General features: G+C 39.4%; 2 protein-coding genes across 6 annotated transcripts; both read left to right on the top strand.

The window, feature by feature from the left end:
- The first annotated feature begins 756 nt into the window (after positions 1-756).
- NWD2 (NACHT and WD repeat domain containing 2) lies at positions 757-52,566 on the top strand. 3 transcript variants are annotated; one of them, XM_077177627.1, is made up of 7 exons: positions 757-1,220; positions 21,751-21,839; positions 26,807-26,923; positions 42,236-42,439; positions 44,403-44,547; positions 44,847-45,436; positions 46,926-52,566. In XM_077177627.1, exons 1-7 carry the CDS (start codon positions 899-901, stop codon positions 50,856-50,858), a joined length of 5,400 nt encoding a protein of 1,799 aa, XP_077033742.1. In that variant the 5' UTR covers positions 757-898; the 3' UTR covers positions 50,859-52,566. The 3 variants fall into 3 exon arrangements, with proteins under 3 accessions (XP_077033742.1, XP_054489346.2, XP_077033743.1); XM_054633371.2 differs by having other exon boundaries at positions 758-1,049; XM_077177628.1 differs by lacking the exons at positions 757-1,220; positions 21,751-21,839 and having other exon boundaries at positions 26,801-26,927.
- A 4,290-nt stretch (positions 52,567-56,856) lies between these two features.
- PGCKA1 (PDCD10 and GCKIII kinases associated 1) lies at positions 56,857-97,815 on the top strand. 3 transcript variants are annotated; one of them, XM_077177630.1, is made up of 6 exons: positions 56,857-57,482; positions 76,953-77,002; positions 79,305-79,391; positions 82,000-82,054; positions 94,459-94,506; positions 95,603-97,815. In XM_077177630.1, exons 5-6 carry the CDS (start codon positions 94,475-94,477, stop codon positions 96,543-96,545), a joined length of 975 nt encoding a protein of 324 aa, XP_077033745.1. In that variant the 5' UTR covers positions 56,857-57,482; positions 76,953-77,002; positions 79,305-79,391; positions 82,000-82,054; positions 94,459-94,474; the 3' UTR covers positions 96,546-97,815. The 3 variants fall into 3 exon arrangements, with proteins under 3 accessions (XP_077033745.1, XP_077033744.1, XP_054489786.2); XM_077177629.1 differs by lacking the exon at positions 56,857-57,482 and adding an exon at positions 57,518-57,761; XM_054633811.2 differs by lacking the exons at positions 56,857-57,482; positions 76,953-77,002 and adding an exon at positions 57,518-57,761.
- Positions 97,816-106,686: the final 8,871 nt, after the last annotated feature.

Below are 106,686 nucleotides of genomic sequence, written 5' to 3'. Positions count from 1 at the left end.
GCGCCGCCGCCCTCCGGCGGGGACCGGCCCGCCGCCCCCGCCCGCCCCCGCGCTCGGCGGAGCCGCGGCCCGACCCCGCCGCCCTCCTGAATATTTCATCGGCGCTGCCCAACGGGATGCCCCGCCACTGACTGCTGCAAAGGGACCGCATCCCACCGGTGGCGCGTCTCGCTGCTTCCTGTCTCTTTCATTCTTCAAACCGCAGCTTTTCATTTATTCCGATAAATAAATAACTGATTAAAAACAAAGGAAAGAAAAAAGCAGCAAGAGCATCTCTCCTTTGTATCTGAGCAGGTGGGACTCCTGTGCAGGAGATTACGGAACACAACACAAGAAGGGCTCTGAACTCTTCCGAGTCCAAAGGATGAGCCGGCAGCAGTTTTCCTATAAAAATCCGATCCCGGGGCTGTGACACACTCGGAGGAGCGAAGGCGCCGTCAGCCTCACCGGAGGCGTCCCCGCTTTGGACACCGCAAACCCTCGCTGGCGGAGGGGGAACGAGAGCGACTCGCCGGCCAGACCGCGCTCCGGGCGCGCAGCCTCCCGCCGCTCTCCGTGCTGGCCGCGCCCGGCCGAGCGGCGCTGGGGGTCCGGCTGCCGCCGCCGCGCTCGGCACCGCTCCGCCGCAAACTTTTCTGCCCGCGCCCTCCTCGCCGCCGGCCGCCGCAAGGGAGCGGCGCGGGGGCGGCCGGCGCTTCGTCTCCTCGCTCCCGCCGCGCTCCGGCGCCGGGCGGCGGCCGCAGCCCCAGCCCCAGCCGCACCGCTGCCGCGGAGGCAGGCGGCGGCCCCGGGCAGCCCGAGGGTCCGCATGGCCGCTGCCCTTCAGCCGGCGGCGAGAGCTGCTGGCGCCGCCGCGGCGCTCCGGGGGCTGCTCTGAGCCGGCGGCTCGCCCTGCGGGATGTGGCCGGCCGGGGCGGGCGGCAGGCTGCCCTGCCCGCGGGACGCGGCGCTGCGGCGGGCGGCGTTCTCCGGCAACCTCTCCGCGCTGCCGTCCCACCTGGTGCCGAGCGGCAGGAGCGTCCGCGTCTTCATCAGCGCCAACCCCGAAGGTAACCGCGGCTGCCGCGCCCGCCCCGCAGCTCCCCCTGCCGCCCGCAGCGCCCGCGCCGCTCCCCGGGCACCCCCGCTCCGAGGGGCCGCTGCTCCCGGGCACCCCCGCTCCGGGACCGCGGCGTGGCCGGGACCGGCTCCTGCCCCTCTCCGTGCGGCCCCCGGGCGCGGTGAGGGCGCCGGGCCGGGCCGGGGGCGGGCGGTGCGGGGAGCGGTGCGAGGCGGCAGCGGGGTTGTGGGGCGGGCTTTGCCGGGTGTGGGTGTACGAGCTCGGAGCGGGGTTCGGAGGCACCGGTGTAGGTCGCTCCTTAAGTTTGATGTCTGTAAATGACACGCCTGAAAGGCACCGGGGCGCGGGGCATCCTCTCGTTTTTGCGCTGTCGGAGCTGCAGGGCACACGGGGATCTGGAGACACGGAAACGGGCTGCCTTCTAGCGAAGGGGAGGCTTTTCAGGGGGGATGTTTTGAAGAGCTCTCCTGGGGGGTCTGGTTAATAAGAGTTTCCGGTAGATTTCACAGCACAATGAAAGCAGATCTTAACTGGCTGAGGCTACAGCTAAGGTGATCCTTTGATCGCGGCTATACTCTGCTTCCAAGGAAGCATACCTTGAAACCTGCAGTTTTAGCTTAATAAAGTCGGGGTCGTATAGCCAGTATCTGAATTAATTAGGCATCCTGCTGTTTAAAGCCTATTTTTAAAATTACCCTTTGATTCGAGGAATTTGCATGCATTCAGGAGGTGTCATTCCCACTTGTAAGATAGGAGTTGCTGAAGCATATTCCCACTTGAAGCACGGAAATAATAAATTAAGCGTTCACACTTGTGACGTTACTTGTCTGTAAAAAAATGAGCCCACTGTATTCACAATTATCTTTCACACCACCACCCACCACCTTCCTCCCAACACTTCTAATTCAACAATACTGTCACCTTTTATGCAAACATCAGAGATCTGAAAATCATGCCTGAAATGACAAAATAGTTTGAACTTTGAAGTTAAAATTGTCTTGGCACAAATACTTACAGGAGTATGAGAAATAGTGCTCACAAGCAAAAAAACTGGGCATAGTGCTGCTTTGAAGAACTCCCACACCTCCAGCACTTCTTACTTGCTTTCAACACAAGGAAACTCTCTGGTCTCATATTCAACATCTCTGTTTGTTTAAAAAGATGACCTTCTTTAAGGAGGGTATGAAAATGTTTGCAGTTTATTGCTGCAATCCAAGCAAAGATATATAAAAATAGTGATAATTGGAAAAAAATCTATTTAGCTCCGAAAGAAAATTACTGTGGATTTTTAGAAAAACTGAAACTCTGAAAGAAAATTACTGTGGATCATTAGAAATGGATTTCTGCCAGTGTTGCCTTAACTGGGAAGCTGCTGATGCCTCTGCATTTGATGTGAATGGCATTTAGGGTAGCTTGGTATGTGAGCTAGTTATTTGCTAAAATAGAAAACCCAGAAAACTCATCCTGAAAGTTGAGATTTAAAGCCATATATATCCATTTCCAGGATTTTGCCCTGGAATTGTAATTTGAAAATATCAGCTTTTAAAAAATCCCAACACTGAAAGAAAACAATTTGAACATTTTAAGATTGTTACATTATCTTTCTTGTAGTCTCACATGGTCACAATGAATAACACTCCTTATGCCAAATATTTTATCTGTGGCATTGTTCCTGCTTTTAAGAATAATTCAAAAATTTAAAATTTAAAAATTTCAGAGTGGCTACAGGTTTTGTTTATGAACACTTAAGAACTCTCAATGACAAGAAACAACCGTTACTAGTTATTCATGGTAGCAGTGTTGTTGAAGTATCACTGACTAAACGTGACTTTTGAAAAAGGAAACATGAATAAACAAGAAATTAGCCTATAATGGGATTTAGACATCATCTAGTAAAGTACTTTGAAATAGAACTGTTGTTGGTAAAACATTTGAAAAACTTCATTGTGCAAAAATTCTGGAGGAAAAGATTGAAGTATTCCTACTCAGTAAACCTTTTAACACATTCAGCTACAATTTATACTTGCATGACTAGGGCCTCTCTTGTTAATTTTCAGCCTATCACTACAGTTTATACCCATTCTTCTTGATGCAGAGCATTCCTGAAAAGGGCAGTGAGCCCCCAGACTCAGAGGTAGACTTGAACTGTGGTGTCAGAGAAGAGTGTGGATTAATCCTGCTAGCAGCCACAAGAATAATTTATCTACCACTGAAAGTGTACAAGCCTGAAAGAAATTTTCTTGAATTATATTTAGTAAGTGTGATGGGGAGAACTCTGGTAATCAGTGTTTGGTCTGTTCTTTATAAACATACTTCAGTATGACTGAAATACATTATGCTTTTATTATGCAACTAGGAAAGTGGTTATTTGAAAAATTTCTTAACTAGAAGTCCCTGAAAAGAACAACTGGAGACAGTGAGCATGGGTAGTAGGAGCAAGATTGCTTCATTTTGCAGTTTTGTTTTCTAGAGGAAATCTTGTAGATAAGTGAAACTGTATTTCCCTGTACTAGTTAGCAGCATTGTCTTGCTCAAGTTGTTGTTATCAATTAATCCATCTTCACATCACTGAAAATGACCAGATCTTTAGAAACATGGAAGTTGTTCTATTATTTGAATACAAATAAATCTGTTTTCACATTTCAGTAGATCCAAGCAATCAGCAATATTTTGAATATGCATTTAAATGGGCAATTTGGCTAAGAGAAGTTGAAGATTTGTATTGGTTTTGGTTTTCTCAAGATATTTTCATTATTTCAGAGTGATAAGAAAAGTAAGCCATTTTTGCCTGATTGTAATGAGTGTTTTACTGTTCCATGTAGCAATCTGTGCACTATTAACAGCCAGTCAGTTAATGACAGTTTCTCTGCTACTCAGTAGTGCCTGTGTAGATGCCTGCCATGAACATACAATTCATGTGAAAAACAGCAGGTCTAAACTCCCATATGGCTCCTTTACAAGGAACTGTGGTATCAGCCCTATATAGGTTCAGAACAGTCCAATGATTCTTGTCACTACTTCAAACATAAAATCATTTGTGTTGCAAAGTTGGCTGTTTTGAGCTTGGTGGTGTCAGGGAATATTTTGAGCTCTCATGGAAACTGGTGCCTAAAATGGAGTTAGGAATTTGTCTTGAAAATGAAATCCAGTGAATTGAAACAAGCAGTCAAAACTCTGAAGACTTTAAATCCTATTGGTTCTTCTGAAAGTGAGAAAATCAGCCCTTTGCTAGTTTGACTCAAAGTCTTGTTATTGTTTCAATTAGTTAAGACATGGATAATTTTTTTTACTCTGATCTCTTGGAGTTTTAGTTGTGAAGATGCCTTAGTAATCAGTAGAAACAAATGAATGCCCTGACAAGGGATGTGTATAAAGCCAAATCCTACACACAGGTGGTTCCACTGCAGACAGGATGATAATACCTTTATATAGAACCTGAGTGTGTCCTGACACAGGTGCTGTTAGTCAGCCTGATCTCAAAGAGTAAACAGGGTTGCACCTGGCACTTCACACGACAAGGATGATCCCCTTCCCAGCCACTCTTTCAGCTACATACGGCACTCTCCTTTGAGCAGCACCCTTGCATACTTCCTGAGTTCCAGCACTGGATTGCTGTTACTGGATTTTGCTGGTTAATAGGTTTTAGCCAATTTTAGCCTATTAATACTCTCTGTTCTACAAACAAACAACTTTGATGAGATCATGAACAAGCTTTGTTTTAACAGCCCTGTTTAATTCCTCATGGTTTCTGTGTCTCCAGTACCCATTTTTTAAAACCATTAAACCAACTACTAGTTTTGATGTGATTGACAATCTTAAGTATGAAGTCCTATGTATACATGCAGAAATATAAAATGAAGACCTTATTCTATTAGAAGATACTACTGATATTACCACCACTTTAATGATTCCATTGTACAGGCACAGTATAAAACCAACCTGTACAGCTGGAACTTCACCAGCTTCCCCATGAATTGCCAGAGCGAGGTTTCCTTGTCTTACGCTATTGAATGACTTTGAGTTTTCTTGGTTTACTCTTCAGTTTTTCACCTTAGTTCATTTCCATTGACATGCATCATCCAGAACATCTTAATAATTTGAAAAACACTCCATTGTTGTGAAGTGTAAGTATTCAGTGCCAACTTTACTTATGTTCTCATGATACTTGTAAAGCAGAATTGCCACCAGCAGTTAGTTTTGTTAGAGAAGAATTAAATTATGACTGCAGAAACAGGTCTTACCAGTGTTTTCATTTGGACCTGTTGTTGTAGGCTGCTTTGCAGGAATTACATGTGTTTTTATCTATGTTATGTACATGTGAAAGAAAAAAAATCATGTGAATAGTTTAGAATGTGATGGTAGATAAAACAGATGAAGAGCTATGGTTGCTTTATTTACAAAGTTATTGCCATATGTGATAAGAGAAATGCATAATCTGGCATTCTTAGCATGTTCACGGTCTGTTATATTATTTTTACCTGAAATATTGTTTTCCTTAAGGAAAATATAATTGAGGAAATGTTAAAGTGGAAAGATATTCAAAAGCCAGAATAATGCTTAGTTAATGATGGTCCGTTGTGACCAGTCCCAAAATACCATATGGTGTCCCTACTTGGATACGTTACATGAAGATCTTTTTATAAAGACAATTTTATATAATCCTAGTGGAATTTATTCCTTAGCTAAAGAAAACCACAGATGTTCAAGTGTATGAAATTGCAAAGGAGGTGTTGCGGAGATGTGGAGACAAATAACTCCAGGACTTTTTTTGTGCTAAGTGTTAGTTCTGGTTACCTAATTTTGTACCTATTTATGGGTTTGTGTGACGCACATCACTGTAGTGTTTAAGAGTCAAAAACCAAGCTACCACTTGTGGGGGAGGGGAAAAGAGTTCAGTAATTTTAAAGTATCTCAGAGCCTGGGGGAGAAAAATCAGTAAAGTACCCAGGTTTGGTGTAAACCTTGACTTGAAATATGTCTTATTTCAGGAGGTCCAGAGGTTAGAGATACCAACAGTTTATTAAGTTGGAAAGCAACCTGCCATTTCCTGTACTTCTGCTCCTATGTATAATTTTCTCTTTCCTCTTGTGCTGTGAAACAACTCCATTGTTGGGGTAATTGAGAAAAAAGCAAGATCTGACTTTCTTTGAGACTGTATGACCAAATTCTATGTAGGCTTAAACTTTTTTTGCAAGGCAGAACCAGGCAGTACAAGATGGTTTTTTGCTAAGTAGATCCTCAAGCCTTTGTTGCTGTTATTCTGTCACACAGATGAACTTGAAAAAATGTAATAATCTGACAATTTGTATGAAAAGAACTGCTCTTCGTGTCCTCCTGTTCTTCATGTGAGTTGTCTGCTTACATACCCTGTGGACTGGGCTAAGGATTTCCTCTAAATGTACCAAATATGCAAATGGAAACACTGAGAACTTTTTTTTCATTTTCCACAAAATTTTCATTCATGTACTCAAAAGGTAGGATGTGCATTTGGCAACAGTACTATAATCAAGAGGTGTTGCGTTGGGGGTATTTTAGTAAAAGAGCAAGCTATGTAATTTGTTGGGTTTGTGACTTCTTGCTATTTAGAAATAAGCAAAGTTACCTGAAACTCCTGGTCATCAGTCATCTTCCTGGTAGCAACACCTGGAGTTATCAGCTTCAAATGAATTAGGTATTTACATTAACTACTTAAAATTTTTGACCACATGTCCATTATTTTTAATATTAAAAAAACTGTAATTTTATGTATCTACAGTTGTCTGTACCCACATATGCACACATATACATAAATTATGTAAAATACTCTAAACTGTATAGCATGGTATAAATGGATGTGTGACTCTCTAGTCACACTGTCATAGAGTATATTCAGACCTGCTGGTAGTGCTCAGTTCTTTTGTGAGAACTGAGTATGTTCAAAGGGGATCACTCAAGGTTGTATTTCTAGCAGTACTGAAGAGCTGCCTAGATCCTGTTGACTGCTGTTGTACAAGTAAAGGCTTTGCACAGGAGTATGACTGCTTTACATAGCATTGAAAAAATAATATTAAACAAAGCAGAACCTACCTACTGTTTCTTTTTTTTTCTTTCTAACTTGGCAAATACTGCTTTATTTCTTTGGATGTATTTTCATACTAGACTGTGCCTCATTCCTAGGGGCAGTGGCTTTCCTTCAGTGATGAAGGGGAGTTTCTCAACCCTTGACCGTTTCTAAGTACAGTGAGGGACAATAAAACAAGTGTGCAAATTTCATGTGATATTAATTTCTCAAATAATGTATTAGATGATGAAGAGCAGTGGTGTTGAATCGGGTCTTTGTTGGGAATTGCTCCCTCAGCATAGTATGAGACCTTTAAATGAGAGATAGCACCAAGTAGGCAGTGTCCCAGAGCCTTCTCCAATCAAGAGAGGGGAGCTTCTTTTCTGCCTGCTCAAGGGCAGTGGGCTGACCTCTCAGCTGAGCAACAGTCTGCTGAGCAGCAAGCTGAAGAGGATTTCCAAGGCTGTGCTTCAAGGAGGCCACGTGTATTTTGTGGTGGGATTTGTGTAATCACATAAGAGCAGTGGAGTACAAAAGGTACTTGACTGCATAACTTGGCGTCCTATCTCTAAGCTCATGCAGCAAAATAATTCCTCTTAAGAAACTTGCATACAATGACTGTGTGGGCATGTGTCCACAGAATTGTGAACATGGCAAGAGAAAATCCTACATTAGACTTTAAGTTTTGTTTGGACAATTTTAAAATATATGTCACATAGGAAAACTTCAAGGAGTTACTAAACTTCTAATTCAAGATCTGAGTTCAGTGCCCAAGTGGTAGTTTTGTCATGTAAAACAAATGAAATTTCTTTGAATTTAGCAGCTGAAAGAGTATTTTGTGTGCATCCTTTCAGGCTGCAGTAATAATACATTACTAGTATCTACCTACAGTAATTTAAGGTTTTAATATATTGAAGGTGGTAGATATAAATAGAATATCATAAATAGTCATGTGCATGGATTACAGAGAAATCTGGCAGGTTTTAATATAGGCAGCACTGTTCAAGAAAACTGCTTTAGTCCCTTACTGGAATTTTAATTAAAGAAGAATAATAATAGATAGAATTAGAGAACACAGTTTAATAATGGTTGTGTCAGTGCTCCTCTAAAATAAGGCCTGACACTATTCTTATTAATATGGGGTTTGTATCAGAGAGAAGTTTTTACTTAGAAAATCTGTAGTCAGAAGGGGAGTAGGGCTAAATCACAGGTAGCTGAAAACAAGCAGTGTAGCAGAGTAAATGGTAAGAAGGCCCAAATCAGTGCAGTGTGCCATGTGCATGGTGCTGTGCTGGTAAGGAGGACATGTGCCAAACGCAACTTTTGTTAGCCACCTCACCACCACCATAATTCAATGGCTCCATCTATCTTTGACCTGGTCTTTAGCTCCCTCTGTCACCACCTGTCACTGCCCTCTGTGGGACACTGGGCTGCACAGACCTTAGGCCTGAGCAGCTTCTGTCATTCTTGTGCAGAATAGAGAAAAAAGTCCCCTGATTTATCCGAGTGTTCAAAATACACTTCCTGCCAGAAATTGGAAAGACTAGAAAATGGCAGGACTTCCACACTGAACTTAATCCAGAGTCATGCTGTTGTGTGTATCAATCATTGGGACTGATCAAATAGCTAAAGAGGTCAGATTTCAAACTCTCAGAGCTGGTCAAATACTCGTGTTCAGCCTGCTCCTAGCATTTCCTGGGGTGGCAGAGCTGCATTCTTCAGTACAGTAACACTGCTCTGTGGAATGATTAAACCCTTGAAAATATTTATTAATAGAGCCCATTTCACCCTCCTAGCAATTGAGTAGCTTCACAGTCTCATCTAGGCTTTATGAATCTCCAAACTGAAGCAGAGATAGATAGCTGAGATAGATAATGTTACTATAATATATGTATGATACATAGCAATGTTATTTGTGAAATTTTTATTTAGTCTCTAACTAGTAATGTTTTACAAAACATTAAGATGAAAGGAGAATTAATGACTGAGATTCTTATCTGGACAGCTTTAGTTTCAGAGTTTAACTAAAGTTCAAAATATTAGATTAAGATGACTTTTAAATGATTGAGAACCAATGAGTAACCATGTGGGTTAAATGTTTTTAGATGAGAGGAGTTATCCATACTTGAAAAGTTATGCAAATCAGCTGTTACACACAAGATAAAGGAGAAACAAATGCAGTAAGATCAGGCTTAGTGAGTTGGACCAGAGGAACCCAATACTCCTCTCTGACACTGGCAATTTCAGCTGTATGATGAAAGAATAATAAATCACAAGAGGGACAAAATGATGAAGGTGATGTCTTTGTGCTTAAAAACCTGTGAGGCCCTTTGCTTCCATGAATTTGCCTAGTTGCTTTACTAATTAGTCAATAGTCTTGGTAGTTGTGACAACCTTTCCAGATCTTGAGATGGATTATTGCCCTGTAAAATGCCTAGTTCTGCTGACTTTATTGGGAATATTTTTATGAACAAGACTGTGCACATTCACCAAAGAAAAGAGCTCAAAAAACAATCATGGGAGGATATGTGGAGAAGGGGTACCTAGAAGCAGATCTCCCTAAAAGAGTAACTTTATCCAAAACCAGCATTGTAGTGATCCAATTTTGTGTATGTGTATATAGAAAGAGAGGTTAGCTGTGAAGGCCTGGGTATCCAAATGTCCTTATTCCTACAGAGTTATTACAATGGAGCCATAATAAGAAATAAATAAGGAAATTACACCATTCAGCAATCTAAGGAGCATAAGGTATAAAGTCTGATCCAAAGGAGTGTTATGCAGGACTCTAATCTAAGGGTTACCTTATTACCAAGAATTTTCCACACCTAATTATGCCAACATGACACATCTAGAGGTTCTTGCTTTACTGTGATAATTAAACATAAATCTTGTATGACCACTTTATAAGTGATTTTTTGAAATTCAGGAGTTAATATTTTTATTTTTCCATACTTACTGCTGTGTAATAAAGGCCCTACAAATTCTAGAAAAGGAGATCAAAAGTATTTTCTTCCTTGATAATAGTCCTGGTGGCTAGATTCACAGCCTGTACTGTTCTGGCAAGAAAAAGTAGTAAGTTCTGAAGAAAATTTGTATTTTTCACTCTATAATATTTCTGATAGCTCAGATATCAGTGAGCAGTAAGTGTTGATCTTTTTAGGAGTGGTTACTAGAAAATACTAGGAAAATTATAGGATCATATTATTATATGATGATGGTCTTGTTTTGTCTATATATGTATTGTATTACATGTAAAAGTGGTGAAGAATTATGTAGTGCTCTTGAAACAAGTTATTGAAGCATTTCTGTTTGTGTGATCCCTGATTTGGTACATCAAAACACTGGCAAAATTTGGATCATGATTTACTTTGAAATGCAAGTCATTTCTGACATGGGATTATAAAGAACTGAGCCATCTGTGCCATTGAGTTCCGTGACATGGCACCTAAAGCAGGTATGTGTGGCTGGAACAGAGGTCCAGGGACCTTGGACAGGTATTTCATTAGGCATTTTTTGTTGTGCAAATCACAGACTACAGGGGTTGCAAGGGACCTCTTGAGGCTTTCAGATCTGTCCTCCTGTCTGAGGCAGGAGCAAACTTACCTGTGCCATTCCTGGCAGATTGTCTCACTCTTCATGAGCTGCCTCCAAACTGCCTCCAGTTAAGAAAATCCACAGGAAAGCAGACTTTACAGCATACTGCAGTGGTGTGTCTTCAGTAGCACTGTGGTCATGCTTGCAAGCAACATACAGACACAAAATAATCTCATTAGTCAGTACAATTACCAAAAGTAAAAAAGTTATTGAAAACTTCCTTGTTTAGAACGAGTTTCAATAACTTTCAGTAACTGGTGTATGTAATTATTCACAAATTTCTCAGATCCAGTTTCTCTCTCCTCATCCTTTTACCATGTCAGGACTGAATCTGAGCATCTGTATAAAAGATAGATAATAACAATCAATAAACTCCTGTAAGGATAACTTTATCAGGTATGTATGTCCTGCAGTGGTCTGCTTGTTTCAGGTAAAGCTTTTCTGGAAATGAAGCATTTATGAAGTGTCTATAATGTTATGGCTCATGTTACAGCTTTTGCTTTGGTGGTTTATTTATGAATGGGAGACTCATTTACAGGATTTCTCTTATTTACATGGTGATTTGTTGATCTGATTTGTCAGTTAATGTGTTAAGAATACTTTTTAAAAGAGAACAGAAGACACGTAGAAAATACAGCTCATCATTTATTCCTCCTTTTTTTTAGAAAACGGAGATTAAAATGCAAATAATCTCTTTACACTCTACCTGTTTTAATTAAAAATGTTCTATTTTACACTTTCTATAATCAGCCAGGTATAATATTATATAATTCTATTAAGCAATTCCACAGCTGGTATATTGTTCCAATGTTAATGCCACAGTCAGCTCCTCACAGTAGTTATGTAAATTCAAAATAGTTTCAAACAAAATCTCCAGTTATAAATTCAGTTGCCTTTAACTGTGTAGGTGTGGCAGATAAAAGATTAATTTTTTCTCTATTCTGTGGCCAAGGGACAAATACCTTTGCAGGCACTGAGAAAGACTGATACTGTCTGGCAGTGCAAGAAATGGAAATAAAGTCAAGTCCACCCTTTCAGCCAGATTCTACACTGCCACTGAGACCTGAGCAGCATAGAAGGTCTTTATCCTCCTTTAAAGGTAATTATAACTCATTGGGTATTATAATCAGGAAAACAAGAGTAAAGAGTTGGAGTATGGCTAAAGTAATTCAAAAGTGCAAATCTGGGAAACATTCTGTAGTTCAGTCACCGATTAATTAAATTGGTATGCCATTTGGAAGTTTTCTTTAAATATTATTTTCTGTATCATACTTGTATAAGGTATTTGTGAGAAATTAGACTTACTTGTTTCAACTACATCTGCTTCTTGAAGTGACTATAACATGGGTTGTCCTTTTTCAATTACTAACTCTTCAAGATTGTTAAACTGCAAATTTTCTGTTACATGTAATGTTACATGTTTACATGTAATCATCAAAATGTGGTTAGCAAGCAGAATAAAGTAATAAAACCTACAGCAAGAAAGCAATAGTTAGGAAAATCAAGACATGAGAAGAATAACTGATAAAAACAGGTACATTTTAGAATATATTAAAAATAGCCTTTTTGACTGGATTACATAATCTTCACTAAAAATAATGCTTTGATGAATCATTAGAATTGGAAGGGTAAGGAGAGCAAGGTCTGATAAATCACTCTTCCTTTACATGTCAGTCACTGTTTGCCTCGCAGACATTACATAATCCATCAAAACGAGCCAGCTTTGTAAATTATTTGGCCATGCTCAATGAGTTTCAGTGCAGGCCCTAGTTGGAATTCTCAGTTTAAGAACTGCTGTACCACAGGGCCTGTAAGTGGGTGTTAATACCTAGGTTGAAATTGTCTGCCATGAAGTGAAGTGGTCCTTAAAAATCAGTTGAGATCCTCTTCTTCAGGCAAGCCCTAGTTGAGTATCTGGCATCCCTCCCTCATGTAGTCCCACTGTCCTGGGCTTAATGCCCTCTTGCAGCTGCTCTTCTTTGCTGGGGTTGTCATTTTATTTATTCATCTTTGATAGCAGTTTCTACAACAGCCATGAGCTGTTCTGACTGTTCAATGATGTTATTTAATCCTCTTCATTTAGCATCACGAAAAAAAAATCTGTTGCAAAGAAAACTCCTACTGTATTGATGCAAACTTACTGCACTGATAGCAAGCAGCTGCTCTTATTCTTATGTGGGTGCTTCTGCACACCCAAAAGTGTCAGGTTCGAGGCTTTTTCATCTTCTGGCATAAAAGCCTTCACATCATTCGCTTGAAGCCCACACATTTCTCAGTCGTGCTTTTCCAGTTGGCCCAACAGACCTCACCAGTTTTGTAGTCACTCAAATTGTGGCTGTATTGTACCAAATTTAAGGGAGAATGCAAGCTGGATTGGAACTCCATTGCTAGTGCACTTAAAGCAGAAAATTTAGACAAAGGAAGGGCAACTTTCCTCAGGAGCCAACAGTGCTTGCAGAGCTCTTCCATTGGTTTGCAGTACTGCCATATGAAAAGTCAAATAGGAGTTTTTATTGGAATTTCTTCAGAATGAGGTACATGTGATGGTCCTGTACCAGGCTGTACTGTGAAATAAGTGTGTGCTTTTATGAGACTGGCTTTCTTGTGGTTTTTTAGGGCTCTGCTGTGCTTTATGCTTTCTCAAAGCCTACAACATACTACTTCATTCTCTTCCAGCACTTGAACCTACAGTTAGGATGAAGAATGTCTCTGACATCCTTTTGCTTTATTGACTGCCACAGCCTCATTACCTTAAATGCCATAGTAATGCACCCTGATGGTTTTCTCTTTGGTCTGTGAGGTGAGAAAAAAAGTAGCAAAGTTATTGCAGTGCACATAACTTATTTGTTAAAAACATTTTACAGTGTTGTAAGCCTTTCTTCTGTTGGGAAATCCCATAACTTTTTGAAGTGTGAGTTGACACCTCTCAATGAATCAGTGGGATTTTTGCTCATAACCTTTGTTCTGCACTGGTCTTTATTTCTGTCAACTGTTATGCATTTTTCTACAACTCATTCAGAACTCCTCCTTTGGATTTCACAAGAGTTTTTTCTTTCACATTTATTTTGATCATAGTAACAAATTCTTGTCCTAACAGGCCTTGTTGTTTTCCAGTGCTTATTTTTCATAACCTTTGGTGTTCTGCAGAGATAATTTTCAGTCTTAATTTTGGTGTTTCTAAATGTGCTGTGTCTTCGGTTTCTCCCGTCACATTATTTAATTGTACCACAGTAAAGGTTTGCAAATTGTCATGGTTTCAGGAGCTTTTCCTGACTGGCTTTATTACATGAAAGAATTAGACTTTTTTGAATTCTTCCACGTGTGCATGTTGCAGAGTGCACAAAGCTCTCCCCCTGCAGAGGCGCTGCCTGCAGCCTGGGTGGTGCTGAAGCTCCTGCAGTTCGTGGCATTCCCGCGTGTGCCACAAAGCACGGGCAGGGGACACCAGGACATCTCTGCACCCAGCACGAGTCTGGGGGAATGTGCAGGTTTGCAAATCTGCACCTATGCAGGTCTGGGGAAGGATTCCAGGTCAACCTAACTCTTCTTCTTTTATTTAGGAACATCTATATATAAGGGTGCTGTGTTCCCAAGGGCTAATGTGAGGTTAGTTAATTAGGACACGTTTTGTGAGATAAAATTCTGCTTCAGAGTTTTCATCCATGTCATCACCACTAGAGTGACACAGGAGTATGTACTGTTTATTTACGGGTTGATTGATTTATTTATGGATTGAGAGATTTCATGCAGACTCTGGAAGTCAGTAAGGTATCAAAAGATTTAGGCTTTCATTGCATGCCAAATGTAGAACTTCATTTAAAATCTGCTGAGATTAGCAGATCTTTCCACTAACTTCACCAACTTTTGCATCCAATTCCAAATTTGTTTCATGTAAGCATGCTGCACATAAAATAGAACTGTCAAAACCAGCATCGGTTTCAGATTGGGAAGACAATAGTGAGAATAATGATAATTTAAATCTTGATATTTGGATATAGGAACCACTTTTTCCCTTTTGTTATATCAGTTTAATACTGATGTTTCCCCTAAATTCTGTATTTTAACATGAGTCTGGACCCCTCTGATTTTACTATCCAACCTTTTTTTTTTTTAATTGTTTGGGTGTTATTGTTAAACCAATAGGTGGCACTGGTTAAGCATATTAGCAGTCAAGATGCAAGGTATTTTATAAAATGACACTGTGAAACCATTATAACTTTAAAACCATTATTTAAAAAACACATGTTGCATATGTGCACTTAATGTTTATGTGTTTTTTATATTTGTCATCTTACTGAACTGACAACATGGAACATTTCAGAGAAAACTATGCCTCATTTTAAATCAGGTATTGTTTGATTTGGGGCTAAAAAGGAAGAGGTAATTGCTGCAACTAGAAGTTTTAGGCTTATAATTACACCCTACATTTTGAATCCTGCCTAGTTAGGTCTTTTGTTTTGAAAGTGTGTTTGTTTGAGTGTTCTGGTGTAGATCACAAATTTGTAATCACATCCTGTCATTTCTTCCCACTTGAGAGACACATTTCAGAATTACTTACCATCTTAATGTTATTTTTCATTATTTCTTCTGACTTTCATGACAAGCAGACATTCCTTTGGGCTGAAATGCTTAGTCCAGTCTTGTATTTATGTTTTTTAAGAACTGAGAAGGTTGAGTCACACAGACTTTGTGCCCATCTCCTGAGAGAGCTCTGACCATCAGGTGGAGTGAGGACACGCAGCTGTATTACATCACAGTAATGTTGCAGTGGTTTGCTAATCAGGATTTATTTGGATGGTTAGTTATTTTGGGGGTTTAGTTGAATTAATGAATGGTCTTCAGACTGTCCATTTTCTTATCTGCCTTCCAGAGAGCCAGTACAGACCTCAAGGTTGACATTGTTATTTCGGGGTGGGACACTGGGAGAATTGACTCAGACCAACCTGTTCCCATCCCTGGTCTACCTAATCTTGGGAAGCTTTGGATGACTATTCTGGTCCTCTCTCCTCACAGAAACTCCAAGGGAAAAAAATTACGGCAGTGTCTATGTAGTTCATTTTCTAGGAAGGCAAGGGTAGTAGGGAGCTCAAGTCTTTTTCCCCTCCCTTACCTGCAACATGATTCAAACTCACTGCTTGCAAAATGCTCTGAGATGAAAGGCACTACAGAAATGAAAATTACTTATTATTATGGTACTATTTTCAGAGACAAGTTTTCCATAATATTTAGGGACATGTTACCTCCTAGTATTTGAAGTTTTAGCAGCACAGTGCTGTTGTGCATTATCAGTGAAAAGGGCAGTTTAAGAGGAATAATTCAGTTGAACAGTCATATGAGTCAAGAACATACTAGTATTAAGAGGCTTGGCAGACACTTCTTATTTGGCACTGCTGCTAAGTAATTTTTAACCTTAGATAATTAAAGTGCAGAAATTCTCACTGCAGTTAACAGACAATGGTTATAAAGTACCCACATTTTTTTAATATTGCAATGCATTTAAAAATCCTATGGTAGGAATCTGTTCTACTCTTCTATCTAATCTAAGCATTTAGAAAACTTAGAGAAAGCAAACAGCTGAGTATCTTAGTGGACATGCATTCAGGACTAGATCAGAAGTTCACTGCTCATCCATGGCTTCCACAGTTGCACAAAAGACTCCAACATCATGTTGGATAATAAATGTAATGATAATAAATGTAATGATGTGAATTGGGCAGGAGACTTTGGCAGCAGAGCAGTGAGCTGAAAGACATGAGGTGAAAACCTCCAAGTGTCTGTCCTGACCCACGGCAAAGCACGAGATCACCAAGAATAGAGGAGGTGACACAGAAATTCTTTCTTCTGCATGTACTGGGAGGAGTTGCTCTTTCCTGGGTGACTGCCTGGAGATGACACCTGTAGACAGCTCTGTGACCCCATATGACATTCGTTTCTGTGGTGCCTTGAACAGCTGCAAGAGCAGCTTTTTTCTTTTTTTTTTTCTTTTTTTTTCTGCCTGGATTCTTCCAGGTTCAGCTGCCTGCCTCAACTTGTTATGTAAGTCAGCAGTTTTCCTGCTGGCTCTCTCAAGCTGGGTATTGCAATGTTCCTCTGTCAGTCAGAGTGGCAGGGCAAACACCCTCCCTGATCAGGATTTTCCTCTGCTTGAGGGCCTTAGCTTGCACCATGCATGGGTACTCACAGGTTACTTTTCCATGAGCAGATTGAATGTTCAACTTGAATGTGCTGCTCTTTTGAGTGTGGTGAGCGAGGCTCACTGTGCCCACATTGGCACCTCCTTTGCAACACATGATAGGAGAATGGGGCTGAGCAATCTCCTTGTTCTGCTGCATCAAGCCTTGACTGGGTCGAGTCCATGTGTGACTGCAACCCACATACATGAAAACAGCCATTCATATCACTGTGCCTGAACTCAGACCAGTACAGCACCAGCAAGAAAATAAACTGTCTTAGGACAGAATAGCTGGTGCTTGAAAATAGGCAATTTCCATCAGGCCCATGTTAACTCTTTCTCTTCACTCGTATATACACTTTGAAATTTTCTTCAACAGGGCTGTGTTCCATGACTTAATTTATCCCAGAGATGAATCTTTGGCAACTGTTTGTAAATACACATCATCTGTTTACTAATACAAGAATGAAAAATATACTTGCTCTATTGAAATAAAATAAGTGACTTTAATAGCAGAACAGCTTGTGTTTGAAGGTCAGACTTTGGCATGGGAATAGTTCACGCTGAGAAGCAGCACCTTGGCGCACTCTAATGAAAACTGGCAGTGATTTGACTGAGCCACAAGCCTTCAGAAATCACACTGCACACAAACAGTTGTGTTTATTGGACAGGATGGATGTAGATGGAGATGTGACTAATTCAGTTCAGTCCTCAGGATTACCCCTGGGAGCAGGATGAGAAGGAGGGTGGGCTGACATTCTCTGCAGTTCAGAGTGTAGGGCTGTGGAATGGCTTAGGAGGCAGCCATCTGCAAGAGATGGCTCTTGTATGGAAGATGTGCACTCAGCAAGTCACTGGCTTGTGGGTTTGGGTTTGTTTAAATACTGGAGACAAGCTTAGGGTAGGGGGAGTTTTTTAAGTTTTCTTTTATGTTTTTTCAGACATAGTTTATTCCCACAGTTTATTGTGAACTATTATTTGCATATCTGAGTATCAGAATTAACATTAAGAGGTGTAGTAAGCTCATCTCACAACTACTGTCTCATTTTCACTGCTAGAAGAATGTAATTTAGTTAATCTGTTCATCTGCAGCAGCAGCCTGGAAGGTGGAATTTGCCTGTGTGATGTTGTTAGGAGCTGCCAGCTTCACAGATTTGCCACCACTTTAAATCAAGTTTAGATTATATTTAATTAAACCAGCTTATCTGCCATCCATACTAATTACCAGAGTTCATCTTAACTATATACACTTCTGTTTCCTTAAAGTTTCAAAGCTGATTTCAAATGCAGGAATTCTTAAAATTAATTAATATCAGCACCAGACTCAAATTCCAATTAGATAAGCACACTCCATTAGATATGAAATGAGGAATAAAAATAGAGAATGGGTATGCCAAGTGTCTTATCCAGACCACAGTTCTAGTTGAAGCTATATTTTATCTATTTCATTTCTAACATATTACAATATAGCACTACTCCTGCAGTGTGTTGTTTCATTTTCTGATCAAGACTCTGCATGTTAAGCTGCAGGGAGCAGCACCATCTTCTAAAACTAGAGCCAGCAGGGTTCTGCAGTATAAATCCTATGTGCATAAACAAAAAGTAGGAGAACATGGTTTTACCTGTTGTAAACTTCAGGCAAAATATTTCCTATTTATCATTTAAAATTCTGCTTTTTTCCAGAAAAAATTCCTTTTTGTTGTTGTTCCTTCAACTTCACCTATTTTATATCCCTAAGACCATTCTGTCTGCTGTCACATTTAAGTAACTGCAAACAATAATGTAGATTGTTGCTTCCTTAATAACCAGGCTGTAGACATTATTGATTTTCATTTAAAAATGCAAGAATCATTTTGGTTTATCTCAGTAACTGAGTAATAACTCGGTTTTCAACAGAGTTTATTCTACTTGATCATGAAAATATGATGCTCTGTGTCTTCATAAACTTGCATGCAAAAATTAACCTGTGTTAAAGCAAAAAAAAAATAGAATACAAATTCTTCTATCACTGATCTAAGGGTCTCAGTTACTGTGAAGATAAAAAAATGAAGTATTTAAAATAAAGAAAAACTACACATTTAGCTTTTATCACAAGGTACAGCAACACCATTGCTTTGGAACCAAAATAATATTGCTGTGTTGGAATTGTGTGACCCTCTGACTAATTAGCCTTGTTAGCTGTGTACTACATTCTGCAAGGAAAGGATGACTTAGACACTAAAGTATGAGAGAAAATTAATGACTGTGGATCCTAAGGAGGGAGCAACTCATCCATCCCTTTTATGTACTGACACAGGCAGGTCTAAGCTGAGAGTGCTGGTTTTTTCACTCTATTCCTAAATATTTGTAGGAAGTGTCTGTATTCAGCCAGATCTGCAAGTGAAGTGAATCTCTTGATCATCACTATCTAATACACTTTGACTCACATCTTGGTGTGCATGGATTCCTTTTTGATAAAAAACAGGAAGATAACTCCAGGTTCTCACCAAATGCATTCCAAATGTTTGTGAGGGTTGAGCTCAATGTAAAGTAAAATGCCCTGAAAAATATATGGCATTGACATTGGGTCCTTGGGACCAGCTGCTTTCCTCTACAGCTTTGCTCCCACTGGCCCAGACAGGAGCCAAAGTCTTCCCGGGCAGTGTACAAGCAGCCTGGATAACCAAGCCAAACCGGCGTGTTCTCCTGAGGATTGCTGCAGGTTATCCAGGGGATTGGGGTTTGGTTTGGGATAGGGGAACTCAGGTCAGGTCATGGGCTAACCTCCCTCCTGAGTGCTGTCAGCAGAAACTTGATCAGCCATGAACTTGCCTAGTTGAGTCTTGAAGAGCTCCAAGGAGCTTCTCCTGGTGCCCAGGCTGAACTTCCAAGATGTAATATGTTATCCTTGTCTTTGTTGTGCTCTCTGGCATGAAGAGCTCGGCTCCATCATCTTTGTAAATGCCTTGGATGTAATTGTTGGCTGCATTGGCTCCCTCTTGCACTCTTCACTGGACTAGATCCCTCTATCTCTCTGTGTAGGCCGTGTGCTTCTGGCCTGTCTCAGAAGCCTCTCCAGTTTCCTCCCCATCCTCCTGATTTGGGGTGCCCAGAGCTGGGCACATCACTGCTGGTGAAGCCAGGGGGTGTCAGGGAGAGGAATGACTGCCCCAGAGAAACTGAGGCTACACTCACACAAATGTAGCCCAGAGCAGGGTCTCTCATTAACAGTGTTCAGATTGGATATAAAATAAGTCTGCACTTTAGATTTAGAATCTCACTTTGCATGGCATGTGGACAGTCAAATGGAAAGCTTGTGATGTAGCAAGGACTTTAATGCTCCCTGGACCACTGTTAGAACACATAAGCATAGCATATTTTAGAACAATAAAGCATAAATGCATTGTATTACATTATTCCACTTAGAGGGGATGTTTTCTGAAAGTGTCTCTGACTTTTTTCCACATCAAAAGTTTGTGAAGGAAGAACCATGGTAATTCAGATAAACTGAATTAAACCTGACTGTATTTTGAACGTTTTGTTACAGACTTTTTTTACCTTGGTGAAGATTTCAGGAGAAATAATTCTCTGGATGTTTCTGGATTGCTTTCTTTCATGCAAATAAGTGGTAATTATACCACACATTTGTGTAATATTTCCAAGATACACTTAAACAATGAGAAGAATATTCATTTGATATATTAAATTAAATTACAGATTTCACACTTTCCTAGATTTTTTATGATGAAAACAGTATAAGTCTGTGACCATGATTTTATGAACAGACATCTGACTCGGGTTTGTCAGCTGTGGCTCTGATTGTGGCTCTAAAGCATTGCTAGATTTGCTTATATGTCTCTTCTTTGCAACAATATGGGAAGCATCAAATCAGTTGTAATCTATTGTTTTGTTTCAGGGCAGTTACACAAATAATGCATTACCTGCAGTAGATGTTCCTCATCATTTATAAGTTAACACTTCATTTTTCAATACATGGCACTCAGAGCTAGTGGTTTACAACAGTTTTGTTCTATTTTTGGAAATAACTTAGCAACAGTGCTCTATCTCTGTATGTTCTCAACTCAGTTACAATATAGCAAAATCCATCACATATCATAGTCTTGTGAAAGAGAATAAAATTTATTAGCTGTACAAAATTTCACTACTAACTGAATTTACTTCATATTTGACTGTATGTGCAAGTGGTAGGTTTATATAAATGTGTTGAGATTTACTTGGACATACTGAACTTAATAATAATTTTGGTGTCATTGCCATATGGTACTTCATTATCAAAACATGTCATTTTGCATGTAAGAATTACATGATGTCAGAACTGGGTATTTGGTATTATAGGAGGAATTATCTGGACAAAAGAAAAATAATGCTAATAATGATGAATTATGCTTTCAGAATACTGTTAGATTAAAGATGGTGAAGAAAGTGATACATTTGTGACAATGTTATTAGTTCATGTTATTGATTTGTTTCTGAGTATTGAGATCTCTTTCATCTTTGGTATATCTCTTTTTTCCATGGTGTTTCTTATTTGTGAAATTCAACTTTCTGGAAACTAAATAGAAGTCAAAACAATAAAGAAATTCTGACTGCTGAATTACAAAATGAATTCAGCTCCACTGAATTGTAATATGCTGCCACATTAAAATGTGTATGAAGCATAATTTTGACACATACAAACACATTTATGTGATTTTACATATATTTACACATGCTAATACTTCCCTGTGTTGTACAACATACAGTTTGGAGATAAGATCCCAGCACTTGATATTCATTAGCGCTCTGTGTGTGTTAAGGATTCATTTTTAAGTGAAAAATCTGTATCCCTGACTAAAAGAAGAGTTTGTATAAATATTGTTAATAGCATCTTTTTCCACAACACAGATACAATAGCAGAAAGGAGAGCCTTAAGAGAACATGTGTATCCTAAGCTGAGAGAATTCTGCAGAGAAAACTATGGCCTGGAATTTCAGGTAGGTTTCGTTGTGTTGAATCTTGTATTAATTTGTCTTGAAATTAACTCCATTTAGAACAGATAACATTTTTAAATGTCATTGGTAAAATAGAAAAAATTACAAAAACTTTTATTTCACATAATGACATGCAAAATTGTTGGGGTTGGAAGGTCGACTGGAGGTCATCCAGTCCATTTCCCCTGCTAAAACAGGTTCACTTGGAGCAAGTTGCATCAGATTGCATCCAAATAGGTTTTGAGCACCTCCAGAGAAGAGGACTCCACACCCTCTCTGGCCAGTCTGTTCCAGTGCACTGTCACCCTCACAGTGAAGAAGTTCTTCCTCATGTTTAGGTGGGACTTGCTGTGCACCAGTTTCTGCCCATTGCCTCTTGTTCCGTTGCTTGGTGCTATCAAGAAGAGCCTGGCTACTTCCTCTTGACACTCACCTTTAGGTTATTTGTGTGCTTGGATAAAATCCCCTCTCATTTGTATCTTCTCCAGGCTAAACAAGCCTTGCTCTCTCAGAACTTTGATGGACTTATTTTACAGCAGATTTTAGGTAAATTCTGAATAGATGAAAAAGCACCACCTCTCTTTTAGGTATTCAGAGTATATAAGAACTAATGTTACATCTGAATTACTGTGTTGTGTTTCTAGAAACCATATTTAAGTTCCATTGTAACGTAGAAAATAATTTACCAGTTGAATGCCAAAACTGATTACCAAAATGAATTGAACATGGTGCATTTTTATTGTGATTATGTACTATGGAACTTGCTTTCTTTAATGTCAACTGTAGCATTCCCATTGCTTCAATAAGTTTGTGTTTTCCTCTCTTTCTATGAGAGAAATAGACTCATACACATCTTTGGCAAGAGCCAGTTGGTAATAAAAAGAGTTGTATTTGATTCAAAACAGGTGTGTTTGGCAACACTGTTAAAGTCACTGATACTTTAAATCAGATATGTCCTAATTCACAGTCCTTTATATGTGAGCAGGCCTGGAACCATTTCTGTGCTAAGATAAACAGATACAGCTTTTGATGTTGCACAAATGTTGTTCAGTCTTCCAAAAATTCTGGCTCTGCATCCACAAGTTTTCCTTGCATACTTAGTGACCCCAAAAATTCATCTCTCCAGAGTGTAGCTTGGGAACAGCTAATGCCTTTTATGCAACATCCTGTTCCTCCCAGTGTATTATTCTTGATGCACATGCAGCTGGTTTTTAATCAAAATAACAAGTTCTTAAATTAGGATATTTGGTTTTAATTCCCTGAGTTACAGTGGAGTTGCTGAATCTGCATGATGGTAAATTCCAGTGATTTTTGATTATGGCTATAAAAGAATTTCATCTGAAGGTCCTAGCTCATCAGCTGATTGGGAAGTCCCAGCTGCAGTGGTACATGAAAAGAATAGCAAAAGATATTTAAATAATATTTTTCTTGTATTACTACCATGTGGCATTCATCAAAAATATCAACCCCTTATTTCTGTTGTCTTTGAGGAGCCTTCTTGGTGAAGGAAACATCTCTTCCAAGTAGATCATAATCCACTGAATTCTTTGTGAGGGGACACATGTCTTTCTTCAAATAAATTGTAATGTAGTCTCTAGGGGACAAACAATTAACTTTAGTTAATATTCATGGAAGCAAATTATTTTATTACATAGTTTCAACACCAGCATCTTTATGTGATATGAGGTTTGAAAGACAGCTCTACTGACACAATTCAGAAAACTGCTAGAAAGCTATCACATTTCTGGGGAAGCAAAGTAGGAAGATGTAAAAAAATAACCAAGGAAAAGTAGCAAAGCCTTTTGAAAGAGACTCTGAGGTAGGCTTTAGTAAGACCTTTATTTTTTCTTATTCTGATACACTAAATTTCTTAGGTTAGCATGCAAAGTCAAGACTACAGTTTTACATGCAGTGTAAAAATATTATGTAATTTTCAGATACAGGGGTAAATTTATATTTCTCTGTACAGAGCAGAGCACATAACTTTTCATCCTGGTATGTAATCTTGTACTGACCAAACAAGAACTAACTCACATGTGACTACCACAAATGCACTATTCAGGACACCCTCTACCTAATAAATCATGACCCAATGAAAAGCATTTGAGTACATGCATTACTGCAAGGTTCACTGAGTCACATGGCTGCACTCAAAACTGTTCCAGTTTCTGCAAAGCATGAGATCTGTAGGAATCATTGATCTGGTGGGAGCTCTTCCTGGACATAATCACCATATGAGTGGAAGCAGAACCGACTATCTTCAATTACACTATGAATTTGTTAGCTTGATGGACTTTTTTTCATTGTATCAGAAAATATTTCAGAAAAAGACACACTTTTTATTGGCTAAGAAGGCAAATAAGCTGAGAAAAATACTTCAGAACTCATGGTGGTTTTGACCTGAAATACAGTATTTTTACAGGAGAGGATGGAGAGGTTAAAGAAAGTAGTTGTAATTGAAAATTTTGGGAGGCTAACCAAACATAGTTAATTAGCAACATACACTTTTCTTCTTCAAAACAATGAACTGTTTCAAATAATTTTCGACAGCATATATATGGTAGAAGGAAAGTAGAACTCTGCATGGATGGAAATTGTAGTTCTTTTTTAAGCTCTTGGAAGTGATAAAAATAAAATAATTTTATCTCCTAAGCAAAATCTGTGAAACTGTAGGATTGGTAGGACAAAAGCTAAAGTAAGCAAAAGGAAACACTGAATTATGAATGAAGAGTCTCTTGTTAGGTGACTCGTGTGGAATTGCACTAGAGCAGTGTCAGTCCTCCGTGGGTAAGGAACTCTTGCAGAGGCCACTAGTTGTCATATGACCTTGGCAGCCTTGCTGAGAGTTTGATTGAGTGTTTGGCACACAGGTTTCCAAATATAAGTAAAAACATGCTTCAGAATCAGATATAATTGTCTCCTTGTTCCATTTCTTTAATTTTGTAAATCCTATTTATTTTAGTTAGCATAATGATCAACTGATGAGACCTTACTTAGAAATTTTTGGTGCCTTCAGGGGTTTGTTTAGTAAAATATTTACTCTTGCAGGATCAAATTGTATCATGTTAAGATATTATGCACCAAAACTGTTACCCCATAAAATAACAAACAGCCACTGAGCCCCTGTGATTGTCTGGTACTCCAGGGACCTTCTTCTTCACATTTTCAGAATTAATGTGATTTCTGAACAGTTAATTAAAATAGAAATTGCTTTCACATTTCAGAAGAACTGCAGCAGCACAATAAATTCATTCAACAAGTAATTAAAACATTTTTTACTATATGCTAAGATTGGTATCTGAAGGATTTTATAATATTTAAGTTTTATCATACATCATGCAAGTAATCACAGATTAATACAATGTGAAGTTCAATAATAAAGTTGCATTAATAAATATTAGAAAGTAGGGGGAAGAAGGGAACACTTCTTTTTCCTAATGAGACTAAAAAGAAAGGACAGAAATCTGTGCAAGTGAGGGAAGTAGGAAGGTTATTGGAAATGCAGTTTTGTAGAGCAGAAAATGCATGTTCCTGCATGCAATTTTTCAACTGAGTTTCTGTAAAGATATTGAGTGTATTTTCTTGGCAGTGTAAGCTACACTTAGACTGCCAAGAAAATACACTCAATACCTTCATTTACAGTCAATGCATTCCATACCTGGGTTTTTTCACTCCTCATGAGTCACACAGGACACTACCTGTCATGTTTGGTAACAATGTGCCTGCTGCAGCAAACACTGATATGAGTCACAAACTTTTAAGGCAGAAATAATCAATCAAACTATTGATAGTGCAATTACACATCAGCAAAAATAGCTCTAGGATTTGGTCTTACACTTTGGTATTGGTAGGAGAAATTTCCCAGGAAGATTAACCAGCTGTAAACTGCTGAAATTTAATTTTACATCAACTCATTATTAGTTCTTATATTAAATCTTCAGGCTAATTTTATAATCTGTTTGGACAACAGCTAATTTTATGATTCTGTTTCTTGCAGACTGCTTCCACAGAACAAACAATATTAAAATAAACTGTAATTCTGTACTATATTCATATATTAACACAATTTTGATTGGTTTTTTTTTAATTATCCATTTAGACATTTTTTTGTTAAAATTGCATACAAGATGTTAAGAATCAGTAGTAAATGAGAGAGTATTAGCCTGTACCATGAGTTTTGCTCCTAAAGTAAATCATACTTTAGGATCAGTATGATTTTAAATCAGTATCTTTTTAAATTTGGTTTCCCACTGTAAGAATTCAGCCTTTTAGTTAAAATGAAATCACAGGTCATCACTTAATTTGTTCAAATAAGTATAACATGAATAGTTTCTTCCAGGAGCATGTTTGCAACTAATTAAGGTCATAAAACTGAGTCTGTAGCTAAATATGAAAGGCTGGACAGCAAGCTCTCTGCCACTGCATATCTCTACAATCTCTGCTTCCAAAGTGCAAGGATCAGCTAACAAAGGACGTATGATAATGTAAAACCATTGTTATTCTTTCTTTTGAGCCATGTGCACAGGATGAGTTTGTATCCTGTGGATACAAGTGACACTGGGTGTCAAGTCATGGTCTTGACTGTGATTCACAGTGAGATTCCCATTAATTTTCATGGAGCCAGGATTTTTTTTCAATTCTTTCTCATTATTCTTATCTACCCATTATATGCAATCTAGTAGCAAATAAAAGACTGCATCAAATCAAGATCTTGTCATGCTGATCTCCATATGACTATGAAATGAGAGGCTGTCCCAGGAGGGACTATCTGGAAGGGAAAGTAAGAGGCTGGAATTCTCATTTGTATGAGGAAACTCTGCCAGTCTGTGTAAGGACTGGATGTAGAACTCATTGCATTTTACCACACTGAAGAGCAAAGCTTAGTGCACAGGATGTTGGCAAAGCTCATTTTCAATCTGATTGGTAGAAAGAGCATACAAGAAGTAACTCTGTTGCATACTGTTTTCCAGGTCATAGACTTATACTGGGGAGTTGAAGCAGATGAATGGGACAGTCCTGAGCTGCAGAAGACTCGCATGAAGCTGCTTGAAGATTGCTTGAAAAGTTCTGCAGGTCCATGTTTTGTTGTGGGTATAAAAATAATGTTTTACCTTACAAGAAAAATATAATGTTATCTATCCTAACATGCATGATTCAGTAACAAATGCATGATTTTCTTCTTTCTGGAATGCTTTATGCTCATCGCTGTGCATTTGCTGTGCAAAGATTTCCCTATGCAGCTCTGTAGATTAACAGTGATTACTCAGTATTAGTGGAAAGAAGGATCTTTAATGATCAGTCCTCATAGCAAGATGGGTATGACTGTACTTCTATCACAACAGAATTATTGACAACTTGTTTAAGGAGTCCACAGTTAATTAATTCTTGGTACTTCTCACACATGCATTATCAGCTGGCCTAGAAAGACTTACAAAAAAGCAGCAGCAGCAAAGATCTGCTCTGATCAGCATTTGCTCTTTCATGTCACAAACCCAGGACAATTTAGTATGGCAGGTGTTAGAGACTGGAAGTCAGTGACAACCTGAGGAGGCTCTGAGTGTGTGATACCACAGAATCCCTAGGTTGGAAGAGACATTCAAGATCATTGAGTCCAACCCATGCCCTAACGCCTCAACTAAACCATGGCACTGAGGGCCACATCCAGTCTTTGTTCAAACACATCCAGGGATGGTGACTCCACCACCTCCCCAGGCAGACCATTCCAGTATTTGATCACCCTTTCTGTAAAAATCTTTTTCCTAATATCCAATCTATATTTCCCTTGGTGCAGCCAAGGACACAGCAGAACATGACTGTCTCCTCCTGTGTCCTTCTGTCAGTTGCTGCCTGGAGAAAGAGATCAACCCCCACCTGACTACAACCCCCTTTCAGGAAGTTGTAGAGAGTGATAAGGTCCTCTCTGATATACTGATGTGCAACTGATTGTTCTCTCCATGGTCACTTGCTAGACTTCATTGCAAAACAGTCTTAACACCATGCTTTCTATCCCAAATTTTCCTTTCTATACTATATTTGCCAAGAAAATACTTTACAAAAGCTACAAAGTTTTTCTCATTTGTGTCTAAACGTAGCTAAGTCAACTCTAAATCTTAGTCTTGTCATAATAAGGCAGAGAAAAAACGGCAAGTCCTTGATTATTTTTTTAAGTGAAGAATGTTAAAGATTTTGTGAACTGAATCCAGTGGGATGGAAAGGATACAAAACACTGCCTGCTGTGAAGGCTGGAGATCACCTCTCTCCATGCCAAAGATCAGACAAGCATGTGTCACTCTGTACTTCTATCACACCCTTACAACCATCTCTCTGGCTCTTATTCATTCACCTGTTTGCCTCACTTTCTGGAGAACAAAGGCTTCACCATAAGAACCCAGCATCTGGAGTACAGAGTCTGGGCTGGGTTTGATGCTGTCATGACACTATTTTTCACAAGCACGCACTGGCCCAGATCTCTAGAGAGTTTGGGTAGCTTTCATCTTGTGTGACTATATTTAGTTTTCTGGGTTTATTTTTCTACTTTCTATCTTCCCTTTGATGAAAAAAACTAGAGTTGGAACAGAAGGGCATGGAGGTTTTCATGTAGCAACACTCAGTGTCCTTAGACATGATTTGTAAAATCTCTGATAGTGAAGGAAACCTTGTCACATACTATTGCTGCATATTTTAGCAGCTCAGAGTCTTGAAGCTTTTAAAAACTGCCTGCCTGATATTGTTACTAAAGAAATCAAGCTGAATCAGAATTTTTAAACAGAATGAAACAGTTAGCAAAGAGGTTGCAGTGAGCCAATGACTTCAATGTTTATTTCAGGTTTTCCAAGTATGGGCCAAAGTAGTAGCACTCCCAGTGACTAGACTGGCAAAACCAGAGAAATCTGTTTATGCACATTTATTTTTCTCTCTGTTGTACCATAGTAAGATGAGGCTTATTTCATTTACAACAAAAATTGGAGATGATTCTATTGCAGCAAGCATAATTATTTTTAATTTATAGTAACATAATGAAAAATTGACTTTGGCACTGCAGGCTTTGGGCAACCTGCCATTTCTTGAGAAAGTTCTATAAAATGTACCACTTCTTTTCAGCTGGTGGGGTTTTTTGGGTTTTTTTTTTGTTGGCTTGGTTTGTTGGTTTTGGTTTTTTTTAGTTATCAATTACCACTTTTTGAATTGAGACACAGATCTGGGATTAAATGGAACTATTCAGAATTAGCTACTTGATATATACTGATTTTAGAAAGTGTTTTTTTATGGCAATTTTTGCCTGCATTGTAATATTGGATGGAGAGAAAATGAAATTCAGTCCTTAAATTAGTGCAGTGAATAAGTTGGAAGTCCCAAGCTTTTCTCCAAATATGAAACAATATAATCAAAATTAACACATAAGCACAAGGAGGAGACTGTTCTGATAAAAATACAAAACTAATTTCCTGTGACTTTGGGAATGTACAGTTCTTCTCTTAACTGCTGCCTAACCTCTACTAATACTTGATTCAGTTAAGGGAGAGGGAAGTTGTTTGGATTTTGGTTAAGCTGGGGTTATTTGTTAGGTTGTGGTTTTTGTTTGTGGTTTTTTCTGCTGTATAAAATCAGTGCCTATTATATTTTCATTTAAATGATTTAAATACTCACAGTTTTACTCTAGGTAAATACATACCATGCTATTTTTGATCTACAGAATAATTTATGAAGACTCATTTATGAGTGGAAAATACTTTTCATACAAATTTTATGGAGATTTCTTGTCTTAGGAATCTACATGGGAAGACTGAAATGCAGTATATTTATTAAATTGTGAACTGCTTAAACTCTATATTGCACAACAATACCAAAGAAAAAACTGATTTAGTGCATCACTGGAACCTTTACATTTACATACATCCTGAAAATTATAACACATAGGTGCTTTTCCATCTGCCTGAACTGCTGTCCTTGCATGACTATGTCCTGAAAGATTGTAAAATGAAAGAGATAAATGGAAATTAAAGGTCAGTCTGTTACCTGTAAAGGTTTGCTCAATTAATGCTTGGGATTGTGCAAACCTTAAAGGTTATCTCCACCTATCATTTAAAACATCTGGGCCAAAGAATATTAAAAACATTCTCAATGTACTCTGAACAGCAACTGGAATTTACATTAGCCCTCTCAAATTGCCAGCAGCTTGTTCTTAATCTGAACCTGTTCATGGCATCCATAACCAGTTCTCTTCCTTGTTTGCTGATGGAGAGCAGGTGACCACTCAGAGATACGAGAATCACCAAACACTTTGAACTGGGTCTCACCACGTCCTCAAGAGTTGTAACAAGTGTAACCTGAGCTCTTGCATCAGGCTTTGTGATTTCACTGGTCTGCTGAGGTACCCACAGAGTATTTCTGAAGCTCCTTTTTCCACAGACCTATTGGGGATGTATAAAAGCTCTTTTCTGCACTTTCAGTCCAGGGCAAGGGCAGGAGGAAGCAACTGACAGGCCTGAATTCAGGAGCAATGCAGGAATCCCTTCCTGAACACTTCCTAGGGAACCATAACACTCTCTCAACTTCCACAGACCTAAAGAATCTAGCATTATAAATTTGGAATTTCAGTAGGATTTTAAAATAACATTAGCAATTTACGATATTTGGCATGTCCTTAAATCACGCTGAAATTGAAGAGGAAGTATGGTAAATTATGGACTGGAATGTTTCAACTGTTTGTGTCTTTGTGTTCTTCAGTATAATACATGCTTTAATTGTTCCATGAAATATATTGCTGCTGTCTCTCTTCTTAGTACAAATGGTTGATAATTAATTTTGAGTGCATTCCAGATCAGAGAAAATTCCAAATTATATTATTACTGCTCTGCTGGATCTCATCAACTCCAGTTTCAGTTCTGGTGTTACTCTAAGGTTAATTCCTAATGTAAAAACTAAGTACACACAAGGTCTGGAATCCTTAAGTTATATTTTGCTTTTGCTTTCCTGGGAAATTCTCCACACACTTTAAGTTAGGGAAGCAAAAGTCAGGCAAATGTATCTATACTAAAACATCCAGTTCAGGGGGTTTGCTGAGGACCCAGTGCTTTGGGGAATTCAGCAGAAGTTATCTGTGCTTGGGCATTTCAGTATTTCATTTTCCCCCAGGACACAGCTCTATTTATTTTTATATATTTGTTTTTAAGTGAATGAAGATAAATATGTGAAGCCAGACATGGCAGAACAGTCCACTTCTTCCAGTAAAGTAAATTCCAAGAAAGAAATATCAAATTATTACTTTTCTTCTCTCTCTGCATCTGATTTTAAAACCATCTAAGTAAGAAACTCCCTCTAATATAAGCGGGTTTGGGGTCATATCAGGAATGGCTCCATAGGACTTCTTGGCATTGATCTGGAGTAAAGTACATGTCTGCAGATATTAATCCTGTTTTAGATGGACTTGGCCAACAGGAAAGATTCTTCTGTAAATAATCAAAGTAGAGCTTTGTGTATTTTGAAACCCTTCAAAACAAAGTGATCAATTTTAAAGACAAAATACACAGCTTTCCCCCCAGCAAACTTTGCTCTTCTTTCACAGCCTCCAGACTAAAAGGCAAAGGATGTTATCCCTTTCCCTATAGTTTGGCTCTGAATAACACATACACACAGAAAGTAAAATCAAGCATGAGCTGATATTACGTGATTAAGCTATTGTAAGTGAATTCCTTCATTTGCTTTAGGGATGGGAATGTATCTTTCTGATTCTCTAAATCTTAAATACTTAACTGTTTTTGATACTTGGCCCATTGGAAACAGGTACTAGATTGATCAGACAGCTTTTCCATGTAACACAGAAACTGCATGGGTTTTTGTATAGTCTAAAAATAACTTGCATTTTCAGTCAGAAGACTGCACATATTTTCTGCTAAGCCATTGTACTTCTTTTTCTTGACATAAATGCAATTTCTGGTGCTGCGTTCCAGAAAGGTTAAGTATTATATTTAATATGAATGACCACATTAGCCAGAATACGATTAACATGAAGTCATATTTCCATCATTCTATGTAATGTGTAGAGGAAGAAATAGGCTGCATGAGATTTATGCAATTTATTTTCTCATGACCCTCAAGAACTTTAGCAAACCATCTTCTGAGGTAGTACTGTAATCAGTTAAACACAATGATCTGCCCTGCAAATAAATCTGTAGGTCAAAAATCCAGCATCAGCTATTCTGCAGAAATGAGAGAGATGGAGGGGATTCTAAACCTTCAATGTTATTTCTGTGTAGAGAAACAGCATACTTTACAATATTTAGCAGGCAGCTGGTAAGTTCAAAGAGAGATATTAATAGTGCTGCTAGCACCTAGCATATATTAAATTAAATCTGAGGTCTTCTAAGCCGGGTGCTAAATATAAATGTCAATATTTCACTTTCTTATTTTCTTTATGGGTCTCTTTTGTCTAAAGAAGTCTGATCCACTGCATAGTAACATACATTTTATCAACTAACACATGTTACTCACAGAGTAACTTTTTATTTCGTTCCACCTTGAAAAAATGAAGCACAGAATATTTGCTTAGAAAACTAGGGAGACTGCAATTATTGTGAGTAAATTACATGTTCTTTTCTTGTTAGCTCTTTTGCATAGTACAGAAATTACTTTAATGCTTGAAACGGTTTTAAAATGCTTTAGTATACCAGGGCTGCTCATGGCTGGAAACACAGTTCACCAGCTGGCCACAGGCTTTGGCAGTCTGTATCCTGTGCCTCTCAGCCACACAAGTGCATGGCACAGGCAAGGCAGTGTTTTCATTCAGTTGAGTGGCATATATGTATTTTTGCCATGTTCTTTTCATTTCCATGGACATCTGCTGCAGAATTTTTAAAATTTGGCTAATGATCTGACCCATTACCTTCAGGCAGTACTTAACATTCACTGTTTGTATGCTTACCATTAATTGTAAGTCAAATAACCTACTGTGTAAAAATTAGTGTTAGAAAAGTCATGAAGATATCCCAATAGAAAGGCACTATTTAATTTTTAGCTCGATCTAAGCTCTTTGCCTCACCATTTAACAATAAATACCATCCCAAAATGGGAATGCAGAAACTAAGCTACCTTTTTGATAAATAAAAGAAAGAGCATATTCTATAGAAAATAAAAGATACGGCCCCTTCTTGCATACAAAGTATTCCAAAGAGGGCAGTAAGAATGTGGAAGAGTGCCAGCTTTTGACTCCAGGGTTTGGGGCCCAGAAGCCAGTGCCCTGTCCTCCCAGGGACTCCACTAATAGGTTCAGAGTATCTTCCTCCTTTCTGACTCCATGATATCTGTGTCCCTGGGTACTCAGGGGGGCACATTAAGCAGCAGTAGGAGGAGAAGCTTTTCCCCGTTAGCCGCTCTTTGCTTGTGAGATGCAAGACAGGGTTTCAGATCACAATTCTTTCTGGCTTAGATGAGTGTTGTGATTATTTTACAAAGCAAGGAAGGTTACAGCACTATGCCGTCCTCTAAAAGACAGTATTGATCTTCTTGCTGTTTCCAACAAAGGTGCATTCCTCATTCTCTGTAAAGGCAGTGATTTCCACAGACAAGGTTATTGACTTCAGTCTGGGCTATGTGCAGCAGTCTTTTAGTAAACCTAACCCTTTTGATTTGTTTTTCTACCCAGTTCCACTCTTGTCAAGTGTTACAGGACCTGTCAGAGAGTTGCCAGAAATCTGGACTGTGGTAGGAATTACCCGCAAGGTCCTGAGCTTTATGTGAAAGGAAAATGTACATGCCTGTCAAGAAATCTCCCATGCAATTTCAAAAATATAGCAAAGTGAGAATAACACATTTGTTTGGAGGAGAATCAGAGTGAGCACCTGAGCACCTCAGATCTTTAGGCAGAGGCAGGCAAAATCTCCAGTTCTTCCTCTATGCTATCTTTATTCACTGACCTCTTCCCTATTTATAACTTTTTTGACTGATTTTCTCACCTGCATCTATGCTCAGGCTGATCAAAGACCCAGCAAGAATAAGCAGTGAAGGAAAAGGCAACAAAATTAATTTGGTGCTGCATGATCCTGTAGAAGACAGGGAGATTGTGGAGAAAGACCATTGACACTTTCTCAGCCAGGAGAGAGTTCTGATGAAGCAGACTGTATCAAGGAAGTAGGTCATGAATTTCTTCTGAGGAAGCACATTCACTCTGTATGATAGACTGGTAGCTCCTACACACTATGTCCTGAGAAATTACTCATCCTTATTTCATCCCTACCACTAGGGAAAGCTTTGAGATTTAAAAATACTGCACTATGGGTGAAGTTCGGAGTTGAGGGAATTGGCTCATTTATAGCCAGGTTTTGCCACTCTAGTTTTCTGAAAGACAGGTCAAGCATCAAGAAACTTCACCATCATTTTCTTCTTTTCTACACCTTTTATGTCAGGAACTGTACTCACAGCAAAACACTTCAGCACTCTTGCACCTCATCCTTCCAGTCCCAGTTGCAGTCAGTTTTCTTACAAGGTGGTTCAACAATCCTTTTTGTTTCTCATTTAACTGAAACCAAGACCTGCCTTGAGTTTCTGAAACTGATACAGTCCCCCCAGGGTGCTCCTGCAATGTCTCCAGGGAAAAAGGGAAAACAGAAATTAGGGCATGCTTCTGTGAAATAACACACTGCAATATTTCTCAAGCCAGGGAACATAAATATATGTCTGGGCAGGGGGAAAAACAATTCTCAGTACAGAAACGTCTTTATTATGCCTTCAGTTTCCTATTCACTTCAGCAACTTCAATTAAAAATTGTATTTCTTGTGTTTTCTACATTCAGCTGAAGTTCTAAAATTAATTCTATTTATTCACAGCTTCAACCTATTTCCATAGGTTGAAGCAAATGAAATGAAAAAGCAAATGAAAATGTTTGATGCTGCCTATGGTCTCATTTTTCCCTTAAAAACTAAAAAGGACAAACAGTGTAAAATAACAGTTCCATCACTGCTGATACATAAATACACATCCTTTGCATATCAAAATAGAAATACTCAAAATAAAAGGTTTCTTTTGCAAGCTATCACTATCCTCATTTTATGGATAAATGGTCTGAGTCAGTGGCAAAAGTATCAGGAACTTAAAAGTTCCCATACTGAGATGTAGTAAAAGTAGGAAAGAGGATTTAGGAGATCTGCAGCAGCTCTAATGTTCTTTCTGATTAGCTGTACTGCCTTACAGATCTTGGCAGAGAAGAAAAATGCTGCTCTAAAAGACACTTTGACCTGTACATCCCAGAAGTCACAGATTATGACATTTTTGTGGTTTTTTCATATTTTTAATTTCTAGTGGTAGTATTTTTGGAAGACTTAATACCAGTGCAACATAACTTTTCTCCTTTGATTGGGAAGAAGAGCCATCAAATGTATTTATTTATTTGGAGGACATTCTCCCTGGGTTTCTATCATGAGGTCTTTACACTGTACCTCATTGCAGCCAGAAGTTCAATAAAAAGGAGTAGAGGCAGTTCTTTTCAGGACATTTCCTGGGCACCAGCTACTCTGGAACTCCAGCTTCCTAAAACTTGGCTTCATTTAAGCATAGTATTACAGCTTTCTTCACCTTGGTTTCAGTTTCTGGTACAACAGCTTGGAGTTTGCCCTAACAAGCAATTAACATGTATATTCCATTGAGATAAATTGAAGTAAACATACTTTTCTGGCTTTAGATCTGATGATTCACTATTGTTTAGCCATTAGCATTTCTGCTTTGAATTTGAAATAAGTTGGCTATTGTTCCCTTAAGTTATAAAAAAATAATAAAGTGGGACATTCTTTTTTTTTTTTTTTCTTTTTGGTAGCAAATTCTTGGTTTCAAGGCCTGGCAGGCAAGGACCCAGCTAATCGTGTTATTTTAATTTTCTTTTTTTTCCAAAAAACATGTCTGGCTGGACCTGCATATTTTATATCACATAAGTGATTTCTACAGGATACTGTTAGAACAGAGTTATCATATACCTGCAAGAAACCAGAAAGAGCTATTGTTGTACTAAACTTCTGAGGATGGGATGTTAAAGGCCCTTAAAAACTGGTATCCTGACCATTTGTTTCAGATTTTCAAGATGTGGTTTACTGTGTATTTGGTTATATCAGCTAATCCCACATTTCTGCACACAAGACATGTTACCATTCTGTGTGCCTTCCTTAACTGGAAAGGCTTCCTGGGCAGGTTTGCACGTGCAAATGTACTGTCTGACCACCTCCAAATTCAATATGAAAGACAAGACATGGAATGTAGCCAGCATTCATGTAAAAAGTAAGACTTTAAAACAATGGAGCATTTCTTGTAGTGATGCTGAAGTGATTCTGTCTCCATACATACAAATATAGCAACTGAAAGAAATTGAGGGGTACTGTAATCTGATTACAGTAAGTATGCTTTTTAGAAAAAATATTTTTATTAAATCTGAGGTTTTTTAAGCCTGGTGCTAGATATAAATGTCAATATTTCACTTACATTTTTTTCTTTATGTGTCTCTTTTGTCTAAAGAAGTCTGATCCACTGCATAGTAACATACATTTTACCAGCCAACGTGTGTGTGAACATCCCAGTAAGCAGTAGAGAAAAAAACGTATTTGTCTGAGAAAAAATGGCTATTTGACTGAAATCTATGGCTTTAAAGAGTAAAAAAAGGTTTTATTTCATAAGAAAGATTTTACTACAAAAGGGAGAAAGCCTTGAAGCAAAGGCTGAGGGTGCAGGGAGTTAGGTCTCTAACCCCAGGATAAACAGAAGGCAGTGAATAGTAAGTGACCATAGGGGAGAGAGGGATCTAGAGGACTTTGTAGCCCTTGTTAGTCATGCAAACTGTGGAAAGATAGCATTCATATTTCTGTTGCAGTTAACACTCAGTTGCTAATGTTCAATGCTATGAGATTGCTTGCACAGAAAGGAGCTGCAGTAGCAGGGCCTTTGACGTGTGACTGTGACCCAACCATTCACTCTCTGAGGCCTGATGAGTGGGGTTTATACCTGGTGACCACAGACTTGTCCTTCTTCCAGTTCAGGGGAGGTTTTGACACTGGGCTTTTGCACCATGGATGTGCTTTGTTATTTCATGCCTTGCTCCAGGTGGTTGCCCTGTCCCCTGCTGAGGCATGGCATGATCCAGACTGCAATCCACAGCTCTCCTGGCAATGGTAGAAGGACACCTCTGAAACATCAGTAGGACCAGCCTTTCCCAACCCCTGACAACAGATGAACTTAATACCCCCCAAGGTGTTTTAAAAGCACTTAAATCCCTCCAAATCTCAGCCCACAGTGTGCAGCATTGAGCACCTCTTTAATAATGTGAGATACTCATTCTCCTAGTGGAGCTGTTCCTCTTTGAATAAGTGATCTTAGTCTAAGCTTATATTAATTGAGCAGGCTGAAATGTCACTCAGGATGTCATCACAAGGGGTCAGGGCTTTCCTCCTTCAGTAGTGAGCAGTTTCTGTAAGAAGGGCAAAGCTGAGAATTAGGAAAAAACAGCTTCCGCTATGTGGTTATGACTAACCATTGCAGACCTGTCCCAGCTCTGAGTCCCGGCCTAGCCGTAATTCCCTGCGCTTAATTCCTGTGCCGCATGGGGACAGTAATACTTGTAATTTCTCATAGATCTTGCTAAACCAAATTGGTTAAGGAATGCTTAGCCCTGTACACAAGGAAGTATATTAAGTTTAAAAATTAGCTGTGGTTAGATTTGATTCCTTCAAAGATAATTTCTTGAATGCTTATGCTTCAAAAAGCTGGCTATCCAGGACTGCTGTGAGAAGAGACAGAGAGGCCATAGGTATGCACTTCAGTGTCACATCTTCACAAAGACGAAGACAAAGGACTGGTTCCAAGTAATTCAGCAAAAGGTCATTGGATCAGATCTGTGTTGGCAAAATGGCAAAAAAAGTATTGCTCTTAAGCTGTCAAGTACCTGAAACCACTCCATAAAACATTACAAATCTGACTTCTCAAATGGCTTCATTTACAGATGTCAATATATAATTTCATAAAAAAAGATTAATTAAACCAATCAGTAATTAATATAATTTGCTGTTATTTGACAGCTGTTTTTTATTAAAATTACCACCAAATATCTTAGCTGTAATTAACTATATCTAAAATTTCAGCTTGTTCTGCTTTAAGATAATGTATGGCATCAGAATTCATTAATATTTTAGTGTTGATGTCTGAACTAATCATACGACACGCCATGTGAATCCCTCATACTCAAGATCAAATCTAAATCTTCTTTGTGTCCTCCTTTTGGTCATTAATGTGACTGCACCTATAATTTCAATCTCCTTCCACACCAAGAATATTAGAATGAAAAATACTTCCCACTGTACAGACAGTAGTTTTTTAACCTTCATTTAATAGTGATTTCAGCCTCAACAAAGCACTCCTGATGGAAACAACAGTGGATGCAGCTCTGAGCAGCCTTGTCTGTTGGAAGGTGTCCTGCCCAAGGCTGCAGACTTGGCAGTAGATCATCTTTGAGGTCCCTCCCAACCTAACCCATTCTGTGATTCTGTGAAATCTAGCAAGGCTGCTGCTGAGGCTGCTCTGTGCTAATTCTGGAAAGTTTTGTTAGACACAAATGGTTGCTGAGGGTTTTATGCATTTGTCAGCCTGGTCGTTTTATACAGTTCAATCACCTTCAATCTCATGAGTTTTAATTTGTTGTTTTACTATTAGAGGAAAATGACTCATCAGGTGGGAGATTTTGGTTCACGAGCCTGCATATAAAACTGTCTATTGATAGTGAACACAGTGTAAACATTATAGTTCCCTTTAAAAATAATTCCCTAAAATATTCATCAAAATCCTGCAATGTTGTTATCACAAATTGAAGTTTTGGGTTCTTACTGTTGAGTACTATAATATATTTCAAAAGGATCTGAAATAGTGGTAATTCTTGTTTACAGACTAAGTATGAAGCAACATGAAGATTGTGAGAAATTCTGTTTACTTTCAATCCTATTGCTTAATTTTTCTTCATTTTTCTAAGAAGAAATCTATATTTACCTGAATGTATAGGGAAATGGAGATGGGGCAGATATTTCCAGAGGCTGCTGCAAGCCTCTGACACAGATGCAGTTCAGACGCTGAAGCTCCTGAAGGAAAAGTGAAGTTCAGAGCTTCTCATTGAGGCCTCTAAGGTTGGACTGGCTTTGTGGTACCCTGATAGATTACATTTATACAGATAGATAGGAATTTAACCAGAATGACACCAAAAGAGTGAAGGGAAGGAGGTACTTCCAAGCCTCTCCTCTAACATGGGAAGATGCAGTTTTCATAGCCTGTGCCTGCTATGCAGCCTGTCATGCAGCTTAGAAACAAATAGTAGATAAAAATTCCAGCAAATACATATAGTCTGTTTATAGCCCTTAGTATTTTTTTTATTTACTAGGGCCACTGCTGATGGAAAACATGCAGTGCATCTAGAGAAGGGGCATTTGGGTGAAGTAACTGTTCCCCAGGAACCTGGTGTGTTTATTTGGTGTAACCCAGCATTTGAGCATTAGTTTCTCAGTAGAAAACAGCTACACTTACTCAGCATGCCTCCTGCTCCCAGCCTGGGCTGTGATACCACAGTCCTTCAGAAAACCAGTGCTAGTCACTTCTGTACTCTCCAGTAAAACAAAGGGGTTTGTTTCTATGCCTCCATTAAAGGACCAGTAAAACTGGGCTGAGGCTGGTTGAGGCTGGTCTGAAGTTATCAGAAAACAAAGGAGTGACTCCATTAAGAGTTTTCTACCTCATAAAATTTTCTACCAGAATATTATTCAAATGATTACACTGACTCAGGTATTAATACCAGAACTTCAGGTAACTTCTGTGGAACACAGCTGCAGTGCAGTGCCTGGGATGACCCTGCTCTAAATGATACACCTGCTCAGCACTGTATTTAGTTTGCTGGGTTTGCTGGATCATGTCAAAGTTCTTTTTTATTGTGTTTTGCTCAAGTAGTCAGGAGGATAATCCCTAATACAAGCTTATTTACATAATGTCTTTTGCAATGACAGATGAGAGGTATAAAAAAAGTCTTGTCTTTTCATTTTAAAGTAAAACCAGTCATTATTTAACTATAGTACAGTAAAGAGAGAACAGCATAACCTGTACCAGAGAAGCAGAAAAGTACACAGAATAGTTCCAAAACAAATTTAGTTGATTAAATGCAGTGCATTAAAATCAGACATAATAATGTTGACATTTTAGTATTGTTAATCAAGGGTCCAGTTATTGATCTTTGCTGAGGGAACTGTCTATTGAATCCACTAGACTTATATTTAGAAAAAGTGGGGCCTAATGAATTCTAAGTAATAATTTCTAAACAAGGTAAAAGCTCCTCTGAGAGAAATTTATGAGATTTCTATGTCAACCTGAATGTGAAGAGGCTTTCCAATTCACCATGATATAAGTTATTAACCTCACTTGAATGAAGAAGGAAAATAATACTATATTTTGTTTAACCTCTGCAGCTTCAGAGTTCCAAAATTACAGGGCTCTATGAATAGATCAGAACAGTAAAAGCTTTGAAATTTTCCCCATCTATCTCATTATTTGAAGCAGCATAGCCCTCTCTGAAGGGAGCTACTAGCTGGAATGATCACAAATCAAAAATAAATTTAGATTATAGAAATACTGGATCATTTTATTTCATTAAATTAATTATTATATAATTCTAGTTGCTGAACACATTCATTCTGTTCTCGTGACTCCTTGATGTGTGGCCTGAATGGAGCTCTGGTGGGGTCTGAATGGCAGCCAGGCAAACTCAGCTTTCCCCTAAAGCTCTCTACTGGAGAAGCTTCTTTAAGGACTTGGATGCTGTGACTTGTCAGAAACTGGGTCCTGGGCTGTATGAACTATCACAATTCCTACATTCCCTTGCTCCTCCTGAGCAGTGGGCAGACACTGACTTGTTCCTGTCCACCAGCTGTTTGCCAGTGCTCCTCTGTGGAGGGTGCCAAGTGCTTGCCATCAGAGCCAGCATGGTAGTTCATGAGTTCTCCCTAGTCTGCTCCAGGCAGAACTCAGCCAGGTCGGTTTACACAATGTCAGGTGTGGTCTGAGCTGGCTGGTTTTTCCTGGAAGGATTAGGAAGTGTTGGTGCACTGCTCTGATGTCTGCTCTGGGGCTGCAGCATCTGCAATGGTGAGCCACTGGAGTGCTGTGTGCCAGCATAGCTGGGTTCAGCAAAGTGTCCTGCTGCTTCCTGCTTTTATAATCAGTGAAGCAGACTTCATCATCATCAGTTATTGATTTTCAGGGTGTTCTTCTGCTGGAAGAGTTTAAAACAGCTTCTCATTATGACAAGTGGTTTAAAAATAATGAATATTTAGATATTATTTACAAACATGCTCACTTACATTTTTAGGGCACTACTATATTTGCATTAGCATTACTTTACCAAGAGATCTTTCTGATTCAAATCAGGATTATGATACTGTTGGTTCCTCTCCACATTAAGTACTCCTTCTCATTAACACAAGATCTTTGCTGAATAAATTTAAAATTAGGAAAGAATTTTTTAAAATCACATTTTAAATTAAGCAAGAATTCTCTCTGACTTCTGTGGACCAAGTCTTTAATGCAGAATTGATCTAATGGGCGCAAGTTTGAAAAAATTGTCAAAAGATTGCACTAATTTCCTATAATACTATTGTTTATGAAGTTGTAGAACATTACAATCATATTTTCACAAAATGTTTGAAGACAGTAAACTACAGAAATAAATTTATTTTAAAAGAGTATATTTAGAGCACCACAACCAGTATTTTAATCCTCATTTTTTAAGGAAAATGTCTCCTGTGCCCCAGTTTAAGAACTGACTTCCACCAACCTTTACCTTTATGCAGCGGTACAAAAATTGGGTTTGATCAATTTCTACTCAGTATTTGCTTCTTCCTTGCCCCACTGTTCATTCAGTGGACAGTTACTGGGGCAAAGACAACAAGAATAGAAGACAGCAAAGCAGCTTGTGGTTCTGCAACACTGATCCTTGCTGGTATAAGCCACAGTGTCAATTTGCTTTTACACGTGAGGATAATCTCAACCTGTGACTAATGGAACTCAATACTACATGAGTCAATACCGTGCTAAGTATATTGGGTATTTTTTAATTATTTCTTTTTAATGCCTTCTTTTTAGTACTAAAAATACTAGTAGTATTTTTACTACTAGTGAGTACCATGAGAGACAATGCATCTACTTGAAATTTTTGAAGTTATCATAGTAAAATATAGCTCAGTACAGTACCCTTAACAGTAATTTCTGTCACACAGTATCTGTTTCCCTTCCTAGTAATTTCAAAGTCATTACCAGACTTACTTTTAGGAAATTCAGATCCTGAGGATGCTTTTTGCATAATGAAAAAGAAAAATTTAATCCCTGCTTTTCTGTAACTACATAGGGCCTATTGGGAGAGAAGTATGGGAACATCCGAATACCAGGGGAAGTTGAGTCAGCAGAATTTGAAATGATCCTGGATGCTGCTGTAGAGGCCAAGCTAGAGACAAGGATTTTAGAAGAGTGGTACTGCAGGGATGAGAACGCAGTTCCACCAGCATATTACCTCAGACCAAAATCAGAAATGCTGAAGAACTACCAGAATACGGTAAGTCACAGTCTCCTGCTCACGAAATTTTTCTCAATCCTTTACAGTGACAGGCAGTCCCCAAGGCCAGGCACTTGCTGTTGTCTTTGAATTAGGTCCTACAGCCCTGTCCACACCTGAACAACTGCTGCTGTAGTGCTCCTTTCCTGTACACGGGGAAAGAGCAGCTGCAAAACACCCAGGAGCACAACTCCTGCATTGATGTGCTCTCTGATAGATAGAGCAAGTGAACTTGGGTCATCTGTGCCCTCTTAGGGCTGGTGGGACAGTTGTACAGATGTCCCTTCCCTGATGTTGTAACATGGAGAACTCAGGTTCTTCTGCCTTTTACTGTGCATATGCTAGATTTCAATGAACAGGACTTGCAGAGGAAATACACATTTTCCCTTCTATCCCCATAGAAGAAAACCTGTCAAACAGGTGCTTAGCACTGCCCTGAGTCAGGTATTGTGGAAGGGACTAACAGCGGGCCTGTTAGCTAAAGGAGCGAGAAGAAGCTGAGAAGTAAGAAGCTGATAAGGAGTTCTCTCTAAGCTGTAACCAAGGAGACTGAGAGAAGAAAGATAAGAGAACCTTGCAGCTGGACGAAGTATTTGTAGAAAGTTAGTTGAAGTCACTATAACTTTTCACCAATAGTATTATGTTGACTTATTGTGGCCAATAGGGTAGAAGAAGCATAAACAATTGGAAAGTGTATAAAAGCCAGCCATGCTCAATAATAAAGAGTTGCCAACTGAGACTGCTTGTGGTCTCTGCTTTGTGTCGTGACCGCCTTGGCAGTGACAAGGTATCATACTTTTAACTTATTAACTGTATTATAACATCAGATTTTTTTCAACACTGTTAATTATAATTTTTAAAGCAGGCATTTGTCTTTAATTGATGATGATAAAAACTGTATCTATTTCTCAGGGCTCAGTTCTACCCTCCTACACATCCAGTATATACCTAAGGACATATTTTAGTGTACAAAAAATGAAGTCCTTAAAAGAGTTTTCACTTCATTTTGAGTGTATATTATATTATTGGGGGCTCTTGTTCTTAAATCTTTGTACTTTTCCTGAAGTTACTGACTAACATGGGACTAAATAAAAAGATGTTCATAACTTAAATGACTTAATATTCATAACTTAAAAAGGATGTTCACAACTTAAAGCTATAATGTAGATGTAACATAACTTAAAGATGTAACACAGAGTTGCATCTCATAAACTTATAGAAAGTAATAAAAAGATACTCAGCTCTGTCAAGAAAAAGTTGCTAGGGAATTTATCCTGGAGCTTCCACGAAATCCTGGAGACTCCAAGAAAACTGGAGACCCCTGAAATATTTCACCAGCAGTAAATGAAACTTAGCTGCTTTAGAGAAAGCACCAGCATGGCATTTGCAAGATACCATCTGAAAGGATTAGTGAATTTATATTAGAGTTCCTCTCTGATGACAGTTAAGATTAGTGTTACTATAGCAATGAATGTGAGTGATCATAATGTCACATGTAATCCTGTATTTTTAAAATATGGTAGGTAATAGAAGGCAGTTAATTATAGGTTCCAGGAACCCCATTTTCAGTTTTGAGATCCAAGTTTGAATTTTTATCATTATTACATCTCATTAAAGGAGCAATAATTTTAGTAGTATTGCTACTGCTTTATTATTATTTCAGGCTTAGTTCTCAAAACCCTCTTTCTATAAAGGTGTTATTGGCCCTATTCTTGAAAAATATTGCATTAGCTGCCTATACTAGGGTTTTAGAAAATACTTAAAGGAGCTAACTCTTAGAATTCTAAAATTGAATACAATATGAATATCTGCAGTATGAAATGTTTATCTTTTATTGATTTTTGTTAGTGTATGTGTTTCTCTGTTACAATGTTATTTTTGGCCTTGAATATTAGAGGTCTACTTTCTGAAGTTGTATATGTATGTATTACACCTACTTTTTAACAATGGATATTTTTAAAAGATGGAATCTTCTTCAAATTCTATGAATGAGAACAAATGGCAAGATATATCAGAAGAGATTAAGAAGATTTTTAAGACTGCTGTGAAATTGCTGTATGAGAAAGGAAAAATGAAACACAGCCAGGCAAAGAGATATCTTTCCTCTGGTAAGGTCCACACTAACAATTTCTATGTATTCATTTATTGTCTGCTCTGTCAACCTTTCCACAAACATGAAAATATATTTCTGTTGGCATTTCTCATATAATTAAAGGGGGGGAAAAGGTTTGTTGTGCTTGCTTGAGACTAAAACCCATACAAAAGCACTCAGCAAATTCTCTGTGTTTGTTTTTTCTGTTTTTACAGAGAACAAATGCAATCAAGTCTGCCTGTTGGGGGTGGGGCATGTTCTTGAACTGTTTATAAAGAAAACTTGACAGAGACTGTGTTCTCTTTTTATCCACAGCTATTGAAGATGAACTTGATTTTGCCTTGGGTAAACAAACACCAGCTTTCCTAAAGAAGTGTGTTTGCTACATCCGGAAAATTGCCAACATTGAGCGTTTTGTTAAAATTCCAGAGATGGGAAAATACATGGATGTGGTCCATAAAGCTGGGAAGTTCCTACGAGATCCTGAAGCCCATGAGAAACTGATCAAGCTCAGGGATGAATTCATTCCTACCATTGTCGCATCGTCCAATCTGAGAGTGTACACCTCTGTCACCCACTGTGACATGAAACTGGGTTACTCCCAAGAGGTGGAGAGCCATTACATTGAAGGACTTGGCAAACAGTTCTATGAAGACATGATTGACATAATCCAAGCTACAGTGCAGCAGAATTTTGACACAGAGACAGACGTGCTGTACGATGAAGTTCTTCAACACTCATCGCTGTGTAAAACGTACTCCACTTTTTATGAATATAGATGTGAGGCATTAAACATCGTTCACAAATATGTTTTACCTAGAAAAATAGGACACATTAACCCTCTTATCATATATGGAGGACCATGCACAGGAAAGACTCTTCTGTTAGCTGAAGCAGCGAAGAAGGTAAATAAGTATCTTACATCCTAAGGTCATGTTGAGAGCATTACTGTGTGTAAAGGCCACTTAATTTAATTCTTTCTTTTTTCAACAGATCTATCAGTCCTCAATACAGAAAATAAAAATAATAACATGTATATTTGCCATATTATTGTACACATGTGCAGAAAAATATTACCTTTCAATGATAATGTATCTGTATCATGTGCTTAGCCAAAACAATATAGTTAATTAAAGCTCTTAGAAATCTAATCTAATATTCTGAATTAACATAATTTAGAATGATCTCTTTCCTTCTTGTTCCTCTGAGGCCCTGTGAATCCACAACCATCTAAACATCTTATTCTGGTTTTAGTCTTAAACACAAATGCAGTACATCTTTCCAAGTCATACCATCTCATGTTCTTCTAAGAAACTATTCCAGAATTATTCTAATACACTGGCTACAAATCTACATGCAATAAGCTGCAAAAATACCCATACTTACTTATCTGGAATATGCTGTTTAAGTCATTGAGCTACAGGGAAATGAATGAAACACTTTGTGCAAGGCAGGACAAGATGCAGAACAAGACAAAGCTGGCATCACCAGACCTAATTCTGCAGATGACAGTCACAACTGTGTGATCCGCCAGGGTGGTCAGAGAATTTAGCATAGTGAGCTGGGAAAAAGCCATATCAGCCAGAAGTAAATGAAGAAAGGAACAATACTGCTTAAAATCCCTGTCTCTACTTCCTTTGGAGTCACATTAGCTGCACATATGAAACTGGGAGTTGCAACTCAAGATCTCATTTCGTATCTGAGTACATAAGTCAGCCTAGAGACTCTGGTACTGCTTTTCTTTTAAAATAGTGTAAAATACATAAAGTGAGGTGGAGAGATGTAGAACTGAGTGTGTTAGCTTGCACAGACTGGGAAGATTTAAAGAAGTTACATTCCTCACTAGCTTGGAGTGCTCTAACCAAGAAAACTTTAGGAGACAGACACTTTTTCTTTTTTGTGGCAGTGTTTTAGAGTAAAAGTCACAGGTACACCAGGGCAAAGTAGTTCTAGGGGCCAGGGATCTGTACTCTGATCCATGTCCTCTAAAGACATGTCTTTTTACTCAGTCAGAATCAATGCTAAACAGGTTTAGGTGGTAGGCTGGTGTGGCAGACCAAGGATGACATTGTGTAGTGTCTAAGGAAGTCTATTTATAAGAGATTCTATCTACACACTTTCAGAGGTGAGACACAGATTTTGTGAAGAGTACCCCAGGATTTATGGAATACATTCTAGTCATGTCCCCTTTGATGTAAGCCTTTTTGTGCTAAACACAGATGATACATGATTTGAATTTCATTCAGTGCACCCGCCTTGAACTCTGCCAGTGAGAGCATTTCTATTCAACCAGTAATATTTTTAAATGTTTATTCATATGTAGACTATTACTATTAATAAACTCTGTTACTGTGCTTCATTGAGATATAAACTAAATTATGGTCTGTATTCTAGGCCTATTCCTGGTTGCAAGAAGAGATGGGACCAGATTCTGACCCTGTGGTAGTTATAAGATTTTTAGGATCTACTGAAACAAGTACAGATCTGAAGAATATACTTCAAAGCATTTGTGAACAACTAGCAGTCAACTATCGCTGCCTCGTACAAAGTTACCCAAAAAAGATTCATGACCTTCGGGACTTGTTCATAAATCTCTTGAATGAGTCTTCATTTCACAGGCCACTGGTGATTATATTTGATGCTTTAGAACAGCTAACAGATAGTGATGATGGTAGAAAGCTCTGGTGGCTTCCCATTCACCTTCCACGTTCAGTACGGATAATTTTGTCAACACTGCCAAACAAGCATGGGATCCTGCAAAAACTGAGGTGCCTTATTCATGAAGAAAGCAACTACATTGAGTTGACTGCAAGGGACAGAAAGATGTGCAGTCAAGTACTGAAACATCAGCTGCTGCGAGTTAAAAGGAAAGTAACATCAGGGCAACAAATCTATGTCAATGAGGCATTCTCCAAGTGCACACTGCCTATGTTTGTGAACTTAACCTTCAGAGAGGTCAGGCACTGGAGATCTCACAAGGATGTGGATGAGTCCTCCCTCTGTGTTACTGTCCATGAAAGCATAGAGCAGTTGTTTTGGTCACTGGAAAACAAGTGTGGGTCAAGACTATTGTCAAGAGCACTTGGCTACATCACTATGTCCAAATCTGGCCTGAGTGAAATGGAACTGGAGGATATTTTAGCCCTTGACAACAGTGTTATGTATGAACTGAATGAGAGAGTCAGAGAGAGTAACCCATTGAGAATTCCATATATATACATTGCAAGACTTAAGGAGGGCTTACAGGGGTATTTAATAGAGCGACAGGTGAAAAATGTAACACTGCTTCTTTGGGCAAATAGGCACTTGCAACTAATTGCCCAGAAATTGTACCTGCACAATGAAGAAGACTTGCGTGAAATGCACACAGTCATGGCAGAGTATTTCCTTGGTGTTTGGTCAGGTGGACGAAGAAAACCTTTTTACAGCAATGACCAATATCTGAGTGGTTGTCCTGACCACGCCAGTAGAGGCCTGAACGAGGATGAAAAGCACTGCGTGGATCAGGCGGCTTTTGACCGGCAAGCCCCAGATCAGCCTTGGGTCTTTCAGTGTAACCCATTGGAACCTGATATCTTTTTTATTAATCACAGAAAAATGACAGAGCTTATTCATCACTTAACAAGATGTGGAAGAACTGATGACCTTCTGTACGGAGTGATCATGAACTTCAGCTGGCTGTACACCATGATTAGAATAGGGCAGTTTGATAAAGCACTTTCTGACATAGAGCTAGCTTACACTTACTCTCAAGAAAAGGAGCTGAAATTTCTGGCCAGTACCCTCCGCAGTATAAAGTTCAAAGTAGTAAAATACCCAGGTTCACTCTCGGCTGAATTGCAGCAGAGACTTCTCCCAGTAGTAAGTTCATTGCCCAAACTCAGACATCTCCTCCTAGAATGTGACAAGGATGGACCCAAGTACTGCTCTATCGTCCCTTTGCATTCCTCCATGGATGTGACTTACAGCCCCGAGCGCCTGCCGCTGTCATCCAGCTGCATGCATGTCACTGAGATTCTGCCTACATTTAATCCCAGCACAATTATTGCTGCATTAGAAAATGGCTCCATTAGCACTTGGGATGTAGAAACCCGCCAGTTACTTAGGCAAATTACAACAGCTCCATCTGTTATCTTAGGGATGAAGCTTTCTAGTGATGAAAAGTATCTTGTAGTAGCTACAACAAACAACACTCTGTTGGTATATGATAACATAAATTCCTGTCTTCTTTCTGAGGTGGAAATTAAGGGGTCAAAACACTGTGGAATTGCAGGGGACTCCAGTTTTATAAATGGATTTACATTATCGGTCAACCATGCGCTTGCTTGGCTGGAGGCCAGTAAAGATGTTACTGTAATAGATCTGCTTTACGGTTGGCCTCTCTATCACTTCCACTGCTGGTACGAAGTGACCTGTGTGCAGTGCTCTCCAGATGGAGTTTATGCATTCTGCGGGCAGTATTTGAACACCACAACCATTTTCCACTTGGGCAGTGGAGAGAAGCTGACCACTGTGACCTCTGAATTTTCAAGTGGATTTGTGAAATTCCTTCTCATTTTAGACACAGCCCAAGAAATGGTGATGGTGGACAGTGAGGGTAGCCTCTCTGTTTGGAATACAGAGGAAATTGCAAAACCCCAGCTTACAGATGACTTTGACTGCAGAAGAGAAGACAGTGAAGTTGTCAGCATAGAGCTTTCTGAAGACCAAAGTGCAATTTTAATTTGTAAGGCTCTCAGCATTGAACTTCTTGACACTCGTGTGTGGAAGGTGGCTGAAAAGTTTAGAGCTAAACACAACGAGCGCTTTATATCTGCCGTGTTGTCCAAAAATGGCAACTGTATAATTGCTTCAATGGAAAATACCTCAGCCATTTTTGTTTGGAGAAGAGATACTGGACAATGTATGGCAAGCTTACAGGAAATCTCAGGAACTATAGTCAGGCTAATTAAATCAAATCATCATAACATGCTGCTATCCTTATCCACCAGTGGTGTCCTTTCTATCTGGGATATAGACATCATAACTGCTATGTCCAATATTGACAAATCTGGCAAACCCATCCAAAGACTGGTGTTGCCAGCCAGAGGTGAATTAATATATACGTTGGATGGATCAGATTCTGTCCATAAGTGGAACTTCAGCACTGGATTTATTGAAGCTGTGTTCAAGCATGAAGGTATTGTTGAAAACTGTGTGCTGACCTCTTCTGGAGAGATAATGGTTACATCAGATGACAAATGCAGCCAGTATGTATGGCACACGGTCAGTGGTGAAAATATCTTTCGCATTAATGGACAAAAAATCTCAGAGCTAATGATTACTCATAATGATCAGTTTGTAGTCTCTCTCTGCGAGCAAAATGCATCCAGAGTTTGGCGACTGGCTACAGGACATAGGGTTTGCAATATTTTAGTTGCCTTACAGAATGCATTTATAACAACTGCAAATACATTTGTGGTTGGAATGGCAAAGAACAAAGTTTTGGCAGTTAGTCTCTGGACAGGCAGTATAACAAAGAAGTTTTGCTGTGATGATGGTGCAAGCATTGTGGATATTAAGTTGATACCAGACTGCCCAGATATTATAGTATTTATAACATCTACTGAAAGTGTGAACATCTGGAGCCTAACAGAGGAAGTCATCTGCAGACGTGTACAATTGCCTACCAATTTCTTGAAAAAATTGGAAGACTTTGAAATATCTCCAAATGGGAAGCTAGGAATTATAACCCGTGGTGATGAGAACATCAATGTGCTTGATCTACACAGCGGAAAACTCCGCGTGGTTCACGCTCCAGGTGTCATCTGGCGGCAGAGGCTGTCTCGTGACGGCCGCTACCTGGTGTACATTTGTTGTCGTGGGGAAGAAGATGATGACAATGGTGCAGTCTCTAGTTTAATTGTAATGAGGCTAGCAGATGGCAAAAACATCGGTGCCTGCTCTCTTTATAAAACTCCCACTTTTCTTGCACTCTCACAGAGACATTTAAACATTATTATTGGATTTGATGATGGAAGTATAGGTACTTACACTGTAGTGGATCGAGTTGATGCTGCACTGAAAATCAAAATTGCTACTTCAAACAGCCGTCAGATTTTCAACAACGCAACACAAGTGATTAGGCCAAAGTGTCACAATTATAGTTTCAAAGTGACTGCAGACTGCATTTGGAGGGAATCAACAGAAGTATTTGCAAGGGATAGCCCCATTACAGTTACAGAGGCTGAGGTGGGTGAAGCAACACCAACCAAAAGACACAGCTACTGCTATGAGAAAGTGTGCTCAGCCATAGATTGCAGACACAGTTTTGCATCTGACAACTGAGCAACCATCTGGGCAAGCTTATCTGAGTAGTACACGTGCTTAGGTATGTCTTCTGAATTCATGTAAAAATCAGTGTGTTTCTCGGAAGACAGATAGAAACAGCAGAGGGCAGACCAGCTGTTTTTTCCTGTCTTACGTTTCTGTAAACATAAGAGCAAACATAAAGCAAATGGGCTGCAGGGTTTTTTTTAATTTCGGAATACAAGGTTTAGTCCAGAATTTCACCAGGGCCTTGATTAAAAATTTCTAGCAATACTATCAAAATTGTTATGCTATTACAGAAGTTAGGTGATTCTATCTGTGGTTGACAGACTGTTTTAACTAGAGCCAAAACTCTAAGTGATTGGTGAGAAGTCAGACCACTATTTTCTATTCCAAGTCACCTAGATGGGTCTATAGCTAACAGTCAACTTTATACCCACTTGCAAAAATGTGTTCTTCTGCTTGATGGTGCAATGACAAGATGTCACCTGCCAACCTGGAACACTTGATACATTCCATCATCATTTTAAAAATATCTACTTTTATTTTTCTTTTTAATTGGGTTTAATCTTTGGGCTGAAAGGAGTAAGTGCCAGTCAGCTGCTAACATGTCAGCACGTGAGGCAACAAGTATTTGTTCACCTCAATGAACAGAATGAGAGCTTTTTTTTAAAATTGCATGCAGGGATTTCAGGTTTCTGTATTGTGATAAAAGTTATAAAAGTCCTGAGTTCTAAAGGAAGTATAGGGATTGGGGTTTTATTTTTGGTTTGGGGAAATGTTTTGTCTTCATAGTGTGTATTAGTACAGATTGTAATGAATACTCTTCAAAGAGAAGGAGCATTACTGATGAACACTTAAAGACATTAATTTCTTTATGTTGAAATATTGCTGTCCATTTTGTTGTAAGAAAGTCTAAAGTATCTCCTCTGTCTCCAAAGTAATCCTGGTAGTTTTCAGACATGCCATGTATTAGTCCTTATGACATTTGCCTTAGTATTGTTTCTCTTCTTTCCCATGATAAATACCGATCAAATGACCAAACACTCTGAGACTGTTTGTGTACCTGCTGAAATATTCCACTAAATGTAAAGGCTGTCAACAGGTCCCTTCTTAGTCCAGTTTGTAATGGGTTTTTCTTACTCTCACATGCATACAACCTTCACTTTCTGCTTTAGAAACTACTCTGAGCCTTTTGTACAGTTTTACCAGTTTCAAGGCAGAAATTGTGAACTAATGAAAAATGCTGTAAAAAAATTTACATTTTCCTAAGTAAATATACTGGACAAGATCTGAAAGCATAAGAAAATTTTCCCCTACTTACATATCTTAAAGATGGCATACCCATGGAAATATTTTCAAATTATTTAAACAGAATAATCTTATTTTTAAAATCAGAATTCCATACTACAAATTTCCAAGAAATGAATGCTAAGCTAGAACTTAATGTAGTGTGTGAATGTTCAATGTACAAGCCAATATAGTATATTAAGTGACTTGAATGATTTTTCCTAACTGGTTTGCAACTAATAGATCATATTGAATGTTTTTATGTAAACTTTGTATTGTTGGGAGAACCTACCCAATCAGAGATTTATATTTTCATAAATGTCAAATTTAGTTAAATTTTGTTACAGAGTTGTTAAATTAGAAATCTATTGCAGTCTTCAAACAAATATACAGTCTTGTGTATGCATTGTTTGTACTAATAAACTGTGGAAGCAGACTTGTGTGTGTCCCTTAATTTTGTGGAAATTCCACTCTGACAGAGGGACATGTGGCCTTTGCAGCCTCCTTTGGCCTGTACATAAATAATTTTTAAGGACGGTATTGATAAGGAAAAATTCCAGTGTTTCTCCCATTGCAGCTAACTAAATCAAGCATTCGAAATACAATGAGATTTGCCAAAAAAAACCCCACCCTTCTTAGACGATGTTTATGACTGGATTGCATACTGACAATATGAAAATCAACAGACATGAAGGCTTTTGTGACCAAGCCAATAAAAAGCACAAAAAAAGGGACCTGAAACCCCACTCCAGTTCAGACGTGTGAAGCTATGGGAAGAGGCACCACAGTTCCCAGGATCCTGTCCCAAAAGAGGCAGCTTCCACCTTCTTTCAAACACGGTGCACAACTTGTGCATTTTGGCCATGAACTCCCTGTCCATAACTCGTGTAATATTGGGAAGTTAGTTCTTTTATTATCTTGGAAGGGTAAAATGCATCCTCTGTCTGCCAGGAGAGTGGCTGATTTGGGGTTAGTAATGGAGTATAATGTAATCACAGAACCACAGAATATTCTGAGTTGGAAGGAACCCCCAGGGATCATCAAGTCCAACTCTTAGCCTTGCACAGGACACCCCCAAGAATCACACCTTGTGCCTAACCTATCTCATTCATTCAGCTTGCCAGCTTTCTGAATCAATTTCTCAGGGGTCAGACTCCTCACATTGAGCCTATACAGCAGACACAGGGTTCTGAGTGGCTCCAGGCTGCTGAGACTTGCTACTGCAAGAGTGACTGCTCCACAGCCCTTCACAAATCTGTCCCCAAGTATGTGTATCCAGTGGTACCAAGACAAAGTACTTTCTCCAATAATGAGCCATCCAAATACCAAGTGCTGTTCTACCCCTACATAGGAATAGGAATAGTGCAATTTACTTTTTGTTAAGAAGCACTGTTTGCATCTCTAGAACAAAACTTTCATTTATCATTTAGATAAAGTGCATCTATAAACGAGCTCAGGTGGAGTCTGTATTTTCTGACACAGAAGATTCTAGGAATAGGCTGTAGCTGCAAGAAAGCTTTAACAGGGAATTAACCGGAAATTCTTAGGCAGACAAAGGTAAGCCAGAGGTCAGCTAGAAAAAATATTTTTATCAGTCATTTCCTTTGCACCACAGCTGGGGAATGCATGGCCCGTGACTTCATTTCAAACAGCCTGTGGCCATTCGACTTTTTTTCACATTATTATCAGATAACATCAGAATGTGGGTTAACATGTAGCCTGGAAAAGTTTGCATTCAGAAGGCATTCAGGTTTCAGTGGCTCCCCAGCCCTGATTTTTCCATGAGGCACACTCAAGCCCTTTACCTGCTGAAACAGAAGTATTGGCCGTTTTGCAATGAGAATTTAAAGCCAACATTGATTGCTGAAATGGTGTTTGTATGCAGAGGGGGCTGTTTCAGCTTAAAACCCTGAGAGTTTGCCCTTTGTCAAAAACTATTAATGTGTCTGTATAATTCATCATAAAATGGGTCCTCTGGGGCACTTCCATAAAGCTGTTAACAACAATCTGCATCGTTTCATTTTGTTGATTAAAGATTTAAAAATACCTCTTTTAGTATAAATATTAAGACTGCAAAAGAACAGACTTCTGAAATCTATTTTTATTTCTTCTATTTTTTAATATAATAATATTTTTAACATAATCATTGCATTCTTTAATCATAAAATTGATCATGTAGTCATCCAAGTGTGGACTAGGGCCTCTGGATAGGTTTCATTAACAAGGATTTGTTACTAAGAATCATTATAAAGTATTTATGCTACAAATATAACCTACTTCAGGTTCTTGTAGTAACCTGTTTCAGACATTACTCTTCCTAGATCACGACATGGCTGCAGGTAGACCAGTGAGCTACATTTTTTCCTGTGGTTTACCTTTCCAGCCTGGTTACAGAACACCATTCCTTGCATTTTGGAGGTAATCTCCTGACTTTTATGACATGAACTGATGTTCTCAGTGTGGGTCCAGTTCATAATCTCAATTCTCAGTTTCAACAGGAAGGTCAAAGGCTGCAAGAATAGTCATGATCGTTTCCAAGGCAGGATTAAGCCTTTTATCATGTGTTTGTCCAGAAGGAGCAGTTTGAACCATCACCCTTCTGTGAAAAAGGGTCTTTCACTATCAAGGACAAGCTATACAGTGCTCAATTCACTTGAAAACAGAGGCCAGTAAGCAGAAGAGTGTGAGGGAATGTTTCCAGTCCAGTATAACATGCTCTTAAAATCACACCTTTCCCCAAGTGACTGTTGAAATCTGCCCCTACCAGGGCCTTCTCCCTGCCTCTGCTGCCCTGCTTGCCAGGGTGGGTGAAGCTCCATCCCAACTCAGCAAAGCCCCTGATGTGTTCCCAGCCACGGTACACTCTCCATTTGCAGCACCTGCTCTTTTGGTGGTAGCTCACTGGTCTCCTCTCCAGCCTCAGCAGGGAATGTACAAAAAGGGATTTAATGTGTGTTCTCATGTTCCCACTGTCAGAGCTTTCACCACATAGTACTGTATAAATAAAATCATCTGCCTGCTCTCCTACTACATCTCTGATTACACATGCATTTCAGTGCATGTGAGAAAGCTTCTAGACTAAAATAGTTCTAGTTAGCATATTTAAAGTGAAATACACAGAAGTGCAAGGTGAGAGATGCAGCAAAAATCCAGACATGCACAGATGAGAACAGAACATCCCCAAAGCAGCTGGATAGTTTTCTGCCATTTGTCTGCATTATCCCATTGCTTGCTAGTAAATTGCCCAGCACTTCCCACTGTAATATCACATTGACAATAGCATATGAAGTGACAAAGTTAGCCTTTTAGGATGTAATTTTTCGAGGCAGCCTTCTATCTCAGCAGGAGCATTCTCCAGAAAACCACAGCCAAAACAGCGGACTAAGGTACAAGAATGAGATGAGAGGGAAAAGAGGATACCTGAAGGCTGAATGTCTCAACTACTTTTCCTTTGAAAAAGTGTAACACCCGTGTTATTGAACAAGCACTATGGATTGGTGAGACAAGTGACCATTTCCTGCAGGACACATCTGTGAAAACCTGTCAGGCAGTCAACCCAAAAGGATCCCAGCAGCTTGCACATACAGAAAATGATAGGTTTCAGAAGCACAGCAAGGTTGGGATTGCAGGGGCTGGGGCAGAGCTGCTCTACTCCACAGGAATACCAAGGGCTGGTTTGAGAAATCTCAGAAATGAACAGTCTGTGGAACAACAAAAAATACAGTAGCCATGGAAGGGGTCTGAAAAGGGTGCTAAGCACAAGGAGAAGGGGGAAGGCAGCCTCACAGTGTTTGCTCTGAGCGGTCTCCTGGCTTAAAATGCAGCTTTTTGACTGGATGTATCTCAGCCTCTAGCCCACCTCATTAGCCCAGCAGCCACAAGAACAAAGTAAAATACCACAGAAGGCAAAATACCACAGAGCTGGTCATGGAGTGACCTGTGGCTGGGCAGGACCATGAGACCGGTCCGAGCACATGCCGTGCACAGGGCTGCTCACAGCTGCAGATCCGCAGCCCTCACCTCTGTGCATCTCTCGCCTCCATCACCTTCCCTCACAACCTGGGGATGTGTTAGCCTGCCAATTCTTTATTTACTGACCAGAATGCCTTTGGAGAGTGTAGTGAACGTTTTGTACAAAGAAACTTCCTGGTTCAAGTCCATTTTCAGCTAAAACTAATCATTTGCAGGAGAAAAATATTTAAAACGTGCCAAAGACCTGTTGCAGAGCTTTGCAGCACGCTAGCTCGTAGCCTGCAAATGATGCTTGGTCTTCACGTTATGATTTATTTGTCTGCTTAAAACAAGACTATCCAAAGCAGCTTTTATTGATTTCTTTGCTGGCACATGCCGTTTCGGCCCCTGTGTGTGCTGGCTCCTGCAAGGGCCAGGTGGCGCATCCGAGTCCCTGCTACGGGCAGGCACCTGCGTGCCCCAGCCCGCTGCTGACAGCAGATTGACAGCCTCGGCTCCAGCTCCCTGCCGGGACACGAGGGGAAGTATGGCAAGGCAAACCAAGCCTTGGTGACCTTCAGCCAGCACCCTCCTTCCACAGGGAACGCAAGGATGCAAGCCCTGCAAGGCAGGGAGGCAACTGTAAATCCGGCATTATTTAGAGTGAGAACAGCACGCCTACTCGATACAGCACCAAACTTCATTGCAGTGCTTCCATAAGGCTTAACACAAAAAAAAAAAAAAAAAAAAAAAAAAAAAAAAAAAAAGAGAAAAATAAAACCACCAACCTCCCACCACACCAACAACCACACCCTAAGGCATTTAGTTATGGATAAGGCTTTGTTAGCCCTGCTTTGCACCCCCCAGCTGCCACACAGGCAATCTTGGCGCCAGTTCTTTCCAGGACGTTGTTTTACAGTTTCCAGGTACACCAACATATGTTAAAGATCACACACAACAGGTGCTTGCCCAACGTAAACCTCTCCTCCTGTACAGGGAAAACTCTCAAACTGTTTGTGGCAATAGAACATCTTTCATATCACTTCTGGAAATGCCACACTCAAACCAAAATGATTTCAGGAAAGTCAGCACCTTTCAAAGGTAAATGTGACACGATGCCTGCAAATACACCTCAGAGCTGAATTTCTCTTTAGAGAATCACAAAAAACAGTGGGGAATAAATGTCATTGCCAGGCAACATGCAACAGAGGATCTTTCTGCCAAATCCCTCCAGCACTGTTTGTGATATAGGGAGATTTAATTTAAAGAATACGCAAATGGCAGTGTGAGCACACTGACAGGCTCGGGCTTTGTTGTGGTCGTTGTGACTGTCCCGGAGGAAAGGAATTACGCGGCACGTGTTCTTCCGCTTCTCCTTCTTTTATCCCTGGCCAGAAAACGGTGAGTTCTATCAGGTTTTTATCAAACTTGCAGGTAAAGGGTTACAGATTCTAGGAAGTATTAAATGCAAACTTTAAAGGATTTTATTTTCATCTACAGTCACATGATGCCTTAATACCCAATGACACTAACTACAGTGTCTCATTAAGAGGTCATGCAAACTCCCAAGCTAAACAAGGCATTCTTACATATTTAACATTCAAATGCAGAAGCCAAGCTAAGCCATGGAAGATTGTAATCAGGAAAAGCTCCACTTCCTGATCCACACAAAAGCTACAGGTAGGAAAAGTTCTTTTAAACTTTTAATATTGTGCTTTCTAGAGAAACTGTTTACAGGACATATTTTGTACTCTTTTTTTTTACCTTTCAGAACAGTCTAAGAACACTATACTGAAAATATCTGATCTCACTTGTTCCACCTGTTGTAGAGTCAGGATTGTTTTTACACTCAGAAATAGACTTGGCTCAGTGAAAATCCAAAGAAAACAATTTTTACGCCAAACCTATTTAAAAAGCAATGTTTTTAGAGATCTCTTAGTTATTGAAATGGTTGAGTTGTAGTATGTGGGGTAAAGGAGGAGTTAATATGTCTTTGATGTCTGAAATGAAGGGAATTAGAACTCTTCTAACTTCCTTATATCGTGAATTGCACATTGTTTCACCCACACCAATCCTACTGTATTTTTATGGATTTTACTTCCTTAATGAACTTACTGATTTCTAAATTCCCCTCCTAGAATTTGGTACATTTAAAAAAAAAATCTTACAAAAGCAATGAAAGATAGATGCGGAGTACTACAGTGTACCATAAAAGAAGAATAAAATAGCAAAATGCAGAGTAAGAGGAAAGTCAGTTAAAACCAGTTTATTTTAAATTGAGAAGTTAAATTGCATTAAAGCATATCAGTTTTCATGTGGCACAAAGAAGTTTCACTGACAATTACTGTCAATATTTCAGGAGTTTTGTTTTTTTTACTTGCACTGAGTTTTCCAGGCTACAGCATTAGCTTTTTATCACAAAGATCTTTTTCTCATCACAATTTTTGTTAAACTGTAATTGTTTACAGACAGTGTTTTAATACTCAGTTTTTTAATACCTCTATAGGAATTTAAAGACTGCATTCTAGATAGTTACACAATCCAAATTTATTAAAGATCTCCAGTGCATCATAGGATTGCCACATCCTGAGGATTCCCACTGCTCAAAAGCAGCAAGTGTTGTTTATGATTGCTGGCAATGTCATTTTTCCACAGTTCATTCTATAAAACACATCTCTTTTTCTTGTTTCTACATAATGCTAGGAGATACTAAAAGAAGTGGAGAATAATAATATCTGAAACAACTTGCTTCAGATAAGCACTCAACTTTCTTTGGGAAAAGAAAGGGGGTTGTCTTTACCAGTATTTAAAATAAATTTGAGTCCAAACAAGTTTCCCAGTAGCACTTCAAAAAATTGTCATTCACTTTCAGGTTGCCTATCTTGAAATATAGTAGGTCTCATGTTTAGGAGGGCTAAGATGAGAACACAGCCTACATCAGCCTGAGCCATGAAGTATCTCTTTATCAAACTCATTGTGCCAACATCCTGACAGAGTAGCTCCCACCTGTGACGATGGGAATGCAGCAATAAACAACTACACTTTAAAAGAACTGCTCTGAGTTTACCATAACTGACTTCTGAGCCTATATTATTTACAAAAATCTATTTAGAAACTGTTGTAGATAAGGGGCTTATTTGCTAAGCTACATTTATATCTCAGGAGAGGAACACCGCAGCCCCCAAATCAACAGGCAGCCACAGGCTTTCACTGAGAAGAGCATTGCATGAAAAGCAGCCTGCCCTGGCCAGTCTTTTCTAAGAAATGTTTGTACAAGTTGCATGTGTCATGGTAAACCAGCTTAGTAGCTCAGTAGTTAAATTTGTTGAACATTAATTACACAAAGTGTCTTTATAGGGTGGAAGGTACAATGCACACTGAAGTTACTCTGTGACTGAAAAGACAGAGTGGCCATTGAATGAGAGAGAGCTTTCCTTAACTCCTTTCCTAAATAAAGGAATACAAAGCACTCTAGTACTTCAGATATTCTTTTCATGTCCACAATTTTACTCTTAGTGCAGAAATGTGTACTGCTCTAATTATTACCTTTTATTCTTTTCTGATGAAACAAACAAACCTATTTTCTTGCTTTCTCACATCAATGTAGACCCAAATGTATTGTGTCTTCCCTGAAACAACACAACAAATACTTACTACTCGTAACCCAAAGAAGAGAGACGTTCATGGAAAATGAGATAATTAGAAACCTAAGGGAGGACTTTTCTCTAGAATTTTGGGGAAAGCCAAGTAAATATAAAAATCAAAACACTGTCAGAAGTTTAGAATAGTTTTCTCTTTACCCCAAAGCTAAGACAAACATTGATCAAAAGGCAATCCAGATCTTCCAGTTTGCAGATCTCAGGGAACTTGTACAACATTTAAGGCCTAGTACTGAAAATTAACCCAATGATTTTTGCACAGCGCTAGGTAGGTGGGAAGACAGGGAAAATCTTCAAGTGAAGGGAATTGTGACTTCCTTCCTTGGAAAAGCTGGTTAAAAGTATTTCACCTTGCAAGGCAAACATTTGTGAGTGTGGAGGCCCTTCTCTAACTACACTGTTGTTTGTACCTGACCTCAAGGAAACAAACTTGCTAGAAGTATTTGCTCTCAGACTTTACTGAATGAAAGCTAAGGAAAGCCTTCCTTCACCTCTTTCAGGAAGGGATGGTCTTTTGCTGTGTTTGCACTGTATCCAGTTAAACACGGCCTCAGCATTGTCTACATCTTTCACCAACAGTGTTTCACAAAGGACAGGGGAGGGGAAACACTCAACCCACTGAAACATGATGAGATGTCGTCAGGCAATAAATATTTGTTTGGAACTTAAAATTTCTCCTTCAGATCCTGCCTTTCTGAGGATTATACATGATCACCTGTCAGCAGAGTATGCCCATGCCTTCCACACAGCAGTGATGGTGGGGAGGGCATGGCTAACCAGGGCAGGTGGCCAAATCCCACCCCTCCTTAACCAGGAGCACCTCATTTAGCACCTGATCGTGCTGCAGTCCAAATCCAGCATGATGACAAAACTTCATGTCCAAGCAATGATGCATGAAAATTGTTGATTTTTACTGACCTACAGAACAGGGCTGGCAAGCAGGATGTATTGCTAAGGAGAACAGGTACAAAACACAATGTAATTTTACTTATTGAAAGCTTGATATCAAAATGGGCAAAATAATTGAGTTACCATAGAAAGGTCAAAAAGGATTGCTGGAAAAGGGGGGGAAAAAGGCAGCAATTTTCCTGTAAGTTCTCCTCCGGGTCACTTTCACTTAGACATATGGAGGGACTTTAAAATTTTATTAAGAACAGAATACATTGCGTGGAGACCAAACATTTAATCACTTACAGCAGGAGGCAGGGGGAAAAAAGGCCCAAGTTGTTGGGTTTTTTTCTGTGTGACTTTTTTTCCTGTCTGCCATTTTTATACAAGTTTATTTAGCTCCCTTTTTTTTCACTTCTATCACAGATGTTTTCTGCAAAGGCACAGATGCTTTCTGGTTAGAAAAATATTTCTGGTTGAATATTCTATTATTAATTCACACAAGTTACTTTTCCATTTAGGATAGCAAGGAAGAGTAAGCCTTCTCATTGAGGCTCTTTTTAATGTTACCAGCTTTACCTTGCTCAACTTGGCATCACTTCCAGCTTTTTTATATAGTTATGTTTTTCTATTAAAGAGCAGTTATTTGTATGAATTTGTGTAAACAAGGTCCAATGCCTTGCTTTTGCAGGCAATCTGCTTTTCTGAAGGAGCTGAATAACAAGCACAAGTGTACCCCATGTCAAGAATAATAACACACACCCAATGATTAAAAACCCTTTCAGCATGAAGTCCACCCTGGCAACTCTTCTCACTGGTTCCAGTAGGATCAGTATCAAATCCTCATGTTGCCAGCAGAGGACAGGAGAAAAGAAATAACCTGATGCAAATGGGCCAGTGCTACCCAGCACAGTGCTGCCAGCAGAAGCAGCATGGCATCAGCACAGGTTTGTCTGTGCTGGACAGAAGCTCTCCAGACCATAACAAAACATATTATGTCACATCTGTCCAATCTGCCGTGCTCAGAGCAGGTGCATCTGGATGTTAAGGCCTTTTCCAGGCAGATTAGCATTGATGTGCTCTTATGATACACTCTGATGCAGAGCACCTGACAGCAGCCTTCAGGCAGGAGAGGCAGGGAGTGACCCAGATGAGCCATGTGGAGCCACATGTCCACAGTCCTGAGGGCACACCAGGCTGCAGGTCTGCTCCTCCCCTGACTACCTACCCTCCCCACCGAATTTATTGCAATGACTGTATGTGTAGACCAGATTATATTTCTTACACTCACTTCCCCCTTTCAACCCACAGCCACTTTGAAACTCTGTTTTATCAGCAGTAGATTTGGGAGTGCCCAGTTTTACCTACCTTATTAAGCACCTGAGCTTTGTGCAACAGCCCAGGATGCAGAAGCACCACCTATGCCCTGGCACAGCCGCCCAGCAATTTCCTCCTCTCCATTCTGGGCTGTGTGCTCCTTCCCACAGCTGAGTTGGTGCAGAAATCCCCCCTCCAGGACCCAGGCCCACTGTGCAGGGGCAGCTCCCAGTCCTGGCACTGCAGCCAATCCAGGCTCCCTTGGCAGCTGCTCCACTTGCCCAGCCAGTGACTCCACTCTGTCCCATTACAGTACAGGCAGTTTATTACCTCCAAAAAGAGTTTTATCCACTCTTCCTCTCTTATGGCAAACTAGCTTGATAGCAACCTCACTAACATGGCTTTAACACTGCACATTTCCATGGAGCTGTTCTTCTCATCTACTTCTGATCTACTCATAGTAAAAGAAGCCTAAGTCTCAGGCTAATTCATGCTTTTGAAGTTGGCAGTCTCGTTCACCTATAGCTCAGTGGAAAACAAGCAGCTGCTGTCAGGAACCTGACTCAAGCTTTGTTAAGGCCTCCTCTGTCTCTATTTCTGGTTTGGGTGTGGCATGGAAAAAACAATATTTACCATCTCAGTAGCTGTGCCCTTTGTGTATTTGTTTTTATATTCCCTTTCCCCATGTGAATTTAGCAGATGTTGCATGGCTGGGGATCAGCCCTGAATTTTGTTGTCAGAGTACGTGCATGTCTCCACTGAACATTAGCAATGAATAGGCAATATCTGCACAGAAAAGATCATACAGATTCAGCTGCCAGGCACCATTTCAGGGGCAAATGTAGATAAAGAGATAAACACCAAGAATACCATAAGATTTCATTTTCAATGTAAATGAAACAAAAGCTACAGCCATCAGCCCTGAATGGAAGGCTACCAGGGGCCTGAGGAGCTACCACCATATACCATGTCAAATTTTTGTCTTTTTAACTTAAAATCACTTGGGAGAGTTTTCCATTGCTTTGGATGAATGCACACAGATTGCTAAAAAGCTAGTTTGTATTTACCAATATACTTTAAAAACTAATGCTCAGTGCAATTGTCACAATAATTACCTTCTATGAAACATTTTCATTCACTTTTTGTTTATATAGAGTAAAAACATAGGGATTTGCTAGGGTTCAGATGATAAAAAACCTCACAGACAGTTTAAGAAAACAGAGGAAAGCCAAGGGCAAAAAGCTAGATGGCAGGGAAAGGTCAGCTTGCTGTTTTCACAGCCAATTACCAGTAGCTGGCATCCATCAAACTACAGCCTCAGCTCTCCTTCACTTCCCTGCCATCCTTCCTCAATAAAGCTTTACAGTGGCACCACAGAAATCAGTGTGGCTGAACTTTCCTCCTGGAGAGTGAAACTATTTGTCCCAGAGCACATAACTACCCAGATTTTCCATGTGGGGGAAAGCCAGGTTTGAGAGACAAGGAGGGAAATCAGCCCCCATCTCTGGGTAGGAGGCAGAATTTGAACCCAAGTCTCACAAATGCCCTGAGAGCCAAATCTGCCTCTAGAGACTAACACTCTTTAAAAATCCAACCCAGTGACTTTCTTGTCACAGGGCAATATGTCAGATTGACCAATAAATAAAGTTCCAACACAAGCAGCAGATATTTGCTTTATGACAGTATGACCTGAGACACACCATTTACAGTCCCTGGAGCAAGGAGTTCTGCTGGAAACATCACCCTGGTGTACAGCATCATGAAAAACTCCACAGGCAAAACATACTCCAGCAAATTAGACCTGATTGTGTAATCTTCATTGATAATTTTGGTGAATATAGCCCATTCTTTTCCACAGGATTAAAGGAAGAAAAAATTACTAAGCTGTCTTGTTGCCAGGCAAACTGAGTCTTTTAAGGCAATGAATCCTTTCCTATAGTTTTCAAGTATTGTTTTACTGAGAGGCTAAAAAGGTTGCAAATGCAATCAAGATCAGCAATTCAATAATACTACAGAAATGCAGCTGTATTTCACTGCTATCTCACCATTATCACATTTTAGCAACATTTGGACCTTTTTCATGCAGTGGTCAATACTTTGAATCTGCCTTGTTCTGAGAAATAGTTATTGCAATTATAATGTAAGAGCTCTTTGCTCTTGTTCATGAAATTGTTGTGTGTAATCGTTCCCTTAGCCACCCATCATCACTCAATGTCTGTGAAGGAAAGGTTTAAAATAACCAAATGGAAAAGTTCACCTGCACTCTCTAAAGAGCTCTAGATTAAATTGTCTCTATGCTTTACACTTCAATCTAAGTGATGTATTTAAAAGCAAAGTCCATTGAATCAAAAAGAAAGAGAAAAAGTCATAAAAGAGCCTTTGTTAAAGTATTGTATCAGAGTCATTGCTGGAAAATTTTTGAATGTGACTCATAATTGTTTTGAGTATTTTTCTGTTTTAAAAGGTTTGTTATCCATGGTCACAGTCTTCTGTAACTATGCTTTTCTACTCTCTGACCAACCCTTATGTCAAATGTTCAGGAACAACGAGGTTAAAAAAAGCATCCTGGTATTTTTCCCACACTTGTTATGTAAATGCAGCCTTGTGTAGGAGAGCATCTTGAGCAGTGAATCTAGGGGAAAAGACACACCCTACTCCACCACCACCATCCCCCCTCAAAAAAAAAAAAAAGTGAAAAAATGCATAAGGTGTTTTAATATCTTTCAGGCTGTCTGATCTGAAAGAAGACACAAAATCTGATAAGGAAGCTGAATTACATAGCTTATACTGTTTTAGAAGGATTCCTAATTTTAGTGCACATACTTGGTTCTTCACAAGCATCCCCAGAGGTGTCTAGGTTGAAGCAGTTCTAGATTACAGACTGCAAGACTGTCTCAGAAATACCAAGCCAGGCACACCCCAGCCTCACCACTCACTGAAATACTGACCACAAACAATTGCTGCCCCTAACATGCCAGGCATTTATGTGAGCTCTGGACCACCAATACCTGACATAATCAACAATATTGTTATTTTGCTCACAGAATAAACTGAATTTGCTCCCACAACATGTAAAATTCTTCTTATGAGGAAAGCATCTTCTCCAGGTGTCACAATCCATATTACTTTTCTGGATTTCATGTTATGATCCAATTGAAAAGCAACAAGAATAAGGAATAATGAAGAAAGTGATAAAATTATTGTTATCACTGTTTCCATACAGGACAACTCAGTGAGGTTTGTTTTTTGAAATGAGCAAAATCAATTTTTTCTTTCAAACCTGACTCTTCTGCACCAAGTATATTGTTCTCCAGGTTTTGCTTTCATTTCTCAAAATCCATTATTCTGTGTATGCCTTAGCACAAACATTGTGCCCTGTGCGTAGCTGTCTGATTCTCAGACCTGCTAGGAGCTATGAATTTGGGCAGGTGGCCAAGCTGTTAATTCATCATCTTCTGCTTCAGTCTTGCCAGGAAAATATAGGTTTTGTCTGAACAATGAATTTATAGCATGTGCTTTGTGGGTCATACCTACTCCTTTGTGTAGGACTCATTTTGGGCTAGCAGTGACAAACCAAGGGTGTAACTCTGCAAATTCAAGCTATTTATAAACAGGTTCCAGACCCTTTTCCTTCTGTTTCCATTCCAATTTGAAAATCCAGTTATAACTTGAACTCTTACAGCCACAGAAAACGCAATTTTTTCATCTATCCTCTATTCCACTATAAATTTCCTTTGAAATAGAGAAACCAACATTGTCTCTTTTCCCTGTGGGTTCTATTTGCACTCCAAGAAGTAAAATGTATGTTAAAATTGCCTCTGCCAAGCAATTATGATGTTTGTAAGCCACTGATTCTTCTTATTTTCTGAAATTCTTTTCTATTCTCTATATCATTCTAGTTTGATGTAAAAAGAGAAATGTGCAAGAAAATGCTTTACAAGGCCAGTACTTGAGATGCACCCCAGGAGCATGGCTTATTGCCAGCCTGTGCTTTGCACTGCTGGAACAGCTGCATTAAATGAGTGTTTGTTTGCATAAACTTAACCTGACTGAATTTCTCTGAAGTGCATTTAGGACAAAAAAATCCAGCAGTGCTGCAGGGCTTGCATCGTTCAGTATCATGCCATGAAAGAGCCTAGATTTGTATGTTCTGCTCTTGACATGAAATAAAGTTAATAACAGACTGAGATTTCTTTGTTCAATACAACAGACTTTTTTCTGGCCTGTACAATTCTAGATTATCTCACATTCCTGCAGCCTGCAATATTGCTCTGAGCACAGAACTCACTGTGCAGTGCTAACTTGGTTGAGCAGCTCACCTAGAGACTGGCACAGACACTCTAACCCAAGGACTGAGTCCACTAAGAGCCTCCTGTCTTCTAGATTTGACCTTCTGTTTCCCAACCTGTACAAGCCTACTGCTACCCTGCAGGATTTGTTCTTTATTCGGGTTGGTTTGGTTTTCCTCATCTCCATGGCATTCCCAGTAAGGAGCATAATATTCAAAGACACATTTAAAAAAAGCTTTTTGTGCTCCATACAGAGTTTCCTGAGTAAGGCTCTGGAAAAGAAAGTTTCTTGCAAAAGAAGCTACACGAGTAAATATACTACTGTCCAGGAAAAGTCATGCTCCTTCTCCCAAACAAAATGGAGAGGTTAACTCCATCAAGGCCTACAGATACTGGAGTCCTTCATCCCCAAAACATCCTCTTTACACAGCTTTTGCAGCCCCTTTGACAGAAGGAAAATTAAGTTTAAATTGGCAAAGACCCTATGCATTTATGCCAGGAAAAGCCCACACAATTTGAAATTAATCAATAGCACAGAAACCCCCTCCCACCTACCACATGGAGCCCAGACTCCAAAAATCTGCAGCCTCTCTCTAGGGTGGTATTTGAAATAAGCATGTTTGCAGAACTAGCTTCACCCTCCTCCCATGCCACCTTCCCACACAGAGAGATCTTTGATACTTTCCTCCCAAGGGAAAAATAACACACCTATGTGGAAAACAAAGGCTAGAAATGCCTGATTTGAGAAAATCTTCTCCTTACTGGGCCAATTCACTTTTCTCCCACTGAGGAACAATGTATTTTTAGTCCAGCAAAACACAAGAAAAATATGATTTAACCTTCATGCCAATAAACATTTTTGAAAGACCTGGTAAGAAAGGCTTGCCTGAAACAGAGCCTGAGCTCTACTCTACTTTTTCCAGGCCCTTCCTTTGTTTTCCAGGAGGCCTGGAGGTCTCCTTAAGGAAGCAAGACAGCAATTGATGACCACAAAGCTTTCCATGAATGGCCTTTTGCAGCATCTGGGTGAGACACCTGCAAGACTCTGAGGTGTTTGTTACTCCCAGTGTACAATAACCCAGCTCCCACTCTGATTTGGGGTTTTGTCCCTCCCTTCCTGCAGGGTTTCCCCAGGCAAGGAGGCTCCAGGTGCCTTGGCTCTGAGCTGCCATCAGGGCTTTGCAGCATTTCCTTGTTTGTGCTACAGCAGCATCTACAAACACCACAGGGGATAAAGGCCTCACTGCTTTGGCTGTCCCAGACACACCTCATAACACACACCATATTTAAAGCACTTTTAATTTATAGATTACCAGACTGTCCCAGATTGGATCCAGCCTTCCAGCACATCCTTGCTTTAGGGAGAGTAAGGAGGCACAACCCAATCCCATCTTGCTTATTGTTAAAAAACACATTATCCCTGAGAAATAAATGCTCTGGGTTTTAATCCCTTTGTTTAGGAAACACATAATTGCAGGTACCTGAAATCCCACATGATGGGTGTCATCAGGAGGTTGCTGCACAGCCTGTGGTGACCACTGCTTCACGTGGCTTTGGCAGCAGTGGGTTCCAGTGTCTGCACAGGCATGAGGTGGCTCAGAGCTCACCCAGAGCAGCAGGGACTCTCCAAAGTCAAGGAAACACCAGTTTTGTGAGGTTTAGGTTGCTTTGAATAATGTAGCTGTCAAACTGCCTTGCTCAGATGGAAAGGATCTGCCAGTAGCATGCTGCTGTCAAGCCCAGTAACAGGACTAAAGACAACTAAACAGATTTTGCTAGGCAGTGTCTCATGCATAAAACCTAATATCCCATACAGCTGGTCAGGGAATTGTGAATTGTTCTGCCATGGAATGGCACAGGACTGCAGCTGGAGCTGGACCAGAGCTGTGTCCCATGGACCCTCCTGCAGTGCACCCACATCTACAACAGCACAGAGCACAGGCAGGCAGGGCCAGCAGGAAGCACAAACAGATTGTTGGGAGTCAGTCAGGCCTGTTCATCACAAAGCTGTCCTCCCCAATCATTGCTCCACCCAAAACACACTGCTGATTGTCCTCATATTAATGCTTGCCACCTGTTACCTTCTGCTTAGGCTTTGTCTACGGAATCATCATTTCTCACGTTTCCACACTTCTTTCACATTTGAAAAGCTTTCTACTATCTGAAAAGGTAATTAAAAAAAAAACCCAAACAGATCTTTTAATATGGCTTGAACTAGCCAAGCTTTGTTCCTTTTGCACAGCATCACATGCAGAGTGCTCCTTTCTAGAGGTAACAATATTGAAGGGTTTTCTCTCTCTTCTCCCAATTCAGGCTTTAGCAGTGCTGGTGTTTTAATACCATGTCACGACTACAGGTATTGCAGATAAAGCCACAGGCTTGTTTTGCAAAATCCCATGTTGGTTTTTGGCTATAAAACACCACCTGAATAAGGAACTGACTAACAAACACAACTTTTGTTACAGGAAGAAAGGAGGAAATCAGCAGAGAGCTCTGTCTCACCTCTGGGGAAAACCACTCCTCCCTGTTGCCAGGGGCCACTTCAGTGCTGTACCCAGAGCCAGGGGTCACCTTAGGGACACCCTCAGCTCCAGCTGTCTCAGGGCAATGCTATGGTTTCTGCAGGTGTCAAGGCCTCTGACCACAGGCTCTCACCTTATGAACTCTAGCCACAGCAGACTGCTGTTGTTTTCAGCACCTTTGTTCATTGTGAAACTTCAAATTCACTTTTTCCTATTGAATACATACAGCACAAGGAATAGGTGAGAAGAGGGCCAACTCTTAGCAGCAGTTCAGCATCACAGAAATTTAATTGTGACAGGAAACTTGACAGCAAGTCACTCAGAAGTCACTTTTGCAAGAACATATTGCCACAGAGAAAATAAAAACATACACCTTATTACAATTAAAGGATTTCAGGAGGTAATATGCCAGATAGCATAGTGTGAAAAGGCCTTCTTTCCTGTAAAGAACAAAAATATCTTATTCCTTCAGACCCCTTCCTCACCTCAGCACAGTGAGATGTGTAGACTGAAACTTGATGCGATAGCAGAAGGGTTAGGAGAGCACTGACTACATTTTGATGCAGGTTTGTCTGTCCATCCTAGCTGAAATGAATTCTGATGAACAAGGCAGGATTTGATAGAATCTAGCAGCTATCTGAGTCTCCAATAGTAACTCGCTCACTTTGTTGTCTCTTCACCATCTCATCTTTCCAGCATGGTGATCCAAACTGGGACAGCAGCCCAGTTCTTTGGATATCAGACTGGGAAGGAGAACAAAAACTAAGCCCTGATATTTTTTCCAAGTGCCCAAGAACCTCGAGGCTCTCTCAAGTAGGTGAAGACCATCACAAGGATCATGCTATAAAGGGGAAATAGTCTTTTCACAAAGTATTTTAAAAAAGAAGCCACAAGCAAATGGCATTTTCTCAACCAGAACAAAGCCACATCTTTGTGGCTTCTGTAAACCAGACTTACCTTTCCCTACTCATCCTTATTAATACATGCCATTTGAAAAAACTATCTATAATAAATAGGAATGCCTCTAGATGTCAAAATCTGGGAAGTACAGTGAATCACCACTAGAAGAGACTTAGAATGCTGCAAGGGACAGCACAGACCCCTACAGGCTCCTTTCTCTGGTCCACACAAGCATCCCTGTCAGCAGAACCTGAGAAAGAGTTTAAACAGCTGAGAGGGGAAAAAAATGTTCTTACTGGAGGTATTATTTATTCTTAGTTCCCATAAATCACTTAGGCCCCCTAGTTAAATGTGATTTGTAAAAGAAATGCACTGCATCAGTATTTGCTTTGGATGTATAATTCAACTCCAGGATTTTAACTGATTTTAACATCAAAAAATAAGTTTTGTCAAAGCTGAGGAATCATCCATTGACAGAATGAAATTACATGACTGAAGGACTGTTATCAGTCATGTGTGACTGCATTGCAGAAAAAGGAAGCCTTTGCTAGACTTACCTATCCTCACAATGTCAACATTTTTATAAAGCTCATTCAAGATGTGATACATCTTGAAAAATTCAAAATTTTACGTTTTTGAATGTAAAATCAAAAGAAATATTGAGCAATAATAGAAACTTTTCATTGTGCTGTCTGCTTAAAATCCCTGGACTACATACAAGTCACACCAGTTAGTCAGTTAAAACTACAACAGAGAAATAAATACTTGAATTTCAGACCCTCTTCACATATGAAGTGAACAAAGACTGCAAGCAGGGAGGATGTCTCTCACCATTTAAAACTATCCCTGTTTTTTAAAACAGTCCTGCATATGCATATTGCAAGTAAATACCAACACATGCCAAGCAAAGCAGTCTCACAGCAGCACAGGGCAGGGGTCTCCTGGCCCTGGAAAAGTGACAGCCCAGCCTGTATTGAATGCCACAGTAACATGGCTTCAGCTGCAAAACCATTGCCAAAGCACCTTGTGGAAAGACCAAGGTGTACTACTCACAGCTCTAAGAAAAAGGGTGGTGTTGCACTAGCATAGTTAAACTGAAGCAATTCTGTATAAAAGAATGATGTGCTGATTTAAATCTGGATTACTTGTTAGTTGATTTTTGTTTCAGAGCAGCACCCTTTCTATGGCCAAATTAGGCTTCAGGCTTAAACAGTTGCTTGGATTGTCAGTCTCACAGGATTAGTGATTTTAGATTAAGGAATGGGTTGCAAGAAAAAGCAATTTCATGCTTTGAAAAGAACTTTTATTTATTTCAAAGGCTTGGAACCTAGAACCATCACACCATAATCTTATTCAAATGTTGATGTCATCAATGCATTTTAAATCAGCATTTAATTAGGTTAAAGAAAGAAAACAGAAGCTGCTGAAGAAAGCCCAGTAAGAATTCCTATTTCTAGATTAAGCTGCTTTAAATGCATAACCAATTCTGCTAACTGTGGGATGTGAAGCACACGACTGAGTTTATAGGTGTTTAGTGAGAGTTTGTGCCACTCAGTGTATCACTATGAGCAGTCAGCACAAAGAGAATGATATAAACATAGAAGAGTGGGCCTACAATCTCTACTTCTAATTTAAAAACTACATTTGCCCTGGACAGCAATAATGCTTACTTTCCCTCTAAAAACTTTCATCTGCCCAAATCAAAAAAGTCCTTTTTAAGTTTTTTTTAGCTCAAATGAGCATACAGACTAGGCAAGCTTTAGGGAACATTTCCTGTATTTAAACTCTGTCAATTAACAGTGCTGTGCCCAAATCCCTTCCAAGCCATAACATGATTTTAAGAAAACTAAATTGTATCAGTGTGGAAACCTGTAGCAGAAAGAGAAGAAATAGAAATTAGGTCAGTCTAATTGAATTGCAGTAGCTTGCCTGAAAAACACCTTTGCTACCCAGGTTGAAAAGGCATTAGAAACCACATTAGGGAACTGTTTTCATTTTGAAAATCTTCTTCATTACTGCCTGATTTGCTGAAATGACTTTCAAAATCTTCATCTTTGCTACTCCTGCTTTGCTTAGAGGACTCACTGCTGATGCCTCCTCCTGAGCTTTAATTTGTCTGGAAGATGAAAATAATGCCATTAAAGCTAGAACTTTCAAAAGGACAAGGAGAATCTAACTTCAGCAGGATTTTATGTGCCTTTTAGACCCTTATGTGAACATTATATTTTAACAAAAAACTCCTATGTTTCTCACCCAGAGGAGGTGCCCACCACAGTCTGGTCTCTGCATGCACAGAAAGCAGGAGGAGAGCAGGGTAGAGCTGTTGACTATTTTGGCAATGGGGTTTTCTGGCCTTTGGGTACAGAGTTACACCTCCCACACACGAGTTGGGGAACTTGAGGAAAGGCAGCAAGCACTGAGTAAGCCTCATATTAACACTTCACCTCACTGGCACCTGCTCCAGCCCTGGCTCTCCAGGACCAAGTGCTCCTGCTGCTCTGATGAGGACACCAGAAAGCTGTCAGCCAAACTCCCCTGTACTGCAAACCCCATCCCACAGATGGGGTGACAGGAGTGTTCACACTGTGGGTGCAAGTATTTCATAACAAATAGTAAACCAATACATGTGTTGTTTTTAGCAAGGGTTGATTACACAAATTACTGATGTAAGATGAGCTACCTAAATGTAGGCCAGCTATAGAATAAGGGCCCAACCATTTGTTCCACTCTTCATCAGTGGAACAGTATCAGTATCATAATTCTGAAGCAAGACAAAACCTGGTTCCACCCTCTCAAGACAAACTCATTCACAAAAGGAGGATGCACTCTACCAAAAGCAGGAGAAAGAAGCAGCAGCCACTGCAGTTCACTTCTCTTTCTAGAGGAAAAAGAACTATTAAACATAGTACATTATTAAAAACTAAATTTGGTAGTGCAGGACTTGCCATACTGTAACTAAAGGGAGTAGGATTATCTACATATATATGTGTATGTGCATATTTGTATTTACATATTTTATATATATATATATATGAATTTAACAAAAATTATGAGAACCTGCTCCCAACTCTGTGTTTCCTAGCACTAAGGATTCAAAATGTCATCTGAAGCACCTCTGTTTCACATTGGTTCATTCTTTAATTGTGTCAGTATAATATTCACACAATTATAATGAACAAGTCCCAGTCTGAAATATGAACCCTAAAGGCTACATATGTTATCCAAATATATAACCAAATGCTAAGCACATTGGGACTCTTTCAACCACAAATTTAAGTAATTATGATTATTCCTAATGCTGCAACAGAAGCATCCTGTTCAACTAATTATAGCTCAGAACACTTTTCTACTACATCTTCTGGAAAAGAAATACCATTTTTCAAAGTCACCCAATTTTCATAGCCTTAAGCAAAAGACTTCAGCTAAATTTCTTACCTCTATTAGCACAATCTTTACTATTAAGCCATTTTTGTAAGTTAGTTTTTGACTGACTCTAATCTTCTGACTGACAGAATTATAGACATAATACATTTCCTCAAGGGATTTTTCTACGTACAGAATCAGTCTGCAAACTTCTCACTGTGTGAATTATAGCCCATGATTTATTGTCAACCATTTCCACATCCTCAAAAACACAAGGGAGACCCTATTTCTAGAGGTGGCTCCCCATGGCTCTTTGCCAAAAAAGTGCTCTTGACAGTGAATGACACTCTTCAGAAACCTTACTGATTTTTGTAACTAAATTAGACCTTGCTTTGTCATCACTGCCTGAAAACAGTGAGAGGTGGGGACATGCCTGGGTGTTCCTGTTTACAGAAACAGGCCCTAAGCAAGATACCTGCAACCCAGATAAAAGCTGACAAGACTAGCTAATCGTAGGGATATATTTGCATCAGGTAGTATGTGCCACATCAGACAGTTTTAACAAAAAAGGCAGAGGAAAGAGGCATCTACAGCACACACATCTCCCCTACCCCTCCACCAGTAAATACACGATTTGTTGTAAGAACACAGACAACACAAGCTCCTCAATAAGGGCCAGCAAAGAGGAAATTCACAGCAGGTCTACAGAGAGGGCCTGCAGGGAACAGAACATCAGGGAAACTTGAGGTCAGGCTTACAACACAGCCTTGGCTGTGCCTAGATCTAGGTCACCTCTTACTGCTTGGTGAGGTGTAATACCACAGCATTACAGGCAGGCACTGATCCTCAGTGGTTTCCCCTCCAGCACAAAGGCTGGAAATGAGCCTTTCCCCCAGGGCATCCCCACAAAGCTCCTGGCAGGTGTAGACACAGGTGAGATTGGCTCAGCTGGATGGAGCATAGTGCTAATGCTGCCAGGGCTCTGGGTTCAATCCCTCTATGGGCTATTCACCTCAAAATTGAACTCAATGAACCTTGTGATTCCTTTCAACTCAGAATATTCCATGATTCTGTGAACAGCTAAACTCAGGATATGACTGTGGATAAGGCCTTGCCTTTAATTTATCAGAGGCTTCAGCCATCAGGTAATAAAACAACACAGAGCCAAGTTTAACACTCAAGTACAAGTGATTCACAGTCCAACTTCACTAAGTTTAAGGACCACACAAGTTTCTTCCCCTTGAAGGAAGGCCACTGCCATGGAGAAGACACAGTAGAAGACACAGCAATGATGGCTAAGGAGTAGTAAATTACAGTTCATATTAATATATGCTGCAAAAGGTAAAAAGGAGTAGAAGAAATGCAGCCTCTTCTATATTCCCTATACTGAAAACAGCCTTAGCCAGTAATGCAGGTGGGATGATGACTGACTTTTCCAATCACCCCTACATAAGGCCTCAGGGTGTGCAAAATGGCCTTTACACAAAGTTGTGTTTGATGAAATCAGGATGGTGAATTCTTTTATGCTATAAAATGCTGTCAGATATAGTTGTAGTAATAACTTCAAAATATATCAAAGTCTTCAATTGACCATGTTATACATAGAAGAGAAAGGTAAGATATTTATTCTACAGGTAGATGAAAAAATGTTCTCTTATAATACACACAAAAAACACTGAATGCTCAGTGCCTGGCATTCTTTGTGAATATTTCCTGGAATTTCTAGTGTCAGTGTAGCTAGCTACAGGTGTATTTCAATATATAAATGCAGAAAAGGAAAAGCATTTTTTAATTTAAATTGTTCTTGGATGTTTTTGGCACAAATTTTTAAAAAACAAGGATCGTGGATCTAGTCAGGATATGAGCATCATAGGGAAAGGAAGAGAGATTTGAGGACTTTGCCAGATTGAAATGTTCAGTGTCTTGCACTCCTAACACTTACTCCAAATCTTAACTTCCATGTAGATACTCATAAATGCATTCACCACAGGTCTGGCAATGTTATGAATTTTAGAGGCCCCAGATACATCCTTTCCTAGAAAACTCTCTAAGCAACAACAAAAACAAGAAAATAGCAAGAACTGATACTTTTAGTACAACATCACATGGTTCCAGCAATCATAGGAGGGTGAATGCCATTCTGCACATATACACAGGGCATAGGGCATAAAAAGCCTTTTTTTTTCCAGTATATTCAAGCTTATTTTTCAGTATTTGAATAAAGAACCACTATTTTCCAAGTTAGTTGGGTATTATCACCACATCTACACATCCACACTAACTAAAAGTCCTAATCATATAGATGAGCTCAAATAATGTTCTATATAATGCCCTCTTATTTAAAAAAGCCACATTTCTTAGTACACATTTTCCAGGTCCTCTAGATATCTAGACAATGAAATCCTACACATTGCAGACTAAAAGGAAAGTGTTTCCATCTTCTTACATAGCATCATAAATAAGGGGGAACATTCAGCCAGGTCAAAAAGGGCACTAGCCCAGGAGCAAAGAAAATTCCTCCTCCAGCATAACAACTCTGGGCAAATTGCCATCTATAAATTTGTTACCAAAGGAAAGAGTATAATGAGTTTCCATAGAAAAAACCTAAACACTGTCCAGCATCACAACAGTGAACATGACAAAATCAAATTTAACTTTTAACAAGTTAATGTTCTAGGGGAATGTAAGTCTTCAGACACAAGAGACTTAAAGCCATGATTGATGTGATGTAAATGTTATGTAATTCCAGCTCCCCATAATACCAGGGGTGTTTGCACAATTCCTTCTGAGATACCTGGTGTTGACTACAGCACTACACTGGGGTCTGATCCAGCCTCACAGTTTCTGTGTCTCTTTGCACTTAATAAGGTAGAACTAAAAATATAATAAAAATCAAACAATGTAGACCCATTCCTGGTGATCCATTGTAGAGACAGTTTTTTAAAGAAAGAGATTATCCCTTTATTTTTTTTAACCAGGGTGGAAGAATAAATGCACTTGGTACTTTTTTCATACTATAATTTAATTCCCAATCATGGAAAACAGACAAAGTCACTCTTTCTGTTTTCCCCTGGAGTTTTCTGCAGCAGCCATTACTAATGCCTTCGTTAGGCAGAAGTTGGCTGGAACCAAGAAAACAGGAGCTGACCTGCTGCTTCTCTCATCTGGGTGTCAAAGAACAAGGATTTGTTGCAGTCATTGCTTTGCCACCTGCCTGAGGCATTCAACTGTATCTAGCACAATGATGCTGGAAACCATTCAGGAGTAAATACACAATAACATTTGTACGTTTACAGCATCTGTGAAAGGTGTGGGTAGGGTGAATTCTCTGCTGTGTGTTTCCAGAGCAAGTCAAACCCATTAATTAAATTCATGCTCTTGTCCTGCTTCAAAAGTAAAAACAGAGATGATTTATGGGCACTGACAGCTGCAGGAACCGGTTTTGCTCACTCCCTCTCATTAACTAATTTTGAAGCATCTGGATAGGTCAATTTCTCAGATTCTAAACATACAAAAGGCTGCACATCCTCAGTTTCTGCAAAGAAAGAAAAATACCTGTTCCATGCAGAGAGCTGTCTGTCATGGTTTCTCAGTGCTAGCTGAATAGTGCCTACTGAAATTGTGTAACTCAACTTCCCTGTGCCTGCCCAGGCAACTTGTAGGATAAAGCTGTAAGAGGTCCCAGTCACAAAAAACATTTCTTATCCAGTAATTATTTTACTTGTCCTAACAACACAACTCTAAAATGAGAAAGTGGCACCTGTAGAACAGTGTAATCTACAGTAACAAAATTTTTTCTCTAATAACAGACCCAGGTAAATTGCCACAAACACTCCCTTCTAGAGGGAATATCAAGGTCTGTATATTGCACATAATGATATATGCAAATATAAAAATACAGCAACACACCAACGTGTTTATTTCTTCTTCTAGGTTCTTTAAACAGGAGGCAGATTGCTAGCATTTGGGGCTGAAAGCTGGAGGTAAGCAAGCAGAAGACATTTAACATACAAGCTAGGAACAGGAAATTGTTACAGAAGTGGAAAATTTTGGGTACTGAACTTTCACCCTCAGCTCCTGCAACATTTTTACTGATAAAATCTATACAAACATAGACAGATTATATTGACATTGCATTACCTGCCCAGCACAACCATATGCTGCTTCTGCAGACATGGCCAAAAAGATCAAAGCTTCCCATTCATTAATAAGCTAAACCTAGGTGTTTTATGTTCCATATCATGCTGTAGACCTATATTGACAGAGTGAAGGGCTGGGCAGAGCTCTGGATCTGTCTTTCAATCAATTATTTTATGATTCTGTACAACACTTTGTAAAACATAAGGCAAATTTTTGTTGTGATTCATAGCCCAGACAGGAGAAAGCCTGCCAGGAACAAGGATATTGCCATCTAAAGCAGCTCATGATCCCTAGTTACCAGGAAGAAATAGAAAATTTCCAGCATGGTCTATAAAAGGGGTGGAACAAACAGAACATAAAACTCTCTGCCAGTGACCCAAAGGGGCCTCAGTATCAGATGAGTGTGACTAAGAACCTCTATCTAGGCATGAATGGGCACATGGTACTGGGCTACAGAATCAATGGGCAGCACTATCCCAAGGTGCCTTAGCTAATAGAAAGATAGTAATTCTCCAGAAAACTCTTGTACAACTGGCAAGACCACAGAGCTCTTTCAAATAGCCTATTTTCAGCTGTGACTCAAGATCTCTCCTTTTGTCAGCTGGTTTTTACCACTCGGGAAACAACCTGTGCCTTCTGCGTTACTGATGAGGCGCTTCACGAATCAAGGAGAACTGTCAGACTTCAAAGAATTGTTAAACAGGTTCATTAAAATGTTAGCTGGTGCATAGCATCTTACCTGCTTACATTCTTCATGTTGTAGGTGACAAGTTTGATATTTACAAGGAGCAATGTGATGACAGAATTCAAGAGCTGACATACTGATATATTAAAAAAAATTAAATTCAAGAAAGTTTGACAGAATAAATAACCTCAATATGATTATAATGCAGATGTACTTTTTGTAAAGAAAACTGACTAATCATGTCTCTTCCTCCTCAATTCCTTCAGTGAACCAAGACCCAAGACAACTATAGTTACCTACATTTCCTTCTTCTCATCCCTATAGAGTCTAAGAGAGAAGTGTGCAGTTTGACATTTGGAAGATTATTTCTTCACTCCAAGCATTCATAGAAACAACTCGGGACTTTCAAATTCAGCTTTGATTTCAGAAAGCCACTCATTTTCCTAAACTTAGAACAGAATCTTAAAGGCTTTGAATCCATTCCTAGTGAGGTTAATCAGTTTTACCATCAAAATGCAGTGAGAGCAATTAATACAACCATATGTAAACAATCCTAGTGAAACACATGGGCACAATCACAAAGAATGCATGGAAATCAGAGGTTTGTTCCACCGAAAATTAAATTGCAATGAAGGATTGAACTCAACAAAAAGAACTCCCAGAAAAGCTATTGAACAAGAGACATTGCAGCAGAGAAAATACTTGAATGGTACAAAAAGCATAAGGGCCAAGGTTGTTAGAGAAGAGAAGGAAACTATGAGGGAAATGCAAACCTCAGGGCATTAGAATTAAATTAAAACCACTATTGATAGCTAAGCATTTGGTGAAACTCTAGGGAACAGCATAGAATTCTAACAATTTTTATCACAAAGGAAAACACCTAGTGTCTACAACCAAGTGATCTTCAGCTCAGTTTGGAAGACCAAGTTATGATTTCCAGAAACAAAGAGTTAAGCCCTGTATTGTTTGAGTAAACTATATTAGTTCTCTTTGATCCTTAGGGTGAGGGAGACCTTTCTTACCAAAAGCACTCATCAGCTTCACACACTGACCAAAGAGAGGCTCTGTGTGGTGCTTGAGAGCTTCAAGGTGGGAGCTCCTAATGGAGCACGACCACAGGTGGATCAGAGTGACAAATGTCCAGCCTGCTCAGACAATGCAGCATCCCATGCACCTTTCCAGTGGAGAACACAAACAACTTTTAAAACCAAAAGCCTAGAAAGAGATTCTAGAGCAGCATAAGAAGGTGCTCAAATAACTGTGTCAAAAAGGTTAAGTTTGTTCAGCATGAAACACACCCAGGATATGAAGCGTACCTATGGTCTATGTCAAAGCAGGTTTAGATAATTTCATTTTCATTTTGGTCTGAGACTGTGAGATAACATGTTTTCAGCAACTAAATGAAATGGAAAACACCAATGTGAGCTTCTGAGAGCCTAAAGACTTTGTTTAAATTCCAGGTTATTTTGGAATGTGAAAGCTACTTGCTGCTTGGATCCATGACAACCATGTAGACACTCTTCACTTTAACAATCTACACCAGCATGGTAAGCCATATTCCAAAGACTGAGTCTCACTGGTGATTGTGTTGTGCAATAAACTGGAGTGATTAGGTGTAAAAGGCTTCATGCTTCTGGCTCAAAGAAAGTAATATAAAAACTATTAAACAACATAAGCAAGAAGCAAATAGGATATGGCAACATGCCTTGATTTATGAATGTTGTTTTACACACCAGACAAGTATGAAATTTCCCAGAATATCTCAGAAAGGATGTTGCTAAGCAAAGATGATGGTAAAAAGAGTACTTAATTAAGGTGTCTGAATGCAATTTATAGGGCTAACAGCCATGCTCCAAACTATTACCAGCAAGCAGAAAAGGAAAAAGGTCCAAATACAATGAAAAACAAGATACTTCAAACTCAAATTTAAGAACAAATATAGAACAGTTTGTCTACTTTTGGGTCAAAAGCCAATTATACACACATCAGACAGAAGTTGACAATCAAACCAGTTATCATTGAACATGATATAAGGAGTGTGCTGACAACTTACCAACAGCTGTGACTCCCAGCAGCTCTCCTTTTTGGCATTTTCATTTTACATTTCCACAGAATTGTAGGAATTTCCTAGAGGATTCAAAATAAACAAACAAAACCAATAATAAATTAAAGGAAAACCCTATAGCTGACCTAGTACTTCAGAATTTGTTAAACAGACAAAAGGAATTTACAGCAGTTAAGAATGCACTTGAAAGTTTAGTTAAGCAAGCTACCTTCATCCTTTCATAACTAGAACTGTGGATTTTATTTTTCATTTCTTTTCACTGTATGCACAAATGTTTAGGCCATGGCTTACACAAAACAAATGAGGACATCAAGACAGAATTATATTGCAAGTAGGATTGTTAGAGATCTGAACAAAAACTAAAAGGAGGAATCTTGTAACTAATGAACTAATTATGATGATACCTATATTTAAAAATAAAATAGAATGCAAAAAGGACATAAAATGACCGTAGTAAAAGGCTGCATAAAAACAGGAACACACAATGACTCATTCTTCATAAGCTTTATTATTCACTTCACATCAAGTACTGATCACACCTTTAACAGATGCACAAAAACATCCAACCCTTTGCAAGAGTATAGTAAGATTGAATAGGGCTATAAATCTTCAAAATGTAGCATAAACATCAAGCTCTGAGAAGGATATGAAATGGTGACATTCAGGACAGCTTAAGTGACTTGCTCTAAGGGCAACAGAGCAGCGCAGTGAACCGAGGCTGAGTGAATCCCAGGTTCTCCTTAGCAACGAGCCACATCAGATACCCAGGCCACTTAAATTTGCATTTAGGTTTCAATCATATTTCAGGCTTTTAATAGAAAGTCCTCTAAATGTCACCCATGGGTCAGACACCATGCAATGTTGTCTTCTTATATTTGCAGCCACAAAACTACGTATACAGCCGGGGTACTTTCAAACCTGGAAGCTAGATAGTGACATTTTATAAGAACTTGTCAGAGTTTACCCATAAATTTTGAAAACTATAACTGCAAAGAATATGTATGCAATGAGAGTATAGCAAAGAGAGCAGCAGCAGCAATGACCATGTTAATTGTACTGTCCTTGTTGCCTTGTACTTTCCTCCTCAGCCCCATTGCCTATGGGTGCTGAATTCAGGAACAAACTACCCTGGCTTAGATCCTAGGACTGTTCTGCCAAAAGGGATCTCAAGGACAACATAAACTTCACTCTCTTACAAGAAAAGCCTTGCAGGTTTCAAGAATGGTGCAAGCATTTTTGTGTGGATTTTTGGTTTGTAATGTAAGCTACACTGAGATTTTTCAAGTTATCACTCATGCAGAGAGATGCTGAGAATGAAAGAAAGCTCAGGGCCCTATTTCTAAAACCCACAGCAAAATACATTGCCCATTCCACAGAAACGAACTTGACTTGGTGAAAAATTCTCATGGGCTCACATTTCTCTCACTAAAAATACAAATATTTTCAGTATTTCTTGTAAAGAAGGAAAAGCATCTGCATTGCAGTACTGTTATACTCTAAATCTACAATTATCCCATTATTTATGTTTTTAGAAATTCTTAATACAAAACACTTTGCTGAGCTGTCCATTTAGCTGGAGCATGTCTGAAAGAACAACAGCTTTACCAGTATCTAGAATATTATTGCAATGCCAGAGACATCTAAGTTTCAAAGTTTGTGAAAATCTGAAGGGTGAAATTCTGACAAGCACACGTTAAGTTTTAATGGATACTACAAATATCCTGGCACCCAGAAAGAAAAAGAAAAAAAGAAAACACATAGGAAAGAAAGTCCCATAATACTGCATATTTGAAAGTTTTCTAATTTTACTGCTGTTGCTGAAACACTTCACATGAGTCCTAATCCACTGTAGCAAAGCTTATGTTCACTTTAAGCAGGTTAGCATTCCAGTTCAGCTCAAGGGGATGAGCATACTACCCAAGTGATTTATTTGATCACTGTCTAGATTTAAAATTCACAATGGTACCAAGAGGAGGATGTTCTATTTGCACATTGTTTGCATTAGACAGTTAATGCTTCAGAGGTTCCTTCTTACTTATGTGTGCTTGCTTGCATGAAGAAACCACTTGCAAAGTGTTTTTCTCTTGCAGAACCAAGACATTTAAAACAAATTTTTGAAGCAGTCGATGGAGTACAATTGGAAAGGTAGGATTATTTTTTTTTCTCCTTGTGTATAAAAATTACTGGCCACTCACTATTGTAACTTCAGCATTCCACAACATAAACCATGTCTCACTCCAATACTCCACAGTATTTTCTAATGACAACACTCAGCTGCTACAAGCACTAGTGACAGGACAGAACTGTTTCTTTCCAACCCATAAGTTTCCTGATGTAGCAAATAATAGCTTGCCAATTTCCACTCTGAAGTCTAGAAAAAGACACAGAAGAAATACGGGAATAAAAAAATTGAATCAATCTAAGACAGTAAACATAGGTGAAAAATGGCAAGAGAAAATGGGAAAATGCAGGCAAATGGTGGGGAAAGAACAAGAAGAATAGAAGGCAAACAGAGGAAAGAGGGAGATTTGGGAAAAGAGAACCAATTAGAAAACATAAGGATTAATTTGATTTGAGAGGGAGAGCACACTGACTTCTAACAGTTTCCCTATAAAAAGCTACAGGTTATGCCATCAAATGGTCAAACACAAAAGCACAACTTCCTGACAATGTTAAGGAATCTATTTGGTCTATGTGCTGGATTTTGGGGGGATTTTGTTTTGTTTGGGGGTTTTTTGGTGCTGGTTTCTTTTTTATGGGGCCAAGGGCATAGTTTTTGCTGGGTTGGGTTTTTTTACTTTTGTTTTTATAAAAGAGAATCATTGACTTATTCTAACTGCTTATGGCTTTATCCAATTTTCTTGGTATTAAGAGCAGCTGATGTTCTGAGCACAACAACAATAGCACCACAATACTTGCCACTAGCAATATTTCATATGATATAAACAAATCAAAAGCATCTGAAATATTCAGGACAAGATGATTTTTGGGCACACTAAGCTACAGCTGAATACCAGAGCTGAGATCACATATCCTGCCTGGCCTAAATTCTGCCCAAACACATATACACAGCCCACTCCAATCCTGCATTTGAAGCAATCTCCATGGACATCCAAGTCTATTTTCAGAATATTGCTCCCTGAAGTAAAAATGTATTGCTTACTTAAAGTATAAAGGCGTGCTAAACTCCAGCAGTGTCTCTTCATACCCTCTTACAAAGAGTCAATGGGGAAAAACCAATCAAACAAAGAAGCACTGAGCCTTTCCATTGAACTGATGTGCAACCAAGAGTTTTCAATAAGATAGAATGACAGGATTACAGGAGTTAACCTGCTTAGACTTCATTGTTGATTTCCTAAGTTTTATTTCCTTATTTTAACTTACAAGAATTTCACCATATCTAAAACATATGAGATCTCCACCTCTTCTCTCCTTTTCCATCTTACTCTTTTCACCAAGGTCACCTAAAGATTCAAAGTCTTTTAACAGCATATTTTAAAGGTTCTTTAATCTTTCGCTCCAAATTTCTGAAGAAGGCCAATAAATTATTTTTGCACAGAACTCACAGGCAAATACAAGAGGCAACAGCTTCCAGCAGATGGGCCTACCAAGAGCTTGATTTCAGAGTGTACAGAGTGCTGCCATGCTGCTAATGAGTGATGAGTGGCACTGTCTGGCAATGTACATGGCACAACCACAGAATAAGCTGAGTAGGAAGGGCCCCAAAAGAGTCATGGAGTCCAGCTCCTGGCCCTGCACAGCACCATCCCCAAGGGTCACAGCATGTGCCTGAGAGCATTGTCCAAATGCTTCCAGAACACTCAGACTTGGTGTTGTGACCCATTCCAAGGCCCAAACTGCCTCTGGGTGAAGAACCTTGCCTAATATCCCACCTAAGCCTCCCCTGAAACAACTCCAGACCATTCCCTCAGGTCCTGTCACTGGTCACCACAGAGAAAAGATCAGTGTCTGCTCCTCTTCTTCCCCTCATGAGGAAGCTGTAGACTGCAATAAGGTCTCCCCTCAGTCTCCTCCAGACCGAGCAAAACAAATGACCTCAGAATATACTTAGGAAGCATTCTGACTTGTCAATTTTTTCTCACAGACTAAATCCTACAGCAGTAATACTGTAGCTTTCATGCTCACTGTCTGACATTTTCAATTTTTCTAATGTCCCAAGTAGGATTTCTCATTGATAACAGCATCCATAAAACTGCATGGAATTATTCCAGGAGGCTAAAAAAATAAGCCTTTATACATATATGTGCAGTTGAGAAACAATCCGCATCTAGAAAGTACTTCTATATTTAAGCAGGCTTAAATCAACTGACTCTGTAAATGGAAATCTAAGAAAAAGTGACTTCCAGGCCAGAAGACAGCACCCACATCAAGTTCCAGTCAAAACCACAGAGGAGGAGGCAGTGATTCCTTTACACAGTATTCAAAGAGTTAGAGAATTCCATCATAAATTAGGATCCCCAGCTCAGTTTGATCCTCAGTCTCTAAGACAAATTGACAGCTATCAGAATCATGTCTTTGATGGCATGCTCTCAAGCAGGCTGCTCAAGCCTGACATTGGGAAAAGAGCAAAGTATGAGCAAGGGAACTTTGTGAATTGTAGACCCATGACAGCACCATCTCCAGACCCAATTCTAGAGCTGGTTTTATGCTATATCTTTTTAAAAGACATTGGATACAACCAAGGATTTTCAGGTGAAGGGCTGGAACCCAAGAATCCACCCTCCAAAGTGCACAGTTGTACAGGATCACATAGAGACACTTGAACCTCTCAAGAGAAATGACATTTCAGGCAAAGTCCCTCTGTTACATAAAAATTGGCTATAACTAATCTGAGGTTCCACTTGTGTTGCCAAACACAGACCCCCACTCAGGCCTAGCCTAACACAATTACTGACCCAAATATAGCTTCTCTGCTGATTGTTTCTCTCACATGCACATGACCATCTGCTTCCCATTTTTACCTTGTCACACATTTAGACCATGAATCCCTTGGGAAGGAGCACATTTCTATGTTTGCCTCTATACAATATGGGACTAAACAGGACTCAGTGTTTTAGGCCCCACTATTAAACAAGCTATTATATTTGATGGGATTGATAATTTTAAAAGACAGGAAACTAACTTCAGTAATTTAAACACTAGACTATGTAAGTTTGGAAAAATCAAATGTAGAAAACAAGCTTAGCTGAAGAGGAAATGAGTGGGTTTATGCTACCAGCTATATTTGGTTTTCCTTTATGTAAGCTGGCTAATGATTGTGAGAGCTGTACCCTTTTCCCCACTCTTCCTTCTACTCCTTAAAAATAAAACAATCATTTTGTATGGTAAATAATGGGGGTAGGGAAATGTTCCCTGACCTGGTGCTGTGAATGATGAGGAACTAGTCACAGAGAATGTATTTCCTTTTAAGTATCTTATAAATATTTTAAATCAATTGCAAAGAGCATAACAGGAAAAAATTATATGTTCAGATCACCTCCAAACTGTAGCTCTTGTATCCTCTAGGACACTCTGCTGCAGCAGTAACACCTCACAAAAAGGTCCACCTTCCATGTGAGCTGGCCTTACTCTCAACTGTTTATAAAACAGTTGACAGCTACCAGAGATAGTAGTCAGTGAATGAAATAATACAATAACATCTTCTTAAAAACAAAGCAACTAACTAACTAAAAACAGACAACTAACTAAAAAGAGAACAAAACCAACAAAAAATAGCACAAACCCTGTAACTGTCAAGGTAGAAATAAGAATCTACTATGAGAATAAAACATGGCACTTATGCTGACTAATAGAGTCAGGAAGCCACCAAGGATAAGTGGAAGATCTGGCTGAACTTACTGGTTGAAAAGAAGGACATTTTGAGGAGGAGCCTAGCAGGATTTAACATAGCTATGCATATTATTATCAGCTTACACAATGACCAACAGTTACAAATCAAAATAGAACACCCTTTGTAAAACTGATAGCATCTACTTTTCATTACCTTCCCCTTCAGCAAACACACCCGCAAACAACAAGTGCAGGTGTGCTCAAGCAGTACTGGTAACACCCAAACTTCCCTGCCTTGAGACCTGCCCACTGCTGCCTCTCAGCTTGGTGCAAAACAGCTGCATGGAAAAGCAAGAACGTGAAGGGGCAATGTGGGAGCAGAAAACCTGTCAGCATCTGATATAAACAGCTAGATGCCTGGAGGAATGGGAAGAGAGCAGCTGCAAAGAAGTGGAGCAGTTTCTAATGCTGCATTTGCATCAATCCAGGTGCTCCCCATTCCAGCTGAAGTATTCACTCTGGCACAGGACAATTAGCAGGTACTGCCATTGCCAACTGTACTGGTATAGCTTCGTGGCAGTACAACTACACATACGTGAGATAATTAGCATGTATTTTTCTATTATAAGCAGAGCAGACTAAATGTGACCTTTTCTCTGCATTTTGAGAAAACAAATGTAGCCAGACACTTCCACTGCTCTGACCATCCTGACTGCCAAAGTAGCTTCCCATCAGATCACAGCCAGACATCACACTGGCAGGATGCTCTTCCCTGGGCTGAGAAATGTCACAGCATGCACCCACAATTAGGGGGCATCACTGACCCCTGCACAGTAGTCACACACACCTGTCAGCTAGGAGACTGTACTCTGGTCTGGATTGCTGTTATGAACAATCCAAAGATATAGTACACAATTTATTCTATTAGAGTACTATTTCATGTACATGGCAATTAGAGTTGACTGCTACTGTGCTCCTGGAGCTGCATATTTTTGTCAACTATTACTATTGCAAATTTCCTGGATAAACACTTAATACTTGCATATCTTTTCAGATGACACAACACAAATAAAGGTTAAAATCACGAGAGCATACTGATTATTTTGTGAGTAGGCCATACTTTGGTGATTAGTTATGCCATATTGAGGGTTCATCTGGCAAATATGATTTGTTATTTGGGTATTTGATATTCATAGAACCACAGAAAGGCTTGGTTTGAAAAAGGACTTTAAGGACTAGGTAGTTCCAACCCCCCTGCCATGGGCAGGGATGCCACCTACTAGAGCAGGTTGCTCAGTACTCCATCCAACCTGGCCTTTAACTCTTTGGGGAATAGGGCACCCACAGCTTCTCTGGGCAACCTGTTCCAGTGCCTTACTACCCTCTGGGGAAAGAATTTCTTCCCAGCAACTCATCTAAATTTCTCCTTTTTCAGTGTAAAGCCATTCTGCCTTGTCCCACTATCTACCTGTATTTAAAGTTGTTCTCCTTCACTTTTATAAGCCCCCTTTAAGTACTGGAAGGCCATAACAAGGCCTCCCCAGCACCTTCTCTTTTCCAGGCTGAACAATTCCAGCTTTTGTAGCACGTCTTCAGAGGAGAGATCCTCCAACCCTCTGAACTTTTAAATCACTTTCTTTTTACTCTCCCAAAAAGTGTGGGATTCCACTAATTAGAAACAATTCTGCTTAAGTGTCACTTAGTTTGCTTTGCCTCTCGCTATGACTGCTCACATACCTTTGTAATATAAGAATTCAGTTATTCTGCTATGTTTCACCTTGATGAAGCAAAACCCTTTTGTGATATCAGACCTACTTCCTCAGTAATGAAAAAACTACTCTATGTCAGAATACAAAGCATCCAAATTTATGAGGCTGTAGCTGTGAGACTTCTTTAATTTTCCAGAAAACAAGCAACACATGCTTCTGATCAATAAGACCCTACAGATTTTGATAACTGGACTGATTAAAGCCATTTTTCTTCTTTGAAAAAACTACAAGTCTAAATCAGTTTAATGGCTTTACTATGAAGAAACCTAAATTATATCACTAAATACCACACACAAAACCAACATCAACTTTCATGTCTTATATAGCACATAGAACACATCAAATTCTGCCCTCACTGAAATAAATAACCATTGACTGCACACAGCATCTGTGGGTAGCATCACCCAGAAGTGAGACTTTAGTCATGAAAATGCAAAATATCAGGCTACCTTGTACAATGAACAGTCCATGGGCTTAATTCAGCCTGGTCAGGGAGAAAGGGAAAAAAATCACCTTAAAAAATACATTATCACTCTTAACAACTGATGACAGTGCATGGATTATTTGCATTCAAGCAATGATCCTTTTTATCTGTAAAAAACAGGGGGTTCAATTTGAAAAGGAACAAGCATAGGGTGGCAATGGGAGCCAAACATCCCAAACTGACCACCACTGAAGTTAGGCTGTGGCTCAGGAAGTTTTACACAAGTTTTTGAGGAGCCTCCACGTGTCAGCTTCTCCTGTCCTTACTGTTAACTGCACTAGAAATGCACGCAAGCTGCTCAGTAGGCAAATAATATTCTCAGTGGAGAATAAAAGTGGCTGACAGACCTGTTCAGCTCCTCAGCTCTGTAAAATAAAGAAAAATAGGACAGTCAACAATAACCTTGGCAATAACCTTGTGCTGGCTGGATAGCATAAGGCTTTCTGTCACACACTGACACTCCTTATTCCCAAATATAGAGCCTGCCTCTCTCAAAAGAGGAGAGTAAGCTGCACCAGAAAAAGCCCTTGCACAGTTTTCTTTTCTTGCAGAGCAGCACAGATAGGAAGGACTGCAGGGTGACTCAAGGCAATCCACAGGTCATACTCTGTCAGCAGGATGGCACAGCCAGGTGTCTCTCTAGGGCTGGACTGCAAGATGGCTGAAGCACAGGAACAACACCTCAGTGCTGCACTTTAAGAAAGTGTGAACAAAAAGACTGAAGTCAATTCAGCTAGCAAAAAACAGACTAAAATAGCCCTAAAATAAAATGAGGTGGGATCTGCTTCCTATAAGGGGCCATATTACAGTTCCTCAGTTTAGTTCATTTATTTTAAATTATGTATGTCAGTTGAGTTATTCCCTAAAGTACTTTTAAAATAAATTTCCAGATTAGGATTCAGTCCAGAAAAATGAAATTAGATTTTGGTCCAGCTCTAAGTATTGGTCTCAGTGAAGATTTGAGCACAGACTGTGCTCTCCACAGACCATGGTATAATAATAGAACAGTTTGGGTTGGAAGAGGTCACCTAGCCCATCCCCTCTGCAATGAGCAGGGACATCTTCAAGTAGATCAGGTTGTTCAGATAATTCTGGGCCCAGGATAGTTTGGGTTCTCCTACTCCCCAAGCTTTCACCTGTTCTGAGCCCCTCTGGTCTCAGAACAGGTCAGGAAAAAGCCCCCAGGATTTGAAGAGGTCTCTGTATTGTAAGTAAGACAGTTCTTACATATTATATTCATCCAACAGTAGTGATTGGCCTGCACAGTGTGTAGCTAAGTTACATTCCTCATCTTTTTTCCTTTACATGGTTTTTCATGTTATTTTCTCTGCCCCTCTAGCACAGGCTGGTAATTTTTTCTACTGTATGTTTACTAGTTTTCTAAATTTCTAAATATAGCTCCTCTCAACTCTACCACTCCTCCTACAGTTTTTCTGTGCCTCTTTTACATTACCTGTCATCCAGATCAATTATTCCTCTGGCTCCACACCTCAGTAACACAGAGACTCACAGAATGGATTGGGTTCAAAGGGAGTTTAAAGGGCATCTCATCCACCTGCCCTGCAATGAGCGTGGACATGGCACTTCCTTCCTCCAGCCTGGGCACATCTGAGCCTCTGTCAGACCCAGCACATGCTGAGAACAGTCTCTGAAATCTTCTGAGATATGTGAATGCCTACTTAGCACAGCAGGCAAACTGTTAGAAGCTTGTCAAGTGCTAGAGCCCTCTAAGGCTATTCCCACCCCACATTCTCTATATTTCCTCTGCACATATTTCTATGTAAACACTTTCTCTTCCCACACTTGCTTCTGTGCATATGACTCCTAGTTGGTTAGAATTTGGCATCTATGTTAGCAAAGAAATACCAACAAAGTCAATTATGTTTGCATTACTAGCGAGGCATACAGACTTTATTTTGATGAACAAGGATTTCTGTCCATGGCAAAGAGACTGGTACCTCAGGGCAGTATCCTCAGAAAGGACAGGTTTTACTGAGGAGTGCAAAACACAACAAACAAATGGGGAAGGCACTGGCAGGCTCAAGTCTGAAAGATGCCTCTACTAGAAAAAGTCATCAGAAGGAGGTGCCTCGGGGCCCTGGGAGATGCACCACCCAGGCTCAGCCCAGATCATACCCATGTAGGAAAAATCTCCTTACTTGCTAAGGTAATCTAGAGTGGGAAAGGATGGAGGAGAGTTAAAGGCAAGCAATAGAAGCATCAGGGGCTGTGGGATGAAAACTCCAAACAAACAAACAAACTGGATCAAAAATAATGATCCAAAATCAGAGTTTATCTGTTGAGATCTTCTAGAGAAGCTATTTTAATATTGTCTCCCTCAGCTTTCTGCCTCTGCTCCTGGAGGTGTCTAAAAGGAATTTAAAAATAAAAATCAAGACAAGAAGAAAAAATACACCATGAACAAAAGAAAGACTGACCTTTTTCTGTTTTCATGTAAACTTCCAAAAATATTGAGAAAGGTGCCAAACCATTTTTATGACTCAAAAATATTTCTTCTTCCCTTTTCATGACATTATCTCTTGTTTGCCTTTTATTTACTCATAACACAGCCACAGTTTAAATAGAAAATATGAGTTATGTAATAACATAAGTTAGAGTCAGATACCTTGTGTTTCTCAAATCTGATAAAGAAAAGCAGATTTCTCTTAAAGCACACCGTGGCTTGAAACACAAGGCTGTGGGTTTGGAGTCAGACATTATTCTTGTTATCTTCACCAAGGTCTCACACTTGAAAGAGAAGTTCCACCTCATTATCTTAGCCAGCACCACCATAAGTGTTTTTAACCACCTTCCCTTTTTCAGCAATTGTTTTACTGAAGGGATTTGTGTCCTGCTCTCCTCAAACTAAGACTAATTACTACCTACTTCCATTGTTCAAATTTTTTCCAACTTTTTTAAAGAGGTTGCTCTTCTGTATCATATTCTTTTAAAGGATCAAAGTCAGTCATTCATAATATCAGGTCTTCCTTGTCTCTCTGAATACTTATTTAATACATTGCAAGCACATTATAACCAGACAGTCTTTTGATACAGTCAGCTAAAGGTCTGCTGGGGTAAACACACAAAGCTGGGCCTCTTCCTTCTCTTTCACTGAAGAAAAGAATAATAACTTTAAATGAAACAAGCATTGATATTGAATATGTAAACCACAAGGCCATTCCACACTGTCACACTGCAAGAATCTGATTATTTTGTAGAACCTGGTACAAGCTCATCCGCAGAGACACTTCAGGAGATTCAGCAGCTACTAAAAGCTGAAAAATTCAAGTTCAAAATTTGGGAGAGTAAAAAAAATTAATTCTAGGCCTCCTTCATTCCTTTTACCTCAACAGCTCCATCTTATTCCTGCAAACACTCCAAGTGGTCCAGTCCTCATCTAAAAACACTTCTAAAAAATCTCTACTTAATATTTTTGCAGAGCTTTAATGCCAGGTGATCTATTAGTGTTCAGGATTAAGTAACTGCATAATAACTAGTGACAGACATTTAGAGGCCTTCAGAAATTTCACGGTCAAGACAGAATAATATCCAGGTTTAATGGCAGTTTGATCTCAATTCTGAGAATCTGAATGTTAAAGCCAAGGATTTTACTGCCACTTTAGACAGGCAGCCTTTTCCCAGAGGGAAAATAACCCCCAAAGAATTCTACAGCACAGTATCTCCCATCATGTCATGTTTTTCTGAAATTATCAAATGTTTGTTCTGTCAGACATGTTGTGCTGCTAAATTGATGAGATAAGGATGCAATGCTTCTAAATTCAGTTAACATCCATCAGTTAACATCATCCATTGTAGAAGTTTCTAACGTTCTTTTGTTTCAAGCCTGCAGCGATTGCTTGACTCAAACTGCTCCAGACAGCAGCTTATTAGTATTATTTATCCATTAACACAACTATGAACATCACACAGTACACAAGTCTTTAGAGCTCGGTATCTAAAACAAGATAAGTAGGATTAAAGCATGATTTTTCATGCTATAAAAGCAATTTGCTCCCCAGAATTATTTTCCAGCTTGACTTGAAAGATTATCATAAATGGAAGGAAAGGGCAAGGGAAAAAAAAAGCCAGTGTTTAGACAGTGACATTGTAAAACTATATTCCTATTTCAGGGATGTGAAATAATTCATAAGATAATACAATGTACTCTGCTTTCCATATGTAATAGTTTATTCATGCCACAGGACAGATCCTGTTGTAACTAATCAGTGGAAAAGCATAATGCAGTAGCTGCAGAGAGAATTCCAACAGCAGCTGTAATTAAAAAAATAAAAACCAAACAACACAAACACACACCAAAAAACAGGAGTGTTTTTTCTGTGAAAACTTCAACAGTAACTTCAATTTATAATTGCCTTCTATGACAATCACAAAGATCTTTACAACAAAATAAAAGCCAGTAATTAGGACTTTCAATGCTTAATACCTATAAGCAGTATTTTTTTTTCTTTTTTAAAATAATCAAAAAATTTGTAAATAAAATCCCCAAGTAGGAAATCTGTCAGATAAAACTCTAAGCAGAAGCACCCTGACTTGAAGTGACCACTCTCAGCTAGAAGCAACATCTGTTGTTGGAGCTGGTCTACATACAAATCAGAACTGAGTTCAAACCTATAAACTTTAAAGCCAAGCCAAAGGCTGTGTGGGCACTTCAGAGGGCAATCCTCTTCAGACAAAACACCCTGTATCAGAATTCCTGCTGGGATGCTGCTGAGGTATGTGGGGTGAGAATGCACAGTACATGCAGAGGAGAAGGGAGGGGAGTCTGGAAGGGAGTCTGCAATTCAGGGAGAGAAGCAGCTGGCTTGAAAGCCATTCCAACAAGCACTCAGCTACATCAACCTGGCTACTCCTGATAGAAATTTCTGCTTCAGAACAGTTCATGTGTACACAAAGACAAAAAGCATAGGTATGAGCAGCTATACCCTAGCATAAACCCAGCTGCTGCATGACTGTAGGCCATCAGAAGCTCCAAGAATGAGACATCTGACATCAGGTATTTAGTTCAGTGCTAACACCAGAAGTACTCAGATTTTAGAGGGGAACTGTTTGGATTTACATTTCTGCTAGCATAATTGCCAGTGTGCAGTTCAAGCCATGCCTGAGAAGAATAAATCAATACTACTTTCCTTGGATGTTTTGTAAATAAATTACTCCAGAAAATACCCTGACCTTGCTTCATCAATTTCTGTTTTATGGGAAGTGAGCCACTGTCCTTAGGCATTGGCAAAAAGTACACGAGTTTGTAGAGAATCTCAAGAGAAAAAGAAAGAGCCTGAATAACAGTGGACAAAACATATTAAACAACCTGCCCTGACTTATTACCTTGAAATAAGATAGCCACCACCCATAAAGAATACTGGGTGTTTTAGGGGTTTTGGATGTTCAGATCTGGGACACAAATTTAAGTTCAGAACAGGAAGGCTCTCAAGGGTCCAAATTAGCAAACCATTTCTTCTCATAATAGAGGACTTTGGCATAAGAACCATATAATAGATTGTTCTTAGCATTTCACCGGGTCAAGCTAGAGTGTAGCAAAACAGAGACAGTCTAGCTCTAGTGAAACTCTGGAATTTTACTGTAGCAAAATAGAGGTACAACATACTGCTTATAACAAAATGCCCATTCCAGGAATTTGTCTGTGCCTCACTAAGAGAAAGTTCCACAAAAATGTCACCTCAGTGCTCAGTGGATGTCACAGAGTCAAGTGAGTGGAAACAAGAAGATATTAGCAAAGAATAAAATTGCTTCTTTCAGGTTTCAAACACCGTGAGAACTCTGCATTTGTAGTTCCCACACTTAATTTTAATAGGATGTTAAAATGCAAAAAGACTCAGAGAACACCACAAGGACAGTTCATAGGCACAAAACAATGTCAGTATGGGTGACATTTGTCCAATTGTCACCACCTCCTATGGTGACAATTGGACATGATGGTCACTACTTCTTCTAATACCAGAACTACGAGGCACCAAATACTACTAGTAAAGAACAGGTTCAAGTCAAACAAAAGCAGGTGATTGCTCACACAAGCAAGGCTGGTCTGTGAAATTACTGAGTAAAGGATGTGGTAGATGCTAGCAGTTTACTGTTTCAAAAAACAGCTGGGCAAATTCATGGTAGAGAACTTTACCAACAGGAAAAAAAACCCAACTAAACCACAAACCAACAACCCACACCCAATACACTGACTTGCAATTCTCCCAATCATAAAATTGCTTAGGAAGCTATTCTGAAAGAACATCACTATCTAAGAATTGTTAAATTCTTCCCCAGATTTTTCCCCAATTAAAGACCATTGCCAATGCATGACAACAACCTACAAAGAACTTGAACCGTACTCCATCCATTCTTGTGTAGACATCTTTGTTTTTAGCTAACAACCCTTCTAAACATGAGCATCATTTTCAATGCAATTGCTTATATTTTAATTTCATAATGCTTGACTCACTTTGTCTCTCCCTTGCCCTCCCTTTCTCTCTTTTCAGATTAAGGAAAATCCAGATGGGGTGCAGGTGCTGCAAAATGATACAAAGGTACAATAGAACAAGAGTTTCTTGGACTGAATAAAAGAACAGCATTAAACCATGTGTCTGTGCTCCCCCACACCTGTTGCTTTAATTAACCACCGTAAAAGGTTGGAGCTTTTTCAAAGTTTACAGCATCTTTAGGCATAGGCATACAGATTTCCTATGAAAGTTCTTTTAATTTACTGTAATTAAAGTCCACTTCTATAATTCCTAGCCACAAAAAAGGAATTGTGTTGCATTGAAAACTCTTGTTTAGTAAAGTTTTTTCTAATTTAGGTAGCATGGGCTTTCCTCAATTCAGGAGAAGCAAGGAGCACATATTACATCAGATCCTCCCTTCTCCCAAGCAATGGAAATGATCAACAGTTCCTTGCTTCCATCAGAGCTGTTAAATGTTGTTAGGTGGGGGAAGAACTCCCATATTAAAAGTCCCCCTAGAGAGGAGGACTAGCTAGTTTTACAAAGATCACATTTCAGCCCCACTTGATGGTCCCTACTGCCCCTTGGCCACTACTGTAGAAGAGGTAAGGAACTGGGGAGAAAACAGTACTATGAGAGAAAAAAGAAAGATAAAGAAAAGAGAAAGGCCCTGGGAGAGGCAAGTCAAGGAAAATATAGAGCAAGAGGAAGAAAATTAATCAGGAGGGGGGAAAAAATGACAAAAGACTTGAAAGAAGAACAGCAGGAAAAAATGGAAGATATTTTAACAACTGTATGAGGATATATTCATTTATAATTCATGTTATGACTATTCATTGGCTAATCAGCTCCCCAGAGAAAATAAAAAATAAGGCTGGAAACAAGCAATGAGTAGCACACAGTTCTCCAACATCCTCCGTAAGCTCCTGGTGAATCTCAGTACAGGGGTTAGTTATGATCAGTCCCAGGAGACAGCAGCCAACAGCATATTCAGCATTTTAATTTGGTTTAACTCATTCTCAGGACCCAAGGTAAAGTTCAGTAACACTCCTTCCTCAAGACCTTCAGCCTAAAAAGGAAGCTTAATCTTTTCAACTAATGATATTGATTACCATCATAAGTAATATTTCTTTACCAATTTTTTCTTAAAAATTTCTTTCTTTACAAATTTTTCTTACTCCAGTTATATCTTTGATCCAGAAGAGGTACAATCATCTGGATGCATTCATGAAGTAAACAGCTATAAACACAATGAACAAGGCAGCAATAAATCAAAATTCAAAGAGAACAGTGAAAATGAAGAACCCAAAAATGAACTCCAGCAGGATGAGATAAACAAAACAGAAAATAAAAATCCAGTAAATAGTACAACAGAAACTCTCTGGAATCACAGAGGCAACGATTCTCAAGAGGATGGCCTTGTGAAGTGTGCTGCAAAGCTTGATGTTGCAGTCAATGGTGGCAACTCCTGCGCTCAGCACTCCATGCTCAACCCCAACACAAGCCCAGTGAAAGAACCCAGTGAAAAGGGAACCTCCAGCCAGTCAGAGGCTTCTCCAGCCAGCAACAGAGACTTCTACACCGAGTCAAATAGGCCTGGACAAGAGCTTGACCTAGAGACAGGCAGTCAGAGTAAGGCAGCCAGCAAAGTGCCTAACAGTATTCCAGACTCCCAGTCTGCAGGAGACAGCATCTTTCTCAAAGGAAACTCAATACTGGAAACGGAAAACAATACCATAAGACTGCCAGATATTGATTATCCCCAAAATGGCAATCAAACTGGGAACTGTGTTGAAAAAGACAACTTTTCAGTAAACTGCACACATTCAGACCAAAACACTGGTACTTCAGCAATACAGGACCAGGACCTTCATGCAATCCCACCCTGGCCTGGGAAAGAGAGCAGTATTGAACCTTTTAAAACCGACTCTGCAAGTTTGAGTGAGAGCCTTACTGGCAGCATCACTGCAGTGGCTGTTACCAAAGTCCCACAGGGACCCGCACACACCAACCATAAAGATGTCAGTGGAGGAATTGAGGAGGAAGATGCAGAAGTTGCAGCAGCTCTGGCTGCACTGGAAGCTGCAACAGCAGGAGAAGATGTGGAAGATGATGATGAGTACTAGATGGTCTCTTTCTAACACAGTGGGTAAGATCTAGACGTTATTGCTGGATCAATATGAACAGATATACAGCACACATGGAGAGCTGTTATGAACAGCTAATATAAAAGGAGTTGGGACTAAACCTGGGTCCTTCAGCTGTTTTATACAGCCTTTTAATTTCTACTGCCTGAGGTACAGAAGAGCTCCCTTGACTAATAGTAATACTCTTCTCTATGGGCCCAAACAGGAGGGCAATCATTTCTTCCACACAGAATATTCTGTTGTACATCCATCTCATCTGCACTCATGCAAGTGTTTCCTTCTTTTCCTCATGAGGGCTTGTGCACAATGCATGTTCCAGGTTAAGTCCCATTATTTAAAATAGGGCTATTGGAGTTAGAAACCACATATTTTCATCATTAGCAGAAAAAAAAATACATAAATGAGCCAAAGTTCTATGACCTACTGAAACATGAAACAGGGAAGGCAGCTTGGACTGAACTTTACTGTGGCTATGGTTCCATTATGGATTAAGCCTAAATCTGTGCACGTGCACCTGGCACTGGAATGACAACATCACTTTTTCCCCACACACCTCTCCCTTGACTGTGTTTGATACCCCAAGTGTTGCTGCTTCAATTTCTTAAAACAGCAGAAGCCCAGCCAAATCCAAGAGAGTGGGTAATTTCTGTTGGTTTAATGTGCTGAAGTAGCTCATGTAAGAGCATCGCACACACTATCAGAGAGGCCAGAGAAATCAAAACTCATTCCCTACCAGATTAAAACTGTTGTAAAATGACAGCCAGAAACCTCTGAACTCCACTAAATTTTCCAGGTGCATGTCTTAACCATACAGTTTTCAAAGAGATTGTGTCTCAAACATCCCCTCAAGATGTGTTTTGTTTATATAAAAATGGCAGGAGCCAATGTGGACTCCTCCTTAGCTCTGCTGTAGTCACTAAATTTACATCAGGAAAGGGACCAAGCTTCTAAACTGTATTAAGCATAAGATCTGAAAACAGTTGCATTCTTGGAGGGCTGCATTTCTTATGGGAGAAAAAAAAGGAGGCAGAGACCAATTTGGTGCTGCCAATTCAGGAAAAGTATGGTTGAAATACAAAGTGCTTAACATTTTATACTGAAATTTTGTGGTTTCCAAGTTTTTTGTTATAAACTCCTAATAAATTTTTTAACCATATAAAAAAATAACCTGGTGGGTTTTGTATTTTATGCATTTTCTGAATATAAGTTACATTTAAGAAGTTAAACAAGATATAGCCCTCATTAGATACACAAAAAGCACCAACAATGTATTTGCCTACAGTATATACTGATTTTGATTTCTCAAAACATTAATGAGTAGGATGAGTACCTAGGAGCACTTATGGTACCCAGGAGTACCTAGGAGCAATTAAAACAACCTAAAGTCTCAGCTGCTAGAGAACTATATCCAGCTACAGGCAAGAGTCACAACATTGTATCTGTAAAATAAAAAAGTTTTATATGGTTTTAAAGTATTGTAGTACTGTTGACTTCTCTACCACTTTCCTATTTTAATAGGCCCTTCTAAGCCTTCTCCTAAGCGCATACAAGTTTTACAGATCCATTGGTCTTTCTAAGACTACGACAATTCCAAGAGTCGGTGGAAGTGCCAGCGCATGGCCAATAATGAGTTATGCTCAGTGCCACCAGTCCTGACTGTCCCTGCCCGCCAGCCTAGGGCTCCCCCTGCCCTGCCTGGGGCCCAGGACCCCATTCACTCCCTGGGGGTCAGACCTGCCAGCCCAGCCATGGGCCCTGTCCTGGTGCTGTTGGCTGCCCCACACCCTGCCTGGGGCAGCAGGACAGACTCTGGTGTGGGATCCAGCCTTGCTATCCCCAGGGAGCCCCTACTGCTCCCCACATCCTATATCCAGGGAGCCAGCAGCCCCTTGCTGCACCATAACATGAACCATGAAAAACAATTCAAGTAAAAAAGATGTTAAAGAAAGAAATGCCACAAACACCCCAGAAAACTTACCTGATTTTTTCAATATCCACTCATTTCAATTTTTCTGAGCTCCAGATCAAACTTCAAGTGCAAATCACAGCAAGTGTCTCACCTTACTCCCCAAGCATTAAAACATATCAGAAGAGGGCCCAGATGCAGCCCAGGCAACCCAAACCAATCAACTCTTCCATGGGAACTGCCTGCAGCCATGGGCCACCCTCTGCATGAGAGCAGCTGAGCCACAAACAGTGCATTTCTTGAGCCCAAGTTCTCATTGTCACAAGTACAAGAGGCAAAACCCAGCATAAAGCAAGTCTATTCACCACATTGGAAATAACTGGTCGGGGGTCTCCCATAGAATTAAAAAAAAAAGAAAAAAAAAAAGTCAGGCATCAAATCTACATCATATGGAAAGCTTCCATAAAATAAACCTGTGAGGTAACACCAACATTCAGACATCTTTTATCTGCTAAGTTAAAAATCCCAGTGCAGTTTTTAAGTTAAAAAAAAAAAATTTGTATGCATTTTATATTTACACATGTGTTTATAGACCTTCAACCCTACCTTGACACCTGTGAGTGTTAGGAATTCTTAGCTTTTTTCAGATTACAGTACAATTTGCACAATAAATGTGAAAGAATCACTTATGTAAGAAATAATTTTTAAATGCCACACACAATTTCCTCCACAAAAATTGGATTTTAAATAATTATGTGAGAACCAGATCTTACTCAGTCCATCAGATGATGATTCAAATAAACACAAACACTGCCAGCTTGAAGAGTCCATTTTGGTCAGGGAATTGTGAGAGAAAAAACCAGTAACTAGACAAAGCAGAAAATCACAGAGAAAAAAATGCTACTGGATGCAAGAGTAAACTATTTTAAGACTTCTGTCAAAAATTACATATTTTTTTTAAGACACCCAGACACTGTAAATTCAGCTACCAATCAACTGTGTTTTCTACATTCACTTATGAAGTATAATTAAAGTCTTTCAGTTCTCCTTCGATAAAAAAATACTAATATGGAAGCTGGTTGGCCAATATCTAATCATTCTTAGTGTTTCTGCACTTGATGTAATCCTTTATAGGTAAGTGTGAAGACATATGTAGCAATAAAAAACAGGTAACAGGATGGGAAACTATGAGAGGAGTTGGTATTTCTATGAAAGCTTTTGCATCTTGGAAGCTCCTGTTTTATTTGTTATTCTTCAAAGTCAGTAACAATTTAAAGGGAACTTGCAGTCTTTCAAAAGCAAAGAGACATTGAGGAAGACTAAGTTTAGCACCTTCACATTTGGCAGTAGGTCAACCCTAGATTATTAAAAGAATTCAGATCACTGCAGAGATTTCACATACAACTACAGGAGTGGAAAACAGCCCCATCCACCCTCAAGGAAGTTACTTCCTAGAGAAAATGCAGCAAGAGTAAACTTGCTGCAAGCAAACTTGACACTGCAGAATTCTTCAACTCAGCAAACAAAGTTCTAACAATTAAGCAGGAACTTGGAAATAGATATTAAATAGATATAAATTCCACAAAGATGTGTTGTCATCATATTGCAAAGCTCCCATACCTTCTCGGTGATTTCTCATGGGCAGCTCCCTGCAGCACTGACTCCTCCTCCTTCTTCTTCTTCCCAGCACAGCCAACAAAGGCCAACTCTCTCCTCACCCAGCTAACCCACTCTTTTGTGGCACTCACCTTCTTACTGGACACAGCTGTGGCCTATTAAGGGCAGGCCTGTTCCTAATCTTTGGTGATTAGTACAGCTGCAACTCCTCAGGTGTGAGACTACCTTCTGCACTATCTTTATTTTCTTACATTCTATCCCTCCCCAAAGATGGAGGTGTTTCCTCCCCTTTTAAAGAACAAAGGTAATTGCTTGGGCAAGTGTTGCTATGGAGACTTCCCATTAAAAATTGAAATTCAGAAACAGAAAATCTTCTTTTCTGAAAGATATTCCAGATTTGATTGTTTAAGTAAAATATCACTTTAACCACCATTTGAAGGGTGAAAAAAGAAACCCTGACTTGGAAATAAAATTTTAAAACTTAATCTTGACCTTATGTTGTATTTGTAGTTTCAATTTCCTAAATGTGATTTTGTTCTCCAAAAGATTAATTCTTACCAATGTATCTCATTTTGCTAAATGAGAATACAATATCTCAACATTTACTAAGGTCTCTGAATATGGTATTCCACCTATTTATTCAAATGCCTATATCATACATTTTAATTACATTGAAACGGTGATCTAAATAGATTATTTCTCTGGAATTTTGGTATCTTTCCCTGCATGCAGATGAAAATTGGAATCCACTAAATTGCACAAGAGCATCACTTCAAAATTAAATGTATTAAAACTTCTTTAACATGCTGAATACACAAAGAAGTTAAATTATGAAAGTCATTCTACATTAAAAACTAATTTATTTTTAAACAATTCTGTTAATAAGACTTTCTTTCCAGACATTTTGTCCTACAGTTTAGAAAAGAGATATGGCAAAATGTTTAACAGTAATTGTTAGAAGCAGATTAAAATTTTTTCATTGGTCTTTTCAACATGCAATGCCCTTGGCAGAGACTTCTTTTCCTTACCATCATTAAATCAAAACAAACTCCCCAGCTTATTCCCTTGGCCAAGATTTTCAAATTTCATACATTCACATGCACTGCTAAAGACAATAGTCTTAGGACTCCCTTCTCCATTACCAATTTTACTTGGCATCTCCAGGAGGTTTGTTTTTAAGTTTTCCTTCATCTTGAACCTTCACAATCCTAAACTTCAGCTCAGACAATCCTGGAACCAAACTCATTGAGTAAACAGAAAGCAGGAAACACTGCCTGCCCCTAAAATGGTACTACTGCTGACCACTTCTGCTAATTCTGTCCCATCTCCTTTGGGACTTTTTCCATTTCAAACTATGAACTGTTGAAGGTTTTGAAAAATCTAACATGCATCTCAGACTCTGTAGTAAAACTTGAATTAGATTATAGCAAATTAATGCCTTAACATAAGCAGCAATAACTTTTTAAGTGTTTTTTGTTAAATGCCATTTTAACTTTGTTAAAGTCATTTAGTCCAATTTCACAACAGAATTTATTACATGTAGCTACTCCCCCACTCCCTACCTATTTCTCCTTTAGTCAGAGAAAATAAATACTCCCTTGTACAACTCAGTTTGGAAAACAGGCTTCTCTCCAAGAAGCAGGAAAACCATCACCTCTCTTGATTTTGTTTCTAATTCCATTGTTGAAGTAGACATCCTAAGCAGTTACCTCACAATGACTGTGATCAAAGCCATCAAGGTTACATCATTCTCTGCTCTGAATCTTGACTGACATAATTATAAACAGGACTTAACAGGTTTTTGCTTTAATTCATGGCTCAATTACTATACACTAATAACTGAGAACCCTTTCATTCATTAACAAAACAAAAAAAGCTCAGAAGTCTTTCAGGAAATACAGCATCCCAATATTATGTCAGGTTGAAGACAACTTAAGTACTCAACCAATGCCACAATAAAACCATGTCACATGAAGACAGCAGTTTAAGTCATTTATTTACTCATTAAGCTCCCTTCTGTTTACTTAGAGCTAGAGATTAGCTTGAATATTATGAGGGTGCAGAAGCAGAGAAGAGAAAGGCAACACCCTCAGCTATTCACCTTAACCTCAAGCATGGCCAGATTTTCAATAATCTGTGATCACATATCCTATCCCCTCCCTGCTATTAATACCTGGAGCCAGTACCAAGTAATTCACCTAGACTTATGCAAAATAAAAGGAAAGTAAGTGACAAAGGCAAGATAACTACAGAGCAAAATGAATGAGATTAAAACTCTGTTTAGGTATTTGAGGACAAACCATAGGGATCTAGCCAAGAATTAGTAACTTAGGTTGTTTCCATCTCACATCTCTTTAGCTCTTATTTGAGATCCTCTTCCAAAAATAATGCATTAAATAATTCATGGGCATTCCTCAGATTAGCTTTTTCATAAAATCCTCAGGGAAAACAAAAAGATGTCCTTAATTTCAATTGTCCTGGTTTCAGCTGGGGTAGAGTTAATTTCTTCTCAGTAGCTGTTAGAGTACTTGGATTCAGAATATAGTAGTTTGGATTCAGAATAAGAATGATATTGACAATACATTGATGTTTTGGTTTTTTGGGAAGTCGTGTTTATCCTAAGTCAAGGACTTCTTTTCTTGTCTCATGCTCTGCCAGTTAGGAGGTGCACAAGAGAAAATGGGAGGGAGCAGAGCTGGGACAGGTGGCCTGGACTGACCAAAGGGAGATTCCACACCACAGGAGATCATGCCCACTGGGGAGATGTTTGGGGTGATGGTGTTTGTCTCCCCAAGTCACTGTTACACATGACGGGGCCCTGCCCTCCTGGGGAGGGCTGAACACCTGCCTGCCCATGGGAAGCAGTGAATAATTCCCTGTTTTGCTTTGCTTTGCTTGTGCGCACAGCTTCTGCTTTCCCTACTAAACTGTCTTCATCTCAACCCATGAGTTTTCCAGTGTTTACCCTTGCAATTCTTTCCTCAGTCCCATTGGTGCAGGAGTGAGCAAATGGCTGCCTGAGGCTCGGCTGCTGCCTGGCATTGAACCATGATGTCAATACAAGAGGCACTACAGAAAGAGATTTTGCTGTGGCCAGAAGTAGTACAAGTTTCTCTGGAACAAGCTTCCAGAATAGATGAAATATTATAGATTTTTAATGGCACATTTCAGTTTGGTAGGTAAAAGTGACACAGGTTTATCTAACAAGCAGACATCATACTTTGCTAGAATAATAGTTAACTTTTACTCATTAATCTGCTGCTTACATAGACTTACATAAAAAACTCACCCAATTAGCATCTGCAAAAAAACAACCATACTAGAGATCCAACATTAATCAAAAGCAAGACAAACTATCAAAAGCCTTACAAAAGAATATGCATACTCCACCCTGACTGGGAATTACTTTTCCAGATTCATGCACGAGTGTTAATTACCAGGCAATGCACGCTGCTATTGTTTTGACATACGACACACAGATCCTGTTCTTCCTCATTGCTTTGATTAAAAATTTGGCTCAGAGAGAAGTTTACATTGTTCCTTTTCATAACTGCAGCAGCTACTTCCACATCACTGCAGGGCAGGAGAGGGGCTGAGTTGCTGGATCTTGACTAGCCACAGCTCTGCCCCAGCCCCATGAAGCACCTCAGATCTCCCATTAAATCGGGACATTTTCAAAATTTTTGGTTTAATTCTTTTTTTACACGCCGACCTTTTTGAATTATCAATAAAAGCTTTATAGCTCCCTCTGCTGCCAGCAAGTATGAAATTCAGTTACTCTACACAAAATCTGCTTGCACCTGACAGAAAAATTGCATCCTGTTTCTCTAATCATATATGTGTGTAGAGTCCTTTGAAAACAAGATTTGAGAAATTTTATGGGTATTTTATTTTCAGGCTGTCCTAAGATTGCCGATTTTATTGGATAATTATCCTTACTGTAAATCAATATTGAAGACCACTAGTTAAATACTACTTTAATATGGCAATTTCAAAATACTATCTTATTCAATATTAAAATCAAACCATATTATCACCTGAGTATTTATCTGGATATCTAATGACACCCACAAAACAAAAAATCAATTATTCAGAACAGTTCAGAGACAAGAGTTCATCTCAACTGCTTCTGCCCTATCACTCTTATTTTTCAGTCCATCTTCCCAAGTCTTTCACACTCCCATTGCTGCCTCTTCTCTGAACCTACCCTCCCCAGCAGTGCCTCTCCAAACCTGTCCCTCTGCATCAGGTCCTTAGTTGTTCTGCTGTTCTGCTCCATGCTGACAGCCATGAAGTGTCCTGAATCCAATGCTCTCTCTTCCCCAGGCCCATTTCAAGAGCACCCCCACAATGGTGGAGTACCAGCACAAGTGCCTCCCACCTACCTCTGCTGCACTTCTAACAACTCTGCAGCCCAGAAGGGACAGGGCTGGGATGACTGACTGAAAACAGACAGGAGAAGGGGACATCACAGGGTTTACACATCTAAAACTGAGGGGTTACACTGGTAGAAAAATGCATTTGCTAATACATCCTCCTTTGTGTTGTAGCTGCAGCTACACCCCACAGCATTGCACCTCTGCAGGGCTAGAGGCTGCCTAGACATAATTTAAGAGGTGCTTCAGTTTCAACAGGTGCACTGAGCCAAAGACTGACACAGACCCACACAAGGCCTGACATACAGAGACAGATGGCCAGGCACTACCCACGTAACTGGATCTGCACTAAGTCCCTGCCACAGGGGACTTGGCTTCACTTATCTAAACTTCATAGCAAAATACACCACCAACCCACTCCTTTCCTCCAGATCATTTGGAAGCTGCTTACTCTAACAGCATAGAGCTTTCAGATCTTGACACTAATGTCTGTTTAAGGCTTCTGCCTTCTTGCTTCCAGACTACAAGCCTGGCATCTCTCCTACCTTTTCTTTGAAAGTTAAAGGAACAGACTCCTACCTTCCCAAACTGTTCAGCTTCCTTTTCCTTATCCTGCTCCAGCCCTACATATCCTTTTATTAGTTTTGTCTCAGCAGATGACCTCAACCTGCCAGGAAGGAAGCTCCAAGGCTGACAGGGTGCTTTCCAGCTCTGTGCAATGGTAGCTCTAGAATCAGCCAGCCCCCTCAGAGAGAAAAAAGGGAGCATCCAGAACAAGAGGTAACATCCAATCATGGCTTGAGTAAAAAAACCAGCAGCACCTTAGTGCAGGGTCCCTACCACTGCAAAAAAATATTTAAAATTAAAAAAAGAAATCAACAAGTGGAAATTTCAGATGCCAGTATATTGAGCCTAGCCTCCCTCAAACAAAATCCCAAAACACAGGATTTCACTAAACACTGAGAAAAAAATTAAATCTAAATCTATTTTTATTTGTCCAAGTCTTACATGCTGTTCATTAATATTAGATAGCCAAGACTTAACCACTCTTTCCTTGTTTACCCATTAGCAGTCAAATTAAGTCACTTAGCAGGGAAAAGAAAGTGCCCAGAAACCCTAAATTAATAGACACAAATTGATTCACACTTCATACTACAGGTCACAGTTGGAAGTCCTCAATGACCACCAAAGAGCCATGAAACTTAATTCCTTAGGAGAGACAGTTTCACATTCCAACCCAGTAGGCACTTTCAGCATTACCAAGCCAGAACAGACCGTATGTCCTCTCTTTCAGACAAAGCTAATCTCATAAAAAGGATCTTTTTAACCCACATGATTTTTGTATTAGTATGCAGTTAAGTAAAAGCTCAATTCATTTTTAGGGAGGAAAAAATAACCAAAAAGAAAACAACCAGACAACAAATCTATCTGGCACCCTTTTTTTCTGTAATGTCTTATCATGCTTTTAGTGCCTATTTCCTTCTTCTGTGTCTTTCAGTTCAGCTCTGCTCACTGAAAGTGGCAGCCCCATAACTCCAGCAGCCTCAAAAGAGCTCCCCACTTCAAGCTGTACACACACCCTCTGCAGGAATACTGGAGGCTGGGGTCATTTCTAGATAGTGCATAGCTGCAACATCTGCAGAATTAAGCACACAGGAAAACACTTGTGCTTCAGCATTCCCCCAGAACGGAGCAGCTGGCTGCAATAACACTTTCACCAAGTGACACACAACACACCTGGGAGCCCACGGACCATATAAGGTACCCATTTTGTCAAATTTTCTGTATATGTGAAAAACAGGGATATAGTTCAGAAAGAAAATTGCAATGAGAAACCAGGTACACTATGGCATGCTTTCAACTGAGACTTTCATAAAGAGATCCACAGGTAAAAGAAATGTTTAATCCTTAACATGTTTCAAAAATACATTGCACATGGGCTCAGTGTTCTTTACTAGTAAAATCAGATTTTATTAAACATAGAAGTAGCTCCCTTGACTATTTTGCTACAGTAGCATAAGGTAAGATCCTGAATTTTGGAATAATTCTTTACTAAAAATGAAGTGCCTGCATTGGGGAAAAGTAATACAAGAATTAATCCAAGTGAAGAAAACAAAATCCGTTTGAAATAAATTCTTTGTGTTTCTTTTGAGGACTTGTCTATGTCAGTCCAGTTACAACAGAATTTCTCAAACTTTAATACAGCAATCCTCTTGTATTT

The sequence above is a fragment of the Agelaius phoeniceus genome, chromosome 4 (assembly GCF_051311805.1).
Source record: "Agelaius phoeniceus isolate bAgePho1 chromosome 4, bAgePho1.hap1, whole genome shotgun sequence".
Lineage (NCBI taxonomy): Eukaryota > Metazoa > Chordata > Aves > Passeriformes > Icteridae > Agelaius > Agelaius phoeniceus.
The sequence above is the reverse complement of the archived record's forward strand: the minus strand, read 5'-3'. Positions and strand labels throughout refer to the sequence as shown.

Excerpts from the sequence above, each read along its gene's own strand:
- NWD2 (XM_077177627.1), top strand. The coding sequence starts at position 899 with ATGTGGCCGGCCGGGGCGGGCGGCAGGCTGCCCTGCCCGCGGGACGCG. Across the intron at positions 26,924-42,235 it reads CTGCAGGTCCATGTTTTGTT|GGCCTATTGGGAGAGAAGTA; the intron begins GTGGGTATAAAA and ends GTAACTACATAG. Across the intron at positions 42,440-44,402 it reads TGAAGAACTACCAGAATACG|ATGGAATCTTCTTCAAATTC; the intron begins GTAAGTCACAGT and ends TATTTTTAAAAG.
- PGCKA1 (XM_077177630.1), top strand. The coding sequence starts at position 94,475 with ATGGGGTGCAGGTGCTGCAAAATGATACAAAG. Across the intron at positions 94,507-95,602 it reads TGCTGCAAAATGATACAAAG|TTATATCTTTGATCCAGAAG; the intron begins GTACAATAGAAC and ends TTCTTACTCCAG.